This window comes from Leptonotus elevatus, chromosome 5 (assembly GCF_054856555.1).
Source record: "Leptonotus elevatus isolate MCC_2025b chromosome 5, RoL_Lele_1.0, whole genome shotgun sequence".
Classification (NCBI taxonomy): domain Eukaryota; kingdom Metazoa; phylum Chordata; class Actinopteri; order Syngnathiformes; family Syngnathidae; genus Leptonotus; species Leptonotus elevatus.
In genome coordinates this window covers 19393893-19515788 of record NC_141243.1, presented here as the reverse complement: position 1 = coordinate 19515788, position 121896 = coordinate 19393893, and the positions used below count along the sequence as shown (strand labels likewise).

Here is a 121896-nt window from a genome sequence, read left to right as displayed (position 1 = left end):
TGTCAGTTAAAATATCGCGATATCACGATATTGCCGTTATCGTTACATCCCTAGCTGTCATTATCGAATTTTTCGAGATTTGATTAATCTATCGATTATTCAATCAATAAATCATATAAAAGCATTCCCCCCGATTACTGTTGATTAAACTTCGTATTGGTATAGTGATAAAATAACAAAAGGAGTGATTTTGTACTATGTTACCAGTTCGGTCATTGTTTTCCAAAGTAAAAACAGATGTTTGCAAATGTCTTATTTTGATTAAACGCAGGAAGGACTACAGAAATCCGTGAAGAATTGCTGTTGATATGCAGAAATCAGAGGAGTTGCACAATTAAATAAAAAAAAATTCTCTAATCTATTACTTGGTTATTAAAATAGTTGTCGATTAAAAGGACACTTGAGATATTTTCAGCAGTGAAAAGTTAATATTATGTCCAGAATTAATTTGATATCTTCATTATTTTTCATGTACAATTAATATCTTAAAAAAAACAATTTTTTGTACTTGCTGTCGACTGAAGAAGGGGAAGTAGGTAACGACCAATCATGCTCACCTATTTTCAGGCTTGGGGAGTAACGGAAGACATGTACCGCCGTTAAGTAATCAGATTACAAAAAAATGTAACTGTATTCCGTTACAGTTACAGGAAAAAAAAACATGTAATCAGATTACAGGTACATTTATTAAAAATGGGGAATATTTCGAGGGATTACAATAGAGAGAGAGAGAGAAAGAGAGACTGAAGATGACCAATCATGGCTGAGTTTGCTGACCAAACCCAGAAAATAGGCAAGGTTGGGAGGCTTATCACATTAACTATAGACAAAATAATAACTTTTTACTGCTGAAAACGGCTCAATGAGTCAAGTATCCCTTTAATTTGATAATCGATTATTTGTTGATTAATGGATTAATTTTGACAACTCTAAGAGAAATACATCCAAAGTTAAATTCACCAGTGACATTGACTAGACTGTTACATCTCGTGTCATTATGGACACCGCTGAATAAAAGGTCTGTTTCTCTTTAGATTCCCATTAATGGTGCTTATGTTGACTTAATTGAGCTCATCTCCCCGGATACGAGACAAGAGGCTGTAACATTAGCCATCTCTTGCATGCAGCTCATTGGGATGCAAGGACGGTGCTGTCAGAGTAAACTGCGCCTTGGCAGAGATGTGGTGGGGCTGCCGCTGCGGGGACATGACAGCGAGTTAGACCCCCCCCCCCCACACACACACACTCCCCCCTCTCATGGCACATGCTCCTAAGGGCACACAGCCACACCTGTGTATTGAGAGTTGAGCTGAAAGGTAGCCAAATTCACTCACTGCGACACGTCGGTGGGAGTCTGTGGTCAAGTGTGAGACATTAGTGCTGTTACGTCAACATCCGTCATTCGGTAGGGATGCTTCATGGAGGGGGAAAGGCGAGTCACTCGATCTCAGTGTGTGTCAAAAGCCAATCGGGACATCTCCTTCTCATGTCCTGCACGGAATGAGAGCAGAGCCGCATCCTCTGCTTATTTGACATTCGCAGATGCGATGAAAGCATGTCGTGTCCTCCGTGGACTGTGATGTCTTTCAAGATTTGCACTCTAAATTTGGATAAAGCGTTCAATCAGTGACTAATATATAGTGTGGGATGGAAGGCAGGATTCAATGTCACCTGCTCGCTGTTGACAATAACTTGCAGCTACGTATAATGACAGATTGGAGAGAGCTTTGCTCTGCCTCGCTCATTCTGCTTCTCAGCTCAGCGTGATATGGCTTTGATTGTCAACTCGCAATTCGCCCAGCAACTGCCGGCTCGCTGTCTTCCCGTGTCTGATGCGGACCTTTTCTTAGATCTCTATGGATTGCCTAGCAACCTTTTTGCCTCCGTCCAAAATACTTGTCTGAGCACTCAGGATGGAGTATTTAGTTTAATTATGGTTATTGTGGGATTTAAAAAAATAAAATAAATTCTAAAATTAAGTGACGACATTCATGAGGTGGATTGGTGTGGTGCTTTAGGGGAAGTCAACCCCCCCACCCCCCCACCCAATTTTTTGGGACAATAATATGTTCTAGGCAGCAAATGCAGTATAAATATGGTATTCTGCTTAACTCATTCACTGCCATTAATTCAATTCAAAAACATAATATAAAAAATTAGGGGCAACAGGCAATTATTTTTGCATGACTTCACTAGTTAATTCACGATTAATCACAAATTTAATATCTGTTCTAAATGTACAATAAAAACCTTCTAGGTTTTTATACTCTTGTAAAAAAGTGTAAAATTATTTTTTTAAATAATAGAAATAGTTTAAATGAATTTGTGACGTTTATAGCCGTCACTGGCAGTGAATGAGTTAATATTGCGACAGTGGAATATGAATTAAGCAGCAAAATCCAGCCGTTTTTGTCAAGAAAACAAGGCAACACCTAACAACTATTCAACAGCAGTCTGCCTCATCGATAGCGCCGTTTCCATGACAGTTTTTCGCAAAAATAAAAGCGATATTGTACTATTTCGATAAAGTACAACTTCGACTTGTCGGTGTTTCCATTGAAAAACGTTTCGCTTCTGAGGCGCAATTCTCGTAGTGACCTCACAGTTCTGTAGGAGGTGCTCATGATGTTTACGGAAGACGGAAGCTCGGACTTGTTAAGGTTACTTTAGAAACATCTCCCTCCCCTCATCGGTCGGGTTCGGGCATTTGGTGTTGTGTGTGTGCGCACTTATAAATTGTGTTATGGTGAGGACGTGCGCCGTATGTCGCTCGATTGCTCGTTGCCCGGGGTAACGGCCATTTCTCACGCAACGATATGGAACGTGCATTGAATGGCGGCATATTGACTCTATAGCTAAATGGCTTTGTCCTTTAAAAGACTTGTTATCTCCTCAGGAGGCCGACGAAAGCGCGTCCCCGTACTTCCTACTTCCTTTCCTCCGTGACCGGCCGGGTGTCACATGACTACAGGGAATACGATTAATCACAAATTTAATATCTGTTCTAAATGTACAATAAAAACATTCTAGGTTTTTATACTCTTGTTAAAAAGTGGGAAAAATAAGTTAAAATCATAGAAATAGTTCAAATGAATTTTTGACGTTTATAGCCGTCAATGGCAGTGAATGAGTTAATATTGCGACAGTGGAATATGAATTAAGCAGCAAAATCCAGCCGTTTTTGTCCATATCAGGGGGCGGCCATTTTGCCACTTGCTGTCAACTGAAGATGACATCACAGTTGCTCAGGGCTCAGGCAGCGACCAATCACAGCTCACCTGTTTCCTGAAGCTGAGCTGTGATTGGTTACCTGAGCGCTGAGCAACACTGAAGTCATCTTCAGTCGACAGCAAATGACAAAATGGCCGCCCCTTGAGATGAATAAAAAGGGCTGGGTTTTGCTGCTTAACTCATATTCCACAAATGTAATATTAATCATAATGTCATGTTTAGGCTAGTGAGGTCACATATAACATATTATTGTCCAGAAATGTTTTAGGTTGACTTCCACTTTCACATCAGAGATGATGCAGTGGATGCTAAGGCTGGGTTTAAAAAAAATTGGATAATCGACATTGAATCGATTTTCCTTTTCAAGCGTGATATTGATTCATAAAACCATGAATCCATTATTTTAATATCCTTTCTATCGCCATAAATTAATAATGAAAATCGAAATTGAATCGAACTGAACTCTTGTGAATCGAAAATTGAATCGATCCAGCCCTAGCGGATGCAGTCCTGAAGTGGGTGCTTGTCCTCCCCGTAGATTGCAGTATTGTACACAATACAAAGTGCCATTTCCTTAACCGTGCCTCAATCTATCATATTTGTGCTAATTTCAACAATGAATGTGTCACTTAACGAGATGGATTCATGAAGACAGTCTATTACTTTCACTTTCTGGCCACCAGCACCGAGACAGCAGTTTGAAAGTGCTGTGGCCAACAAATAGACTCTAATGACATTTCCAAACACTCATCGAAAGGAAACAATGCTTGCCTTGTTGCACCGATACCAAATGTGCATCATTAATCTGTTTTTTAGTGGGTCGGCGTGCCTTTCCTCTTGTTCTCTTTGTTCTGTACAGAAAATCTGTGGATTGAAAGAAAACTATTGTTTGTTTAATGGCTTTGAGGGATCCTCAAAGCTTGTATAGTAACACTGAATTTGAATTGTATTTGAATTTGGAGTCACTGATAGTGTAGTGGTAAACTCCCCTGCCTTCGGTGCCCATCCCGTTGTTTCCATTCCCACTCAGGGACGATGTGAATGGTTGTCTGTCTCTATATGTGTCCAACCGGTTGGACGGATTCTGCTTAACCAGGGCGACAATGCAACAGGTCACAGGGATAGGTGTCATCGGTATCTTTCTATCACCAGGGTTGGGAGGGTTACTTTTAAAATGTAATCCGTTACAGTTACAAGTTACCTGCTAAAATGTTTTAGTTAGTAATGTAATCCAAGTACCATAATATTAACGTAATGTAACTGGATTACTTTTGGATTACTCCAATTATGAGTATGCTCATGAAGACAAAATAAAAATAAATATCACCACAATATATATTCTATACCATGTGCCCGCCCCTGCTTTTTGCAGGTGATAGGGACCCAGGCAGCCTACAAATAGCAAAAATCCTTGTGTAATTAAAAAGCATGTAGGCTATTGATTGATTGATTGATTGAAGGTCATATGCTGTTTTTGAACTGTCACTGAAAGCAACCACACCTCACAGTTAGATAGATAGTCATTGCAACTGCAAAATGAACTTTTATCCCAGTCACAAGTTTAGCCGAGTATATGTTGTGTATGATGTTTAAATAGTGAATTGGTGGGAGGAAGATTTGTTTGGAAGGTGTAACTCACATTATGATTGTAGGCTAGCAGGCTAGCTAGCAAGAAGCTACAGCGCGTAGCGACTAGTCAGTTCGTTCGTTCCCACCTCCCCGACATGTAGCAACGGTCGCACTCGCGCGGGCGTGCACGCGCTCTTCTCTCTCTCCCTCGCTCTGTCCGTCTCTCTCTCTCTCTCTCCCTCTTTTGCAATCTCTCTCATCGTAGAAATTGTAATCCCTCAAAGTAATCCCCATTTTTAATAAATGTACCTGTAATCTGATTATATGTATTTTCCTGTAACTGTAATGGAATACAGTTAAAAAAAATTGTAATCTGATTACATAACGGCGGTACATGTATTCCGTTACTCCCCAAGTCTGCCTATCACACATTTGAAGTGAACATTTTTGAGGTGGAATCATACTGACAATTGACCGGATGTTGTCGGGATAAAAATGGAGAATAATAAAGACACTTCAGGACACAGCTTTATTTGATTGATCCGCTTTCATCTGAGAACAAACGTCATCCTATACTGTAGGGCTGGAGAATGAATAGCTACTGTTACTTCTTCATGAATATGCAAAGATGTCCGCTTACACCCCAGAACCTCCGGCCATCAATCTTGTCTCTGTCGTGTCTCCAGACCAAGGAACCCAGAGGTTTAGTACCTCCCTAGTAGCTTAATTGAGGAAAAATGAAACCAGAGAGAACCAAAGGACAACATCTTGGAGCATATCTGACACCGTCCACAACTCCCGTACAGGTTGTAAACACATTGTGGTTTAGTTAGCATGGTCATTGGTCACCATAATGACAGGAAACAGGAGGCAATCCGCAATCTGCTCTTTTGTATTATTATTGCGAGTCCAAATGTGAACGTTTGTCACTTGCATGTTAATTGGGCATTCTGGCGGTGTACATTTATCGACCTTTTGAGGACAGTCTATCTGTGTAGCTGCATCTAATGAGACAAACAGAGCTGTGATTCATTGGCACAATTAAAAACCGTGACAATAGCTTTGATCCTGAAAGGCGTCAAGAAAATAGGTCAGCTGCCTTGAGAGTGATTTGAGAGACAGTTTGGAAATATAGTATAGTCGGGCCAGTGAGATGCTAAAGGTGACTCTCGGGGGAAATAAAAAACTTTTGGCGCTGCCTTGCATACCGTGCAGCTGTAGCAGCACAATCCTGAAATAAGAGACCAACTTGATTTTGAGCCTGAATTGAAATATCAATTTCACAACGAGTCAATCTGGCTTGTGTATGAATGGTTGTTTGTCTTTCTTATGTGCAATGTGACTGACTGCCGACGTCAGGTGGGATAGGCTTTGGCTCCTCCCAGCAACCCTGAAAAGAATAAGCAGTATAGAAAATAGATGGCTGCATCATGCACACATGAAGGCAATAGGCATGTTTAGTTTTAAAAGGGGAACCACTAGTCTAAATATGGTATTCTGGTTAATATTGCTTGTTAGTAGAATATGAGTTAAGCAGCAAAATCCAAGGGGCGGCCATTTTGACACTTGCTGTCGACTGAAGTTGACATCAATGTTGCTCAGCTCTCGGGTAACAACCAATCACAGCGCAGCTTCATAAAACAGGTGAGCTGTGATTGGTTGACAGAAAGAGGCAAAATGGCCGTCCCCAGAGATGGATAAAAACAGCTGGATTTTGTTTCATAACTCATATTCTACAAATGTAGTATTAATTAGAATGTCATGTTGTGTCTTTCCTTTTTTCTCTTAAGGTCTCCCTAATTTGTTGGAATTGGGATGTTTCTAGGGTTGGTGAAATATTCTGGTTGCTAACCCGCTGGATGTCTGGTCGGTGCTGGATTGCACTTTTCTTTCTTTTCTTTGATCCTTCCTCGGGTGTCCTGACAACTTCCCGACTAGCTGGATTCTGAAGTATTCGGTTTAGGTGAACGGTATGGGATTTTTAATAGGTTTTAGGGGAATTAATGAGCACGCACTCACAGGCACGTGCACATACTCACGCACATTTTCACGCATGTACAAAAAAAAAGAAAAAGAGAAAAAAGAAAAAGAGAGTGAGAGCAATGATGAAGACATGTCGAATCGGTAAGATTACCGAATGAACAATACTGAGCTCTTTCAGGAGAAAAAAAATAAAAAAAGAATGTCATGTTTAGATTAGTGAGATCACATATAACATATTAATGTCAAGAAATGTTTCAGATTAAGATAAGACTTCCACTTTAAGCACTACTTTTTGAATTTACAACAGGCATTTATTCCATGATGGCCAATACATTTCTTGCTTCAATTAGTTTTGGTATTGAAACATCTAAACATCAAAATTATTTCATAATGCTGCTTGCATCAAGAAAACAAGGCAACACCTAACAACTATTGAACAGCAGTCTGCCTCATCGATAGCGGCGTTTCCATGACGCGATATTGTACTATTTCGATAAAGTACAACTTCGACTTGTCGGTGTTTCCATTGAAGAGCGTTTCGCTTCTGAGGCGCAATTCTCGTAGTGACCTCACAGTTCTGTCGGAGGTGCTCATGATGTTTACGGAAGACGGAAGCTCGGACTTGTTAAGGTTACTTTAGAAACATCTCCCTCCCCTCATCGGTCGGGTTCGGGCATTTGGTGTTGTGTGTGTGCGCACTTATAAATTGTGTTATGGTGAGGACGTGCGCGGTATGTCGCTCGATTGCTCGTTGCCCGGGGTAACGGCCATTTCTCACGCAACGATATGGAACGTGCATTGAATGGCGGCATATTGACTCTATAGCTAAATGGCTTTGTCCTTTAAAAGACTTGTTATCTCCTCAGGAGGCAGCTCCGACACGAAAGCGCGTCCCCGTACTTCCTACTTCCTTTCCTCCGTGACCGGGCGGGTGTCACATGACTACAGGGAATGCGCAAAAAGTGTTTCCATTACGCTTTTGCAAAAATACTTCTCAAAAACCACCTCATGAGAGCGTAAAAGCTTTTTTGCGATATTTTTCCCCGAAAATCATGTGTTTCCATTACCAGCTTGCTTTTGCACAACTTTTGCGCAAAACTGGGGGTAATGGAAATGTGTGACTATGTTTACATGCAGTCAATATTCGGGTTAAGGTCAGAATTTCCGGTTTCTGAAACAATCGAGGAAACTCGTTTACATGCAAGAGTTTCTCCCATTAACATGCTCATTTGTGCTCCATTGGAATAACCAGTATAACGTCATTTCCGCTTTTAACTTACTACGTTCCATAAAAATCATTGTATTTATGTCACTCACCACGCTAAAAAAAGGAGTCGGTTTCCTCCTCGCTCCAAAAGTGTGCTTCTTTGCTGCGAGCGTCATGTTTGTTTACAGCGGCTTGAGTATTTCCGGCGGGTTACACGCCAGAAGCACGGATTTAAATACTTGCGTTTTCGCCATAAGACACAAAACAATGTGAAAACGCCGCGGGGAAATCAATCAATTCAAGTGAAGCCCTTTTAGCGGGTGGGACGGCGCTGCGCATACCAAGACCAAGATTCCTTGCAAATTAAAATAAGCGAAGAAGAGAAGAAGACAAAGAAGAAACTAGAGCGGTATTCCCAATGCGCAAAGAATTCGGGTTTTAAAAAGGGTAACCCAGGGGTCTTATTCGGGTTTTGAAAAACCTGAAAAATAGCTTATTCGGGTTATTGCACGCGTTTACATGGCCTTACAAAACCCAAACATTGCCAATATTTGGGGTTTTAAAGGGTTATTGCCTGCATGTAAACGTCATTGTCATCAACGAGTCATTGTGTGGCCTTAAACAGGAAATGGCCAATGAAGATTCATCAGCAGGTTGCAACAGATTGGCAGCATCAATGAAAGGGATAGAGGTGGATATCCTTAGAAATGGATCAAACGTCTGTTGCTTTGCCAAACAGTTGGCGAACAGCAAGGTGTGAAAGGAGAAATACTAAAACATTGACCAGATTGACACTTAAAAGCTTAGAGATGGTCAAATGAAGTGAGCCTGTAAAGTTGATACTGAAATTTCAACAGAAAATCATTTGGACTCATGCATGCCAGATCCACCACACCAGCATCTATCGAAACTCAGACACAATCTGCTTCTTCCTCAGATCATTGAATCGGTGGAGGCTGGTGTCTGTGGAGCTCACTCTCCTTCGTTTGTCCTTCCTTCCTTTCCTCAGTCTCTCCTTTGGTCTCTTGAGGTCTCCCTGATTTTTTTGATTTGTTGGAATTTAGATGTTTCTGGGGTTGGTGAAGAACTCTGGTTGGTGGCCCGGTGGGTGGTGTCTGGTCGGTGCTGGATTTCACCTTCCTTTGTTTTCTTTGGTCCTTCCTCGGGTCTCCTGACGGCGGTGTTCGGTTTAGGTGAACGGTATTGGATTTTTTTTAACTAGGTTTTTGGTGAACTAACGAATACGCACACGCACATACACATACTCACCCACATGCAAAAAGAAAAAGAAAAAAAAGAGCAATGATGATGACATTACCAAATGAACAATACTGAGCTCTTTTAGAAAAAGAAAAAGAAAAAAAAAGATTAAGAAAAAAAAAGAAAGAAAAGAATTTGGACTTTTTGACAGTAATATGTATAAAACATGCCTCTGTATGTCTTATGCAAGATATGGAAGTCTAGAAATGCATGTAGTTTGGTGCAGATTCAAATAGTTATTATCTGTCCCCGGTGCAAGTGTGCACTTTGGTGTGTGCGAAAATGCGCTTTTATGAGTCTTCGAATTGCAGAGTACTCTCTTGATGACATCCTAAATTCCACCAAAATTAAGTTCATTAGATGAAATCAATGGAGCACAATGAGTAAACTTCCCCTTATATCTTAGAGTGTTTACAGTTTGACGGCTCCACTGAGGAAGAAAATAGTTGGTCTGCTTCCCAGGAATGTGCCAACCTCAAGAGCAAGAAGGACAAATATAGATAAAACGTCAAGTGAATAAACAATACAAGCAAGAATAAGCTATCTCCTGCTGTGATTTCATTTTCAGTTCAAACCTGTGACGGTAGTAAACATACACAACGGTCCGTCAGCCTGCTTCCGGGGAACGGCAGTTTACTCCTTCACATAGCGTCACAGTTTGACAGCTGCCGGCATCTCTTGATTACCTGTAAAAACATTTCTCAACATCACCTGGTTTAGGCAAACTCCAGACAGAAAATATCTCGCGGATGAGTCGCAGAGCTGATTAAAAATGAGCTGCGGGAGATGATTATGTCTCATTTTGTGGTTACGAGTCAGAATGGCTCCAGAAGCGCTTATTGACTGAAGTCTCATGAGTCACCAGCCATTCTGCATAAATGCATTTAAACACATACGTCTCAATGCAGCATCTGCTGCTTCTCCCTGTCCTCAATTTCTCAGCCAACACCATTCTGAACACTCCAAGTGAGTGCAGCGTGCAATCTATCAGTGTCGTTAAACTGTTCAAACTGCTGTGTACGGCTGCAGCTCTGGCCCCCCGGCACTAAATCCTCAAGCGGCACGATTCTATCATGTATCAGAACACTTTAGCCATTAGCAGATACTGTTCGGTGGCCCATTTATGGTTTTATATCAAGCAGCGAGACACTAGTTTGCATTTGAACATGATGAAAGCAGGCATGGAAATGTATTTGGCTATTTTAACTGATAGCATGAGAAGATTAGGAGCGATCATGTTGGTGTAATTAGACAGATACTAACGACAGCACATTCATAAACTCAATGGGAACATTCTGGAAATGCAGGTCCTTGGAAACGCAGATCAAAAGTTATAATTTATTGGAACATACATTATTAAACATTGGAAATGTAAACTGAGAAGAAGAAAAAAGACACCTTTTTTTTTTTTTACCCCCTGCAATCCCACTGACCATCATTGACTGACATGTCATTAAAAACATAAATATTAACCAGACATTTGCGATTAGCATGTGAAGGCTAATTGGAAAAAAATGGAAGCATTTGGAATGATTTTGAATGACATGCAATGGTATACAATGACCTGGAATGCACGGAAATTTTGAGGGAAATTTTGCCTCATTGGGAATAAATGGTGATAATTGTTTTTGTTTTTTTTGCGGTGGAACATTTTTAATTTGAGGGAAACTTGAATATTTACACACAATAATAAATGAAAATATTCTTATGGAAGCAATGCATTGTTTAGTGTTGAGCTGCAGCAATTCATTCAAAGGATAGGTAATAGTTGTGTTTGCTTTCAACTTAATATTAGTAAATGATTATCAGTGCTTTTCTACCTTCAGTATTTTGTTTAAGAGCACTTTAAGATGTAGGCCACAAGCGCTCAGAATCAAACCCACGACATTCGGACTGGCAGCCAAGGAGCCAAGGGAATTCAAGTTTCCCAACGTGGCTTTGCAAAACTTTTCTAGTAGGGCTGGGTTTCAAAAAATCGAATAATCAATATCGAATCGATTTTCCTTTGCGAGCCTGATATCGATTCATAAAACCATGTATGGATTATTTTAATATCTCTTTTGACTATAAAATCATAAGACATTTTTTCTTTGTATCTTACTGCTTTCTGGAAATTTACTGTTCATGTGAATTTAAAAGTTCTTACATTTATGAAGGACCAGACATATTGGACTTAAAGATAATTCTGAATGTTTTTACTTTATATTTACAATTATTGAATTAGAATTATAAAAATATTTCCATCTCACCCTTCTGAAATAATTATAACACATGTTACTTTTTATTAATAAACTAAATCATTTAACCATTTACCGCCTGTGCAAAATTTTATTTGGAATTTAATGTTTGTGGAGTTTCATGTCGTTGATATTTAAGAAGAATTGTTGTTTCATAATTAATCAAATCGAATTGAATCAAATCGGGAACAATTTAAATCGAATCGATCCGAACTCTTGTGAATCGAAATCGATTGAGGAAATTAGAATTGAAAAAAAAAAAATCAACATTGGCACTGAGGTCCGTGTACTCAGCAACCGCAATATGAGGTACACTTGCGTAAACATTTTCAAATTTTTTGAAACATCTCTTGTACTGTGTCTCCACAGACCGTGCACGTGCACCTAATGCTGTGGCCCGCGCGAGTGTCTTTACCTCACATCAACTTTCCAAGCGCAACGGGTGCCCTTTAAAAGTTCAGCGCTGCTCTTTAGTCTCAATCATCTCAGCGACAGTCCAAATAGAAGCCCGTTTGAGTTAAGGTCACTGATCATAATGAACAACACTAAAGCAGATGATTTACCACAGTTTATTTTCCATATAATATGTAACATCCTGTAAAAAGTTCACGCATGTAGATATGTGAGCACACGATAAGAACACATCTGGGCAGGAAAAATCAACATTTCATACAGGAATGCATTGAAAGGATGATGTTCAAGTGAGACAAGCAAGGTATGTACTTGCTGCTTCATTTTTTTATTTGTTTCTATGCTTACGTCTGTGCAGTTAATGATAATGCAATGGACTTCACAAATCATTAAGAAAATCAAAAGTCCGTACACTAATGATATTTTCTGGCACAGTGTGTGGCTGTACATGTCACACTTTTGTTTCTGCCCGTTTACTTCTATATTCATTCGAGCGGTTAGTTCAGTGCAAATGAAAATCGCACAGGGACATCTGACTGGCAGTAATAATGATAATAATATCTGAACCAAAAGAAAGCGGCAGAAAACTCGGAATCAGTTCTTCCTGCTCCGTTTATAGCATTTTCCATTTGATTATTTCACCTGACACGGCAGAGGTACCCAGACGAGGAGAAGCGACAAAAATACAGAATGGTTAATAGGATTAACAAATCATTGAAGTATTACCTCTAATGCTCCTCAACAAGCAGAGCGGAACATTGAAAGTCAAGCTGCTGTTCAGCCTCCTTGGCTAATTGAGGGTTGGAGGCTCATCAACCAATACCATTGCACCTTTATACTGTATTTCCATGAAGAAATATTTCATCCTCATTACCTCGGACCGTGGACAGGAGATTGACCGTCTCTGTTGCGTCTTTAACCGTTACCACTTCAACACCGTCTGTGTTTTTCTTTTTCTATTTAATAGTGTGCGCTGCTCACTGGCGGAGGGAATCGGTACGGGGGGAGGGCGGCGAGTGGGCCCCGCTGGTACCCGCTTGGCCTCAGACCTTCCGTCTCCTGAATGTTGGGCTCCAGGTTGACGTGCAGGTGAGCGTGGCAGTAGTCCAGCACTGACGGCTCACGGCTGTACGTCAGCGCTCTCAAGTGCAGCGGGATCTAGAAGAGCCGAGAAAGCGCACAAAGGAGAGAAGCACACACACACACACACACACGTGAGCTGTGGAAATCAGCCGGAAAGCCTCCGTTTCATTTGATGAATATTTGAAATTGGCTTCATTTGCCCATGGCACTGCGCTCTGCACAGTCTTGGCTGGTGATACGGAGCACGCCCCGAGACCTGAAATATGTGCTGCTCAAACACCAACTTTCAACTCAAATGATTTATATGCAAGATGAAAGCCTTGGGCAAGAGTGCGCACATCCTTTCTGCCCTCTTTTAAATGGAATCAAGGCTCCATTTAGAAGAGAGTGCTTATTATATTACCACTTAGCTGATTCCTGTACGGGGGGTATTTAGGTTTACCTGCAAGTGAGGTCAGACTGGTATCAATTGGATGGCACAGAGGTCTAATGTATCTGCAGTCAATATTATGACATATAGTATATTATTCTCGGCAAGTGTTAGGCTACCACTAGCTTTGTTGTTGCGATGAACAAATTCACATTATTGTTTATATGTAATTTTTTATTTTGCCTTGTCTTTTTTTCCAGTAAATAATAAACTTTACTTTGTCCTGAATGGTCTTAATGATCGTTAGGTAGGGAGACTGGGGCTTGTTGTCACACGGGTAATTATCTTCTCCACTAGAGGGCGCAACAAAAAATTGGATATTGCTTTTCCTATTTATGATCACGAGTCATGACATGTCTGAGATATGATTAGCAAATTGTGAGCTGAGATGAGTGCCACTTAAAGCGTTTTGCACAACCCAAAGTTAAATATTTTCATTATATATTAGGGGTGTGAATTGCCTAGTAGCTTGCGATTCGATCTGTATCACGATTCATAGGTCACGATTCGATTCGATTAATCCCGATACGAATCTATAAGTCAATTATTGTGATTTTTTTAAAAATTTTTACTCAAATTTAGAAAATACTAATCAATAAACTTGTACATGCACACTGTAAGGTTTGTATGGAAATGTACTTCAGGCTTATAAACTGTGGTCCACCGTATTTAACAAACAAACAAATCAAATTTTAAGGCTTAATGTTCCATTAATATAACATTCTTCCATGCTTAAAGTGTGAACCCTAACTCTAATTAAGACATTTTGTTCAGAAATGGATCTTTAAAAATCGATTCGGCTGCATATTGAATCGATACGAGAATTGTGCGCTGTAATATCGCGATACATTATATCGATTATTACCCCTATTATCTATATTTTGAAAAGTGTCGTCCATATGCAAATTCTAGCAGCAATTCAAGTGGGATTGTTACAGGTGAAATTCAGGCATCTTGTCCTTTTGAGCTAACTTTAAACTAGAGCTAATTTTAGCCAACAAGGTAGTTTGGGGCAACATGTCTCCGTGATTTTGGGATTAGTTGTCACGTGACACATGCAAAGAATGGGCCAGTAAAAAATACATCGCTGATTAATTGGTTTACATATGTCGGAATTGCCCTTCGGATGATGAGTCGGACGAGTGAGGAAATTGGTTTGTCAGGTTTTGTTTTAAATGTTTAAAAATGGATCATAAATGGTTGTTGTGTCCAGAATTCATAACTGGTTGGAGTTTCATGAAGCAATACTTTTTCTTTTTTATAATTCAGTTTAAACTTGAATTTTTGGTTTAAGGGGGGCAAAACAGGCATTTGAGGCTGCAGGCCACGACTCTCACGCCATCAGTTTCTAAGGACGTTGTTAGTACCAGATGTGATGGGGCTGCCAGATTGTATCTGGGTTGCCTACCGATGACGTCACGCTACAGGATTGGCTGGAAATGATTTAAAATTGTTCAATAAAGTTGTATGAAAAAAAAATCTGGTTAATGTCAAAACATTGGAATGAAAACATTAAAGATGTCATTTAAATAACGAAATGTATGAGCTGAAATTGTCAAAACGTGAAGAAACCTAATAATATAAGATTGAATAAATAATCAAATAGCTTGAAGCGCCTTCGCAGCGCTAACCAAAAGCGCGATTCAGATGTGTTCACTTTGGTTTGGTTTCTTTTTAGGTGTTCACAAAAAAATAATAGGAACACATTATCAATCTAAATTGACAATATTTGTCACATCTCAGGCAATTAGTTTGTGTATTTATCATTTATTCAACCTATTGTATTATTTATTCAATATATCTTGCTTTTATATTCTTAAATTTTTACAATTTCAGTCTGTACATTTTGTTATTTAAATGACATCTTTAATATTTTCTTTCTAAAGTTTGACGTCAACTGGATAATTTCCAGCCAATCCTGTCCGTTCGGCGACCCCGATACGATCTGGCAGCTCGATCACATCTGGTACCGCCGATGTAAATCCAGTGCATGTTGCAAAATATTTTATGTTAACGTCAATAACTATGTTCAATAAATTTTTCAAGATCAATGATAAACATTTTTTTTGGGCTGACTTTAATGTTCACTTTGAATAAAAAACCCAAAAAAACAGGAGAGTAAAATTAATGTGACGTCTTACCCCATGTAGTGAGACAACACATGCCACATGTTTACACCCTCTATTTGAGCGCTTACAATTCTGCACTGACACAAAATGTTCAAATGACATAAATACAAAATATATTTTTTATTTTATTTTTTTTATTTATTATTAAAAAAATAAAAAATATATACCTGAGACGGTCTTTCATCTGGTGCACATTTTTGTATATTCCAAAATATATGTAAAGATGTAAAAAGTGTGACATCAACCCTGTAGCCTATGCTACACAACTATACATACAGTTTGCCTTCTTTTATTTTAGCCAGAGAAAATAATGATATGGTCCTTACCGCATTGCTGTAATAACATACCTAATGGCGCCCAAGACCTTTGTTACAGTAGCGCATATACAAAATAAATTTCAAAGCAGAGCACTTTACTGTACTGTATGTAAGGCACATCACACACTATGCAACACATAAAGGAAAGTACATAAAGGAAAACAAGCTGATAATCAGAATGTGAACAATCACAGACACACACATTAATGTATCATATAATTTTAAAGTCTGCCCCTCAGTTATTAAATAGTAGTGTTTCCTTGAATGAAGAATGATGAATGACTACATCCATCATGTTTGTTCTTTGTTCTAGTATTATACTAGTAGAAGTCTCAAGAGGCTTTTCAAAGCCCCCTCATTGAAAAAGCACTGCTCACGATCACAAATGTGCGGCGTGACATTTATTATTAAATATTCTGTCTCGGATTATTTGCTGAAACCACAAAGGGATTTAGATCAAACTAATTTGATCCGCCATTCTGTCTGTATCTAGTGTTGGTCAAGATTCACAATGCCATCAGCAGTCCAATCTGGCTTTGTTTGTTCGCTGCTTAAATTGGAAGATTAGTTGGAGGCACCTTTTTTGTCTACGTCTGAACTTTGCCCACTCCTTTCCAAGCACTAATGAAAAGTAAATACACAGATGTAAAATAAGGTAAGTCTCTGTGTGTCTTTATCTGGGCTCGCTTTTTTACAAATGGTTGCGGAAGAGGACATTGTGGGCTTGTTTTGTCCAATTAATGGAACCGTAAAAGTCCGGGGCTGTAAGTGAGTGAAGTCGATATAAATGCGGTTGAAGCAATCACCCTTTCCCGCTCGCTCTACAACTGTAGTTGGCAACACACTTCTAACTTTTATCTCCTCAACATTTAGCTTCTACATTGCTAGCGAATCCCGGCTGTAATCCAAAGGAGCCATAAAATAACCTGAGCTGCTGTAACTGAGACAATAAACGTAATTTTTTTTTGCCCATCACTGTTAAACTCAAAGGACCTCTACGCATCTGTAAATACATGAATAAATGCACCCCTTTGCAAGGTGAAGTTCTCCTTCTATACAGGCTGAATCATAAAACGCTCTGAATATTCCAGACAACACAAAAAGACGTATCATCTTTTTGTGCACTTTAAAAGAGAAATGCAAACCACTTTGTTGTGCCATTATATGGACCATTTAAAGTTCCCTGTGGTCACATTGACCCCCCCCTCGGCATCGGACCAGGTTAGAACTCTGGTCTGGTCCGGACTTGAGAAGGAGACAGTGTGTAGTAAGTTTTGCCATCTAGTGGTGAACAAATAGAATGCAACGACATAAGTGCTTCAAAATGCAGACGCGCTATGGTGCCTCAGAGAGACAGCACTTTGCAAACCAATGACTATGTTTGCTAAGTTTATCTCCGAGTAACTGTAGCAGAAATGTGGCGGTGAAAGATATCAGTCTTCTGAAAGGTGTGGTGCGTTAGCGAATACTAGACCTACAATTAAATTAATAAATATACATTGATGTAATAGAACTTTTTTTTGGTGCATATTATTGAAATTAACTCATTCGCTGCAATTAACGGCTATAGACGTCAAAAATTCATTTTAACTATTTATAATAGTTTAACATTTTTTCCCACTTTTGTTAACAAGAGTATGAAAACCTAGAATCTTTTTTATTCATTTAGAACAGATATCATTTTTTTTGATTAATTGTTAGTTAACTAGTGAAGTAATGCAATTAATTATGATAAAAAAATGTAATCGCCTGACGCCACAAATTTTTAATAATCTTTTCTTTTTTTTAAAAAGAAAAAAAGAAAATATTATTAAAATGTTAAAAAAAAATTTTTTAATTACTTAAAAAAAACGAAGAAAAGATTAGGCGATTTTTTTTTTTACGTAATTAATCACATGTCTTCACTAGCTAACTCACGATTAATCACAAATTTTCTGTTCTAAATGTACAAAAAAAAATACTCTGGTTAACAAAAGTGGGAAAAAAATTACTAATAGAAACGGTTCAAATAAATGTTTGACGTCTATAGCCGTCAATGGCAGTGAATGAGTTAATAGTGGGTTTTAAAAATGAATAAATTATTAGTTCACCACTAGATGGCACCAAATAATAGACAGCATCCTTTTAATGACACATAAAGAATTGTGGGGTTTTGAAATTAATATGTCATGATCTGTGTTTTGTTGATTTGGTTTTGGTTGGATTTTAGTTTATGTGTTCCTTGCATGTCTATTGTCTCATCAAGTTTGATCAGGTCCACCTGGCCCTTGTGTCATCCAATCAGTTCCCACAGCCACGCGTGTCTTGTCCAGGTGTGTCTCGTTATTTCATCAGTTTGTGTGTATTTAGTCCCCTGCTTACGTTCAGGCCTTCTCAGTTCATTGTCCATGTCATGTTCGTGTCATGTCATGTTGCTGGCTCAAGTACATTTCTTTTATTTTAAAGCTTTGAACGCTGTTCTTGGGACCTTGTTGATTTTATGTTTTTTGAGAAAGCCCAAGAACCATGCTTGCCTTTTTGTTTAGTTGTTTGTAGGGATGGCAGAAATGGAACATTGAAACGATCAAATCATTTGAAACGATTGATTCACAAAAAGAATTGATCTTTTGGAACGTTTGAAACATCTCCCCACAGCAACAATTGGTGGTAAAATATTACAATCAAGCAGTAGATCAGTGTTGCCAGCTCCCCAGTAAGGAAACTAACCATTGGCTGGCTGTCTGTCATCACCTAATTTACACAACTGGCAATCGGGCTATAATTGTAATGGACGCCATAAGAGAGAGAAATAATATCATGGGAAACAAAAATGTAATAACCCCTATGCTATCACATTTAATCAAAAACTACATTTCAACAGGCTACATTTCAAAGGCTTTTTTTTTTTTTTGCGACAGGGCATCAAATTTTGACAGAAAGTATTAGAGAGGAAAAAAAGGACCTGCGAAAACTTGACACCCGTAGCACGAATTGAACCTGGGTTACCTGGATAACGGACCTTTTTCTTAGCCCATTGTGCGGGTGCGCTACCACTAAACCAACCGCCGCGTTCAAAGCGTTCAAGAGGATGTTGACATTTTATCATGTAGGGCGATGAATCAGCAGGGCAATTTTACATACGAAGTATACTTAGGTTGGATTTATTTCATATTTAAGACATTTTAATATAGGTCGGATTTTATTTAATTTTAGAAAAGGCACTTGCTGAAACAATGTGGCGTTTGGAGGCTTAATGGAACGTGAAAGGCGACTGTCACGTGACATCCTGATTCTGAGACAGATTTAGGAACGCGATTCCAATCACAAGTTCCGCCTGGGTTCTGCAGTTTCGATTTTGCTGTCACTACTGATAGTAAAACAGCCACAAGAGTGTGGCCGATACTGGTATAATTGACCCAAAGGAAAAAGTTGAGGGTTCGCACGGCAGAAATGGAAGAAGCAGCCGCAGCATGTCAAGCCGCCAAATGCTATTAGAGTGTGAGTGTACTCTATATTCAATGATCTCTTGACACTTGATTTCTTAGAGCACCTCTAAACTGCGGAACATGCCCAATTCGCACTTACTGTTCACATCTTTACCTGATCCCTTTGCACTATGTCTGACTGCGTACTCAATATTCCAGGGTCTTCTGTTGACGTCCAAGTGGCTCTCCGAACTCGTAAATCACCTTGAGTATGGATGTTTGCCAAATAAGAGCAGATAAATGCACTGCATATAAATCGGTGATTGACTTTCAAAATGCCTCAAACATTCAATTGACTTATGTAGTACGGACGTATTTTCATATGTATTTATTTTAGAAGCTGCAACCCTCTTGTGCATCTTAGTGCAAGTAGAATAAAAGCCTTTTTGGCCAAGTCGGCAGAGTGTGCATTTAGCTTTTAATTAGGAATATAGGGGAATGTTGGCTGTTATGGGCGGGCCTTTCAGAGAGGTGAGTCATTCGCTTCCACATTGGACCGCTGCCAACAGTTGCATGGGGGGCGGGGAAGGGGGGGTCTTAAGGATGCATACGTTCAATTTTGCCTGAAGCATTATCGGCATATCCACATTAACGGCTGAGGAGCTTCTGCCCAGGAAATGTGTGCAGCACACGCACATATAGAATGAAATCAAATCTCTTGATTGCAATTGCTACAGCATCAAACAATAGTTTTCTTTTCTCTTAATAACTCATTCTATAGTGAGTCGCTGGCTACTGGCCAAGGTAATAAAACAGACATCTGGCATCAGAAGAATCTTTTTTTTTTTTACGAGAGCTACAGCCCAAAAATCTTTTTCAGGTGCTGTTATATACATTCGGACTGTAAAATGCCATTATATCCCCTTTAAATTTTATGATGCATGTCTTTTTTTTCCCCCCCACGCTGAGTTTTCTTCTGCGTGCCCCTCAGCTAAAGTGACTCATTGTGTATTGCTGGATTCTAATTCCCTAGAAGTGAAAAGTTCTCAGAAATCTCAATTAGGTCCTTTTTTTTTGTTTTTTTTTGTTTTTAAAGCACCTAACACCTTGTGAACATAATTTCGGTTCATCTTGTTTTTGCTCAAATCTATCTACACATTGATGGTGGGAGTCAAAGCTTTCACAGAGCGATTATGAACATCACTTCCCCTCATCATTTGCGATCCCAACTCACCCCCGCAGGCACTTGCTACCGACATCAACATCAAGTGCCACATGAGGCTTACAAGTCATCAATGCCACCAACGTATGTACTCATAAGGATGATTTCTCATTTAAGAGCAGTTTTGGTACCTGCAAGAGTTTATCTTTGTAGAACACTATATGGGCTTGATTGACTAAAAATGTGCGATTGTATGCAAAAACGGGAGCTAACTTCGACATCTGCTCATGCTCAGCAGAAGCTGGTTTAGATTGCGTCTGCTAAACACGCAAGCTTTTGAAAATGAACATTGATAGGATGCTCAAAATATAGTCAGTACTCACCGATACCAAGTGCCGATACCATTAGTACTTATGACATTTAAAATTTCCCCAAAAACAATGACAGATAATTTTGGGAAAAATGACCTGTATAGCCAAATTTTTGTTTTGCAAAGTTCCTTAATTTTTTTTGTGAGATTTGTGATTAATCGTGAGTTAACTCGTGAAGTCATGCGATTAATTAAAATAAAAAATAAAATAATCACCTGACGCCCCTAATTTTTAATGATCTTTTCTTTTTTTTTCTAATCGCATCAGGCGATTCTATTTTTTTATTGTAATTAATTGCATGACTTCAATAGTCACAATTAATCACACATTTTAGATCTGTTCTAATTGTACAATAAACATTTTTTCTAGGTTTTCATACTCTTGTTAAAAAAAAGTGGAAAAAATGTTAAACTAATAGAAATGGTTCAAATTAATTTTTCACATCTATAGTCATCAATGGCAGTGATGAGTTAATAACAATTATATTTTCAATTTGCAAAAAAAAAAGAAGGCATTAAGCATAGAGCACAACTTAAAATGATTTTCAAAAAAATTGATAAATAAAATGAAATAAATAATCCAAAGTCCCAATCAAAATATGTGGTTGTACGACTTCTTTTTAAGGACTACAGTGAAGTGCAAATAGTTAAATTCAATACAATAGAGCCAATACCAATTGTGCCAATGCCATATTGAGATCTTAATTATGTCAGAAAGCAACATAATATGTTATGATGGTTAGTAGGGGTGGGAATCTTTGAATGTCTCACGATTCGATTCGATTCCGATTTTTGGGTCTGTGATTCGATCCAGAATCGATTTTTCGATTAATATCGATTCTTGATTCACAATGATTTAATTGACAATGATTTTTGCTTCAATCTATAGATGTGCAAGGAATTGGAATGATCTACTCCAGTCTGACTCGCTAATGCTAATTAGCTCGCTACTCGCGGCACTTTTATCACTCAAAAGAACGGCTCCATGCTGAAAAAAAACAAACTTTTACTGTAATAACTTGACCGTGACTTTTTCCTTCTACTCTCTAATGTGGCTACAACTTAAGTGTTTTAGACCGCGTGGAACCACACTGCCCCTCAGTGGCCAAACCGGGTACAACATGAACTCCAAATAAAGGCACATACAGACAAAGGCAAGACAGTATAATAAAAATTAATATAAAATCGATTTTGGGACATTTCAAATCGATTCTAAATGAGAATAAAAAAAATTGACACACCCCTAATGGTTAGTGTTTGTGTTGAAAGCAAACAAATCTCACATGAGCACATAACCGTTGTCAATTAAACTAAATGCACAAAATGCAAACTTGCTCCAAGTATGACTGACCACATACAAAAAACAAAATCTCAACTGTGCTTGACACTGCAAAGAATGCAACGTTAGATGTGGTAAATTGTAAATTTCACACAATAAGGACTAGCTTGCGAAATTCATGCACTGATCCAGATGCCTTCAAATAAATGATCCTCAACAACTGTAGGTAAGACCCGCCATGGCAGTATGAGGGTACCAGCCCACGTTGGCATATTAACAACGTCCTCCGTGAGCTTTCAAGTGGATCATTCAACCAGTGGTCAATGCTGCTGCGGAGAGCACAGACAAGCCTCTATTATCACAACTGTGTCGTAGGCCTCACATTCTGCTTAGCATGTTAATGGACACAGGACCGTTGGTGCTATTTCACCCCCCCCCCCCCAAAAAAATAGTTTGCAAAAATAGGCAAATGATTAGTTTCAGTATGCTAGAAATGATGCAGGCATGTAAGACGACATGTCAGAGTGAAAAGAGGCTGCCCAAACAGTGCTTCATCTCTTGAGCATGGGGTGGGGGGTGGGGTGTCTGTGCCTTGCTCAAGGGCACTTTGGCCGTAGTCCAGAAGCCTGTAGTGGAAATCAAACCACAGTCCTTACAGAAGAGTTGCCGCTACTCTGCAACAAACCCCCTTTCAGTGCCCCGTAAACAAATGCTGTGCAGCTCAGCCTCTCTCCAGAGGATGTCATGGCTTGCGCTACTATCCTTTGGGCAGTATGTCAAACGTTTGAACTCGTTTGAAACAGTATCACAAAAACATGAATGTCATTGTAGTATGAAAACATACAAGCACAGTGCAAAGAAGTTCCAGCAGCATGTAAACGGCCTCTCTTGGGATCTTCTGATGGATCCAAAGCAATAACAAATGTCGTTGCTGTTTTCTTTTATCGCTTCATAATTCACACTGTTCAAACTGTTACTGTTGCACTTGTCTGCGTTAATGAATTTCTGAAAAGAAGACACATTCTGGAGGCTGCACTATCCCTTAAAAAGAACATGTTTAGGCTTAAATATATTGTTAAACATTTATTTGGCATTTTATTGTGTATAGATCTGGAGTACCATTACACCGCTACGATTATGACATGGCACAACAAATCAATATTAGCGCATACATTCAGGGGCGTAGCCAGACTTTTTTTCAGTGGGGTGGCCAGGATGACACAACAGTGAGGGGTGACAAAGGGTGTGTGTGCATGTGAGTTATTTTCTTACCATACCATCCGCAGTAAGGTAACCAGAACAATGACCACCACACTCATAATCAAGTGGGAACGATTCCAACTAATGTAACGCTGGTCTTAATTTACTAGATAATGCCAAATTACTTGACATTGCTTTGCTTTTGGGAATTCTCTCATAGTCTACTTCGATCCAGTGCACTGCTTCGCTAGCTAACAGCCAATCAGAGTGAACAATTGTCAACGATGGCTGACACCATTTTGCATACTGCGATCAATGGCTCTAAAAAGCAAAGTGACAAAACAATCTTTTAATTCTTTAAAAATTTAAGCATTTAATATTTTTTTACAATTAAAAAAAAAACTTTTGTTTGCTATTGCTTGTATTATGAGTGTGTGCGTGTGTGTGTGTGTGTGTGTGCAATATTAGTATATGTGTGCATTTTATTTCATGAGACTATGATTGTGTATGGTATGGTAAACAATGGCTTCTCAGCCATAATATTTGCTTGCTATGGTGTGAAGTAAAAAAATTTAATAGATCAATTATTTTTGATTAATTTAAGACTGTTTCTTGAAGTTTGTATTCAGATCAACTTTATATTAATAATTTAAATATGCTCTCTCTCTCTCTCTCTCTCTATATATATATATATATATGAGAGAGAGAGAGAGAGAGAGAGAGAGAGAGAGAGAGAATATAAAGGGATCTAAGCAGAAAAATCACAGATATCAACATTTCTCGTAGGTGTTGGGGTGGCCAGACAGTTACAAGGGGTGGTCATGGCCACACCTGGCCACCATCTAGCTCTGCCCCTGCAACAGAACACTTTGTGGCCTCAAGTGGAATAACAGCCACATATCTAAAATAACCCAAAATGTTGTCCAATGTGCTACAGTTTGTGCTATAATGTAAAAAAATATTATCATTTTTTACTGACTTTAATATTCACTATGCAATTACATCTTCTTTCTAAAGCATTTGTCAAAATAACCATAATCCCACAGATGTGGGGATTTATCATCTCCTAATGCTGCTCATCCTATTTTCTGTTCATCAATGTTAGCAATGCACGCTGAGATTTGCTTTTATTTACTGGATGGAGCATGCATGAACCAACACTGTGCTTTTCCTGATGTGAATGTAGTTAGAAACAACCCTGATATGGTGCCTAAAAAGGTTGATGTATAGATTAATTCAAAACTGCATACCATACAGTGTATTGGTAATGCATGTGATTAACTGCACGTTTGTGGTTATTATGTCTCCGTGACACTCTGGCTGGGACGCAATATGTCTAAATGCACATCTAATGAATCTTTGTATGTGGGTGTGTATATATATTATTTCTCTGGTTTAAACACTTAAGTGTTCTAATTGCGGAATAACAAAATTCAGTTGAATAATCAGTTGTCGACTTGGAATGGTGTCGTGTGTGATATTTCATCATAAACACAGACAAGTGATTTTGTGGTTTGATTTGATTTTACAACAGTGGGCTGTCATGAATGTTTGGCTGAGCTAGATTCCGCTGTCAATCGCCAACATGCATTGTGGGCACTAAATACAGCCGTCCTCGCTTTTTGACAAGAAAAATAAATCTGCTGCATAGGATTTTCCTCCTTTGGATGGGAACCTACAGTAATCCAAGTTGATCATATGCCAAACACTGTTATCACATGCACAAATGTAAAAAAACATCTGGCATAAAATGAGTAAATGTGTTTCGTGTGTGTTGGCAACATTAGAAAAAAAAAGTGCAGCGTATGCCTCTCCGTGTTTGATTCTTTTGGCAGCACATTTTTGTTTCTTTTGACTGGAACTAAAATTTGTCATATTAAGTGTCAGTTCTTGTCTTCAAAGTAACTATAATCACAATTGGCAGTTACAGGCCACAATATTTTATTATAAAAAAAAAAAGACAAAGTATTGTGAAATTAACTCATTCACTACCATAAATTCATTTAAAAAAAAGATTATTAAAAATTAGGGGTGTCAGGCGATTAAATTTGTTAATCGTAATTAATCGCATTACGTCACTAGTTAACCCACAATTAATCACAAATTCTATTTCTGTTCTAAATGTACACTAAAAAAATCTAGGTTTTCATACTGTTAACAAAAGTGGAAAAATATGTTGAACTAATAGAAATAGTTCAAATGAAGTTTTGACGTTTATAGCCTTCAATGGCAGTGAATGAGTTAAATGTTACAACTAATAAAAACAAAACTAAAATGAAGCATTTTCTGATAAATGTAAACTAACAAACATGCTCTGAAAACTAATTGAATAAAAAAATAAAAAACAACAACAAAAGCCAAAATGAAATTAAAAACTATTCTAACCCTGCTTAAGGCCACAGCTCCAGTCAGCCGCTTCAACAATGGCGGCGCACAACATGGTCCACAGGACTCGACCTTCCCCCCTCCTTCCGAGAAATTCAATAAGCGTTCAGGAATAACATGTCATAGAAAGTGACAAAAAATAAATGATATGGACGGCCATTTTACAGTATTTGTAATACACTGCACGAGGCCAAACCATTTCATTTATCAGTCTCTCACTTATTCCACAAGGAGATAATGTGTCAAATGAAAGATATGCAGCAAGCACAAAAGCATTACGAAGGTTAGACTGACAGACTCATGCTTAATGATAATACAGTACAGTAAAATCACCTTCGTTCAGATTGAATGCTCATTGTTTACCCGCTTGACTGCTTTAGGAAAAAGGCATTATTATTTTGTTTGGCAGGCGAGATATCACACAGTTTCTGTTTTAGTTTGCGCAAGTATTTAAATAAAGACTGTAGGTGCTATTCTGAGAGGTGCAACAGTAATACTGTTCAGTATTGATTGACATTGTCAGAAAGGTTCTGACCTGACTATTTGATCATTACTGTGGTTGTTTTCACCAAGGAAGTCTCAGCTAGTGTTGGTCAGTATAGAATTTATGTTCAAATGAAGTAGAGGAATGATCCTCATTTACATCTTTATGTAGGGAACATGAAGATGCTGCTGCCACCATCGCCCGACACCCCATTACAACAGGTGCTATAATCCAGACCACCAATGTAATGGACAAAATATGCAAAGCATCAACCAAATATTTATTACATTATTTTTCTATTTTCAAGCTTCATTCAAGAATTTATTTTGTCATATCAACACAAAATGGCACAAATGGTATAAAACTGTATACAACACAATACAATGCATATAATATATGACATTTATATTACAATATACACAATAAAACCCTCTATCATTGTTATATTGTTATTTTGATGTGTGATATTGGTTTAGCTAAATTTCTACATGAATGTAGCATTTGAGACGCTAACACAATACGTCATCCTTTTGCCTTCTCTCCAGGAATAACTCATTGCTTTACTCGCACTCCAACTTTGTTGACGTCCCAAAAGCAGGGAAACAGGAAAACCAAGGCATTGCCGACTCAAATATTATTTAATAACACAAGCGTAAATTAAAGAAAACAAGACACTACGGAGTCATCAAAACGTTATAATCCTGAATGAACAAAAGTCCAAAAGTAGATAAAGTAACAATTAACCAATCAACTACACAAAACTCAGCAGGACATGACAACTAACAGGAATGACGAGCAAATGAGCCAACAAAGACCGAGGCCCCGCCCACACGGAAGCCTGTTTCAATCTATCCGCACAAGTTTCTTACAGTTTGGGCAGTCCGTCCACACGGGGGCGCCATTTCGGAGCTTGAAACCGATCACTTTTGTAACCGGGCAGTGGAAAGTCGGGATGAGCCGGATATCCGTACAACACGAGTATCCGGTACGGATAATTCAATTTTTCCCGGATATAATTCCTTATTATCCGAATCTGTGCTCCACAGCGCTCCTCTCTCGCTACAGGCAGATTATTTTAATCACCCTCTTTTCTCCGTGACGTGAGCCAGTCAGTCGCACAGCCCCCCCGCTGATTCTTCTTCCACGTTTTCTGTTAACTCCCTGTGCCTGCGCTACAGCGCCACTCCAGACTTGGCATATATATTACAGCTGCTTTTGGACACTCGCATGTCTTGAAATGCTTCCGTCTGTACAAGATGTTTTTGAGGAACGAAGCCGGCTTTGCTTCCGCGTGAACAGGGGCCACGTGGCTGAGGGAGCTGATTGGAAGACACAAGGAACCGACAGAAAACCCTAGCGAGACATAACATGAAACAAACCACAAGAAGACAAGAAAGACATAGCATGAAACAATATTAAAGCAAAAATGACAAATGCAACCCTGGATAAAGTGCCTGGAAACTAAGAGTGGTGCGCAGGGATGATGTGCTAAAGAGGCTAAAGTACACTGTTTAAAGTGAATAAAACACAAGAAAAAGTCACCCTAAAAGCATTTTTTTTTCAATGATTACTTTGGTAAAAATGCGACGACAAGGGCTTGTAAAAATGAGATATTTTCGTGAATTTCCAAAACATGGCGGCTCACTGGCGACGCCTCCTTTTTCCGAGCCTGGACACGTGTGACGCCAGCGGGCCACACGTTAAATTAACAGAGTCAGTGCAGTGACGAGCATATGAGTTTGTGAGTTTGCTGACATAGACGGCGGTTCACTCATGACCCAAATGCTGCATTTAAGGAAGGTAGGAAGTCGGAATTATCCCACTCGGATTGTCCCATTTCCGACCTCAAAGCATTTGAGGCGAATGTAAACAAAAAAGATGGCTGACTGGTTACCACAGTCAGTCCCGATGACGTAAGTCCATTTTTCAAAATAAACAGCTGGCGGATCAGCTGCATGTAATTGAAAGTAGGTTTTTATTTGCTCTTTTCTCCGCGACCTTCTAGCAACTGATCTACGGCCCACTACTGGGCCGCAACACGGTGGTTGGGGACCCCTGCAACAAATAAGCTCTACTTAACCTTGAACTAAAATTCCCAACATAAGTCCAATTAAATCATTTTGTTCCACGTGGGAGCAATGGACGGCGCTCTGAGAGCAAAACAGCCATAACCAGCCCATAAAATAAAAACCCAGAGTCATAAATACTGACGGCATTCATTGGGAGTCTAGACACCAAAACAAAGACAGGTTAATAATCACTCTCTTTCTCGTTCTGGTCAGATCAAATCCTTGGAGGACTATCTGCCTGCCAAACAAATTAATACCAGGGACGAGTTGCAGATTATGTTGATTTAGTTTGAGCAAGTATTTTAATAAAGACTGCAAGCGATAGACTGTTGTAAAGACAACACATTTAATACTATGTTGCGGTAACAATATACATAATGCAAATACAGTACAGATTTTGAGATTTGGTAGCAAATAGTCAAATGGCACCTGACACTATTTTTGTTACTTTATGTCATAACTGAAAAAGTTTGAAGCTAGAGAACTGCTGCAGCAGTCTCTAATTAGCAGTATAAAAAATAACACTGACATTTATCCCGGTATGACCTTTCCTCTCACATGCACCTTGGATGCGATATTCAAAATGCAATAAATCTTTTTTTTTAAATAGTCCTTTCAAAATGGGAACATGTGACTTAATGTCTTGATACCTGTATGTTAGTACAGAAGCATATTATAATTGACTTGAAAAAAAATAAGTCCTGTTTTTCTGAATAATTTTTGGGGGAGCTTTTTTTTATTCCTTTTTTTTTTCTGAATATTTTTTTGAGTAATTTCCCCCTGTTTTATAAACATTATTATTTTTCTGTTTTTTGAATCTTTTTTTCTATTTTTCTGTTTTTTGAATCTTTTTTTCTATTTTTCTGTTTTTTTTTTTTAAAGGGGTTTTCCCTCAGAGATTAGAGAACAAACCACAATACAGTATACACATTAATTCCTTTATTGAGAGCCAGTAAGTAAACATGACCATCTTATTGCATATGGAGGTATGCGGGAAAGTGTCCGCTTCCACTATTAGCGAGTCTGCAACTTGTCACTTGGAGTTCAGAGGTAAAAAAAAAAAAAAAGAAAAACTCAGAAAAACAGAACACCAGCTCTGTTTTCCGGAATATTTTTTCCCCCCTGTTTTTTAAAATATTTTTTTTCTGTTTTTTTTTAAATATTTTTTTCCGCTGTTTTTCTGAATATTTTTTTTCAGCCTGTTTTTTGGAATATTTTTTGACAGAAAAAAATATTCAGTAAAACAGAAAAAAATATTCAGAAAAACTGAAAATAAAAAATGTATATACTAAAAAACACAAAGCTCCCCCCCAAAAATGGTCAGAAAAACAGGTCTTTTTTTTTTAAGTGAATGCAATACGCTTCCATATGTTAGAACTTGGAATTAAAAAAAATATGTGGCTGTTACTGTACATATTTGAACTTTCCCCTACTACAAAAAGCATCTTGAATCTGCATTAATCCAAATGTAATCCTCAATAATCCTGAACATTTTGAAAACAATAGTTGGAAAGGGGTCACTCAAAGTGCTCACCTACTGATGTCCATCTTCTGTTGAACTGTATTTAAAAAAAAAAAAAAGATTGTGAGAGTAGAAGGTTAGTGCTAAGTAGAAATTTTCATCAGCAACAGTGCACCCGGGCCATCTCTTTGAGGAGGCTACAATAGGCATTGATGGGAAGTAATGACATAAAAATACTTCGCTATTGTACTTCAATCGATTTTCCAGGTGTTTGCACTTTACATGAGTATTTTTCTGATGCCATTTTACTTCTACCAACTACATTTGAAAACAAATTATGTACTTTGTGTAGCGTAACAACATGCCACATGTTTGTGATTGTTTTTTTTTTCTCTTGTGCACAATGTAAGTTAATAAAAGAGGGTGTTTACAGAGAAGGTCTTATTTACTTTGTGCCAAGCTATCAAAATGGGCAATGTATATACATGACAGTAAAAATAAATGTTCACTTTTTTTTTTACTGAATTATATTTCTGAGGCAGTACATTTTTAGTTTCACTTAAGTACATTAGTTAGTTAGTTATATTTGTATTTTTTTTACCATCTTATGTGCATTTCTAATTGCCAGTACTTTTGCCACCTTTACAACAAGCAATACGATGCAATAGAATCCCATTCTGTTAGAAGGGACACTTTGGAGTGTATACATTTTTCTTATATTTACAGTAATAAAGAGTGTTTTAAAGTGTATCATACTCTATAAATGTCCCCTTGTTTAGGGCTGCGAATGTAGTGGAGCCACCGCTCTCAACACCAGAGTGCGGGCTTTTCACTCCAGTTCAGTTGCCATGGCAATAACTGAAAAGAATGGGCTGTATGTCTAACTCTTCATGCTGTGGAAGACTGTTGAGGGTGCGCGTGTATTTTATTTGTTGTACAATCTCATTATGTGAACATTGCATTTAGTGTCCTCTCTGACATCAAATCTTTACTATTGACCAGATAACGCACACACTAACAACCACACACATCGTTGTCCTGCTCTATATCTGATCTCCTCTCAAACATCGGATTAGTTGAATAAGCAACATGCTTACGTTTAGTCACACAGTACAGCCGAGACAATGAAGTACACAGAGGGTTGGAGGGGGCGGAATCTGATTTGTTTGATCTCTTTTGGAAAATGTCTGCTACCTTGAAAGGGCCAAGAGACCAGCCATCTGTGCTACTGTATAGAAAAGCCTCTGAACTTGAATAGAATTGCCAATATAGGGCTTCCTCGACAGATATAAAACCATCCAGTCAAAAAGAGTAGGCATAGCAGTAGCTGAGTGTGCCGTTTTGTGCCGCGTCATGACGTATTCTTATGCCAACGCACAAACTAGTTCATTATACACCATTCATAACCTCAAAACATAGGACGACTGTAGCTTTTTTTTGTGAAAGTGGTTGAGACCTGTGAGTCTGTGCCTATTGTTTTAGTCATTCCATTTCAAGTAAAAATTGGCCCGACAGACTAAATACAAGACGTCGCTCCTAGTGCGGGCGGCTTGTGTGTTTGGAATGGCTGTCATACTCAGCCCGAAACGCGATATTAGGGGTATAAAAATGAGTGCGTTAATTTTGAGTTAATTTAAAGTTCCTTTAACACCACTAATTTCTTTAACGCACAATTAATGACCGCCCCTTACTTGGAAAGTCTGTAATGGGGGAATTCCAGTGGCAACACAGCAGACACATCCACGTCAAAATTTAGCAGTAATAATTTTGATAATAATGCATTGATTTGTGGAGACTGGGGTCAAGTTGTATTTTACAATTTAAAAAATATGCAAAATTTCACAAGTCACTTCATGTTAAAGATTAGATAGCTCTCAATATGAAAATAACTGTCACCACCGTCTTACAAATTAAATTATGCCTTCTAGTGGCAGGAAAAATGACCTCAACACAAATCAATATCACACTCGTTTTTTACAGTGCAGTAAGTCTTTTTAATTTTAACTAAATTTGCTGAATTATTATGAAATTAAATTACCGTATCAATGATGCAGCCATATTTCTATTAGTTTAAAATGTTTCCCCTTTTATGTTAACAAGAGTATGAAAACTTTTGTTGTACATTTAATTTTACATTTAGAACAGATATAAAATTTGGGATTAATCACTGTGTTAACTATTAAAGTAATTTAACTAAAAAAATAAAAAACATTCTGAATATATATATATATATATATTCAGAATGTTTTTTTTTGTAAAAACTATATATATATATATATATATATATATATATATATATATATATATATATATATATAGTTTTTACAACAAATATACCATTTAAAAAACTAATAAAAACTAAGACATGATCTGAAAATTAATTACAAGTAACTGAACTAAAAAAAAAAACTAAACTCAAAACAAAAGGAACTATAATGAAAATTTCCAAACTACTATTATAAACTATTGCAGTACAGCAAACATGCACAATTATTTTCACAACAAATATCCCATTCAAAAAGAAAAACTAAAATGAATACTACAACTAATAAAAACTAAGAGACATGCTCTGAAAATTAATTAAAAGTAACAGAACTCAAAACACATATATACTATATACATATATATATATATATATATATATACTATAATGAAAATTCCTCAACTACTAGTATAAACTATTGCATAACGACCATCCAGAGTGGACTGCTTGTCACCATTATCATACATAGACCAGTAGGTGAAAATGAGTAGGCTTCGTATTGCTCCTGCCAGGTGGAACCTCCTTCACGCTTTTATGCTACTTGGTCACTTCAGCTTTAAAGCTTGAAAAAATTAGCAGCCATTCAAGGTGATTTGTTGTGTAGCAGCTGCAATGGCAGAAAACCACTTTGCACCCACTTAGGGAATATTTGCAGTTGCATTGTTAGGCCTGTCTTGAATATTAGAGACGAAGCAGATGGTAGCATGAAGAGCCACAGGTAAAACCCGGTACATTTTTTTTTTTGCCATGCATCACTCACTATTCTAATCATTGTGGCTTTCATCCAGACATTGTCACCGCTGTAGTGATTTTGCATGGCACTTGCAAGAGATTAGTTGTCAACAGTTTTCCCCCCTTGGATTTCCTCATCACAATGAATTGTTAGACTGTGGGCGACGCTATTGTCCTTGTTTGTTCCCTGCCTGTGCCAACTACATGGTTTTTATTATAGACAAACCGCTGGCACCTTGAAATGCATCATCGCCATGGCAGATGATGAGATGATGATGATGGCATTTCCTAAAGTACGGCATGTCGCATTATGATAAAGCACATGCAGTAAATCTCGTAGGAAAATGTAGTCGCTGTTACTATGCGCAATATTTGGGCGGAAATGGTCATGCGCTTTGCAGCATTTCTGCTAATATGATGCCAACAGGTAGACACGCTGTGTTCTAATCAGAGGACAGATGAGCATTTTATTTTCAGCTGAAATGCTTTCCAAGGCCCCGTGTGCTCCTCTCTCTTCTGTCTCCTTGTACGCCTTCCTCTGCTTAACTAGTTACACTCTGCAGCCACATCAGTTTGATGGTCCACTTTATTAAGATAAATGACTCTTATCCAGCCTGTGTGCTTGTCATATAGCCTACTGTAGGGAGGTAAGTGTATCAGCTATCACCTTGAGAAAAACCTGACAGCATGTCCCTGGAGGTCACATTGGAGAACAAGTTCTGTGTTCCAGTGCAAATATTTGGTTAATCTGACAAAGAAGAATGTGTCAGTTACTCTGTCAGTATTTTCAGGGCAAACCTCACGCGGACACAGCGTGTGCTGTTGAAGCTCTGCAGAATCGAGACTAGGGCCACTAAATAATTACAACATCCAGTGAGCTCACAATAGAACACAGATAACAAGCAGATTAAGGTCCGACTATTAATCTGCTACATTCACCAATCACATTAAGTCCAAAAGAGGTGTCTTATTTTTAGCCTGGACAGTGGGGAGAGCGACTTGAGTCTTAGTCAGACAAAGCTGATTAAAGTTCCTGCACTAATAGAATTACATTGTGTGTTTTGTACGGTTTTAGCTCACTCTGGCCACATTCATCACAGTTTACAGGTTACTATTCATGTCAACCCCCCCCCAAACGTCAAAATGGCATACAAAACACAGTATGTCAACATTTTTAGACCACCACTGGTTTTATTTAATTTTTTCATAGTAAGTTATATAGATAAAAAAAAGAAAAAAGGAGACTAAAAGGGTATTACAGTACATTAAATATTGTAGGTGCATGAGCTAAATGAAGAACACTATTCAATTGAAATGAGAATCTGGATAAAATAGTTGTAGTCAATATAGCATGAACGGAACAATCCATCCTCCAGAATTACGATGTCACCACCCCTTCTGTTAGCCATCCTCCATGTTCCCTGCTAACTGACTGATTTTTACCCATTGTTAGTCATTCAGCCTTAGCAAATGTCTGTGCTCCACTGAGTAACAGGCTAGTTGTTAATGGTCTTTATAGATATATAGCTAAAACAACAAATCTACACGGGTTTTGCACAGTGCTTTATACAGAGTAATCAAATAATTTCCTCCCAGTGTCCCCCTTAAGTAATAAAAATGTGACAGACTTGCTTCAGTTACATGATTTTTCTTGACTTTGCTCGTCACTCTGGTTAGTACAACTCAACAACCGCCGAAGATATCATCAAATGATTGTTGGTACTAAAAACAAACATCGTTGTTGTAACTTGCCTGTAAAATAATTGCACATTACGCACAACTCTGAAAGGCATTACCAGAACACCACTGCAAATACCACAACAACTAAACTGTAGGTCAATGGGAGAAGATGATCAGGGTCACTACAGGAGTTACAGGAAGGCTATTTTCCAAATTACAAATACAAAAAAAACAAACACACACACTAATGAAAAACATGTCAAATTCTTACACTGCCTCCACCAAGCAGTGTTTACAACTTAATTCACCATTAATTTCTCTTTGGCAGCTGCGTGAATGTCACCTACCTAATGACAGTTATGTCTTCATGCAGGAGGCAATGGTCCCGGAGAACCTTGGTTCAAATAAGGCCACCGATCTCATTTCATGGAGCAATGAGATGATTATAGATGCAGCCCACAGGGGCCTCGGAGATATTAAATGGCTTCCTCAGAACCACAGTAAAGACCAACTGGACTTCAGATGAACAGGGGGAATTGGAGGGTAGAGAAAATAAGGCAGTGATGACAGAGAAAAAGAAAGACTAGAGTGTTGTTGAAATTGGAGAAAATTATACCCTCATTTGGACACAAATGTGCGTGTGCATCGTGCTTGTTACCCTAACCCTAGTATTGGGAGGGGCCCCAATACGGCACGAAAACGACTTCTAACAAATAACGGCCGATGCCATTTACGGGTCAGTGTTTCCCACAGATTTGAAATCTACTTGGGTGGTGGACTCCGGAGGTAGGGATGGGCGGGGGGTTGGACAGGAGGTGGGCCTCAGTCCTGTTACTACGTCTCCTCTAGCCTCACGATCCACAAGTGAGTGACGGCAAACTAACGTTACATGCGGTATATCCTGTCGCGACATGTTTTTGTTTTCTTTTCAAGTATATTTTTAATACATTTTCTTGAAAACTTCTTTGGAAAACTTTACTTGGGTGGCCTGCCCAAGTATTAACATGGTGTGGGAAGCACTGCGGGTACTAGCATAGGCTCTGACCACAGCGTCTTACTGATGTGTAATCAAGTGTTTAGCGCATGCCGAGCCCAAGCTATCGCTATAGCTTCTCGTTTTTGTTGTTTGAAAGTGGATTTTGGAGGTGAATTTGTGGTGTTAGTGCTGTGCACGGATGGGTAGTAATTTGAACATTTGTTTGAATGGGTGTGGCAAATGAAAACGCAAATGGTCATTTGTGACTCAGACACAAATGCGCATGTTGATCCCGGGGTGTTTTTCTTCCTAGTTGTTAGTTGAAATGGCAACAGCGCTACCAAGTTGCCAAGCTGTGCAAGATATTTTGAAATGCTATGCGATTGTTTAGAAAAGGAAGCAAAATATGTAGATTCCATGCAAGCGTCCGACTGTCTGATGTTTTTAATACACTAATCCGGGTCAAAATCTTTATTATTACGAATTTATTGGAGCCAAACACACGGCTTGCCATATCTATCTATTATAGCTAGCTAGCTAGTGTACCAAGTAGCTTGCAGGCTAACCCATTCAGCATTCAGGATGTTTGCCGCGAGGACTGTAGTTTACTTACTACTGTTGGCCACAAAGCAATGTGAAATTCTACATAAAATAAATTTGAAACTTTAAAGAACAACTATTCCATATAGTTAGAACAATGTAGCAGCAATGCGTGTGCAGATTATAATAATAACTTTTCAAATATACGTGAAGGTCGGATTCACTCTGTATTACAGTAGTCTTCTTTCCCCTTTCACTTAGGTTTTTAAGAAGTGCTTGACCAAGCCATAATAGCAATGACTTTACATCCGAGTGTGCAGTTCTTTACAATTACAAGAATAAAAGTTTCTTATATTTAGTTTTTTCAAACAACGGGATATCTGTACGGTATCGGCATGGGTATCAGAATTGGGATTGGGGACCAAAAATGGTATTGGTGCAATACCACAAATGAATTTGGATTTTGAATGTCATCTTTAGTGAATGCTGTTGGTTGTAAGAAACTATTTCCAAGTAAAAGTTACTATCATTCAGAGTCTAAATAAACATGATGAATTCTTGTTCTGCCACCTCTAGTGTTTACGATAGCTATGTTCTCATGCATCCTGTGAAATCGGGTCATGGGGGGAAATAAACACCTCAGATGTAAAAGCATTCATCATGTGAAGACAAAGAGCAGATTGAAATCTTTTTTTTTTCTTATGACTGCGGAAGGTGATGAACTGCATTTCAGGCAGATTTTGTTTGAGAGAACGACTCACTGTAGCATGAGTGGCAGTGTGCATCTCTTTGGCAAGTAAGGAGTAGAACTGAGTAACAATGATCCACTTCACTTTTAAACTATTGGAAGAGAATATGGAGTTGTTGAGTTGCTGTCCAAATGTTTGCCCTTTATCCAGAAGAAAATTTGAAGTCAGGCTTGGATCAAAAGCGGTAGTTCTCGTGTTGAATGAGATTGAAGTTCTTATACTCATCCAAACAAAACTCATCCCACCATGCTTATTGGTGCTTCTCCTCCAAAGTCACGCTTGGAAAGAAACTGTCCTTATCTGAACTGTCCCCTCAGCGTTGGAAGCATATAATTATACCCCCCCACCCCACCCCCCCCCCCCCCCCAAAAAAAGATTAAGAAGGAACCAAGGTCTAGACGACCGCTTGATTAATTAATTGGCTAACGTGTCTCAATAATTGTATTCACATACAAAAAATCATTTCTCCTTTTTAGTAATTCCAATTGAAGTTAGTCATAGAGACAAATAGTCACCTTTACAACAAATGGTACGGATCATGCTTCTGTGGAATGACACAGTAAGAGGGTGAGGGCTCGGAGCGCAGCCAAAAATGGCCAAAATTCCCTGTAATATTCTCCTCTTGGTATTCACTCTTGTTCTGGACAGCATCTGCTCTTAAATAATCGGATCAGCAGTTAGAAAACCTTTGAGTTACGTCAGCGTGCAAGATCGTGCAGGACCCCACACAGGCCTCGTTCTCATCGAGTCGCTCCGCTGCACATGCTGCAGGACCTAAAGAGCGAACTTTCTACCAAGGGCTCCTCAACTCCCAACTTTCACTGCCCCCTGCCCTCACACTAGACCCCTCATCCACTTCTCACTCTAGCCTCAAACTAACCAACTCAGACATTGAGACATTTTGTGTCCAAATTCTGACCTGAGGCCTCACCTCAAAAGGATACCTGCAATTTCAACTGGATCTTTTCCATGTGAACCCCCAGCAGGGTGAGAGTAGCCGCCCTGCAGTGAAAACTAATTTCAGCCACCTGTATCGGCAATCTTGTGCTTTGGGTCGAAGCTCATGACCACAGGAGAGAGAGGGAATTTAGATTGACCGGTTTGCCCTCAGCTCTCACTTAAACACAACAGTTCAGTAGTGCATTTACTCCATTACAATAACTCAAATCACTTAATTGTAACTTAACTATAACTTAATTTGATTATTGTACTGTTCAGAGTATTTTTTTGCAACATACTCTTTAATATTTTTGTTACATCGTGGGTGCTCAGCATTGCTGATAAAAAGTTTTTTTTTTTTTTAAATAATAATATGTTCTATGTAGCGCTACTAGTCTAAATATGTTATTCTGGTTAATAATGCGTTAGTGGAATATGAGTTAAGCAGCAAAATCCAGCTGTTTTTGTCCAACTCAGGGGACGGCCATTTTGCCACTTACTGTTCGAGTGAAAATGACATCAATGTTGCTCAGGTCTCAGGTAACAACCAATCACAGCGCAGCTTCACAAAACAGGTGAGCTGTGATTGGTCGATGACTGAGCCCTTCATCTTCATCTTCAGTCGACAGCAAGTGGCAAAATGGCCGCCCCTAAGATGGATAAAATAATGTTATGTTTAGACTGGTGAGGTCACATATAACATATTAATGTCAATAAATGTTTAATGTTGACTTCCACTTTAATATAATCAAACTATTCATAAATGCAGGATGTATTTAATAAAGTTTGTATGGGGACGTGTGTAAACAAAGTTAATTTAAGATCATTTACTGTGGCTGATTTTGCCCTAGTTTAGGTTTAGGTTTAAAAGTGATATTATTGGGCAGTACTTCAATTTTCATATTCTCATTTTATATTATTGTCTGTTTAAACATTCTTGCAGCATGTAAAAAAGAGTTACGATCAGTTCTTGAAAAAAAAAAATTCCCCCACTAATTATTTACTTACTCTTGGAGGACTACTTTTTATTTCTACTTGAGTCATATTATTCTAAAGTAACAGTACTCTTACTTGAGTACAATTTTTGAATACTTTACCCATCTCTGGTCACACTGGAGCCTTGCGTCTCTATCATGAGTCATCATGAATACCATTTTCTAAAATACTCCTGCAGCTGAGGAAGTAATTTGCTGACGACCCAGATTTTACAGTCTGCCATTTTCTGACTAAGATGTCGGGCCTCATATTTAAACAGAAAGAGAATAGTGTCAAACTCGAGAGCCAAGCTGACATCTGCCAAGGAACCTGCACCGTTCACACAGGCCAGCCCACAACGTAGTGTTTGAGAATGACTCTTGCTGTTATTAATGAACACACTTCCCACAACACATCACATGCGGCTTAATTGTGTGAGGTCTGGAATGTGTTAATGTTAATGACCTGCACGACTCCTGACAGGGATGCTAACAGGGTGATGGTCTCCAGTTGCTTGGATGTTCTTATCCATTGCAGCAGCATTGGTCAACTATATAGCAAAATGTCTTTCTGCCTTTCTAACCATTTAGGATGTGATTTTTTCCCCCATATTGCCAACCATTTTGAATTTAATCTCATTACAAAGGTTTGTAACTGCGAGCGTGCGTCCATGTTTTGTATTGCGGTTTTGCATCAGCTGCAGCCACACTGTAACCATTTTCTTGTGCTTCACCGAATAACAAGCAAACACACTTGTCTTGGTCTCCCACAATGACAATAAACATATGTTGTCATTGTTCTAAATCTCATCCATGTCCAATGACTGGAGCCAATCCCAGTGTGCATTGGGTGGAAAGCAGCGAATCGCTGTGGGCGGGCTTTCAACACACACAATTTGGAGTCATCACTGCACGCTACTTTGTGATTTGTGTGGGCGTGATGCTTATTGTTTATCCAGCTCATGTTTAATATCAGCCAGGTATTTACTCGTACATGTGGGTGTAAACATGTTCAGAAAAACACGAGGTGCCATCTATCATATATGCATTGTGAACTCTATTTACATAATGAGGTGCACTTGAAATTTAGCGCGAAGTGAAAACAATTGTGAACTTGCAATGATCTGCTTATATATGCATCGCTCTGAGGTACTGCAGCTTCTGTGGTTTCTTCATTCATTAAAATAGTTGCTGGGAAACAAGATAACTGAACAAGAAAAATATATATCAAGTTGAGTAAAGATGACTCAAATGCATACTTGTTCAGTGTGTGTGGGCAGCTGTGAGATGCAACAACCTCTTGTCAACAACAATGTGGGCTGTTCTGTGATGTGTCACAGTTTTTAAATGAGAATAAAAAAACTGACAGATGATGACAATAATGTACATCACAATAGTTTGATTTGACACTACTGAATGATTTCAGACTAAAAGTCAATACGATCGAAGTCTCATAACTTTTAATGCTGTTTGCTAATTCAAAATGAGTGAATATGTGCCAAAAAATAATCAAGTTGATCAGTTTGAAGTTTGAGCATTATATATATTTTCTTTGTAGTGTGTTCAATTGAATAGGTTGAAAGGAATTTAGTAATAATATGGTTTACATTGTTCTAACGTCATTGGAATTGGGATGTGTACTAGTGATGCACCGAATATTCGGCCACCGAAAATGCACATTTTTGCCATTTTCGGGCGGAAAAAAAATCCAAGCCGAAAGAGGATTTTGTGGTGATGCAAGAAAAAAAAAAAAGCTGGAGAAGAAGAGGGTCGCTTGGTAAACTATGTCAAAAAAGAGAGCGCTGCACTACAGGTGAGCCACTCTTTTTCCTGCAGTGCCTTCCTTTTTTTCTTTGATGAGAGCCCCTCAAGCGCTTCCACTTTTTCACTTGCATTCTGGTGGGCGTGCTAAATACTTTAGCTAATGTTAGTACTATTGCTATCTACAGTTTTAATCAAGTAAACACTTACCACTATCTCCGGGTGACTACAGATTTGTACAGGATAGCGTGTGTGACTTGTGCGGGGTTTCGGAACTTGAAACGGATCACTTTTGAAACCAGGCTCCGGAGTGGGAAGATTTCAATACGCGCCCCGTACGCGTCCGTCTGGACACCGTATGCAAGATACTCCTTTAGTGATGACGTAATGGTCGCAGCGCGATGACGACGCATTGTCGCAGATTGATGACGTATGCGCCAATTCTCGCGTGACTGTGCACGAACCGTCAGTCTGTCAACAACAATGGCGGATAGCCGTGTCGTAGTCATTTTGCGCAGCCTCCTTAGCTTGCTTATGCTTTTGCAGCAAAATATTTTTTTCTTCTTTATTCCCACGTTCAACAAGCGGTGTTGTACTTGAATCACCCGCCATTGTCATTTCTCCTGTCTGTCTTTTTCAAGTTGTTTTGATACATGTTTCTTTTGTAGATTGCAATAAAGTTAGAAAAAAAAAGTGTTTGTCTTCTTTGCTGATTCTTCTTCTACGCTTTCCGTTAACTCCCTGTGGCTGCGCTACAGCGCCACTCCAGACTTGGCATGTACATTACAGCCGTTAAACGTCCTCAGCGTCTTCTTTTGGACACACGCAAGTCTTGAAATGCTTCTGTGTGTACAAGATTTGTTTAAGGAACGAAGCCGGCTTTGCTTCCGTCTACTTCTAAATGGCAAAAGGGCTGTCTTATGCCTTTCTTCTTACTGTCTTACTCTTCCATAAGGAACAGATTTATGGAGTGCATGGCTTATAGTTGTCTCATGGACAGATTCAGCCACTGGAGCTGTATATTTCTGCAGCTCCTCCAGAGAGACGAAGGGCCTCTTGGCTGCTTCCCTGACCTCCAGTATGCTCTCTTCGCTGTCAGTTTATGTGGACAGTCATGTTTTGGCAGGCTTGCAGTTGAGGCATACTTTTCCCCTTCTTTTTTTTTTATCTGCTTTAAACTTCTCCACAACTTTACCTGTCTCTCTAACAAATTGCTGAGGCCTTCACGGATCACATATTAGGATTTTTACTGAGAGTAAATTACTGTACACAGCAGCAGGGCTGGACTGTTGGCATACAGGGCAGATGCCCGTGAGCCAACATCTTTTAATTATTATTTTCCTGGCCCACAATTTAGGGGGACTAGTCCATTTAGTCACTTCAAATATAGACAGCAAACTGAACCAACATCAGTCAATATCAGTGGCAGAACTATGTGTTAGGCAGGAGTCGGGCCGGTCTGGCAGGCTTAAGTCAAAATCAGCCGATTTATTTATTTATTTTTGTGCTAGTCCAGCCCTGCACAACAGTCAACTCACTTTACTAATTAGTTGCTTTCTTTTTGCACCAGGTTGAATTGAGGTGTAACTGTGCACAGTAGGCTGAATACAAATGTATACCACACTTTTTACATTTATAGTCCCTTAAAATTTTGCATTTTCAGACAGATCCTGTGTAAGAGCTCCTCGGAATGTTCAGGCAGCCCAAGTGAAGTGTCCAGTGAGTGTGTGTGCGTCCTGTATAAGTTACTTATCTTGGACCAGGTAAAATTTCAAGCAACGTTAACTTCATGAGCTCAGGCTCAAAGCTGTAGATTCAGCACTTGATCCTCCCTGTAATCTGCAGCTATGTGGGACTAAATCAGCGTCATTACTGACACATGTAGCCAAATGAGATTTATTTTCAGTGGGAAATTCAAAGATTAGTGTTGCGGTTGAAAGTCTGGCTGCTATTTTGCCACATTGAACACTGTTGACTCATAAATAGGGCCAATTATTGCTGCCCTTCATCATGTTCAACAACTTTGTTGGTAATATTAAAATGACCAACAAAATAATGACCTTGTACACAATTAGTGAGTGGATAATCTCTCATTCAGAATCTGCCAGCTAACTGGACTGAAAAAAAAAAAGCTTTACATGGGAATTACTGATAAAATAATAGTGAATTATTGCCATCTTGCTCATGCACATCAACAGAAATAATCCACCGATTTGTGTGTGACTTTTCCCACATTTCAAACTGGATCACAGTCTAAAATAAAATGAGGTTATGGGGAAACAAATCTTTTTAAAATGCCTTATGGACCTCCTCCTTCATGACAGAATATGTCTGGCGGGGCATACGATTCAGGACATCGACTACAAATACGATGAACTACAATGGTCTTCTTCAAATTCCCGACAATGCTCTTGATCGATCAGAATTTAAATAAAGGGCAAATGAAGGAAAAAGGAAACAGGAGGAATACTACATTTAGAGTAATGCAAGCACATGACCTCTCTGGCCCTCCACAGTGGTAATCTCACACCTATGCGCTCTATGGAAATGGGGATTGACTGTGATCCGAAAAAAGCACAAAGGTCTCACTCTTGTCAAACACGCATGGGTTGCAGGATCAATACAGAGTACTGATCTCCAATTGATGAGATGTCTCTGTCCCTGCCTCTGAAAGAATCTCCCCCACTGATTTATCCCTCCAAGGATTGCTTTGTGGAATCCTTGCATATTTGTTCAGACATGTCTCTGTTCTGTGCATTGTAAATTTCATTCTGCTTTTGAATTATGTCAACTTACTGTCTCTAACACTTTTCTATGTTACTAAATGTAATTTCTTTTTTGTCTTTCTTTTTTTGAGAGAGCTCAGTATTGTTCATTCGCCAATCTTACTGATTCAACATGTCATCATCATCGCTCTCTTTTTTTTGTGTGCGTATGTGCGTGTGTGCATAGGTGCGTGCGTGTGAGTTTGTGCAACTAAATGTTATTTCTGACTACATCACGTATGACCTTTGAGACATTATACAAGGAAATTCAGTTTGACCCCCGGCTGTTCAGCTTTACAATGTGTTTTTATAGCAATTTAAATTCACGTTATTTATTTTTAGTTTAGTAAAGTATATTTGAATGTAATTTAAACAGAATTACCATGTCAAAATCAAAGGAGTGTATTAATTTCTTCGGGTACTACATGTGATGTCCGTCTTCTCATAGTTTGATGATAACGTACTGTCGCCTACACTCAGTAATCTCAATATCAGTTTTCACATCTATTTTTGTTTTTGACTATTTCGAAGCCATTTTCCAACAATGCTGGAGAATGACTTTGACGTGAGGTGCGGACACAGGAGGTTAGTAGTTACGAAATGGAGAGTCTTTATAGGCAAAAATACAAAAGAACGACAGAGAGCAAGGCTGGACTCAGACGGACTTGAAGAAAAGACTTGACGGAGGAACCTCAGTTAAGAATCTTGAGTGGGCTGGATGCAGAGAAACCTCGATTGTGAAAGCAAGGTTGGATGCGTGGAAGCATCCTTGAACACAAGGAAGAACATTTTGCATGGAGGTGTAGGGATAAGAAACCTCAATGTGTTGAGCAAAAACATTGGCTAAAAGACCAAAGTAATTCTTACAAGAGCACATAATTCTATACGTCAGAATAAAGGCTTATATGGCAAAATAAGTCACAAATGCATAACCTAAAATTCTAAGGCAATTACCGGTATATAGCATTTACATATACATAGCAACTGCATAGTAACTGACAACGTCTCATTTCCAAGAAGATTGTCTTATCATGTTTTTCCCTGTGCGGTAATTTTCAAAGTATTTTTGGGTGATTTTGTTTAAAGGTCTAGTGCTTTAATAACAGTCATTGTGTTTATGGCCAAAACAAGACAATCGGCAGTTTTCTGACCCCTTGCCCATCTACTCTGTAACTTGATTTGTTGTGTTTTGCTTATTTTTTACTCAGGAAAAATGCCTAGAAGGGATTGTGATTGGAGAGGGGGGAAAAAGCACTCAGCACAGAAACATAGAGTGGGAGTATGAAGGGAATGGAGAGTTGAAGAGACAAAAGCCTGAAATCTGAGGTCTGTTTAAATTCCGTTCAGTCTTTGCACATCTAATTCTGCCTGGATGAGCAGCCTCACATTCTGTAAACACTATTGCTTTTTTCTCTGCGATAGTTCAAATTGATTTTCATTTCTTTGCCAGCAGAAGGCTCAGGCTTCTTATTTGCCTGATGTCTGCTCAGTCAAATCTGGTACATTCTACATGTTTATTACGGAAACACTTCAATGATCAGAGTGTATTACATGGCTCTCGGGTAGGCTTGCGAGAATGTTATGGTCCCTGAACAAAGGCGTGATGCATTTATTTGGTTTGAAAAGGTTACATTGGCATCCAGAGTGAAAACAGACTTATTCGTTAATTAGATAAATTCTGCCTCCACCTGTGCTCTCTCTCTCTCTTGACGACCCCTCTCTGGTGAGGAATGTGGTGGTGTTCTGGGTTTGAGCGAGTATGAAGGTGGCTGACAAGTCGCACCCTAGCCTTGAATTTCCTTCTACAGGTAGTTTGCATTTGGAAGCTTGGTTCGAGGGCATTGTTTTCTCTCTGTATTCTGTTTCTCATCTCCTCCAGGCCCGCACAGTGGTTGGCCTCCAAGGTAGATGCTCCCTCGGCGATGGCCGGTCCTTAGCTTGTGTTCACGTTGATGTTATACTTTTTCAGGTGTCTTTCAGAAGGTCTTTGCATATTTTTTGGGGGCCTGCTCGACTGTGCTTCCCTTCTTTGAGCTGATAAAAGTTTTGTTTTCGGCAGTCGAAAAAAGGAAACGCTTCTTCGCCTATCTGAAAGACCCACAATTAGCCGCATTGAAAGAAACGTCCTTCAAGAACAACAAAGCAAGGGAGATCCAACAACTTGCAGACCAAAACTACCATAGCCATCCGCAGACCTTCAACACAGAGTCCAGCCTACCAGTTGATGACAGGGTCTACCATCAACTCCACGTGGAGAGAACATTTCAAAGGGTCGCTAAACCAATTCAAGCCATTTGACGACAAATCCCTAAACTACATCTCTCAAGCACCTGTCGACAGTCTTATTGGTAGAACCTCGAGGTCAGGGAGGCGATCGAGTCCCTGGAGAACAACAAAGCCTCCATCATCCAAGCCTGTCATCATCAAGATATACAAGAGGAAAGGCGACCAATTAGATTGTGACATCTCTCTCCTGGCCACGGCTGGAAAGATCCTTGTTCATATACTGTAAAACTGCCTCTCCCCACTCGCTGAAATGGTCCTTCCAGAGCATTTTACATTTTACATTTCCAAAGACCACAAATCTTGTCTTCTGTATTGTTAGACAAAAGTTCAATACATACTGTATATAGCATTTATTTCTACAAATATTATATGGATATATACTGTACGCAGGATTGGGAGGGTTACTTTTAAAATGTAATCCGTTACAGTTACAAGTTACCTGCTAAAAATGTAGTTAGTAATGTAATCCAAGTACCATAATATTAAAGTATTGTAACTGGATTACTTTTGGATTACTACAATATTGAGTATGCTCATGAAGACAAAATAACCACAATATATATTCTATACAATGTGCCCCTGCTATTTGCGGGTGATAGGGAATAGCCTACAAATAGCAAAAATCCTTGTGTAATTAAAAAGCATGTAGGCTATTGATTGATTGATTGATTGATTGATTGATTGATTGATTGAAGGCCATATGCTGTTTTCGAACTGTCACTGAAAGCAACCACACCTCACAGTTTGATAGATAGATAGATAGATAGATAGATAGATAGATAGATAGATAGATAGATAGATAGATAGATAGATAGATAGATAGATAGATAGATAGATAGATAGATAGATAGATAGATAGATAGATAGATAGATAGATAGATAGATAGATAGATAGATAGTCATCCAATGAGGATGACGATGTGTGACATCAACTGCCAAATGAACTTTTATCCCAGTCACAAGTTTAGCCGTGTATATGTTGTGCATGATGTTTAAATAGTGAATTGGTGGGAGGAAGATTTGTTTGGAAGGTGTAACTCACATTATGGTTGTAGGTTAGCGGGCTAACTAGCAAGAAGCTACAGTGCGTAGCATGCCGCTGGACTCTCAGCTCAAACTTTTCGCTCGTAGAAATTGTAATCCTCGAAGTAATCCTCAATTTTAATATATGTACCTAAAATCTGATTACATGTTTTTTCTGTAGTTGTAATGGAATACAGTTAAAAAAAATTTGCAATCTGATTACGTAACGGCAATACATGTATTCCGTTACTCCCCAAGCCTGACTACGTACATAAACATAAAGCCTCAACATCGAATATTGTCATTTTAGGGAGCTCTTGAGGACACTGAATGATTATTTGTCTATCTGTGCCTTGACTGGTATACCAAGGGTGTGCCCCACCAGTTGCCTAAAGGCTACAGAAGGGGTATGTGTGAACAGTCTCTAATTCTAAGCAAACTCCATTCTATCTTCTTTTTTTTTAAATTGTAATCTAGACGTTCATGCTAGATAGGATTTGACCACTCATCTCAAATTTCACAAACCAATCATTAAAACCATCCAAAAAATATGAAGTAACGCACGGTCAGTTTGGTCATACAACCACTGCTTTAATTGTTATTAATTATTATTGTGCCTGGTCGTGTTTGTAGTGCTAAATTACTAAGTTACTGCCTGAAAGCACAGGCCTATTGTGATCAGTGCTGCAAGCCCCTGCCACTGGATCTCTCCAGCGCCGATCACAAGCCTGGATAAATAGAAGCTTTGCGTCAGGAAGGGCATCCAGCACAAAAACTGTGCCAAACTAATTATGCGATTGACTTGCTGTGGCGAGGAGGTGCTGCTGAAAGCCAACTAGAGTGTGGTTGTTATGTGCTGTGGTGCACTCCATGTAAAAAAATCAATCACACTTGAACACTGAGTTGAGACTTCATATAAATAAACACACAATATTTGATCCAAATAAAACTGACCCGTGTTCTGCACATACAGAACACACAGTCGACAGACAACTGTATGAATCGAATGTGTTCACAGACATTTTGTATGCAAGGTGAAGAGGTTCTTGTATCAACGAAAGAGTCATCTGATCCACACTAAGAATTTGGTATCAATTTAAATGGAACATGAGAAATCCCATTTGACATTTTGAGAGTAAAATCTAGGTTGCATTTTAATACTTTGCCCTGGGTTAAACTTGTCTTCGTTTTTCGGCATCAATGTTCACTCACTGATGTTGGTGAAGATCTGTTCTTCTGTGCTGTGTGGTTCCCTGCTCGCACACACATATTTAACTTAACGCTGCACAGTATTTGCAATTACGAACACTGGCGAGGCCATATTAACAAGGAGAAAGCACTGGAGAGCCGCGGTAATGCTTCATGCACTTACGCTGCCATAACCGGGAAGGATTTATAACCCTTTTGGGCTAACCTTTAAGTTCATCCAGTTCTATTTTTATAGGGGTGAATCATAACAGTAGTTATTTTCTGACACATTTCATATAGAGAAGCTTTAGCACACCCTCTTAATAAATTTACACAGCCTCGTTTCTCTTGTACAAGCACGAGGTGAGCAAAAAAAATTAAAATGCCTGAATTTCTTTTCTCTTTATTTATTAATGTGCCATATTAGGGTTTTGAGCTGTGAATATAATTAGCCCTGATGTATTTTGGGTCACATAGTATATATTTTAAGGTATCCTGATTTGAAAATAAGAGAGTAGGAGAGGGCTGGTGTGATTTATCCCACACGGCAGATGCTTGAAAGGATTTTGCGGCATTTGGTCTGTTGTCCTAAGATCTGCATGTTATGTCATCTCTTTGCACAAAATATCTTGTCAAATGGGTTCAAAAGTTATTTTTACCAGATTTCTGAATTCAACTTTCTTCGCTGACAACTTTTGAAGTGTTTTTTTTGCAGCCCTGCATCGAAAAGAATAAAAATCAAGGCAATATATTTCATGAAAATATCTGACAAGTTTGAATTGCTTAATTAATTAGTTAAATTAATTGCTTTAATTGTTTGAATGCTTCTGGTCATATTATCTTTATTTTCTTTTTCTTTTTTTAAAAGAGGACATACTATGGAGAATTGGCTTTATTTGTATATAAACAATGGGGTCTCTGCAGTGCAATTCCCCTCATCCAATTTTGAAATTAAACAACCAAGTACTTTAAATGTTAGTTATCTTCTTATTTCTGGAAAATGTGTCTGTAAGACTGCCCCGCTATTATGAAACAGTGAGCGAATTAACATAACTACACTCATTCTGAGCTTCTCCACCTGACATGATCAGCGAAGTTCCAAAGCGAAAGAACCACTTTAACATGGCAGTTGAAGCACGATCATGTCAAACCCAAAAGGTTACCAGAGCTGTAATGTTAGCTGACAATGTTAGCAGCCTTTGTTTCTTGATGTTTTGGTTGCTTGGTGATAAAATGTCTTCGCCAGTGACAATGCAAGGTGGGTGATATGGTTAGAATTAGCCAGTAGTTACAGTAAGCAAAACTACATTGAGATTTCTAGGGTTCACAGATTAGCGTTAGCTTCTAGTAAACAACAATTTCTTGATTGATGTTGTTGGTGGTTGCTATTGAAGCACGAAGCTGGCCACTGCAACTACTGCCCAGTCGAAATCTGGACTCGACATCAGTCTCTACCATAACAAAGAATATGCTCTAAAAATTCTTGACCCTTGACTCCCAAACATGTTATTAAGACACCTGAAAAGTGTGAATATGTCCCCTTTTTGAGGGGAAATCAACCTTAAACATTTCTTGACAATAATATGTTATATGTGACCTCACTAGTCTGATTATTTTTACATTTGTGGAATATGAGTTATGAAGCAAAATCCAGCCGTTTTTATCCATCTCAGTGGGCGGCCATTTTGCCACTTGGTGTCAACTGAAGATGATATCACAGTTGCTCAGAGCTCAGGCAACAACTAATCACAGCTCACCTGTTTTCTGAAGCTGAACTGTGATTGGTTGTTACCTGAGACCCGCGCAACTGTGACGTCAATTTCACTCGACAGCAAGTGGCAAAATGGCCGCCTTCTCTGATGGATAACAACTGCTGGATTTTGCTGCTTAACTCATATTCCACTAACACAATATTAACCATATTTAGACTAGTGGGGCTGCATAGAACATATTATTGTCCCCCCAAAAATTGGGGGGTTGACTTCTTCTTTAAAGGAATCACTACTCACACAGCCTATTCTGATCAAATTCAAATTGTCTTTTTTTTTTCTGCGACAAGCTGTCCTTTTATTTTATACACCTGGTTGTTCCCATTAATACCAGCTGAAATTGCAGATGTGCATTGGTACCATCCCATTATGTCGATCGCATCAAGTAGCTCGCAGTCCTGAAGTTTGAGGTTCAAATTTTTGCTCTGAACTTCCTGTGTGACGTTTGCATGTTTCCCGCATGATGATCGTAAGGTTTTTTTATGGATGATCTGACTTCTGCCGCTATAACTCCCTTGGAACAAAACATTTTGTACTTTTGCACTTGATTTTTTTTTTTAATAGGTTTCTTTTTAATTTGACCATTGACAAGGGACACATGATGGGGATCCACAAGTAAGTGCAATTTCAACAGCAAATTCAACATAAGTATTAAGCAGTTCACTTTAAAATGTGTTGTTTTTTTTGTTTTGTTTTTGCAGCCTACTAAATCCCACTAAATCATTGTGCAACCTTAAGACAAACTTAATTAGTTCAGTGATCTTAGACTTCCGTCCATCTATACTTTTTATAGTGCGTGGGTGAGCTGGAGGCTTTCCCAATTGACTATGGGCGAGGAGATGGGCACGCCGTGGACTGGTCGCCAGCCAATCGCAGGACACTGATTGTCAAACAAACATTCACACGTACGTTCACAGCTTTCCCAGTCTTTAGAGACAAGCATGTCAAACATTTGTCTGCCTTACACATACATGGGTAATGATCTGTCTGGCCCATCCACTTACATAATGAAAGCGTCTTTGTGAACACTGTAATTGAAGTAGATAATACCTTTCAGAGTGGGAAAAAGATTGAATTACAACGGAACTGTTGTAGTCTTAAAACCACAGCAGACACATTAACAATTCTCAACCTCTTAGGAGGCAGTGAGCTGTAATACTTCAACACTTTACTTTCCTCCTTTAAAATCCTCCTGCAGTGGGTGAATGGGCCTCAAGAGGCAGAACAGCAGCAGCTCCGCCATATTAACGTAATAATCCCAATTAAATCAATCATATGGATATGAAGTAATAAGGAAGAAACAGCAGGAAGTGCTTGACGAATGAATGTCTACTGTGAACCAAACAACTTGTTATGCAGAATATTTTTAGCTTGCATTATTAATTCTGTCTGTGAAGGCAAAGTTTCCGTTAAGTGGCAGATAAACTGTCAAATCCCACTAAAGCCGAAGAATCAGTGAGTGAGTGAGTGAGTGAGTGAGTGAGTGAGTGAGTGAGTGAGTGAGTGAGTGAGTGAGTGAGTGAGGAGGAATATTATCAGGGGAAATCCAGGTCATGTGATTGCTGACTGATATGTGAGCTGCATCATTTTTTGTAATATACGCATTTCTGCTCAAAATACTTCTTCATTGGAGAGATAACTCCTTGGCCTTAATTTTCTGGGGGAAATGCAAGCTTTAATACTCTCACCGTGTGCATGCTAGGTGTGACTTCCCAACCTCAGCGCATCTGCTTGGACTGCAGTTAGTGATTCCCGCCGTTTGCCTGAATGCATTTCAGCAGCTGCCAGAAGGAGAAGTGAGCCGGTGGCATTGGAAAGCAACAGCAGTGTGTGTGTGCGTGTGAGAGTCACACGCGCCCCCTCGCTCACTTCGCCACGTATCAAGGCGGCGGATCGCATTACACTCGAGCGAGGCCCCTGTCAGTGGACACATTGGTTTCACTGCCTCTTCTATAATGCATTTCTCTTTTAAGACGGATCGTTGAATTGCGCTGTAAAGCTGTGAGCCAATCTTTCAGGGTGCCTGACACCAAAACTAGATGTGCTCCGCACAAGTTATTGCGCACTGGAAATGTTTCAGTGGATGAGACATTGGAGCTTCAAACAGCAAAGTCAAGCGACTTTAAGAGCTTCGAAGCCACAAAGTTCAACGTGTACTTTCTATGGGCAAGTGGATTGTCTGCTCATCCGCTTTTGACTGCTGCCTTTTGACGAGACGTCATAGTGCACAAACTATTTGTGGGAGGAGGTAGGTAAAGGTTTTCTTAACACATTTATGCTACTGTCAATGACAGTCGACACCAACGCAATATCACCAGGGGTCCATTTCACAAAGCAGGTTCAACAAACACTGAGACTAACCCTGAACAGCGAGTTGACATACCCTGAGAGGAAACTGCCTTTTCGGTTCCAGGGCAGCTGATTTGAGTTTGTTTTATCAATGCAGAGTAGTTGCACCTGGAGTGACCACCACACTAAAAAAGACCACATTAACTCATTCACTTCCAGTCATTTTCATTGAAGCAATCCCCTTCACTCCTGGCCGTTTTACTGGATTTTGTCTGATTTTTCAAGGCCCACAGAATATTGTGTTCTATTGCTATAAAAACATGGAACCTACCAAAAGACAGATTTGATTCTCTTCTTTCATCAGGAAAAAAAGTATATTTCTACCTTTTTCCTATTTGGATCAATTAGCATTAGAATATAGTAGTGCTGTCAAAGTTAAAGCGTTAACTAATTAATTAATCACAAAAAAGAATTTGCGCATTAATCATGTATTAATGCAGAAGAATCACACTTTTAATTTTGACCGCAGATTATCCTATATCTGACAGCGGATGGTTACATTAAAGGTAGCACAGGTTGTATTTGAGTAATAAACATAACTACATGCATTAAAGTAAACCATTTAATAAATGGTTGCGTATGATATTCAGAATATTTGTTCATGTCAAAATATTGGGGTCATTTTTTCCCCATTTTCAATTATGTAAGTAATTAACTGATTAGAAAAGGAGGATGGGCGTGAGCATTGGATAAAAAAATGTTTAAGACGTCCTCATAACATTAAATGTAGAAATAATTAACACATAACAAGAGCTCTTCAAATTTGGCAGGCAAAAAATGTTGATAAAAAACCCTTTTTATTTTAGCGATTAATCGTGATTAATCAAAATTCTAAAATGTGATTAATTTGATTTAAAAATGTAATCATTTGACCTTACTAGAATATAGCTAAGTTTCATCATTCACAAATCTATTTAGAAATGTGAGTAAATGAGCTTCTTTTCAACATGGCCCTGGTTGATTTATTTTGCTCTGTTGCCACCTGCTGGCCGTTTGTGTAATAACTACCATTTCTTCAACCATTCTTTACAGTTGAGAGGCTGCATCAAAGCCTTATGTAAGCTATAGCATAAAAGAACGGATAAATACGTCTTTGGGACACTTAAAACATTTAAAATAAAACATATATATACGTATTTGGGAGCAAATAAGTTAATGGATCCCAGATTCGACAAGTCACCATGGCGTCGCCCTCTTCTTCCACATTTATTTATTTTTTTACCCCTCTCAACTGGAAATCTTAATACGATCATATGGCAAATTTGAACATGTCTTTAGAAAAACAGTGCAATGCCGCAGCGGCTCCCCATAGAGGAAGGCGGTGTGGGAGAACATTGCTGCTCGGGTCAATGCGTACATTTATATGTAGTCCTCACAATAATATTACAGTGGAAACCTAGCTCATTAATTAATTTCGCTTAGGTGCAATCCTGCAGGGGAGAAGCGCACTTGACTTAAAATGAAATATAAAAACATTATTCAAACTGGTATAAGAAAAAAAACGGGGCGCAACATACATACGGCTGGTAATGTTGAGAATGTAAGGACGGATTAAGTTGTGTATGTAGATGATGGACTGTGATGTGAAACGGTACCGTTCAAAAAGATAACTGTCCGAAAATGCCAGCATATCTATGCGCAGTTTGATAACAATCTCACGACGAATATTGAATTCCCGGCGCAATAATGCAGCACCTTCATCAATAGGGTCATTGTCAAAAGGACATGCCGTGTTTGTGACAAAAGTGGACTTTACTAGACTATAGGCGTATTTACGCAAAAACTCGCCGCAGCGGACTGAATGAATAAGGAAATAAAATGTTGTGGCGGGACGGAGAAAAACATCCCGGTTCACTGTGAAAAAACAGGTTAGGTTCATGGAACGTGTTACCACGGTAACTAACTGAGAGCTTAAATGACCTATTTTTATGAAAAAGGCTAGAGTTACCTTTCAGTGACCTCTTTCTGAAACGGAGTTTAACCACATTTCAGGGTTTATTGACTCAGGGTTCTTACTAAACCTGCTTTGTGAAATGGACCCCAGTACAAGAGATGGATCAAAAACATGCCTTTACAAAGAGTATTATGAGCAGTGTTATACTTAGAGGTGTTTATAAATTTTGAATGTGACTGATTGAAATATAAGAACGACAACTTGGCATGTTGCATATTTATAGCTCAAAACCGTACAATATAGAATTATTGATAAATGTCGCCATGACATCTGATTTGAGATATCCCTTACATTTTTAGGATTTTTTTTTAAATGACAGAAAACAACAAATCCTCTTTATGCATCCTCTGTTGGAAATTGTGAAAAAGTTTGACCTTATCCCTCAACTATTTTGGTCCTATTGCATTGTACAGTGTTCAGCATTAATAAATTCACTCCAACTGATCTGTATGATGGTGGCAGTAGCTCATCTGTAATTGAAGTTAGATGTATGAGTCCTGCTGCTGACAACTCTCAAAATGGCAACTAGTTGTTGAAAGATGCTAGTCTGCTTGCTGGCTAATGCTGAGCAAGCAGCCCAAGACATTGAGTGCCCTTGAGCAAGGCACAGTCTCTATCATGGCGGTGCATTTTTTTTTTTATTGATTTTTGGGAGTTTGGGGGGGGGGGGGGGGGGGTGTTCTTCCTTCCCACTTTTTATCCCAAAAATAATAATTGAGAAGCATCAGTTTAGAGGGATTCAAATGTATGTATATATATATATATATATTAATTTTTTTATTTTTTTAAGAAAAAGCCTTTTCCTTAAATTGATAGGCTCCATTTCAGCATACCGGTAAACCTGAGTAGGTCAAGCACTATAGATAATGGATGGATGGATGATTGCATAGATATTTGTCAGCCTGCACTTAAAATAATTAATACATTTTTAAACCAATTTCATGTCATTTGTCATCATATTGCAATAATGAATACACACCCAGGGCTAATAAGCTCTCTTTTCCTGTATGAATGTACTTACTTAAGTTGAGAACTGTATAAAATCAATAGTGTTCTCCTTTCGCTATAGGACAGTAGCTCTGGAAGTTTGGTTAGAATCTATCAAATCTGCATTCACTATTCCTAAACCGTTTAAGCGGTGAGTCACGAATGCACAGGAATGGGTTACCAATTTTACATTTGCCAAAAAAACACATCATAGTCCAAAAAAAAAGAAAAATCCAATTTAAAGCGCACTTGTGAAGTGCTTTATCTACAGCTAGGCTTTACCAATCCTATTCTTCATATTCACTTTTTGGAACATATATCAGTGTGTACATCGATAGCAGCGTCAACCTACAAAAAGGCTTTTTCTTTTTAGTTTAAAATAACTTACTTTAACCTCCAGGATCTCTTGCCTTACATTGACCAAAAGGCTGGTATATAGCCTACAGCAGGGGTGCTCAAGTTGGGTCCTCGAGAGCCCCTATTCCAGCCTGTTTTCCATGTTTCCCTCCTGCAGCACAGCTGAATCTAATGATCAGCTCACCAGCAGGCTTTGCAGAAGCCTGATAACGATCCCGATCATGAATCAGGTGTGTTAGTGGAGAGAAACATGGAAAACAGGCTGAATAGGGGCTCTCGAGGACCCAACTTGAGCACCCCTGGCCTACAGTATGGTTGTGAATAATGCGCATTCCTGTTGCACTGGACTCTGTTTCCTTTCTATCCTCAATCTAAACAAACCATAAGCTTAGCTATGTAAATCGGATGTGCTTTGATTTTTAAATTGTAGATGATTGTAGTGTTTCCTGCAGATAAGAGCAGATCAGCAAACATTGTTGTTGTTTTGCGGTCAAATTACAACTCAAGCTTCTTGATGTTTAATTTGAGAGATGCTCCCCCCCCACACACACACACACAAACTCATCATCAAGCTTGAAATCCTCTTTTTCACTGCCTGGAGTGTCAGATTTTCATTATCAGAAAATTGGTGTCAGCTGACACGCCAGTGCCTTCGCAATGTGGCCTTGAAAACTTTGCACCAACGCAGACGGCGGACTCACATGATTTGTTTAGAACGGACAGCTTAATTTGATCTTGGCTTTAAGTGAAGGACTAGGTAATCGTCTAATATCAATTGCTTGGCGGAGTTAATGATGTTGTCAATCAGTGCTGACCTCAATTTCAAACGGAGGTTTGGAGGTTAACAAAGCAATGACTTTCATTCCTTCGCCGCAAAACGCGTCCTCGGTGATCCACCTGCGACAATCACTTGGTTGCTGGAGTGAGTAATGATCGGTCGGAGACACCGTCGGCATCGCATTGTACGAATGGTGTAAACAAGCACATCTAACCTGGAGCGGAAGACAACACTTTTATGAGCTGAAGCTTGAAGTAACTTTATTGCATATTTTATGACTAGTGACAGATGTAGTGTTTATCGCCGTCTTATTAGTTCCAACATCATTATAAGAATACTAGTTGAACGCATGAGCTTCATGAGCAGAGCTCGCCACATTCATTTTAACGACTCACTGTACTTTTACTGTAGATTGCAGACTCTCGCTTTGCTAAACATATTCCGCCCCCTCAGAAAAGCAGACATCACACCTCCAAAAGAAACGTCTTGACATTAGTCTGAATCATACACATCTCAAGAGTGGGTTTGTTTTGGGGGAGAGCTCAGTTCACACACCGCCATGTACAGTATGTGTGGTGGTGACGTCTGATTATTGCTAATGACTCCCTTCTGCCATATTTTTTGCATCTGTCTCATGTGTATTGAAGATATTTATTTTGCCAGAGAAAAGTTTTTGGAGCCAATAAGTGCCGAAGGAGTTGATTTGAACTTGGGAATGAATGGCAAACAGGCCAAATGTGGCTTTCATAACATCGGACCTGCTGCAACAATGAGCTGTAAGCTACAGTAGTTCTCATGCAAATTTATTCAAATCTGTACTGAAGAAAGACAACACATTTTTGTATTTGTATATCTTTCTTTCCTTGAGTAACAGCCCCCGTAGAACTAACCATCTTGTACTTTTCCGCTTGAACATATTTAGAGGTGTCTTTTTTTTTTATGACCTCACGACAGCAACACATGATGGGAACAAAAGTATGCCATTTGAATCAATGATGCACGTGAAAGTTAAGGCATTGAACTGTTACTTGACTTATTGAGAATTTAAGTAGACCTTCCACACATCCATTTTGTCATGAGTCGGGTCACAGGTGAGCTGGAGTCTAGCCCATCTGACTTTTTGGAAACAGGCACTGAACATGAACACCCTGGACTGACAGCCAATTGCAGCGGTTGACTTCCATGTTGTTCTAATTTAACTGAATTAATGTGACGCAACGTGAATATTTACCTAAAAAAATCTAATCATATCCAATATCCTGATAGCTATATTAATAACGACGCACAGAAAAGTATAACCATGTTAATAAACATTAAAACTCGGACTCACACCCAAAATATGTGTTCATTACTTGAATGGGTTACTAATTAACAAAAAAAAAATCAAATTTGATCATAATGGTAAATAAAGTGCACTTACATAGATAGTGCTTACACCATATGTTGTCCAAAGTGTTTTACCGAGACTCTTGTTCACTTTTTGGAAAACATATTGAAGTGTATGTACACCAACACACTACGACAACACACTAATGCAGCCGCATCAACCTTCCTTTTCAGTTTAAAATTGTTTACTTTAACCTCCTGGATCCCTCGCCGTACGCTGGCCAGAAGCCAGCAACACAACCAAGAGTGTTCTTTTGGACCAATTTTAACTTATTCCGCTTGCGTTGTTGTAACAGCTGCCAGCTAGCACTAAGCTAACCTAGGTATATTTTCGTGTTTTGTCTCCCTTGCTAGGTCGGCGCGTGTGAGAGGTCAATAGTGAATAGTCAAAGGTGTTAATACACTGACTATAGCTGGCCTTTATTAACTGACTGCTTAACAGTTTAATTTAATGATTATTTGACTGCACGAGTTCTGTGGTTTCCTATGGTCTGGGGGAGCTGTGAAGGTAACAAGAGAGAGGTTGCTCACACTTGGACATGAAAAGAGGCACAGGAAAGTTTGAATGACAACGCGTGTGTTCGAGAGCAACACCCGGAAATGTTTGTGCGTATTTAGTATTAAATGAGTTAGGTAAGTTAAGTTATTAAGTTACGTAATCAGTCAATAAAGCCCATCTAGGCAATGTATCGACTCCTTTGTTAGCCTCTGACGCTAGCTTGAAGGGAGCTTGCAAACTTGGACGCTGGAAGGACAGATGAATCCTCCTCGGTTAGCTTAGCATTAGTCAGCTGGTACGACAGAACATGGATGGATTTAAAACTGGGGGTGGGGTGGGGGGCTGCTGTTGGCCAGTGCATGGTGAGGGATCCTGGAGGTAAAAGTATTTTTTTTTTATTTAAAAAGGAAAACTTTGCCATAGGTTGTTGATGCGACTGCATTAGTGTGCAGGACGTACACAGTCTTGGCACGCTCACATATGTTTTCAAAAAGTGAATATGAGACTTGGTAAAGCGTTTTGGACATTATGTATGCTGTAGAAAGATAAAGTAACTCAATTTATTGTTATGATTGAATTAGATTTTTTTTTTTTATCAACTATGATGTGTTTTTCGTCAAAAGTAACATTAGTAACGCATTTAATTTGATCCGAAATTTGCTGCTTCAACTCTAAATGAATAGCAAATGTGGATTTTGGGTGCGAGTCCAAACTCTAGTGATCACCCTGGCCAGCTTTATGTCCTCCACTCATAGATGAATGCTCAGTCCCTTATAAACATACTTTGCACGCTTCAATCTCCTGCATGGACTCCACCAAGTCAATTCTCTCTCCTGCGCTGAATTTAAAGAGAATGAGAGGAGCCACTTCCGTTGGCGGGGAAGCAAGTCGGCTGCGTTCACGCTCACAACTAACTGCATGCATCTGCGAAAGGAAAGAAAATTCTACCTATGCGCATCGTTAGACTGCACTTTATGCTAGACTTGGGCACGAAAAGACAGCCTATTGTCTGACAATGACTCAGCACAGGGCACAAAACTCTTGTACGCGTTTTAATAATACGGCATGTGTTTCTTCTCACGACAGTACACAGGCATTTAAAGGTTACTTTCTTTTCAAGGTAAGGCTTGTTGATTAATCGATTTGATATGAGTTCATTGATCAGGATGATTTTTGTTGTTGAAGAGAATGGATTTTTGTTTTTGTGTAGTAAAAAATGTGCCCTTGCTGAAAACAGAGAGGAGCTTGTTTACAAAAGCACAGTCAGTCCAACCCCTCGAGCGAACATTTCCCAAAAAGCAACTCCCGGGGTTAATTCCTGCCGAGACATAGATAACGTGAGTGGACTCATTTTTACATGGTGTTGGGTATGACAAGAAAGGATTAGTGGAAGGCAATCAGGTGAATTGACAAAGAGACAATACCCATGTATATGTTGGAAACTTTTGACTTGAGGTATGTGCTTCCAAGCCTTGCCTCCTGTACAACTCTGCATGAGAAAAGAGCTGGATGGATGCACCCCAGTCAAGCATGCAGTTTAACAATTATATTAAAATTGTGTTTACGCATACATGAATTGACAAAAGTTACATTAGTATTCTCTTATTTCTGTGGATGTCGATGCATTAAAATGCAAAACTGAACAAAACTTTTTCCAAGCTTGTTTGGTATCAAGAAATGTAAAGCAAATCCTAGCAGGACAAATATATATATATATATATATATATAACATTTTATTTTATTTTTCAAAAAAAAAATAAATAATCAGAAATCTTTTTTTTTTCCTAGAAATAATCGGACACTTTATTTCAAGGACATATCGCCGAGCCCTTTTCAAACCAGCAAAATCAACTTCAATTTCCCGAGTCATGCGGATGTCTGCTTTTTGTGCATTTTTGCAGTGGCAAAGTACAAGCTGCTGTCTTGGCGAGTCATAGCAGAATATTGTGAAGGCTGATCTTTGTTTCTTATTCCTGACATTTTAAATCATCTACAGCTTGCATCGAGTGCCCAAACAAATAACAAACACATACTTGGCCAATGGAATGTGCACACAGCTGCACAATGTGGTCCAGACAAACACAACTTGCATCCATCGGAGACATTCATGTTTTATCTATCCAGACGAAGTACGCAGGTTACCACAGTTATGTCCAAGTTTTGTGGAGGGTCCCTGAAATATCCAAGCTTTTGGACAGGGATGAAATAAAGTATTAGAATTATATTAGCGCTTGTTCCCTTCTTATTACGAGGTCACATAAAATCACACACTCACACGCACGCACACATAAAGTCACGCTTGAGATGTCTGCAAAATTGCAATGTCAAATAGCAAATCTAATTTGCATAGGCTGACATAGTACTAGGATGGAATGAATGACTGGTAAATGGCTACATTTGACAAATGGAACTATCCATTGTTCTGAAACCAGAACACACACTTTAATGAAGGAGGACAAACGTAGCCTACAATCATATTCTTCTTTGGTGATTCAAGTCATGGTTGTTGTTATTGTATCTCACGCAATTTCACTTTAGAACTGGGATCTCAGACCTCATGGAGTCCCAAGGACTTCAAAACCCGTCAAAGTGGGAGAATGGGAAAACAATGGAAAGTCTGTTGAGGCTTGCATCGCTGTTTATTTTGTCACAGCCATGACATTTCACTGCACATGGTCCTGTAATCTTGGGGAAGTCAATTTGTGTTGGAGAATATCTTCTCATCCATCAGACAAGTGGTCCTCAATTAACTCATTCACTGCCATTGACGGCCACTTTTGTTAACAAGAGTATGAAAACCTAGACAGAAAAAAATATTGTACATTTAGAACAGATATAAAACTTGTGATTAATCGTGAGTTAACTAGTGAAGTCATGTGATTAATTGCAATTTAAAAATTGAATCGCCTGACGAAATGATTATAAAAAATTAGGGGTTTCAGGCGATTACAATTTTTAATTGTAATTGATCAAATTACTTCAATAGTTAACTCACGATTAATCATACATTTTATATCTGTTCTAAATGTACAATAACAAAATCTAGATTTTCATACTCTTGTTAACAAAAGTAGAAAAAAAAATTAAACTTATAGAAATAGTCGAAATGATTTTTTTGACGTTTATGACCATCAATGAGTTCAAATGGAAAGAAGTCCGCTTCAGTTGTTCTTATACAGATCAGATAACTCGTAATGTCAATTATGCATTAGTGTATGTCACCAACTGTCAAAATAGGTCAATTATAGAATACCCTAACTATATTTATTGTTAATTTTTGTACTGAACTTGAAACACAATAAAAAAATAATTTACATGAATGTTTAATCATTTGTGTTTGAACAAGTCATCTTAAAGTGACTGATTATTGCAACTAAATACAGAAAACATTAAAGGCATATGAGTTGTTGCATTATTTTGTGACAAACTAAAATTGCTCTAAACAAGAGTTAAATAGATCATGTTTACAACTAAATATATTCAATACCTCGTTCATATTTTAAAGCCCAACAGGAAACGGCTTCTCATCCCCTTCCCTGCCTTGCTCTGATTTGATCTATTTTTGAATGTCAGAGAAAAATAGAAAATACAAATAAACAACTTCAGATACTGCGCGACAATATCCCTTTAACTAAAATAAATAAAGAAATTTAAAAAATTAAAACATTATAAATTCCTCCTCAAGATATAGTCTTCAATTCTTTGTTTTTAAACATCAACATGGGCTCACATGGCAGCTTACTTAGAAACCCATAATGTGTTTGCTCAAGTTCAAAGAGTTGTTGTGGGTTGAAATGTCGACATTTTAGGAAGACAGAGATGATAGTGGACGGCATACTCGTAGCTATTCTTTTCTGTTGTCTGTAAAATAAACATACAGTTGAATAAATGTCAGGCCGGGAGTGTTCTGCCTCTTCTGCCTTTATATCACATGACATTATTTCCACGTAAATTAACTCAGTCGCTGCCACCCCAGTTAAAATGGATCTTTGACATCCATAACTCTCAATGGTCGTGAATGAGTTAATGCGTTGGAAAATTGACTTCTTTACTTCTGAGACCGCAAGTGTAGACATGTGGCCGCCTGGCTCCGTTTGACTGGCGAGGTTTGTCAAACGTCACAAGCGGTTTCGTTTGATTGGTGAAACGGAAAGTCATGTGACAGCACCCGAGGCATATATCGCTCAGATAAACGAACACAAATAGATTATGCAAGCAATAATAGATAGATAAAAAATAAAAGTAGCAAGCACAATGCAGCTAAATATAATGGAGTAAAAGTAAAATTTCTTCTTATCAAAATGACTTAAATAAAAGCAAATTGGATGTTGCTTTAAAACTACTTGACAAATACAAGTTATCCAAAGCTTATTTAAGTCAATATAAAAAAGTGAACGTACAGCGCTACGACCAGAGGTGGGTAGTAACGTGCTACATTTACGCCAATACATATATGTTCGATAGCACTTTTAGACCGATTCCAGTTCCAATTTTTGAGTAGTCACCGATACGATACCAAATACTGATACCACTAGCGCATAAAATTCGCCCGTCACCCAAAAACAATGACAGATATTTTTAAAGAAAGATCTATCCCAATACAGTATACATTTTTCTGGACTCAGAAAACAGAATTTTGAATCGCGACTGCCACCTGTGGCAGAAAAATTCAACTGCATCTTCCCTCCTTCACATACACAATGCGCACATAATGTCACATCCGCAGACAGAGGGCAGGAACTTCAAACCCGAATTCTGTCTGAAAACTATTGGCCCGAGGCTTGTTTATTAAACATATAAACTGTTATTAAAATACAAAATTTTAAAGAAAAGCTTCTTCTTTTTTTACATACATACATACTTGCAGTACTAGTTGTGACCAATGTGTTAATCTACTAATTAGAAGTTGTTTCCGTCATAAATGGTCAAATAAAAAGGCTATTGTAAATATATTTGTGGCCAAATTGTTACTGAGAGCAGCTTTAAAATTGCATGAAATTAATGACAAATTTCTATTTTTCTCATTTCTAGTTCCTGATCGCAAAACAGTCACAAGAGGGAAGCCGATACCTTAAATTAAGGCTGGTATCGGCACTGACACCAAATCCTGGTATGGGTACTTGCCCAACCCTAGTTTGATGCAACATACTTTTTTACTTTTGCATATTTATTACTCGAAGGAATACATATTACTTGTACTTGAGTTCTACTATTCTAAACAAACAGTAGGCTACTCTTGCTTGAATCCAATTTGTGGCTGCTCTACGCACCTCTGACAATGACCAGAAAAGCTGGCAGAATCCAGAGTCGAGCTTGTCCCCTCACATGAATTATTGTCGAGCGAGCGAACTATGCTCACTTTGTTAATACTTGCTATTTCTTCCCAAATCGACAAACACCTCGCTGGCTGAGACAAAGACATTTTTCTCTCTCATATTATCTGCGCTTCCTTGGCAGCGGTTGATCTGTGGGTGGACGTCAACTAGACTGCGGCCGCCGTGCGAGCGCGGGAGTGGATGTGCCTCAGCGAGACTGTGGATCTCCGCAGTACAAAGTGTTGATCAGATTCACATTGTTCCGGTTGAGCTTTCAGTGTGCGGGCCAGCCTGCTGGTAGAAATCCATTGCAACGCTTTAATGAGATTGCTGGTCTGGCCGTGTGGAAAATGTAACAGGCTTCAATTTCAATATGTTTCTTTCCTATTCAAACTTTAGCTGTGCATTTGCTATGTGGGGGGGGAAACCAAATAGGATTACTTGTGACTTCTGACTTGGATGCAACACTTGTCACACTTTCATCCATCTCAACACTCTCTGCGTGCCTTTCAGTTCTTGTGAATCTTCCTGGCCTTTATTGTGACAGCCCTTGAATGTCCAACACGTGTTCTGACGCAAGTCCCAATAAACGGGAGGGATCCGAAGGCTTTGATAGAACTGGATAAGGCGAGTAATTCCAGCACAAAACCGAAAATGTTAAGAGAGTCTGTTTCTCTTCTGTGTGTTGCTGCATTTCCAATAGTTGGTGCCAAACGTGACGCTGGTAGAAAAAGGGAAAAAAATCCCATTACATCTTTAACAGCTTGGGTTGCTCCCTTGAGCTGTAGAGGGCAAGGAATAACAAAGCTGAGGGAAGTCGCGGCTCCTTACCTCTGATGGGCTATTAGTTATTCTAGTGAGCAGGAGCCCCATTAGGTCTGCCATTTAATGCTCCCATGCCGCGGTCACACATGAAAGCTGCAAGATTGAAAAGCTGCCCATTTTACCCCAAGCATCCCGTGTATTTGAGAAATGCTTTGCCATGGATATCTGACAAGGAGCTGATTTAGCTTCTTGTGTACCTACGTCTCATTTGTCATATTAGTGAAAGCCACCATGTCTGGATTTACTCTGCGCGTCTTGTGATTTCATTTACAAGTACTTTCATGAGACACGTGTCTGACATCGCTGTCTTTACGTATGCTGAAGACCTGAAACAAGTGACACACACACACCCGAAAGGCAGAGAATCCACTACATAAAAATGAAGCCATTGGGTAACAACGACCCAGCAGGTCTAGTTGACCATGTTTGTGAATTTGGTAGACGGCTCCATTTGCGTTCAACGGTATTCTAACGCAGATCTGGCAATTTGATGACAAAAAGTGTTTTAGACTCATTAAAACCAGGTCTAAGTGGTGACGCAGGTGATGTAATGGGGTTTTGGTGGATTTGATCGAGGCGCAGGTAGACACATTCGGAGCTCTGCGGAGACGTGGCGCATGTCATCGTATTTCATTCATTCAAATGGATGCACAATCGGGGGTGCGAGATGATCTCCAATTACCCATGTCACAGTGTGGCCTATAGGGAAATTCTGTCGAGGTAATTTTACTCTATTTAGAAAATAGACTCAGTTTTAGAGTAATATTTACACTTGGAAGAGAGTAAAATAAAGAATTGAAGAAAAAAAAGACACTCAAGGGTTGAAGAACAAACTCATGACTTTCAGCTTGGGAGACAGCTGATCTACTCACACAAGGTTTTGGTCTCTTGCAGATCAGCAATCAGTAGAAGGGGCATAGCTCAGGTGGTAGTGCGGCAGTCTCCCAAGCTAAAGGTCGTGAGTTCGTTCCTCAACCCTTGAGCGACTTTTATTTATTTTGTATTCTTTATTTTACTTCCTTCCAAGTGTAAATATTATCGGTACTCTAAAATTGAGTCTATTTGGTCCTACTCTAAATAGAGTCAAATGTACTCTACAGAATTTACTGTGTATAACTGTAAATGCGCGCTGATCTCCTGCATTCTGCATGTAGACACACAGCTCTCTCTGCTGATTTTAAATGGATTAATGAGGGGAGCCGCTTCGATTGGCCAGTTGTCAGCTGCATTCCCTCCCACAACAGCGCAAATGTCCTCTACTATCTCCGCTAGTCTAGCAAAACTCCACCCATACACAGAGTTAGACTGCGCTTGTTCAGATTTCTAAATTGTTTTTGTTTTTAACTAGACTGCGGCCGCTGCGCGAGCGCGGGAGTGGATGTGCCTCAGCGAGACTGTGGATCTGCGCTTGTTCAGATTTCTAAATTGTTTTTTTTGTTTTTTTACATACAAGTATAAACAAGTGTTTCACTTTAATAAAGGAACATTGTATTGATAATATTCATTCTTCAATTTTTTTTGAGTCATGCTTTTCATTTCAACACTTTAGGCCTTATTTTCGTTCTCAGCACATGTCTAGCTCAAAGCACAGTCTAACTGTGCACATGGGAAGTTTCCTTCCTTTTGGTATTTTCGTAGACTTTGCACAGGTAGAATTGGGCATAACGGTGCATTTGGCATCTGTGGGATGGAACGAAGCCTTTTCTCGGCTAATCATAGCGTCATCCCTCTTTTGCATTCAAATCAGTGTGGTTTTACACCCAAGTACACCAGGCTTGACATTGCGGAAACTGCAATAGACTGAAATATGGAATCCGTTCATAACATATTGGCAGGTAAACTGCAACATTTCGACTTTGCGGATGATGCAGTCGGCCACGCATGTGATGTGGGCAATTGGAGGACATCTTCATTTTCACCTACGGCTGTGCTCCCCAACAGTTGTGCCGTACAGTCATGGCAGTGCTAATAAGATGGTAATGATTACAAATACATTCAACACGTGGATTGTCCCGCATTGTCAGAGTTACACACCTGCACCGCTAAATAGACCTGTTTTTTGTGAGTCTAAGATCGAGTCTACCTTTTTGAGTGCCACAGGCGTAATCAGTACATCTACCAAGTTCACAAACACGCTCGACTAGACTCGCCCTGGCACAAACACCGGACGCAGTCCACTTTCTGTGACCTGAAACCACATTGCACGCTAGCTCACACATTCATACATTATGGCTTAAAATCTCCAGTATATACTGAAACTGTTTCCTGAATATACTGTTCAAATGTTTGAGATGAGGCTCGATCGAGGAGGAGACCAGTCCAGCCAACCCTCAGCCGAGATCCGAGTGATATCAATCATCCCTGGCACAGTAGCTCTAAATCACGCTCAACTCAATGATGATAAGCAGCGGGACAAAAGAAGACAGATGTGTAGTACATGTAGAAAAAGGCCACACAAGCAAAAAAAAAAGGGGGGCCTAATTAAGCATGAAGGAACTGATCTGTGCTTCCTGCCAAGACTTTCCGTCTCAATCTCTTAGTGCCAGACAGTGTTTTAAAGTCACTCACATAAAAAGAGCCCAGTACACACCCTACTCACTGAGTAAAAAGTTTTTGTTTGGTACATGATAGCATATATGAGTTAATTCATCAAGAAAATGAGTGTTGCACATATTGAGCCCAAAATGCAAATGGCTCTTCATCATTCCACCTGCATGTGTTCTAGCCTGCACTGACGGAACTTATTGAATCCCAACAATGACAAATGTAATAATTACGTGTTTGCTATAGGCATCACTGGAGAACAGAATCCATGTTGCCAATACATGTGATTATATTTACCACAGATGCTGCTTTGGGCTTATTTACATATGCAACACGACAGAAAACATATATCGGGATTTCCATGATGGGTGTGTTTGCCACCAAGGTAGCAAACACACAGGATAGCAGAGGACCACCTGCACAGTGACTTGATCTCATACATTTTTATTATTCCAATGGGGGACGGCAGCCATTTGTGAATAAATAACACGCTGGCTGACAAGATCGAGGCACATCAATAGCCTCTTTTATGACAAGAATGAAAGATTAAGCTACTTTGTGTATAATTTACTTTGCGTGTGGCCCGGGAAGTCGCGCTGCCACTTGGATTGCAAATAATGGGAATTACATTCTAGCAATAAAAGTGCATGACTCAGAACACCAGCTCTGAAGCGCTTAAAGCAAAGCAAAGCAAATCACAGTGCACTGACCTTTACTCCCTTATCCCAAAACAGACAAGGACGGGAGGGGGGGGGGGGGGGGGGGGGGTTGTTTTGGGGTTTGGTGTTTGTCTCCACAGATTGTTAGAAAATTTACCTCTCATGCCTCGCAGTGGAAATGGATTTTTGGAGGGCAACGGTCATACCTCGCATTCCCTGGAGCCTGAGATGGTGTATGTGTAAGGTCCTGTCCCATTAACCAGCACATCCATTGTCTCGGAGTGTGAAGGCTTGTAGTCCACGTAATACTCTTGCAGTGGCGAGTTAAAGGAGCGCTCGGTCTCCCGAGCCTTTTTCTGCCTCTTTTTAACCGCGGAGCGCTGCTGAAGCTGCTTGATGCTGCTGGGATAGCGCTTCCACGAAACATAGATAACAAGTAGGATTATAGCCACAGACAGGAGGAGGGCCACAGTACCAGCAATGATCTTATGGAAGGACACATACTCGGTGTCTGGTAAAGGGATGGTAGGTGAGGCCTGGGAGGGGGTAGGAGAGGCTGTCCTGTTCTCTGCCAGCTTCTTGTCGTCGACTTCAGGCTGGGTGGGAATGGGGAGCAGTTCTGTTTGAAATGCAGTCGTGAGAGGCGCCCTTGTTGAGGTAATGGGGCTTGGCGTTACTGTGCAAATGTTATAAGTCTCCACCACGTCCGTGACTTTCTCTCCTTGCGCCTCTTTAGGGCCTGTGCAGATCATCGTTGTCTCTTTGTTTCCCTTGAAGGTCTTGAGCCAGTCCACTAGGGGGCATATGTTGGGGTTACAGTGCCACAGGTTCCCGGCCAGACTGATGGTGGTGAGTGAGATCCAAGTCTGGACAGTTTGCTGAGACACATTGTTCAGTTTGTTGGAGTCCAAGTTGAGGGTCTGGAGGTTTGGCAGGCATTGGAACGTGCTCGGATCCAAGGTCTGGAGCTCGTTACCGGACAGGTCTAACTTTTGCAGGGAGGTCCACATCCACGACAGGCCCTGGGTCAGCAGTTTGATGCGGTTCCATTGCAAATAGAGCGCCCTCAGATTAGTCAGGCGGGGGAAATGAGCAAAGTTGATCTTGGAAAACTGGTTGTGTTCCAAATGCAACTCGATGAGCTTAAAGAGTCCGGCGAAGGCGTTGCGTGTCAGACTCCGTAGCCTGTTGTAGCCGATATCGAGGAATTCCAGATTGCGACAGTCAAGGAAAACGCGCATTGGGACCGTTTTTAAAGAATTTGACCTCAAGTGTAAACTGAGTAACTTCCGCAGGCCCACAAACTGATTTGGTTGGAGTACCTGCAGTTTATTGTAGGAGAGGTCAAGATTTCGCAAGTTGGGAACGTCGTGGAAAGTGTTGTTCTCGAGCAGGGTCATCTTATTGGAGCTGAGGATCAGTTCTTTAAGTCTGCGTATACCGTGGAACGCTTGGCCGTCCACGGCGCCGATGTAGTTGTGATCGAGGTACAGCCAAACCAGTTGACCGAGTCCCGCAAACTGGTGGGTTCTCAGGTTCATCAGGCTGTTGTAACGCAGCGAGAGGCCCTGCGTTCCCACCGACACGTTGCTTGGCACGTCACGGAAAGCGTTGGATTCGCAGTAGATTATTTTGCCGTCACATCTGCAGCTCTGCGGGCAGGGACGCTCACGCATGGGGTTCGGAGCAGCCAGCAGCCAGGCGGGCACCACCGCTATGAATACAAGCCATCTGCAAAGCACAGGAAGTCCTGCACACACACGTATACACGCACACACACAGAGAGGCTGATTAAGGAGAATGAACAGCGAGAAATATACATTCATTTCATCAAATTAAAGTGGCCATTTGTTAGCACCAGATGAATGTATTTGCATTTTTTTTGTATTTTTCTCACTGCACAAATTCGTTTTCTCGAGCGAGAAAAACGATTGGTGATTTAAAAAAACATTCTTTTTAAAGCATCAGGTAATCTGTCAAATGGCTGATGGGGGACAAACCACAGCATGCGCCCACCCCCTCCCCCAGTCCCCCAGTCATTATTTAGCAGCCTCGAGGGGTGCACAGAAGACACCAAACAGGTTGAGGTGAATTTAAATAAAATGGAGGATTAAAAACGGAAAATAAAAGCTGCATGTAACAAGTAGGTTGCAAGGAGGGCGCACATACCCATACTTGCGCGGTGTCGACTCCTCCTCATGTTACAGCTTTCTGTTGCATGCGTCCCAGCTCCACATGTTCCACCAAGCCGGCCAAATAGTGGAGCACGTACCCACAACGCTTGTTTTGCACTTTGGCGTATACACACGCACACCTGTCAGAGACGGCAGCGGCTCCAGAACAAGTGAGACTTTACTTTGCTACGTTACCGCAAAGGATGATCTGGATGTTGCCCACTTGTGACGGCCACCTTGCAGAGCCCTTGGAGCGAGAAAGCCCGAAGCCTCGCCGGGGCTCGGGGGAGAAGCTGGTTAAACATCCGGTGGCCAATTGTTGAATCTGGCTTAATTAGGTGGCGCGACACGAATTGATGACTGAACGCGTGAAAAGAAATGCAGCGGAATAAAGTGTGGTCCGAAGCAGGCAAGTTGAACGGATCCGCATCCGGCGTCAAGACGCAGCCTGGCGCAGATCACAGCCGATGACCGTGTCATCAAGAATGAATCAGTTGAGTAATAACAGGAATTGTGTCGGCGGAGATCCCGGCGGAGCAAACTCCTGCCTCTTTTTTGGCCCTCAAGTGCCCCCTGCTGGCCACTGTTCATTTTCCACACATGGGTGTCTTGATTGATTACTGTCTGGCTATTGAAAGCTGCTTGAGCTCATGTTCGATATCCTTGTTATCCAGCTCCATGTCCATGTACTAGTGTGCTTTTGTCCTCACTAGTGAGACATTTCAGCACACTATTAAAACAACTGTGTCTGGATGTGTCTTGCCTCTTCTATGTGACATTTCTGCACACTAGCAGGGCAACTTGTGAGACATAATAGTAAGACAACCCGTTACTAGTGTGGCAAATGGTTACTGGTATGGTTCACGAGGCTATACTAGAGTATGACCCTGCTAGTTGGCCCAAGTACTGTTCGTAGTGCTGCAAAGTAGTTCACTGGTAACATTTAATGGCATACAAGTAGGCCAAAAGTGGCATTAGTAATGGAAGTAAGACACAGAAATAAATCACAACAAAATCACAAATGTATGAAATACAAACATTGAGGAAAAAGGGAGGCAAGCACCTAGTGGTTCTCCTGGCTGGCTCGCAGTTCTAAATTTCTGGGTTTTAACCCTTGTTGTCTCTTCCCATATTCAAATGGATGGATGGATGGATGGATGGTCTTCTGTTGGTGTATTGCCGTTTGTGCCAAGTCATCATTGTTATTTTGGCAAAAAAAGGACCAAACAATCAGCAGGCTTCATCTTGAAATGAATCCATCACGCTTACAAACACAAGTATTTGGACATGTGACATGCAGGAAGAGAAATCAGATTAAAATATGTTGTTGCTCCCCCTTTGTAGCAATAGCAAGAGCAACAGCAACAAAAATCCTTAAGGTTCTTAGCTTTCTCGCATTCTTCAGTACTGGTCACCATTAGATAACTTCCAAATTAGAATATTATAATTGTGTTTGTTTGTTTGTTTGTTTGTTTGTAAATATATTTAGTGCCATTTTGGTTCCAGTTTCTCCATTGTTTGTTGAGTCTCTATTTTGTGTCTTCCACCCTCATTTTGTCACTTCATGTTTTGTCTGCCTATTTTAAAGTGAAGTGCTCAATGCAAGGGCCCTCTTGAAAACCAGATTGCAAAACTCAACGAGTTTTTTTCCAAAATCATTATCATTATCCCCTTATTTGAATAATTCTGAATGCACAATAATCATGTGTGCCTTAAAGGGAGGGGGGGGGGGGCGTGATGATGCCCCTTAAGTGCCCTTGGCAGACAGGGAACTAGAAAATATTATTTGTGAAAATGATGTGCAGGGAGGAACTTGTGTGTGTGGGGGTGTGTGTGCGTGTGTGTGTGTGTGTGTGTGTGTGATTTTTTCCCCCTTTTTTTTCACAGGACCCCAAACTGGAGGTGTTCCTGACAAGTATTGTACAGTACTGTATATTTCAGGGTAATACTTGTGTAACCGTTCCACTATAATCAATACATTTATCATAATTAAATGGCTGGGAGAAATCACATCTGTCTTTTAGTAAAGCGGGAAAATTGTTCCTCACCCTATAAAAGAGCTACTTCATCAAACAATTTCTCTCTCTCATTTGGAAACTGCCGCAACCTGTGCCTGCGCTTTGGTGCCCGGGAAAAGGCAGCTTTTACCTCGAACTGGTCGCCGGTCAATCATGTCAAGCAACCATTCAATTTCACATTCACACAGTCACTAAATAGCAAATCAACCATTACACCGTCATTGACGCGTTGAAAGTTTTCCACTTGTAAAAATTAAACATTGGATGATGAACTTTAAAAACGTTCACCTAATATTTGACCTTTTGACCTCAGGTAAATAATTTAAGTGGAACCTGAACTTTTTAACCTCATGGAATTTCTTCAATAAATAAACGTGTTTATTTGACTGTATGCACATCTGTCTCTTATGTTAAATGTTCTGGGTTCAAATCCCACCTCCGGCTTTCCCGTGTATAGTATGCATGCATGTTCTCTTTCAGAACTTTCAGGTTAAACAGAAAGGGCAAGTATTAAAGGCAACTTCCATCCATTATATGTACCGCTCATCCTCACTAGTGTTAATTATTTTAATTTTGGACCACTTGAAATAATTAAGACATTTAAAGAAATAATTTTAATGAATTTAAGGTGATGACCAGGTGAGAAATCAGCTGGAGAAAACACATCTGTTCACATTAGTCAAAGGTTAATGTTTTTTTAATTTCTCCACTGCCTCCAAAAGCAATCAACCTGTTCTTCTTGTTGAGAAGCTGCTTCTGATGATTGTCTCATCGTCACGGCAACTCCTCCATCACTGACTACTGATCAAACAGACCCCAGTTTGTGCGCTTGGGGAGCACCAGGTCAGATGTTGCGATGAGTGATGTTGGAGCAGCACAAGGGGCTGTTCCTCACTTGTAATTACCGATTTTGCCATCTGCAGATGTTCACGGACAACTCTGCAGTGATGTGTTGTATTCTGGATGGACAGTTGACGGACTCCAGCGAGCTTGTGGGCAACATTGTGAACTGGTGCAGTCGGAATCATCTTAACCTCAACACTAGATCAACTTTAGGCTTTGGCTAGGTTAGGTTCGGCTTTTGCGTCCACCTGTTCTCGCCAGCCGTTGTGTCTACCAATCAGCTGCCTCGGCCACTTGTTTCTTGTTCATCAGTTTGTTTGCATTTAGTTCCCTACCTACATTCAGTTTTTGTTGGATCATTGTCACATACCCTCGTGTGGTCATTGTTACTTTTAGTGGTGGCTGTTTCCCAGTTTTTAGGATTTTGTATTAGGATCTTAACCCAGTACCCTTGCTTTTGTTTTTGGTAACATCAAGCCCGAAATACAAAAACAATAAGAAACAGCAAAAATAACTCATACACACACACACACACACACACACACAACGCACAGTATATTGTTACCTGCTGACAGTAAAATTGATCATGCATAAACAAAGGTTGCAGTAAATACCTCATAATGGGGATTTGAGTCAGGGTCAAAGTCATCGCTTCTAATGGCTCCCTCTGCCTCCGTACTTAATAGCAAACATAATTGCCAGTAATGAGCATTAATGAACATTTATGCTCAAACTGCCTATAATGGAAACAAAAATTAAAGTGATGTATGTAACATATCAGTGGCAGCCACTGATTTGATTTCCACTGCTGGATGTATTATTTAACTGGATGTGAAGGCTCAGTAACCGCACACGCAAACGCACAGTATGATGACACAATGAAGATTTTTTTCAGTGCAACTTTTCTGTCACTACAATTTCATCATGGCAGTACCACCATATACAATACAGGAGCATCACAACAGATTTTCTTGTACGCTATAGCATTTTTCCGCTCGCTCACCTACATTTGAATCCAACAACCAAAAATAAGAGGTGACTGATTTCTGTAGAAGCACACACATGGAAATCTCTTTTAAAAGGTATTGTGCATTCATTTGATTCATTTAATTTAATGTAATCATTAACTTGATGTTACGTATCGCCACCCTCTTAAAATAACTAACTAAAGTCTTTTTTTTTTGTCTAAATAATCTGAATGTCTGAATTTTTTGGTGTTTCCTGAAAAATCAAAATAAATGACTCAGGCAATTATTTTAAGAAGGCGTTGATATGTGTTATTTGACATGTACATGTATTTACATACTTTGAAATGGTCATTTGCAAGTGGGCTTGTAGCATTTAAAATACAAACCAATTAAAAGGGAAAGTTAAAGATAAGGGTGAAAATGTTTCGATATTTCCCAACTTCATTCAATTTCAAAATAATAATTTCAATTTCATATAATAACTGAGAGGGAGAACTAAGGGTATCCTCTGCGATGTGTAGATCATATAACGTATGCAATTCAAGTGTGTCAATCACAATCCTGCCTGCCTCGCTGTTTTATCCACAAATCAAAGCAGCCGGTGTTTCGAGTCTGTATATTTTCCCTTTTTTAAATGACATATGGAAGCAAGCAGTCCAAGATTATAATCCACTGCGATAATCCTATGTTAGCATGCTGTCGCCATGCAGTCATCCTACTAAATTCCTTTAAATTCCTTCTTCTCACCGCATCTGTTCTTATTGTGGAACAAATCTGCCATGACCCACTTTCACATCCGAGGTTCTTTCAACAGCACTGTGAATGGCAAATGTGGACATTAAGTGGACAAAGCTGTCACGTGAGGTGCGGGATTTGGACCTAAACATAGACAAGACACGGATGATGGAAAACAGAGTCTTTATAAACAAATACAAAGAAACAACAAAGAGCTTGGCTGGATTCAGATGGCTTTGAAGAAACTTGAACTTGAAAACACTCGATGGAGAAACCATGATTTGGAACCTTGAGCAGGCTGGATGCAGGACTACGGAAGACTGCTTTCATGGAAGAAAGCTAGCAAGGAAGAGTTGGGAGGGGAAACCTAAACTAAGAGACCTCGACTGACAAAAGTGTCACTCAGAAACTCTCACGAGGGCAATGCACAATTCTATATGACATAATAAAGCCTATATGATCAAATAAGTGTTACTAGGCAAACTAACAGTGACTAATAGCATAGCAACTGACAACATTCTCATCATAAGTGACATTTGCATCAGACGAGACAAACTGTAATTGGCATACATCATCATCTATGTTGTCATCATAAAGAACATAGCAACCGCATAAGCATAACACATCCATAACACAACGACCCCATGACCTGCATAAGCATAATAACTGCATTATCATAATACACCAATATCATAACAGTACCTTGTTTTGTCATATAGCCACGGCCGCCATATTGTATTTTGTAATTTTTTTGGTATATTTAAAGACTTTTACTTTTTCACTTCCATGTCTTATCTGCTTTTGGGTCCAAATTCTGCTCGTCACATGACAAAGGCATGAATGTCTATAAACTATATGATTAATTTGTACTATACCAGGGGCGTCCAAACTATGGCCCATGGGCCCTTTGTGGCCCGCTGTCCATTTTTAAGTGGCCCACGGCATACGTCAAAAATGCTATTTGCTGCGAAAAATTTGTTTTATATAGATATAGAGCTTTTCTAAATATGCAAATGAACTAATTTCAACCAATCTAGTAACAACATTTCTCTTTATAACACAGTATTGAATAAAGATGATTAAATATTTCCAAGCAAAAATGGCCTCCTCCACTTTCTGCTCTGTCAAGGTCCAAATGGCGAAAATATCACATGGATGATTCCCAAGTAAATGCTTTTAAAATGGTAATCTTACGACAGATTGCTCCTGTTTTGGCTCTGACTGTAGAAAGGGGATTCAGAGGCTGATATTTTCAAGTGGGTTCCAGGGTCTAGAGTCTTAGACCACAACTATTTTCCTTATACAAGTAGATGATGTTCAGGTAGTGGTAAAAAAACACACACACACACACACACACACACACACACACACACACACACACACACACACACACACACACACACACACACACACACACACACACACACACACACACACACACACACACACACACACACACACACACACACACACACACACACACACCTCTGTGTATTATGAGGACATTTTTTCCAAACCGGTTTAATTGTGTATTACAGGGACACCCCTTTCTGCTAATGCCAGAGAGATGGGACTTGCACCCAAAAATTTTTTTTGGGGTTGTCCAGGAAAATTTCACTTCAAAACTTGAAAAAACTGAAAAAAAAAAAGAAAAACCTGAAAAAATCCGTAATTGTGAGGACATAGATAATGACCTAAATAAGCCACGCCCATTGCAAAAATGGTAATTATGAGGACCAACTCACATTACAAGGACAAAGTTTACACAACACACAGCAACCATGTCACTGAAGTGATTTGAAAGTTCTGGCATTCTGACTTTACACAAACTAAAATGGCATTGATGTGTAATGACTTACCTGATATAAGGACACATTGTTGTACATAACAATACTGTGAAATGCAAAGTCATACCTGATCTGTCCTAAAATTGTAAGTTTTAACATGGTGCTCATGTTACAACTTACAATTTTAGGACAGACTGAAACTGGTATGTTAATAAAACTGCTTCTTATGTGAACAGGTTATCTAGGTCAAACACAGCTTTGTAATGGATAAGCTCGACATGAAACCAGATGCAAAAGAGTCAGTGAACATTGAACATTTTATTCTTTAAAACATGACTACCTCTCATCTTAAAGGATGAGCAGTTTTCTCATAGCTCATTCCTGAAATACCTTCGGATTTCTGAATTTCTGAAACAGGTTCAATGTAGGAAGTGTCCGAAGTACTGTGAGAATCTGGAACATATTCCTCTGCTAACGAATCCTCACTTGAACTGGATACATCAGCAACCTAATTTTTTAAACGAAAACAATTATTACATACATACATACATACACATATTGTCGCTGTTCTGTGAAAAACACTTCCACCATAGGAGCTACCGGAGAGCAGCCCGCGACCTAAAAATGGAAACGTGTTTTTCACAGGACAGCAATGATATCCATATATACAGTAGATGCACACATACTTATGCATATATACAGTGGCTCTAAAATTAACCTGCCAGATGCGGGTTAAAATTCATTTTGGCGGGTGGTCATAAATATTTACTAGCTTTACTTCGCTGTTACTTAGTGATGTTACACTCGAAGTAGAAGCTTGAGAAAAGTGTCGAGCGCTCGCGGCAGAAGTAGCTCCCGCCATTGATGGGCTAATGTGCTAAAGTTAATTTACCAAAGGTCTTCATCATCAAGCAGTTTTGCATTTTTTTTAAACGGGATATGTGCCAGATGCTGGAGCAAACTAGAAAAGCATTTAGAACCTAAAGTTTGTGCACATACTAAAGATTATTATAAATCTAGTCACATTTATTCGAAAGATGAGATGAAGCATTTAACAAGAGGGATAGTTAATATGCTTAATCTATGGCATTGCCCCTAAAACAGATATTGTGTGATACAGTCCTTCAGTTACAGTAGACTTTTCTATTTTACCGAGTCAGACAGTCGTTAAGATTGAGACAATTGCTCAACATTTAGCTGCTTGCAACTAAAGATAAAGGTATAAACATGGGTCATAATTTATCCTCTTGACTAAATTATATTCATTCAATGAAAATGCCTGCACTATTAATTCTGGTTGCGTGAAACAAAGATCCATTGCAGATACAAATAACACAGAAGATAAAATACCCATCATGCCAGTCCATTCTAGTGCAGCGAAAGGTCCAAAACATAAAGCACATTTATCCAAGCTTGATACAAGTAAATTAACTACCTGATGTTTACACTTCTGTTTAAAAAAATAAAATAAAATTGATAGTGAGTTCATCTCTAAAATCCACCATAAATAAATTAATGGGAACAAAAGATCACTACAGTGCATAATCCAAATCACCAAACTGCCAACAAATCTTCAATTTGAGATATTTTTAATGTTGACTTGTAGGAATTTTAGTCCCATACAAGCTTATTGTTGGATACAATATTTTGAACGTCTTGGCAATACACATTGCATAAAAAATTGTTGTGATTATATTTGTTAGTTATATAGTTCAGCCCTAGCATCTACTCTACACTCTTCACTCCTAACGTCTTGCTTCTGAAAACTGATTTCAACATCAATATTCAAAAAGAAATCTCGTCACCTGGTCAACTTGGTCTGTGACAGCTACGTCTTCAGCTATGTCTTCAGGTTGTGCTTCAGTTGAAACCTGGTACACATGAAGAGAAAAATACATATAAAATTCAATTCTTAGTAACACGACTGTACCTGTGCATTTACAGTTACAGTACATACAGAACAATTAATAGGTTAAAGTATTGTAAATGCAAACTCATTTTATTTGCCATTACAAAAATAAATAAATAAATCCTTCTGCACTACAGGTTTGTGTAAATTGGTGACGTCTATTTTTCACAATGAAACAAAAACAAGAAAATACACAGTCCTCAGAGAATCCATACCCGACCAGAGTATGAATTGTATAATAACTCCAAGCCCTCAAAACTTATTTTACAGTCACGGTGTATGAATACACTGTCCTCAGTGTCAGTTATTCACAACTATAACATTGTGAGGACTAAGTATCTGTGAGGGCTGCACAGTATTGACAAAACATGCGACATGGGTGTTTTATACAGTAATGGAGATTATTTCGACATTGAACATGGACCTAAAAAAAAAGGATCTATCTATAGCTATATATTTTTATAATCCAATGAAAAAAAATACACGATAATCCGGAAAAATAAACATGCTCATTGTGATCTAATCTTATCCAATTAAGTTATTTTTTGTTAGTAATGCCCCTCGATACGTTTCTCGTATGGCGATGCGCAATTAAGGTAGTCTCTGATTGGTCAAAGTCAGACTAAAGTATACAATCCAATATTAATTTGTTGCTTGTCTTTGCAATACACATATTGCATGAGCCATTCGTGCGACAAGATATTTTTTTATATATTGTGCCAACGTCTTGCTTCTGAAAAATGTATTTCAACGTCAACATTCAAAAAGAAATCTCGTCACCTGGTCAACTTGGTCTGTGACAGCTACGTCTTCAGTTATGTCTTCAGGTTGTGCTTCAGTTGAAACCTGGTACACATGAAGAGAAAAATACATATAAAATTCAATTCTTAGTAACACACAAGTCTGTACCTGTGCATTTACACAGTTACAGTACATACAGAACAATGAATAGGTTAAAGTATTGTGAATGCAAACACATTTTATTTGCCATTTCAAAAATAAATAATCCGTCAGCACTAATGGTTAGTGTAAATTGGTGATGTCTATTTTTCACAATGAAACAATTAATAGAAAATACACAGTCCTCAGAGTGTCCATACCTGACCAGAGTATGAATTATGAGGACTGTATGTGTAACTCCAAGCCCTGAAAACTTATTTTACATTCGCAGTGTGTAAATACACTGTCCTCAGAGTGTCAGTTATTCACAACTACGACATTGTGAGGACTATGCACCTGCGAGGGCTGCACAGTATTGACAAAACATGCGACATGGGTGTTTTATACAGTGATGGAGATTATTTCGACATGGACCTAAAAAAAAAGATCTATCTATATCTATATATTTTTATAATCCAATGAAAAAAAAATACACGTTAATGCGGAAAAATAAGCATGCTCATTGTGACCTAATCTTATCCAATTAAGTTATTTTTTGTTAGTAATGCCCCTCGATACGGTTCTCGTATGGTGATGTGCAATTAAGGTAGTCTCTGATTGGTCAAAATCAGACTAAAGTATACAATCCAATATTCATTTGTTGCATGTCTTTGCAATTCACCTATTGCATGAGCCATTCGTGCGACAAGATCTTTTTTTTTTTTTATAAATTGTGCAACGTCTTGCTTCTGAAAAATGTATTTCAACATCAACATTCAAAAAGAAATCTTGTCACCTGGTCAACTTGGTCTGTGACAGCTATGTCTTTAGCTATGTCTTCAGGTTGTGCTTCAGTTGAAACCTGGTACACATGAAGAGAAAAATACATATAAAATTAAATTCTTAGTAACACGACTGTACCTGTGCATTTACACAGTTACAGTACATAAAGAACAATGAATAGGTTAAAGTATTGTGAATGCAAACACATTTTATTTGCCATTTCAAAAATAAATAATCCGTCAGCACTAGTGGTTTGTGTAAATTGGTGACGTCTATTTTTCACAATGAAACAATCAATAGAAAATACACAGTCCTCAGAGTGTCCATACCAGAGTATGAATTATGAGGACTGTATGTGTAACTCCAAACCCCTGAAAACTTATTTTACATTCGCAGTGTGTAAATACACTGTCCTCAGAGTGTCAGTTATTCACAACTACGACATTGTGAGGACTATGCACCTGTGATGGCTGCACAGTATTGACAAAACATGCGACATGGGTGTTTTATACAGTGATGGAGATTAAACATTTAACACGGACCTAAAAAAAAGATCTATACATATACTGTATACATACACACTCTATATATACAGTATATATCTATATATATATATATATATATGTATGTATATATACATACATATATACATATATATATATATATATATGTATGTATATATATACATATATATACACATATATATATATATATATATATATATACACACACACACGCATACAGATATAGATGTATAGATATATATATACTGTATATAGAGAGAGAGAGACATAGAGAGACAGATATATAGATATAGATAGATAGATATAGAGATAAAGATAGAGAAATAGAGAAATCTTTATAATCCAAAGAAAGAAATGCACGTTAATGCGGAAAAATAAGCATGCTCATTGTGATCTAGTCTTATCCAAATGTTATATTTTGTTAGTAATGCTCCTCAATACAATTCTCTTGTATGGCGATGCGCAATTAAGGTAGTCTCTGATTGGTCAAAATCAGACTAAAGTATACAATCCAATATTCATTTGTTGCATGTCTTTGCAATACACATATTGCATGAGCCATTCGTGCGACAAGATATTTTTTTTTATAAATTGTGCAACATCTTGCTTCTGAAAAATGGATTTCAACATCAACATTCAAAAATAAATCTCGTCACCTGGTCAACTTGGTCTGTGACAGCTACGTCTTCAGCTATGTCTTCAGGTTGTGCTTCAGTTGAAACCTGGTACACATGAAGAGAAAAATACATATAAAATTCAATTCTTAGTAACACGACCACCTGTGCATTTACACAGTTACAGTACATAAAGAACAATGAATAGGTTAAAGTATTGTGAATGCAAACACATTTTATTTGCTATTTGAAAAATAAATAATCCGTCAGCACTAGTGGTTTGTGTAAATTGGTGACGTCTATTTTTCACAATGAAACAATTAATAGAAAACACACAGTCCTCAGAGTGTCCATACCAGAGTATGAATTATGAGGACTGTATGTGTAACTCCAAACCCCTGAAAACTTATTTTACATTCGCAGTGTGTAAATACACTGTCCTCAGAGTGTCAGTTATTCACAACTACGACATTGTGAGGACTATGTATCTGCAAGGGTTACACAGTATTGACAAAACATGCGACATGGGTGTTTTATACAGTGATGGAGATTAAACATTTAACACGGACCTAAAAAAAAGATCTATACATATACTGTATACATACACACTCTATATATACAGTATATATCTATATATATATATATATGTATGTATATATACATACATATATATATATATATATGTATGTATATATATACATATATATACACATATATATATATATATATATATACACACACACACGCATACAGATATAGATGTATAGATATATATATACTGTATATAGAGAGAGAGAGACATAGAGAGACAGATATATAGATATAGATAGATAGATATAGAGATAAAGATAGAGAAATAGAGAAATCTTTATAATCCAAAGAAAGAAATACACGTTAATGCGGAAAAATAAGCATGCTTATTGTGATCTAGTCTTATACAAATAAGTTATTTTTTGTTAGTAATGCCCCTCAATACGGTTCTCTTGTATGGCGATGCGCAATTAAGGTAGTCTCTGATTGGTCAAAGTCAGACTAAAGTATACAATCCAATATTCATTTGTTGCATGTCTTTGCAATACACATATACTGTATACATATATACAGTATATGCATGAGCCATTCGTGCGACAAAATATTTTTTTATATATTGTGCTACGTCTTGCTTCTGAAAAATGTATTTCAACATCAACATTCAAAAACAAATCTAGTCACCTGGTCAACTTGGTCTGTGACAGCTACATCTTTAGCTATGTCTTCAGGTTGTGCTTCATTTGAAACCTGGTACACATGAAGAGAAAAATACATATAAAATTAAATTCTTAGTAACACGACTGTACCTGTGCATTTACACAGTTACAGTACATAAAGAACAATGAATAGGTTAAAGTATTGTGAATGCAAATACATTTTATTTGCTATTTGAAAAATAAATAATCCGTCAGCACTAGTGGTTTGTGTAAATTGGTGACGTCTATTTTTCACAATGAAACAATTAATAGAAAATACACAGTCCTCAGAGTGTCCATACCAGAGTATGAATTATGAGGACTGTATGTGTAACTCCAAACCCCTGAAAACTTATTTTACATTCGCAGTGTGTAAATACACTGTCCTCAGAGTGTCAGTTATTCACAACTACGACATTGTGAAGACTATGCACCTGTGAGGTCTGCACAGTATTGACAAAACATGCGACATGGGTGTTTTATACAGTGATGGAGATTATTTTGACATTGAACATGGACCTAATATATATATCTATATAATCTAATTAAAGAAATACACGTACGTGCAGAAAAATAATCATGCTCATTGTGATCTAGTCTTATCCAAATAAGTTATTTTTTGTTAGTAATGCTCCTCGATACAATTCTCTTGTATGGCGATGCGCAATTAATGTTGTCTCTGATTGGTCAAATTCAGACTCAAGTAGGGCCTGGCAATAAATCAAATTAATTGAATAAATTAAATTTAAATTGAATCGTTGAAAATTTGCTAAATCGTGAAATGTATTTTGTCTTCTGGATTATTAAAAGCTGTTGTTATGTTCTGTTACATCCAGATGTTATTGTGAGTTGTAATTTTGCACAAGTGGTGGCAGAATGCTGGATGGTTGGTTTAAAATACTTTTTATTTTATTTTTTGGCCATATCGCTTAGCCTCAGACTAAAGTATACAATTAATCCAATATTCATTTGTTGCACGTCTTTGCAATACACATATTGCATGAGTCATTCGTGCGGCAAGATATTTTCCACATATTGTGCAGCCCTAGTATCTCCACCCTCCACTAATGTCTTGCTTCGGAAAACTGATTTCAACAACATTCAAAAAGAAATCTAGTCACCTGGTCAACTTTGGCGCAGTCTGATAGCTGTGTCTTCATCAGGTTGTGCTTCAGTGGAAACCTGGGGCAGATGAATAGAAAAATACCAATACAATTAAATTCTTACTAAGACTAGACTGCTATAATATAATTTCATGTAATCATGAATGTGCGACCAGTAATTCTAGTATGTCACATGTATGACACAATATCCAAATGTCATAAGAAATCACGATATGATAATTAACATGATATTGTGAGGTTAGCGATACTCACGATAACTGTAAAAGTAAAATAAAAAAACAAGTCACAATATTGTAAAAAATGAAATAAAAAAATAAAAAAATTATATTGAGAAAAGAATGTACTTTTGCTTTTGAGTTTTAATTAATCTTTTATGTTTTGTCAAACCTTGCACGATATCCCCCCAAAAAAACAAAATTAAGTGTGACAACACACCATATAAACATACCATAGTGTTTTTCCATTGTAGCGAAATTCAAACATGAAAACCTTCCGGGCATCATGATACACTCTCAGCCTGTTTTCACGTTCCTGTTTGCTTAGAACTTCTCCTCGATATTCAGTAGGAAAGTCTCTCTTCTGAAAGGAGCAGGAACTGAACACTCCTCGACCTTACAAAGAAAAAAGGATACAACAGAAATATTTCATTATAACAATAATGAAAACTAGACCCATACTAAAGAATATTTTACCAATACTCACCTTTGAATTAATTAATATATTTTATGGTGAAGCCATTCTTGTCTTTACCTAAGGATGAAAAGTATGCTACCTCTTCTTTGGGTTTAACTTTTGCCCTCTGTGGCCTCATGACTGACATGTCTCAATGAAGATAATGATCTAAAGCTATAGAAAAAAATGAGTTTCAATCAGTTTGATAGGTAACTTAATGCAGATGTCTTGAAGTTGACTTTCAGTGTACCATAATAGCCTGTGCAGTGTGCAGTAAATGTGCCAACGAAAATAAAATACAGTGGATAGCACAGCTCTGCTAAATATTTGCATAAATTAAATGTAATGAACACTAACAGACTTTACTGAAATATTTCTATTGAAAGAACAAATTTAAGTAAACACAAATGCAGCAATTTACCAATACTTCATTTATACTGTACTGGTAATACTAAGCCATTGTATATTTTCACATCAAAAACCAGCCTGTTATTGCTTTCCTCTTAAAAATTGCAATTAGCATTCATCTTACTCAACAGACGGTTAGCTCTGCTATGCTAACCGTCGCTAACAGAAGCGTAGCAATTCTAAATAATTAGCTGCATCCATCATAATCAACAGATGGTTAGGTATGCTAACGTAAGCTTAGCTGCACTTACACTGGACTTGCATTATAAATCATTTTCGCGAAAGAGGGAGCAATGTACACAAGCGACCAACAACAACAGGAAAAATTCGAGCTTCAAACCTACCTCATTAGCACAGCTACACGCCATCACATCTCGTGAAGTAAATAGAGCCGGGGGCGGTTCTCTATGGGGCTGCTAGATGACGTCACTTCCGTACTCAGGGCAATATAATAAATCCCGTTCAAATCAACAAATTGGTTCAGTCGTTGGATTATGAACTTTGTTGATAAGAGTGGCTATTGTTCTATGATTTACAGTGTCAATAAAAAAAAAATAGATCACATTTAAAATGAACCCCAAAGGCTCATATATTAAATGAATTACCACAGACGAAAACAAAGGATATTATTGCTAGAATTATAGATCATTTTGTAATCATAAAATGTGATTTCAGTTTCAGTTTTTTTAAAAGGTTTTTTTTTTCATTAACGAAAATGTTTTTTTGCTTTAGTAAATAAAATAACCTTGCTGCTGTCATACAGTTGCTGTCCGAGGATGTTTTAGTACTATACTTTAGTAATGGATGCATGTGTTTTTTGGCAAAATTGTGAGCGAGCCCAATTCCTTGGCTGAGAAGCAACCCTGCAAATGAATGGTCACATGATGCTTTCCTTTTGGCATGAAGCAGGACTGATGGTAGCGCTCACCTTTTCTTCTCCAGACAAGCATTTTTCCGGATGCCCCAAACATTTGGAAAGGGGGTTAATCAGAGAAAATAACTTCAACTCTTTTTTTCTTATTTTGGTCTGTATTTATGGAATCCCCTTTTCACTGGTCACACCAGGCCATCCTCCAAAAGTCTTACTCCCTCACCATGGGTGTAGATGCACTCATACCTGCTTACTGCCATTCCTGAGCAAGCTCTACACTGGTGGTGATGTCCTTATCCCGCAGCTGAATCAACTTTGGGAGATAGTCCTGGCATTTGCTGGATTTTCTTGGGTGCCCTGAAGCCTTCTTCACTTAAAGTTTGTAAGGTCACTAAAGGAAATTACTTTAATTTTCATGGCAAATAGGGACTTTGCAATTCATCTAATCACTATAACATTCTGGAGTACATGCAAATTGCCATCATAAAAAAACAATAATAATAAGTCAGCACTGGAGATTTTTAGAAAATCAATGTCATTCTCAAAACATTTGGCCACTGGTGTACAGAAAGATGTTACATTGTAAAGGCAGGGTGGGATGTTAAATGATGAATCAATATACGGCACTGACAGTTTCTCTGTCTCTGCCTCCAGCTGTTCAAAGTGATGTGATAAACAGCTGTTAACCATTGTATATTTTCAAATAAACAACCACTGCAAGAATTAAATGCTGAAATATATAATTAAATGTCATAGTGTATTTCATTATTTAATTTATCTACTTAGGAATTGGTGGCTGCAAAAAAAAAAAAGGCTCTGCGTCTACAGACAAACATTCACAATACACAGCATTTTGAGAAAAAACGGAATTATGGGGACATGTGCGTAATTGTGGGGACAGGTGACGGTCAGCCAATCAAATGCTGTGAAATATACACTGGTGTGAATAATTCATGAAGTGGTGCATTACGAGGACCTTCCTACAGGGGGCGTCATCAAATACACAAAAATACACAAATTCATGTAATTATGGTTTACAAGGACATTGGCTAAAACTTTGGATTTAAGCCTTCTACAGCCCTAGAAGCACTTCTGCATTGAATGAATTATGAGGACATGGGCTGTGTCCTCATAATTCAAAATGTCCTCGCAGTGTTGCGTGTATTCAGGTGACATGTCCTCATAATACACAAAGGCAAACACACACACACACACACACACACACACACACACACACACACACACACACACACACACACACACACACACACACACACACACACACACACACACAACAACACTGTAAACAATATGCAATTGCTTGAGTGACAAACTTTCAATGTGATCCTTGAATCCTTAGATTTTTCTGTATGTGGCCCTTGGAGGAAAAAGTCTGGACACCCCTGCACTCCACTATATCGTTTCATTCGTGCCAACCAATGAAAGAAAATGAGCGTGATTCCTGACTCTTACTTCAAATCTAATTTGCTCTAAATTCTTATTTTGGGTTTTTGCTTGCGTGACCTGAGCTTAATCCATGCTCATTGCTCTCATCTTCGATGAATCCCCTTCAGGGCCCATCAGGGGAAAGTTCACCCTGTCAGAAACGAGCACTGCTGCCTCCTCTCAGCATGGGGAGAAGACAAGCTCCTGAAGCACAACAAACAAAGGTGTGGTGTCACCACATGCACTCACCGTACTTTGCAAATAACTCAGCCACCAAATTGCTTCCCATGAAACTTTAATGACTGTCTGTGACTGACTGAGCCCTGAATAATAGAGCAAGCAGAGGACCTGCTTTTTTTTTTTTGCAGAATAATGACTCCCACAGAAACAGGGAGCACAACTGTATAAATAGTCAAATAATTAGAGCAGCAAAAAAAGGAAGAAAGATTTGAAGCACTGTAGCAACGGGCCCGATTTACTCTCAACCTGATTTCTAAATATGTAAACTAATTATCCGCTGAATTACACTTACAAAATGTGTGAACAGCAGGTAAGCATTTCTAAGAATGGAGGCTCGCACCAAAACATCTGTTCCGTAATCCCTTAATGAGAATAAGAGGGAGAGTGCTACATTCGCTTCCTTTTGACTTTGCTGCAAAGACACATATATCTTGCTTGAACCCTCCACTTGGTGCCTTCGATTTGATCCCAATCTGACTGCAGTTCTGCGGTCAGCTTCTTCAAGCCTTTTATGTGTCTGCAAGCATCAGCTTGACTAAACTCAAACATCTAACGAGAAGGATTCTCAAGCTTTTGATGATAGAAAGCTGAAAAATCCTCCTGTCCTGGATACATGCCGTATTCTGATTTATTTTTGGGGGGCCTGTGAGGAGCATTTAATCTCTTTTAATGAAGCCACATTGTGGAGGCACCACAAGCAGAGGCAACTCAACATTTATTAAGCTAATGAAAGCAATCTGGTTTTTAATGCTATTTGAACACAACATTTGTCTAAGGAATCTTTATTATTATTATTTTTTTAATGCTTAAAATATCACTTGCATGCATTGGAAGGCACACTTCCACCCTGGAAGCAGTGGTTGTAATCGATAATAATTGGCCCCGGCATTTCAATCTAAAAGGAAACAATCATTACACTCCTAAATAAACACTTTTGATTTATTTAACGTTTGGGCGTATCTTTACATACAATGTACTGTGAAAATTGCAGCATTGTCTCAAAAGACAATATAAAGTGGAAACAAGCTACTGTTGCACTACAGAAAAGTTTGACTGGAATGATAGCCTGGAGCCAATCAAAACACACCAATCAATAATGTTTTGACTTTTGAAGCACAAATAATGAGGCCCTTCAGGAGAAATGAGGCATACTGTAAGTGCCAATTATATCAGTTGTCTCAAAAACATAGCAGGCATAGCAGCAAGCATGTGCTTCAGTCTATTGTTAATAGTGCACATAAAAAAGAAAGTACAAATATTAAGATTGGATGGATGGACTTAAAAGTAAATTCTCTTTCTAAATAGGTTATAAGTTGGGTAATATTATTATGCATATTATGTCATTCACTGCCATTGACGGCTATAGACGTCAAAAATTCATTTGAACTATTTCTATTAGTTTAACTTTTTTCCCCCTTTTGTTAACAAGACTATGCAAACCTAGGATTTTTTTCAATTGTACATTTAGAACAGATATAAAATTTGTGATTAATCGTGAGTTAACTATCGAAGTCATGCGATTAATTACGACGCCTGACGCGATTAAAAAAATATATTATTAAAAATTAGGGGCGTCAGGTAATTAATTTTTTTTATCGGAATTAATCGCATGACTTCACTAGTTAACTCACGATTAGTCACAAATTTTATATCTGTTATAAATGTACAATAAAAAATGTCTACGTTTACATACTCTTGTTAACAAAAGTGGAAAAGATGTTAAACTAATAGAAACAGTTCAGATGATTTGTTGACGTTTATAGCCGTCAATGGCAGTGAATGAGTTATTGTAACTTACAAAAATATAACAACAACAAAAGTTTTCAGTTGTTGGCCTATTACTTTGCATGATCAGCCATCTTGTCTTTCTCGCCCAACGTGACAGTAAATTTATACCATCTAAGAAAGCACCATTCTAAAGTATATACTAATTGTCTTTGCACTTCATTAACACTTCACAAAGTCTTAAAGTATTACATAAACACTGTCGTGCATTAAGGGTCGCTTTACTTAATGCTGCCCTATGAACGTATTTACACAAAAATATCTTTGACCATTTATGACTGAAACATCTTGTAATTAACAGATTAATACCTTAGCTGTTCACAATTGGTACTCCTGCCAGTCTGCCAGGATAATAGTTTTCGGATCGGATTTAGGTTCGAATTTCCCGCCCTCTGTCTGCGGATGTGACGCCATGTGTGGATTGTGTATGTGAGAAGGGAGTGTGCAGTTTTATTTTTTAGCCACACGTGGCAGTAGCGCTTCCAAATTATTTTTTTTGCATTGGGCGGCTTTAATACAGAAAAAGTAAGTTTGTGGTAATACTGGTCGTACATTGCATTAAGCCATTGTTTCGTGTGTTCGTAGTATTAACGGTTGCCTTCTGGTAAAGAAACACAAGAATAGTAGTGAAGTGTTTATTTATTAATAATTAAGGTACTATTGTCTGAGCACAGTGGTTCTTAACCTGGGTTCGATCAAAACCCCAGGGATTCAGTGAGTCGGTCACAGGGTTTCGGCGGCGGCCTCGGAATTTGGTGCGCTCAGTAGTTGACTTGTGGATGTTGTAATGGTACGTCATGTGATGTTCTTTATTATTGTAATCCCTTCATACTAACTATAGTATAAGTGGTTGGATGAATAGGTGCGATATGAAATCACATGTATAACGTATGGTATTCCACAGGGTTCAATTCTTCAGCCTCTGCTGTTTTCATTGTATCTGCTGCCCCTGGGTTCCATCTTAAGAAAACAGCGGTGGTTGTTTTTAAATTGCTCTATAAATATATAAATATAGACTTGAGTGATGGAAGTCAGCGTCCTAACTGCATGATTTGCAATGCCAAGTTGAGCAATTCTAGTCCAGCACGACTAGCGAGCTAGCCTTACGCCATATGGAGATGGGGAATTTAAGAACAAAACACATTCTGAGTTCAAGGGGAAAAGGCTACTTTCCCACTTCGTTTGGTTCACCAGTAAACCCTATAATTATGAATTGAATTTAAAAAAAAAATCATATTTAATTTTTCAATAAAGAAGGCTTTGGTGAATGCGCATTGGAAACTGATGAGGTTCAGTACATCCAACAAGGTTGCAGCTTAGCAGCTGGTCATGTGTCCTCCAACAAAATAACAGAGCCACAGCACACAAATGAAACTCCCACAAAACATGGGACTATTCTGAAGTGGCCTTCAATGAATCCCGATTTAAATCCTATTAAACATCTGCGGAAGGAGCTGAAATGTGCAGTTGTGTCGTCAAATGGGAGGCAGCTGGAGCAACAGGTGCACAAGTCACATTGAGAGTCACACAACTCATTTGATTTTAAGCTCTCATCTTCTGTCCTGCCAGTTTGAGCTTTTGAAGCGAGGGCGACGTTACAGAGCTCCTCTGGTTTACGGCACTTTTAAAGAAATTATTTCTATCAAAAGCTATCGCAATCTTGAATTTACTAAAGTGACCAATTCGCATTTACTGTATGCCCTGAACTGCTCTTCGTTATTGTTTTACTAACGTGAGCCAAAGACCATTTTACAACTTGTTATTTGCCGGATTAAAAAGTTGAATTGTTCTCTTGACCTGCCATGATGCAAACTCTTGATGATTTTGTGCGCTTGGCGTAAAAACTGGTGCAACTTAATTTTCGCTTCAGAGATCAAAGTCAAGTTTACTGTGTTTGGAATTTGGCAGATCGCCTTGCACCTGGCTGGATGTTCCGCTGGACTGAAGGTGTTTTCTATTGATCGATGCACCTGACAATATGGTGACAAAAATTAGACTACACTTTAGACCAAGTGAAACCAGGTCTAAGTTGTGTCGCAGATGGTATAACGCGATTTTTGGTGGATTTGATCCAGGTGCAGGCATGCATGCGCTCCGCTTATTTTGTGGTGGGTGTCATCGTGTTTCATTCATAAATTAGATGACAACAGCGTGCATGAAACATACTGAATCCTTGTAGAAATTAATTAACTAACTACATTCATATTTTTCTTCTCCCCACTTTGCATCTCTTTTGCTGCGGAAGACTCCACAAAGTGGCGCACATTTCTGTATGAACGCCAATGATTGGCCATTTCATATTAGAAAACTATTTCAAGTACATATTTTTGTGTGAGGGGCGGTTATAACCTCAGACATGAATCACAGGAAAACCAATGGCCAAATCTCACTTTTCATTCGTTTACAGCCATGCGGCTCGGAATGCGGCAAACTTCATGCACATGCCAGAAACTGCCGCTGATTGAATGCAACTGCCAACTAACTAACTCTGTGACAGTGCAGTCAATCTGGTGATGTGTTTGAGTTCGGGACTAGCTTAAGATTGCAGCGGAAGATGATCGTCTGCAGCTGGGTCCCTGTGATCCAGCACACTTATCTCTAAATCTGGATGGAAACACACGCATGGGGGGGGGGGGGGGGGATTAAGGGGTGTTCGAAGAAGAGGGGTAAGAGGACAAGAGACATGACAAAACCACAAAGGCTCAATCCCTAATGTTTGTAACTTCATTTAAGTTGGCTATATACACATGTACAGTATATTAATATATTTGATTATCTTGGTCACTTTCAATGTATGCTAGGTTGTGTGCTGGTTTTCCTTGCCATTCATGAGAAAGTTGAGTTATTTGAAGGCCTTGCCTTCACCCAAGTATTCTTTTTTGGGAGACTTTTTAGGCTGCCTCAAAGCAGTCTCAGAATGTGAAAACATTGAACTGAGTCTACTGTACTTGTCCATTTGTATAATACATGATATCACTGGCAGCCAAGCACGGCACAATCCAATCTGTGCACGTTCAAAATTAACTTTTCAAGAGGTTCTCCTGTCTATCCACTCCGTGACATTGGGACGATCTACATTAACATCATTTAGCAAAGGTGAATTCACCTCCTGATCTCACTTAATGGGGTTGAAACAGGTTAATTGTGCTACATATCAAAGAAGTGTGATGTGTCGTGCATTTCTTTTGCTCTCTTAGCCTTCTGTTATTGGCAGTTATAGATAGCGGTTATCACCTCTCTGAAGATGATTGCATTGTAATTTCCCACAGCGGTCTCTGATGTGCACGCAGTCAGTTCATTTTGGATGTTTTCACACAAAAGATGAGATGCCATTGATAAAAATTTTTTTTTTAAAAGATCATGAAAGCTTCTTTTTTTTTGTTGAAGCGATATAGTGTCCTTCTGCCTGGACATTCACAAAGAAATACCTTCTTTCAGCATCAAAGGGGAGCTAGATTGGTCTTAGATTGACTGCCGCTGTGATTTTCACGAAGGACAGCTCATAAATGCATTTGTACACGATGGATACATATATCGGGACACCTACAGGAAGCATAAATGCTCAACATTTGTCATACTGGGTGAGAGGTGGAGTACATCCTGGACTGGTTGCTGGGCCAGTCGGCTAATTGCAGACAAGCAAACATAGGTGGGAATAATAAAGATTTAAGGGAAACCAGGAGCTCTGTTATCCGATGCTAAACCAAGTTATAAGAGCCTACTTTGTAAGTAGTGGCTTGGGGGTGCTATACCCTCGTCAGAAATCTATGCAGCCCCAGTAAAGCCCCTCCAGCATTGTAGTTTACATTTAAAAAGAAATCTTTATGAAATATTTTGCCAAATTCATTTAAAACTCTTTTTACTCCATTTTCTCCTTTTACTGAACACACTCATACCGTTTATCATTCTTTTGGTGGAAAAAGGAGAAAGAAATACAGAGAGCAACTTGTAAAGTGAAGTGATGAAAATCGATTATTTTCTCAGCATCCCACCCCACATATTGTTCAAGTCCCAGTAGGAAAAAAATCCTGGCGGCGTGCCTGGATGCAGACGGCTCTCCCTTTACTTGAATATCAGGATCAGCCTGAACGGAATATTTTTGTGTGCACACAAGGTGTCGCTGTTACCACGTAGTAAAAAAAACAACAACAAAAAACGCAGGCACGCCACTGCTCCTAAATGTAGCTTCAAGCAAAATGAGCCAAGTATGGAAAAATAAACATGAGATTAGCACAAATTCACTCTCACTTGCCTCTTAAAATTGATTCCATTCCCAGGGTTCCCACCTCTTAAGGCTTAAATGATTGTGTATTTATATGCCTTCCCGTGGTGCCGAGCTGAGAGTGCAGTCTGATGGATGTGTTGTCAGCATCACATTTAAGTGGAGTAAGCAACTAACACACACAACTTTGTCATTAATAATTCACAAGTGATCCAGATAATTGGTGGATTTCAGATTATTATGTTGCTTCCTTAGCAAAGCATATGAGTTAATTACTGATTTTGAATGCATTTTTTTAACTGGCCCCATTGTTAAAAAATTTTTTTTAACGGAATATTTTCTATAATGTTAATAAAAATTACAAAAAAAAATTTTAAAGCACAAACGCACTGCCACAAGCCCTTTTGCTCCGTTAATCAATCGACAACAAATTAACAAAATATTCTACTTTTCTATAAAGTTCATAAAATAAAATTTAAAAAATAATAATAATAATCGTGCAAATACAACAATTTACCAAACTATTCTACTCTTCTTAAACGTTATAAAAAATAAAATAAAAATAAAAAGACAAAAAAAAGTTATTTAAAAAAATATATATAAATAAAAAGGGAAGCTCAAACGCTCAGCTCTACTCATGCTCCCAAAACTGTCAGGGATTGAGGTGCCGATGGACTTCAAACATAACTGATTTTGGACTGTGAAGTAACAGCATTAATTGTCCCAAAAGCTACCTGTATCAACAAGCCTCAAAAGTGACAGTAGGCCACCATCGGTTACAGTGAAATAAATGCTGCTTAATTAATGCATTATTTTTTTTGAATAAACAGAGGCTCTTTCATTGGTTCCGAGTTTTGAGGTTACGAACGGTGCGCAGTGAATGTTTCTCGTTAAGGGTTGCTTATGGATGCTTATCAATTACAGCAATTACGACATCATGCATTCATGTAGGTTAGACGACGCATTCCGATTACGCATTACGTCGCGCAGTACAGGCTACAGGAATGGAACTCCGTTGCAGACCGAGGACGGAGGACCCCTTTTATTATGATGATAATAATCTATTATCATTATACAGGTAAAGTTAAGAAGATATATAGGCCCACTATAACGTTGTCACACGAGGAAAATGAGTGCGAGATGTTATTAAAGCATTATTGATAAATGAAAGCAACAGTTTTAACTATGTGCTATGTGTGTAGAGAGGGAGAGAGAGAGCGGGGGGGGGGGGGGGGGGGGGGTGTTGGGAGAGGGGATTGGTTTCTCCATCGGCGCGCCACTTGATGATTGCGCTGCACATCGAAGACTGAACAAGCAGCGACCAACCTCACGCCAGGAGTGTGAAAGCGTCCCTTTTCGTTTTGCTTGATTTCCGACGCTGCGTGGAGGATTACAACTTCCCGCTGTGTCCCTCTTCTTGTGAGTGAAGACACAGGTGGTGCTTACGTGTGTCCCATCCTACCCGAGCTGCGTTTTCTCCACATCTGCGCGCAGATTAATATGCTCTTCATCCATTTATTTCACAGCATTACTCCTTCCCTCAGAAACCATGGGTAAGTGAATGGCGTTTACATGGACGGTATTTTATATAGGCATAATTCCTTGAACTGATTTGATGTGGATTTTTCTCAGTGACATTTTCTTCTACAATACATCAACCGTGACTGCTATTGATTTTAATGATGTTCTCCATCCGTAAACTACCTCCAAATAGTTCATGTCAGGCTGTTATAAATTCTTCATGAAGCAGGTCTGCACATCACACGTTTTCTCACTTCAACATCCAGCATTTAAAGGATAAAGAAGTTTCTGTCTTTACTTATTTAAATGTCTTTGAGCACAAATTCTCTAAAAGCAAGGCGCTGTTTTGATTGCTTGTGCCCCACTTCACTCCCCCAACAGGTTCTGTGATGTTGGGCTGGAGGTTTTCATGTGTTCTGGTGCAGGCGGCTGTCTGGCTGCTACTCAGCAAGGGGGAGAGGATGTGCCCTGCGAGTTGTCGCTGCGAAGGCAAGCTCGTCTACTGCGAATCAGGCATTTTCCAAGACATTCCGGAGAATATCACCACGGGATGCCAAGGTCTGTCTCTGCGCTATAACAACCTGCTGGTGCTGATGCCCTACCAGTTTGCTCATCTCAATCAGCTCGTCTGGCTCTATTTGGACCACAATTCCATCAGCGCTGTGGATGTGTTAGCCTTCCACGGCGTGCGGAGGCTCAAAGAACTCATCATCAGCTCGAATAAAATAAGCCACCTGCACAACAATACGTTCAGCGCCATTCCAAACCTGCGGAATTTGGATCTATCCTACAACAAGCTCCAGTCCCTGCAGCCGGGACATTTGTTCGGCCTGCGCAAGCTCCAGAATCTTCACCTTCGATCCAATGGACTAAAGCAGATTATCGTCCGCACCTTTCTGGAATGCCGCAGCCTTGAGTTTCTGGATTTGGGATACAACCGGCTGCGGAGCCTCACCCGCACAACCTTTTTGGGACTGTTTAGGCTCAAAGAGCTTCATTTAGAGCACAATCAATTTTCTCGGATTAATTTCTACATTTTCCCACGCCTCACCAACCTGCAGGCTCTTTATTTGCAATGGAACCGCATACGAGCCGTCACGCAAGGTGCGCCTTGGACCTGGCTTAAATTGCAGAAACTGGACCTTTCGGGGAATGAAATCCAAACCTTGGACCCTTTGGTTTTCCAGTCAATGCCAAATTTGCAAACGCTCAATCTGGAATCCAACAAGCTCAGGAGTGTGTCGGTGGAAGCCGTGTCGGCGTGGGCGTCGGTGACCAACATCGGCCTGGCCGGGAACGCCTGGGACTGCAGACCGAGCATCTGCCCGCTCATGGCGTGGCTCAGAACCTTGAGGGACGCCAAAGACATCAGCATGATATGCAGCAGTCCCAAGTCTACGCAGGGAGAGAGGGTTCTAGACGCTGTGGGGAATTATTCCACCTGTGTGGACATAACGTCTAACGTGAGTACTCCTGCTCCGGTTGGATTGACTTTAAGCCCCTTTGTGAACGCCACATCTCACAGTTCCTTCCATGGTGGCACGCAGCTGGCTCACGGTGAGTCTCCTGCGCAGACCTCGCCGCCTTCAGCCATCTGGCCTAACAGCACAGACAGGCATACTGCGAAGCCCACATCGGCGGGACCATCACCGCCTCCCTCCCCTGACCCTTCAACCTCATCCTTCCCAGAGACGCCGTTTGAACATATGGCTTTCCATAAAATCATCGCGGGCACTGTCGCCCTCTTTTTGTCAGTGTCATTGATCCTGCTGGTTATTTACGTTTCGTGGAGGCACTACCCCAACACCATGAGGCAACTGCAGCAGCACTCAGTCAAACATAAGCGCAGGAAAAAAGGCCGCAAGCAGGAGCAGGATCTTAACTCCCAGTTGCAAGAGTACTATCTGAGCTACCATTCCAATTCGGAGACCATGGATTCGCTGGCGAATGAGGCAAGGCCGTGCACGTGCACCATTTCCGGATCAATAGAATGCGAAGTATAGAGTTTCACTCGTCTTCATGAGATTAGAAGTGACATTTCTTGGCAAATCTATCAGCAGATAAGTAATAATTTTTTTTTTTTAATAAATCATGTTCCTCTCCACTGCATTGAAGGAATTGTTGGGGAAGCGCGTCAAATATATCCGTGCGGACAGAGCAGAGCGCAGAGATATTTTTGGAGCTCATTATTACCGTGACTGTCACGGGAGCCGCGACATGGAAACGTCTGCCAGGTTACCTGTCCATGACCCAATCTGCAAACTGACCACAAGTCAGCTGTGTCGATAGTCACATTGTACATTACACCGTCTGTAAAGCAACAGAGACAGTTTTTTACTTGCCTGTTTATATCATGTTAATTATATGTCAAATGTGAGGTTATATGCGAGAATCTTTCTGTATTTGAATGTGTACAGTGTGTGTGCTAAGAAGATGAGTTTATGACATCGATTTAAGAGTTCCAGGCAGATAAATATGGTCAGTTTTAATACTTAGCTATTTTACTCCTCGTCCTACCAGTGCATTAGTTACAAATATAATTGCCACATCAAGTTGGGAAACCAACCCACACTCGTCGCATCTTCTGTATGGATGATACTCATTTAGTCGGAAGTGAATTTTAAAGTGGAAGGTAACTTAATTAACTAATTAATTTATTTATTTATTTATTTATTTATTTTCAATATGCCCCCTCACTTGTCCATACATTCTGATTAACTCTTACTGCCAAACGTTATCCAAAAAGACAACCCCTAGGCCGATTTTGAGCATTTTTACTCATCTTTCAAGACAAACAGATTATTATGTGCCATGACTATGTAAACATGGCAGATATCATATGAGAGATTGGATTCCATTCTCTCATTAGAGAAAAAAAAAGTATGATTCTACCTGATTCAATTCTTTAGCAATCACCATTTGAAAATAGGTAATTTGAGTGAAACCAAGCTATAATGGAAAAAAAGAAGGTGAAAACGAGCTTTTTATGAAAAGATACATTTTCTGCACAACAGTGACTTTGACACTAATATTTTTTGTTTAGTGACGCTCTGTGAATAAGCGAAGTGCGCATCGCGGAAGCGCGGTGCATTATGGGTAGGCCAGCTGATAGCTTGCTACCAACTTGTCATTGAAAACTAGTGGAGTCTAACAGGGGAAGCGCTGTTTTTTTTATTGAATCTATTTTAAACATGGTTAGCATGTCGTTACTGACTACCCTCTGCCGGGACACGACAGTTACGTCGATTTAAGTGCTTATTATTTGACTGAATGTGCGTACTTTACCGGGAGTTTGACCGAGGACACCGGGACGCGATCAAGAGACGGGTAGGAGCTTTCTTTACTGAAAGGGTCAATTGGGGCTAGAAGCAGGTTCTTAAATGACCGTCACTCCATTAGTTTGGTTACACGTGCGTCCGCTAGCAAGCTTCGTGATGCTTCCGTCTGCTCCTTTGCTTTCAGGATATTGACAAAATAAATGTGTTTAAGAAAAATCTATTTTAGCTTCTATACCTCCGTTTGGATCTTTCTTTTCTGTCTGGAAACTGGAACGAGTGAACGAGGTTTACAAGCGTACACTTCCGTCTTCTTGGTAGCAAGTTTTTTTTTTTACTTGATTTTCACGCATGCGCATATGTAATGCACACTTCGCTTATTAGATTTAATGTGACAAACGCTTTGGTCATTCACGAGTCACGACATCCTAAGGTCCGCCATGTTGTGATGTAATTTAATTTTTTTTTCATCCACGGGATCCCATTGAGAAGAAAACACAATGCTGCCATCTGCTGGCCATAACTACTTGGTGTTTTTAATTGTTTCATCTTATTCATGAAACCAGAGCTTCCCAAGACGTTGTGCTGCTCATTGGGGGAAAAAAAACCCCGTAGTTGACGGCAATTAACGTTGATGGCAGGACACGTTAGGATTTCCGTTAAGGTTAATTAACGTTGACGGCAGGAAAAGAGTTAATACTGCATTTGTGTAATATAACCTAAGCGGAAAAGTCCTCCCATTTTTATCCATCTTAGGGGTCGGCCATTTAGCCATTTGTCGACTAAAAATGACATCACAGTGGCTCGGGGCTCAGGTAATGACCAATCACGGCTCACCTGGTTTCTGAGTTTGGTCATGTGATGTTGGCGAGATGGTCATTACCAAGCAACTGTGATGTTATTTTCTGTCGACAGCAAGTGGCAAAATGGCCACCCCGTGAGATGGATTAAAAGCAGTGGATTTTGCTGCTTTTAGTCATACTCCACGAACACAATATAATATGTGAAGGCACATACAACATAATGTCCAAATGTTTGGGTTGACTTCCCCTTTTACATTTTGTTTAGGAACAAAATTATTACGACTGTTTAATTTTGTAAACCAATGATTTTTTACCACAGTTTGATCAATAACAAAATATTAGGAACAGCACTTGGAATGATGAAATACTGTGCAACGTCATTGCCAACGACAAAGCCTATAATACAAATATTGAAATGGGTACTTCTATGTATTGTTATCATCAGCTCCTGTATCGGAGCTCATTATAGTGTGCAATTGATCATAAAGTTGCTGCGTATTCGTTATGACAAATGTGACATTGATTATGCATTGTTTGTGTACAAATATGGTTACGAGGCATTGTGGAGATGATGACTGTAATTAAAGGAAACACTGACGGTGAAAATGTGAGCCGGTAAAGGAAAGGAAAGGAAACAGGCTTTATTTCTGCAGAGTTACACATTTCACGGGATGTGAAGGCGCATATAAAATTGATGGCATATTTTTCCATTTTCCCATTTTCCATCCTCTTTTGTGACTCCTCTCTTGACTTTAATAACACTGACAACAGTATTAACGGAATGTGGGTCACTGGTGTTGAAACAAACTGGTTTATAGAGACAGGACTTCCAAAGTCTATTTCTTCGGCAAAAATAAAAAGACATAACAGGAAAAGGAGATTTGAGGCAGGCCGCATGGGGATTGTGGCCGCTATGGGTCAAGTATGTTATGCTGTTAGGACGACATGATCTGCCTTCATCTGTCTTCTTCCTCTGCTTTCCTTCCTCCTCCGTTTCTCCGTTTCCTTGAACACTGAAGACAACCTGCACAGGGGACACGTGGGCATGTGTTGAGTCATGACTCGGGATTAATGGATGCTCTAGCATGTGAAGTCTATAAAAAGGAGATATGTTCACCCTGTGTGAGCCACGACGTGTACAATTAATCACTTTACTACAGATGTTGCTTTTAATCCCAGCTGTCATGCATGTCTGTTGTTGTTGTTTTCCGTTTGTGAAGAAGGTCCACGGTTTCTGATAAGTCCAAATGTTTGTTTTGATTAATAATGCTTAGTTATTGACTGATGCTTGCATTTATTATGATGAATTTCTTTCAAAGACCAGTGGGAGCGTTTCCAAATGGGCAAAAACAAAAAGAAAATACCAAGAACAGTATAAATGATTTGTTGACGCAAGTTTGACAGATATTGTAATTACACTCTGATTTGTCATATAATGACTGATGAAAAGCAATTTTCCCATGTTTTTGTGCTGTGTGTAGCCAGGAGAAGAATGCTGATTAGAGAGTTGTGGTCTGCATCTTGCAGACCATTATCGGGGTTATTTGTTTGGGTGAAATATTGCAGCAGTGCACAGTATTGACTGCGCAACAACAAGGTACAAATACAGCCACGCTCTATGTGCAAAATCAGGGAGGAAAAAGTCTATATGTTGTCAGATACCTGAAATAGAAAATGTCCTTGAGTTGATGGAGGCTTCTTAGAGCAGACAGCAAAAACAAGCAGAGGACGAGGAAAAAGAGAATTGCAAAAATCCTGCCGGCAAACGTCCAGAAAAATGATTGCTTTCCTCTGTGTTCCTGTAAAGTCAAACTGTGAGGGGCCAGCGCTCGCTTGGCAGGCGTGAAATTTTGATTTACATCTGTCACTGCACATTCTTTTTCAAGCAGAACATCCGTGCAACGTTATCCTTGTGTTTGCCAAAGGTTAGAGCCTAATTTAGAAGGTAAAAAGAAGCCAATATGGCAGCAGTGACATCCCATTAAAGATGCGGCTGTAGGTTTTATTGTCATTGCTTTATTTTCCGTTATATGAGGTAAAAAAAAAAAAAAAAAAAATCAATAGCAATTTACAACTGAACGACCTTCTTTGCAGTCTTGTACGAGTTACAATCAATGTATTTTCATGGAAATGTGGTATGTATTGCACTCTGCCTCTTAAAAAAATGTCCCCATTCAAAGGGAATTACATTTGGAAGTATGTGAAATCTAATGTTGCATAGAAACATTAGCTATGGAAGAGGGCAACATTTTAACAGACTGGATCCAGCCTACATTTCATGTGAATTTTCATCAGGTTCCAGTAATAAAGTTTTACACCCTGCCTAATGCTTTTTTACTTTCCTTTTTTAAATATCAAATCTGTTTCGTTATGCTTTGGAAACAATTCTCCCCCTAAGAAATAATGGAAATATGGGTGGGGTGGTGGGGTGGGGGAGGGGAGGGGTGTCTGTATGGTCAACTTGTGGCTATTATTGTATCTCTATTAATTCTAGAGGGCATTTGAAATAACATTCTTGCATTCATCTCTTAAAAATAATATCGGCTACAGTCAGTTTTAACTTGAAACTGGAAAGTTGTTCATCGTTGAAAAAATATACAGTAGATATTTTCAAGTGTCAAAAAAGTTTAGAACTGTAAACTTCCTAAATTACGATAACTAGTGACAACTCATGGTGAAACTTCTTTCTTACATTATTATTATTTTCTTAACACAGAGGGCTCTATATTCAAAGAGGGCTCATCTTGGTTCGAGTGTGCCAAGGGTGTTTCCCTTGACATGTACTGGCCGCACTTGACAACTTGGAGGCTGAAAGTCGAGTAAATATATTGCCTGCTGGAACCACGTCGAACTGATGGTGCAAGCACTGTAATGGGACTTTGGTGAATTTGATCTTGGCACAGGCAGACAGATTTTGCGCTCTGCTGACATGTGTGGTGAATGCCATCATATTTTATTCATAAATATGACAACATCATGCATAGAGCCCTCTCTCACTGAATTATTGTGGAAATCAATTTGTTTAACACATTTTAATTTATTATTATTATTATTATTATTATTATTATTATTATTATTATTATCCGCATGCAATTCCTTATAAATGCAACTGGCCATGTTAAGGACTATGCGTCTCATGCAGTTATTTTAAAGTGAATGAAATGAGCCACTTCGACGCTCATAATGGCACAAAATGCCGATTTTTAACTGCGCTAAGCCGCATCTGCGAAAATACCTAAATATTTGATAGAGAGCTTGCGCTGGCCGCCATAATAGACTCCCACTTGTCCATTGTTTTGGTTGATTATATTGCACATTGGCTATCATTTCTTGAGAGTCAAGCCATGTGAAGATGACTTTTCATTAGTCTGTGTGGATCCAGAGGGCGTGCATAAGTGGCATGGTTTGAATTTCAGGGCTGGGAAATCCAGGGTCCAGAAAGTAAAAACCCTGCCACAGATTGGCTTTAGCCACAAGTGCTTCCACTCAACTGGCGCTTAAATTAGCTCGTCTCCACCTGTCGATTAGAAGCACCTGTGGCTAAAACCAAACTATTTCAGGCTTTTTACTTTCTGGAACTAGATTCTCTAACCCTTAACAATGCGGGTTGCAGTCAACCTACTAGCCTGGCTAGCATTAGTCCCAAGTAGCCTGCTAAACACATCGCACACACCATTACGCTAAGAAGACCAGCCACAGTAGTGTGTCCACCTGGAGCCAGAGCACTCGTCATCTAAGATAGCCCCAGAGTCCTGGCATGCAGTAGGAACAATGTTCCCTCTAATTTTACGTTCGTCTTAACATTCACACAAACTCCCTGAGCCATTCCTTGAACCACGATGAGCAACATGCATACGTTGGTCAAGCCAGTATCACACCTGTCCAAAACCTGAGATCATAATAAGTTATGCAATGTAGGTATAGTATATTACAATAAATGAATCCACCTATATATCAAAATAAAGGATATCAGTGGATAAAGATTTTTACCATGAATAAAATGAGTCAATTAAGGATTACGGATTGCATGTCACTTTTTGTACCATGAAACGGCACAAATTGACTTGAATTGTCCAGAAGTCAATGTAAGTAAATGGGAATTTTGTAATTTTGTAATTTTTTATATCAATTATGTCTTCAATGTTTGCCAATTTATAATAAAAAATATATTAATAGTGACACGAATGACGCTTTTCAACAACAATATGTGAGTATAAAAATGATTGAAAAGATCAACTACATCAAATGTTGCATAATGGTATTAATAATTACTTTTAAAGTGTTGGCATGATTCAGGGTTTTAAGGACTTAATTAAGCCCAGTAAATATGAGTTTTCTCAAATTCACATTCCTTAGGTTAGATGATGCTAAACATAAGATTCAAAGACTTTGTTGGTAAACAGTAGTATCATTTAAGATATCAGATTATTATAACATGTTTAAAAAGCAAGGCAAAGTGGCCAATTTTGTTAAAAATGAGCAAAAAGTACAGGGGGCAGGGGTCTGGTCTAAACACACTAATGTGCTCATTTGTAGATTGATGATTTATGATTTTAAGTTATTTACTCTTTATATATATAATATGACATGACCTTCCTATCTTGCTTATTAGTTGGCCTACCTAATGTCCAACCCGAGCTTTACATTTACAACAGGCTGGTCTTTTAATGACTCAGAGATCTGAAAAGTCATCATCAGGTTCTCGAGCACCCTCTGTGTGCGCTCCAATACTCTGGATCGCCCGGCCACAGAATTCAGAACAGCTGTCTCTGTTGGAAGTCTCCACTTAAAGCTCATTTCTACACTCTTGTTTAAAAAAATAAATAATCACATTTAGTCTATTCTCTCCCCAAAAAGGGTTTTCTGGGCGTTTTTCTTTGCCCAACTGAAGGGTTTAGACCAAAGAATCTCATCCACCTCTGCCAACTGTGAGCTTGTGTAGCCCTTTGAGACACTTTTGTGATTCAGGGTCATAAGTAAACTTGGGTGATGTTTACTTTTCCTGTAATTGCCACTTTTGTGTTCTGCTCTTCTTACGTCAATATTAGCCAAGGTTGTCATCAGTTGCTGTATTAAAACTCTTGAGCGGTTTTTGGTGAGCTAACAAATACACGCACGCACATACACATTCTCACCCACATACAAAAAAATATATATATAAAAAAAGAAGAAAAAAAAAGATAAAAAAAGAGAAATGATGATGACATTACCGAATGAACAATACTGAGCTCTTTTAGAAAAAATAAAATAAATAAATAAATAAATAAACTCTTGAGCGGATGTCGATGCCTGCCATGTTTCTTTGCGAAGAAAAATTGAATGGTCTCCTTGGCAGACAGATAACATGCTGCACATACATTATCGTCGGCTGCGACTCGGACAGAATCTGCTGTTGAATTTTACATTCAATTTATGGCACACAAATATCAGACCTTGACAAAAGTGTCCTGATTTTTGAGCCCATGGTGATATATAGAGCGCACACACAATGCAATATTTTAAATTTTTATAGTGTGTCAAGTGTGTCCGCTGGAGAGAAGGCCGGGTTGGAGGAAAGATCAAGGATTGATCGCAGCAACAACGATGGCTGAAAGTTTGTTGGAAAAAACTTTGAACAACTGTTTCTAGTACTGCGCAATTGAAACACCAAAGCAAGTGAATAAATATGCTTTGCTTAACTAATATCTTGTATCACCCACCAGCACTTGTAAACTGATTCGGACATTAGCAATACTGTGCTAAACTGCTTATCCTGACTTGGGCCACATAGCGCTGGACCTATCTCAGCCAGTGGTGGAGCTACCATGGTGGTGTCAGAGGTGGCCATGGCCACCCCTTGTCAGTCTCTGGCCACCCCACTGACAACCCCCACATCTAGTAGAATATTGTTGACATCTGTGATTTTTCTGCTATTTTGATAGGAATGCAGGATTCTTAGTCGCTTTTTTTTACTCTGCCGCAAGTTATTTATTTGATTAACTGTATATTTATCAAATCAACATAATTGGCCTGAATGTAAGCTCTAAAACAGTGGTAGGGAGCCACCGTCCTGCCTGTTTTCCGTGTCTCTCTCCACCAACACACCGGATTTATAAACAAGATCGTTATCAGGCTTCTACAGAGCTTGCTGATGAGCTGATCATTTGATTCAGCTGTGTTGTGTGGGGTGGCCACCACGTGCCTCCGCCATTGTCAGCATCAATCAAAGTGACAACTTTCACACCATAGCTAGCAAGCAATATGGTCGAGAAGGGCTTGTTTGTCATATCATTCACCGTCAGGGTTTCATGGAGAGAGAAAAAAATGCACACATATCAAGAGCCTCACTCATAAAAAAAAAACTAATAAACATTTAGAATTGTGAAGAATTAAGAGATTTTTGTATCACTGTGCTATTTGGACATGATTTGAAGTAATGCGCCATCCATCACAGTATTCAAAATGGCGTTGCCTGTCGGTGACAATTGGTCACTTTGATTGTCTGTTAGCTCGCAAATCAGATAGAAGTAGACTACATTATGTAGCAAATTAAGCTCAGCAAAAACCCTGGGCTGCTCAACAGCCAATCGCAGAAGTATTAATTAACAATGTGAAATGTTATTGTAATGCGGTTGTGGGGTGCAACGGTGTAGAACTGTACTGACTGTACTGCATCATTAGAGCTATGTCTATTCGTTTGTTTCCCTTAATTAGTTCAATCAAAGTATAATAACATTTATACCTCTGACAGAGACAATCATAACAGCATTCTTATCTTTGCAAAGGCAGAACATTTCATACTGATCTTGTTTAAGAAATTGTTGTGCTGTAGCTGTATATATGTATGTATCATGTTGTTTGTTTCATTTGCACATGAATTCATCATTTGTATGTCTGCAAAAGGTTATTAAACTGTTGAACTGCTTCTTAATTCTATGACGGGTCACTGCTTTCATCATTTCTGCTTTTATATTGCCATCCACCGGAGGGGATTTCTTCAAGGATGACTGCTTCTTAAATTCGACAAAATTAGTTCACAAGATAGACAAGACGTCCTATTTTCTTCATCGTCGTAGTGGAATCGCAGACACTCTCAAATGTTCAAACATTGACTTCCTTCAAGCTACCTGGTCAAAATAATGACTTCCTGGCTGTGAAATTAAAATGATTAAAGTTGGCTGAAAATAGAGTTACTGAAGTATGAAAGTATATTGTGTCCTGTGTCCTGCTTTTGCAAAACAGGATTTCTTTGTTCAGCCACCTTTGTGCGGCCCACGTCACCTGTAAAACTAATTTGAATACTAATGCTTTAGTGCCATTGTTAGAACTTACAAGTGTCAGGAAATTCTCAAAGGACAACATTTTTCTTCTTTATGCTGCTCAGCAGAGGCCATCGCATTTACAGTACAGCACATTCAAACACACAACAGTGGAACCTGAAGTTGAATGCCTTGACAGTTGTAACGTGTGAAGTTCAATAGACCAGTGGTCCCCTAACCATTGGGCCGCACAGTTGAAAGAATAAATAACGTACTCTACTTCTGGTTAATTGATTAGCCGAGGCTTAAAAATATTTTATTTTGAAAACTGACCGGATTCTCTCTGTTCACGACGGACTCTTTTTTTTTCTTCTTAATTTTTTTCTTTAAGAGAGCTCAGTATTTATATTTTTCATTCGGTAATTTGACCGATTTGACATGTCATCATCATTGCTCTCTTTTTTATTTTTTTATTTTTTATTTTTATCTTGTATGTATGTGTGTGTGTGCATGTGTGCGTTCGTGTGAGTGTGTACTCATTAGTTCACCTAAAACCTATTAAAAATCCCATACCGTTCACCTAAACCGAATACTTCGGAATCCAGCTAGAGTCGTGAGGTTGTCAGGAGACCCGAGGAAGGATCAAAGAAAAGAAAGGAAAGTGAAATCCAGCACCGACCAGACATTACCTACTACCCACGACGGACTCCTGACGCATGTCAAGATGCTAATTATCTCAGTCACGTAGCGCTGATGCTAATCGACGAGTTAGCAAAATTAGTAAAAAACAGACATATTTGTAAAGTTTCTTTGCAACGGAGAAAAGGCCCAGTGATGAGGCAACGCAGGAGCCTATGACCAAGAAGATAAAGAAAGGTGCATGGACTTACAGCTACAGGTGATTCCCACGCATGATGGGCTCTGCGGCGAGCGGCTCTTAATTTAGCATTGGTGAGTGAGTTACTCATGGACTTTAGATTTGTTCTGTGGTGCCTTGTTATGTTGGCGGCGCCAACATAACATGCCCTCCTTAAGTCGTCTATCTATCTCTTAAATGCGCATTTAAAGAGGGCGCTGCTAATATAGTTACATAAAAATGTGGCTTCACATTATTGTTATCTCTACAAAATACCCCAGTTTTTGTGTTGCATGTATCATACATAAGCATTATCATCGTGATCTCACCGTATTAAAGCGTTGTTGTTACCCTTCTTATGGTGTTTGTTGTTTGTTTCTTTGTTGTTGCAGCCTTTTATCAATCAGCCGCCAAACAGCAACAAAAAGTTCTGCAGCAAAATCCAGCCGTTTTTATCCATCTCATGGGGCGGCCATTTTACAACTTGCTGTCGACTGAAGATGACATCACAGTTGCTCAGGGCTCAGGTAACGACCAATCACAGCTCATCTGTTTTTTGAAGCAGGGATGTGATTGGTTGTTACCTCAGACCGGAGCAACTGTGATGTCAATTTCACTCGACAGCAAGGGGCAAAATGGCCGCCTTCTGATAAAAACTGCTGGATTTTGCTGCTTAACTCATATTCCACTAATGCAATATTAACCAAAATATCATATCAAGTGGGCTGGTGACTGCATAGAACATATTATTGTAAAAAAATATGTTTTTGGCGTTTACTACCCCTTTAAGCACGGTGGCGAAATGACGTCATCTCAGCAACCACGCCCCACTGCACAGCGTCCGCATTGCTCGTATTTTCTGCACCACGCACCAGCAAAAATTCGTAAGCTACATGGACGGTCCGCGTGGAAAAACATGGCGGATGAGCAAAAGTTATCATAAACAACAGTGCTTTCTACTTCCTGATTCTTTGTTTTTGTTTATTTTGTTAAATGTATGTAGATATTCACCCCAAACTGTCAATATCAATAGTTTATTGAAATAAAAATATAAAATTAAATTGTTTTCTACTTCTATTGTGGTGAAGTGTTGGTCATATACTGTAGATGCTCTTAACTGCCTCCTATAGTTTAGGAGAATATCGACGACAATGGGGGCAAGCTACGATGAGTATGAAAGGCTGCAAAACATGTGTTCAACGGATTCCGCACGTCTTCTGCGCAGAGCATCAAGCATAACCCAACCTTTCCATCACCTGCGCCACAACTTAGACCTACTCTGTCATCAAATTGTCAGGTGTGTAATACAAAATGCCCTCGGTCTGCCGCAACGCCCGGCGAGGCATTCAGACTCCCGAACACGGTAAGCAAAACTTGCGCCCGTTTTTATGCCAAGCTCGTGTACGTCAGTCTCTGAAAATAGAGATCGAAAAGATTTGGAACGCGGACGGAGCAGCGTTTAAAATTCACTAACTGGAAGGATCTTGCCCCATCACAATATGTGGTGCATGTAGCCTGTGTGATGTAGCAGTAATACTTTGCTTTTCTTAATAACTGCTACCTCATGATTTCATTTCCATGTGATTTATGTCTCATGATTCTCTTCGAGTGCTGTTGCCGACGGCTGGGAAATCAAACAACCACAACAATTAAATGCATGTGATTTATAAGGAGATACGGCTATTTATTTTGCTGGCTTCTGTGCAATAAGACATTGCCTTTAATTAGTGACTTTAATAAAATATAGAGACATTTTTCACTGGTGATTCACGGTACAGGTACAGAAAAATATTAGCAACATTAAATATTAAACACTCACATAGAAAGTGTCACTTCGACACTTGCTGAAGCGGCGAAACAAAACTGCAAAAATAACAAAAATAAATGGAGATGATGGCTAAAGCAAATCATCTTGTCTACAAATCGATATCAATTTTGTCTTAAAAAAAGAAAAACCACAGGACGATAAATGGAGATGAGTTTATCCTGTCTCCATCCTCCATTATCTTCTTTTCTACCACACGTCAGACACTTAAACCACCAACCTACAGACTTCAGAAGGAAATCAGACTAATGCCTGTCGCAGAACACATTCACAAGTCAACACTACCATTTGATTCCTTTAGATTTCCCCATAACAAAAAATGATGGAAATAACAGTTTCAATACTCTGTTGACCAATTCCTGGACATCAACTCCACCCTTACGTAAGCCTTACATATTATACTGTCTGTAGTTGAGTAAATAAAAGTCCCTGAAGTGTGATGTGGGAGCAGAATTTGTACCCAGAAGCAGACAGGACACGAATGAAGCAAAAATAAAAGTCGATACAAAAAAAATACAACGATAAGTTTATGAATTGATTTGCTCCAGTGGTCACATTTTTACCATCATAAACTGTTTACATTCTGAACAGGCCATGTTTTATGTTTTGTCATACTTAATCGTGACAATGGTGCAAATAGGCGCATACTGTAATACTGTAGTTATCTTTCAGCTCCTCACATCACTAAGCTGTTGGAAAAAAAAGTCGTCATTGTTCAGCGATGCTCTTTTGTCCCGTCTCTCCCGTCTTGCCACATTTTTAATGCAAGTTTTGATCATATTTTCTCTCTTTCCATTTTCTCTATTAGATCTGTCCTTGTTAGGGTCGCAGGGAGCTGGAGACTAACTTCAGGTGAAAGGCAGATATCACCCGGGACTGGTCGCCAGTCGATTATAGCTTCCTCTAAATTGAAGGCTGTAAATACAAATGAATGAATAAATCTAGCTCTAAATTGTCCATTGGTGTAAATGTGTGTGCGGATTGCTTATGTTATATTTAATTGTTTGCATTTTTGTGTCTGTGTTACATGCAAATGACTGGCGACCAATCCAGGATGTACTGTGTACAAAGTCACCCGACCTTAACAAGAACAAATGCTTTAGGATTTAAAAAAAAACATCTCTTTTCTACCATTTCAGTGCATTACTTCTGTTACAATATTCTACTTGTTGTTTTGACAGAACCCATAAAAGATTGCTCCCGGTGACAAACATTGGGAAAGATCTTTGCTGGGGGGCTCCATTGTTTCCAAGTGAAAGATGACAAGAGCTTAGCTGAGCTGCGGCATACGACAAGATAAGACGAAGCAGACCTATAAACACCAAAAGTACTTATCTCATCTTTATCGCCACACGTAGGGTGTTAAAGACGGGCAAATAAACAACATTTATTGGGTGTTGAGTTGCTCGGTCACTAATGTTCAAACAATTTGAAATTTACAGCTGCTGGGATTACCTTCTGGTGACCTTTGCAAAATGCGTGCTTTAAAATCTACCTTGAAATAAAATGATATTTAGTTGCAGCACAAAAGAAATGTCAACATGAGTCAGCATGTTTTCACTGGCCTTGCACAACTAATAGTATTTATTTTTTTTATTAATGAAAGCAAATAAAGTACTAATCCAGCAAAAAGAATCAACAGAATTATACTGTCATATTTGGCAGTTACATTTTTTTTCATTCATTTTGAATCACAGATTTATATTCAATTGATTCAAATCACCTGCGATTGGCTGGCGACCACTCCCGGCTGTCAACTGAGCTGCCGTGATCCTAATGAGGCTAAATGGATGTAGAAAAGCGGATGGATGGAAGGATGATTTAAATCACAGTGTTTTGATTTTGACAATAAGTTTCATATCTTAATTAGTATGGGGGGGGGGGGGGGAAGAAAAAAACTCATTAACATGAGTATTATTGGGTTTCAGTTCATTTTTCTTTCAACTGCTACTCCAATGTCCTGCCCTAGCAAGAAGAGACTCATCATTTTTGTAATCCAATACCAAATGACCTTCAATTTAATCAACATGAAAATAAACGACATGCGCCGAGGCAGCACTTTCGTCTCGAGTGGAGTAATTAATGTCACATATATAACATGCTTAATTGACATCTACTGCATTAAATCGCAGGTGGAAGACAGCCTTGCAGCGTTGCAGCCTCTCACTTGTCCCAAGTGAATTTCAAGTCATTCATTTCTACTCTGTGGATGACTAATATACAGTATAAAAGCTTACTTTATACAATAGTGCCTTGAGATGCGAGTTGAATTCTGTAACCGCGCTTATTCAAAACATAATTTTTCTTCATTGAAATTAAAGGAAATGACATTATCCATTCCAGTCTTCCAAACAAACAAACAAAAACATGTTTTCAAAATGTGTTTTAATGACAGAAATAGCACCTCGGGGCAATATAAGACATGCGGATCATGAGTTGTTCTTTGCAATGGATAAAGACTATACGCCTGTGATTATTGTTATTTTATCTGTTCACGTGTTGCGCTCACTTATCCATTGCTTGAAGTGAGTTCAGTCACCTGCAACGGTAGCGCGCTTCTATCGCGACAATGAAGTCGCAAGTCAAAGGAAAAAATTGGCTGATTGACGACTAATAAAAGTGCAGTGGCACAGCAGGGATGAATGACGTATCAGTTATTTGTGATATGAAATTGATTCTGAACAAAAGATGAAAGTATTCGATAAATCGTACACACAGCAGTGCATATTTCTTCACTTTATTTTATTTTATTCAGGCTTGGGGAGTACGGAATACATGTACCGCCGTTACGTAAACAGATTACATTTTTTTTAACTGTATTCCATTACAGTTACAGGAAAAAACATGTAATCAGATTACAAGTACATTTATTAAAAATGGGGATTACTTCGAGGGATTACAATTTCTACGATGAGAGAGAGCGAAAGAGGGCGAGAGAGAGAGCGACAGAATGAGAGAGAGCACATGCACGCCCGCGCGATTAGGACCGTTGCTACATGTCGGGTAGGTGGGAACGAATGAACTGACTAGTCGTGTCCTCCACACGCGGGCAGTTTGAAAAAGCTTCACAGACAGGAGGAGGAAATGGTGACCGGTATTCACTGGTATTACACGGTATTACTTGGAGCGAAAGTTTGAGCTGAGAGTCCAGCGGCATGCTACGCGCTGTAGCTTCTTGCATAATGTGAGTTACACCTTCCAAACAAATCTTCCTCCCACCAATTCACTATTTAAACATCATACACAACATATAAACGGCTAAACTTGTGATTGGGATAAAAGTTCATTTTGCAGTTGCAATGACTATCTATCTATCTAACTGTGAGGTGTGGTTGCTTTCAGTGACAGTTTGAAAACAGTATATGGCCTTCAATCAATCAATCAATCAATAGCCTACATGCTTTTTAATTACACAAGGATTTTTACTATTTGTAGGCTGCCCGGGTCCCTATCACCCACAAAAATATATATATTGTGGTGATAGTTATTTTTATTTTGTCTTCATGAGCATACTCAATATAGGAGTAATCCCAAAGTAATCCAGTTACATTACTTTAATATCATACTATTATACTAACTACATTTTAGCAGGTAATTTGTAACTGTAACGGATTACATTTTAAAAGTAATCCTCCCGACCTTGATTTTATTTATTTATTTATTTTTTTTAGGGGGGGGGGGTCATTTAGGGGAAGCTGAGCTTTCTTTGCAGTCTTAGAGCAATCACCACTGGGTCACTCATATCTCAAGTAGTCACGGTAATTTGCCTAAAACATTTCTATCAAAACAATTATTCAAACGGAATACTCAATTATGCACTAACGTGATTGTTAAAATGGATTTTTTTCTTTATTCATTTATATTCAATTATATTCAATAATTGATGTATACTGTTATATTCCCACTTAAGTTAGACAATGACTAAATGTTCTTGAAAATGTTTGTCCTCTAATGTCTCACGAAGACAAAAGTGCTCCCCAATCGCCCAGAAACAACCCAAGGTAATATGTCTTATTTTCTTGCTTTCAGTGGAATCATATATTATCCAACATCAAGCTCGTTAAAAGCACTTTACCGTGCACTAAATGCTGGAAAAGGGAAATAAAAGTGTGTTTTTTATTTGCTCATGTACAACTCCATTATCATTGGTCACAAAAGATCAGGTTTGCTTTAATAAAAACACAAGTGGATAGCAAAATCTACATTTGTTGTATTTATTTATTTTATTTTCATAATTAATTTGCGCATTATACTGACACAACCTTCAATAAGCATTTATTTCTACCACTGTATCTCACTGCAGATCACGGAGCACTCATTTTCCGAGGGGTGGTGGCAGCAGCGTGACTATCAAATGACGAAAACGCATTGCAAGTGATTAGCATCCAATCCATTAATTGCCGTGAATTAGAATTCATCAAGTGCTCATTATTTAATCTCATCCTGCTCACGGCTGATTCACACGCTTCCTGTCGCGTCATTCGACCAATCACCTTCTCTACTCAACACCACCCCTCAAACTGTTCAGGAACGCACCAATCATTTAGCATTAGCCAGGCTTATGAATATGTATTTGGCTGCATAATATCATTAAGAAAACCCATCTATCACTTTGATCCTTTGTGTAGACAATGTAAAAATTCCCATGAGCATCATTTGTGTCGTTTTGCAGAGAACTTTTATGCTGTGTAGGAAGAATGCTCACTCTCCACCGTTTGGCACAGAAAATGCAGTTTGTCATTGTTGCATGTGAAATCATGTTGAATACATCACACAATATGTAAATATGTCTATCATAAGTTCATTTACATGTACTCTTGGCTGAATTCTATAATAGTATGATGATAGTTTGCTAAGTCATGTGTGATGAGAATTGTGTTTGCCCGACTTAATAGACATTTTAAATATTTTATTTTGTCTACGGGGTTGTTTGTTTGCCTGGTTGTTTATTTATGAATGCATTCATGAAAAATCATTACACGCAATATGGTTTCTGTTCAAGTCCTGTGGTCCGGGTTCAGCATGTTTGACACGAGTATGTTTGCGGCGCATCTGAAGTCTGCAGGGCTCATGAGGATGTGCCCGGAACATTTGACTTGGTAACATGCGATTATCAGCACGGGACGCTGGCGCTTGAACTGTCACAAAAACACGCAGAGTGGAGGAAGACATGCTCATGTGAATTCATGTATTCATTCATCACACATCACAGGAAAAAAACAAGATCCGCTTAGTCAACTGATTTGTTGACTGCGGAAAAAACATTTCCTTGAAACGTCATGCAAAGTTGAACGCTGAGGATGTCTGACAGCTCGTATTTGAGAATCCTACAAATGTATAATTTAAGCAACATTGTGGCTTTTTTTGTTTTTGTTTTTAGCAATTGCGCTCACTGCCATTAAATTGTTTTATTTCTCCCCCTGGATGGAAATCTAATGTCTAATTGAAGAAAAACTTTAGAGACAGACATAGGGATCAATTTGAACCCCTGCTACATGCACTGAAGTCAGGCGAGTTTACCACTCTTCTTTTTTTTTAATCCCTAGTTTCATTATTATATAGTTACAATTGCCTCTGACAATTGGAATCTAAACAACTTGACTCTTTGCCTCGAAGGCTAGTACTTTGAGATCATTTGCATGAATAGTTATGAAAAGCGATGTATTCTGTTCTTTATCGCTCCCTCTGGATGTTGAAATTCTCTGCAACAACTGCAGCGTTCAAGCAGACAAAAATAGATGATTGTATTTGCATTCGTCACATGATTAAATTAATAATCACAGTAAGACATGAACAAATCAATGACATTTTTGAACTGAAAAGGAAGTTAGCAGAACATCTAAAGTTGAATGTCTTTTGAAGTCGCCTCAAAAATCCACTTTTGACTTTTTTCTTCCACTTTATTATGATGAGTATTGTTCCTAATTTGTCCTGCGCCTGATAATCCCCCAAACCACTTCCACATGTGCTAATCTGTGTCATGAATTAATATGTGCCTGTTTACCCCCATTTCCATACTATGCTCCCTTTTACAGGAGATTAGTCAGGGTTTGATGTTCCCCCCTTTCTCCGTTATGTTTTTTTTTTTCATCTGCAAAAATGGAGCGCTGTAAAAGGCAACCTACTGGACTCATGTTCTGTATCCACCTGTTTTTTGTCTCCTGGATGGGTTGTTCCATTTTGTTGCACCTTGTGGTACAATGGCAATAAATCTAATCCGATTCTGATTCTCAAGAGAACATAAAGGCGGCAGAACTGTGAAAGAAATATTCTGCAAAACTGAAATATAAAACATCTCTGTCTTGGCTGCTCAGTATAATATAATAATACTGCATGGTAAAATTGTGGCACAGCCTGCCACAGGAACTGTTGTTCACAACGGTCTTTGAATCCGTTTGTGTTCACTCCATCAGTGACAGTCTGGTTTGCTGTTGCATGGATATGGATATGATATGTTCAACTTCCCCAACACCTCCTGTTTGATGCTAATCAACATTATAAAACCAGCAGACATTCCAACAGCTTCTTTCCTTGTCCTTGAATTAACTCGTATGTTGACTGTGACACTAAAAGGGCTCTATGTTCATACACAGTGCAACATTTGAGCATAACATTTTCGTGCAGAAGCCATTTGTTTGGGAATTTTGGTTTATTTCTCTGAATTCCGGCTTACTGAGGGCATTTTCTTTGACATGTCTCACGATTCGATTCCGGGTTTTGGGCCTGCGATTCGATTCAGAATTGATTTTCGATTAAGAGCGTTTTATTTTTGTTCAAAATGATTTGATTGACAATGATTTTTGCTTCAATCTATAGATGTGCAAGGAATTGTAATGATTTACTCCAGTCTGACTCGCTAATGCTAATTAGGGCGGCACTACTCACGGCACTTATCACTCAAAAGAACGGCTCCACGCTGAAGAAAAAAAAAAAACTTTTGTTGGAATAACTTGATCGGGACTTTCCTTCTACTCTCTAATGTGGCTACAACTTAACAGTGTATTAGACTGCGTGGAACCACACTGCCCCTCAGTGGCCAAACCGGGTACAACATGAACAGCGTTCCAAATAAAGGCACACACAGACAAAGGCAATACAATATAAAATAATTGAAATAAAATCGATTTTGGGACATTTCAAATCGATTCTGAATCGTACTAGATGAGAATCGCGATTCTTATGAGAATCGATTTTTGGGAACACCCCCAATGTCTCGTGCACCTGACATTATGGTGTCTGAAAGCAGACGAAACTTTACGCCTGCTGAAACCATGTCTAACTATCGGCACGTGATTTTGGCGAATTTCATTCTGAACTCCGCAGACTCATCGCATAAATCAGTTCACTGAATGCATTATTATCATCTTTATATATATTTTAAATTAGAACCCAACCTCTGAGTTGCACACAATTATCTTCCCTAAAGTGTGTGAAACAGAGATTGTATCCCTGCATGCATGTTCTTCACCATCAGTCAAAATCATGGAAAGAATTGCAGTCAACTATGAAGGTTCCCATTCGAAGCGGACATTTCCAATCATACATATGCCTAAATTGCACTTAAGGTCCTAATAATGCTTGTGCGGCCTTTTGTAACATACAGCAGCACTCGCTTGACGGCTTCTGTCCTGTTCCTGTCTTGAGTTGAATGATGCGTTGCAGGAGGTTTTCCAAACCAAGTTCATGATAAGTTACAGAACTTCAAAAGCAACACACAATGCTGGAATGGGTTTTGCATAATGCATTTAATCCAAATGGAAATGTTCAGGTCCTGGAGGGAATGTATGACTAAGGGGCATAATGTGAGTATTCCTCATTGCTCAGGCAGAAATGATGAACACCAAATGTTATGAGCAGCTAACCATGACTTTTTGGAAAAAGGCCAATGATGAATTTATTGCTGGACTTGTAAAAGTTTTTTTCTTTAAATCAGTGGGAAAGTTTGTTGGATTTCAGCTATTATTACTATTATTATTAATAAGGAGAGTGGGCATGGCCCCCTATGGCCCACCTGTGGGGACGGGTCTGAGAAAATTGTACAGTAGACCTCCCGCTGTGCTTTTTGATGAGAATGTGCATGGGTTAATATTAAAGCTTATAGTTCTGCAAACTGGCCAGCAAACGCGTGTGTCCATGTATTATTAGATACAAAATGAACTGCTTGATTATCTGCCTTTTGGTACCGAGGAAGGAGAACACTTAGTTAACATTCGACATATATCAGTGGACTTCATTCTGGACAGGACATCTTCATTACCGGGTACTTTTAATTAGCTACTTGATTTACTATTAGGGAGGGACTGCCTTTCTAGAAAAGTGGTACACAAGTTTGTGCAGACACCAGAAACATGCTTACAGTATATCGTGTGTGTCGATGAGCTTTTGCGTCAAAAAGAGTTGTCCTAGGGTTACCATATGTTTATATTTTATAAGATTTTGTTTGCTTGCAGACATTACAGGTAAAAGGTGCAAATATTCACATCAGTCTATTATTTATTTCCGTTGTCCACTAAAATCAATTTAAATAAAAAATGTTTTCTTTTTAGGACAAACAATTTTATGATGAAAATATGAACTCATTCACTGCCATTGACGGTTATAGACGTCAAATATTCATTTTAGCTATTTGATGAACTCATTCACTCCCATTGACAGTTATAGACGTCAAATATTCATTTTAACTGTTTCTATTAGTTTAACATTTTTTTCCACTTTTGTTAACAAGAGTATGAAAACCTAGATTTTTTTTTATTGTACATTTAGAACAGATATAATAACATTTGTGATTAATCGTGAGTTATTTCATGAAGTCAAGCAATTAATTACGATTAAAAAAATAATAAACCCCTTGACGCTCCTAATTTTAAATAATCTTTTATTTTTTTAAATCGCGTCAGCCGATTATTATTATTTTTTTTAATTAATCGCATGACTTCAATAGTTACCTCACGATTAATCACAAATTGTATATATGTTCTAAATGTACAATTAAAAAAATCTAGTTTTCATACTCTTGTTAACAAAAGTGGAAAAAAAATTAAACTAATAGAAATAGTTCAAATGAATTTTTGACGTCAATAGCCGTCAATGGCAGTGAATGAGTTAATCAAGATTGATTCATTACAAAGCCTATAATTAATGTGTTCTTTTAATTGTGTCTCACCCCTAATATATACATATAGCCTACATGTGTCTATCATATTCAAATAAAATACATTAGGATAAAATGACAATCATATTTCCACCTCAAACCGTCATCAAATGATGGCATCGTATCGCGGTTTCCATTTCACTCCTGCAAGCAAGGCTTGAGATGCGTACGCTCGGTGGACTCTCGCTGTGTGCCAAACTTGACTTGGTTTAGCATGAGAAGCACAATTTATTGGATTATAGGGGGTCTATCATATATACTCGCATTGCCGGCGGCTGTATGTACAAGTGGGGATATGCGTGTGGGTGTGCGGGCGGCTCGACAACCAATGGGATGGGATGGAGCTGTAAATACACAACGCACACACCACTTAATTTTCTGTTTTCTACATTTATTATTGACTCCGAGCTTTTCATTTGGATGTTTTTGAAGATGGAGCAGACCAGAGGACCAGCGTTATCCTCCAACTATATATATATATATTTTTTTTCATCTCAGCGCTTGTAAAAGTCTACTGCAACCCACATGAGGAGAGAGATTTGGAGCAGAATTGGCACTAAAAGTGTCGGCGTCCCCGCTGCCTGTTCAATTGTAATCATAACTGCGTTCACTCTACACACTATTCAGCCTAGGTAGTGTGGGTGTTGCATTTTCCTGCTGATGATAACAACAACAGTCCACAGCAGATAGGGAGAATCCTTCGAAGTGCCTCATGATTAGAAATTCTAAAGCACCACATGTGGATTTTAGTCATACGTCTTCAAATAAACACAGTGTGCTGCTCATAGTGTGGACGCAAAACAATTACTAATGTACAACTGGTGAGATTATGATGATGATTATGATGATGATGATGATGATGATGATCATACTTCAAGATGAGGCATACGCTGTGTTATTTAGGCGCTTTGGCTTTTTGTTGTTTTTCGGTTCACTGGGATTTTTTTGTGCGTAGAATTAAGAGTGAATTTATGTAAAATCGTGACATAAAAAACTGTAAAGTATTGTGTAAATTACATTAACTCATTCACTGCCATTGACGGCTATAAACGTCAAAAATTCATTTGAACTATTTCTATTAGTTTAACATATTTTCCCACTTTTGTTAACAAGAGTATGAAAACCTAGATTTTTTTTTGTATTAGAACAGATATAAAATTTTTGATTATTCGTGAGTTAACTAGTGGAGTCATACGATTAATTACGATTACAAATTGTAATCACCTGGCACCCCTAATTTTTAATAATCTTTTCTTAAAAAAAAAAAGATTATTAAAAAAAAAAAATTATGTTATAAAAAAAAAAAGAAAGAAAGAAAGAAAAGATTATTAGAAATTTGGGTATTCAGGCGATTAAAATTTGTAATCGTAATTAATCGCATGAGTTCACTAGTTAACTCACGATTGATTACAAATTTTATATCTATTCTAAATGGACAAAAAAATAAAAATTTTCATACTATTATTAACAAAAATGGGAAAAAAATAAAGTTAAACTAATAGAAATAGTTTAAAAAAATTTTTTTTAAGTCTATAGCTGTTAATGGCCGTGAATGAGTTAATATGATGTAAAACTCTTAACCAAACACAACTGTTAAGAACATTTTTTTAAAGATTTTTAAAAAATTGGGGAGAATTAACAAATTACTGTAATTTAAAGACAGATCAACTGTAAAACAAAAAACATTGGCATACAGTTAGAAATTACATCATAGCAGTGTTAGAATAACACTTTTTTGTCAGTAGGTTCTTTGCTACATATTGTTTATGCCAAAAGAAACATGTATTTTACAAATTCATATTACAGATAAGAATATTTAGAATTACGGTAAAACCATGTGAATATAAAGGTTAAACTAAATGTATTATGTTCATTTAAAATTGATATACTGTAGATTTATCAGTACACTTTTTTTAACAGAAAAAAATGGCAGCTGTGGTTACCAGTATATTTCTGTAAAAAAGAAAAGAAATACTGTGCACATATAAACACATTTACATAACTTTTACATCCTGTACTATTTTTAAACTGATATCAGTAACTGCGTGGCGTGGATCAGTGGTAGAGTGGTCGTATTGCAACCCTGAGGTTGTTGGTTCGATCCTAGCATGCAGTGACTGAATAGAGCAAGATAATGAATCTCCGGTTGTTCCTGTTGCTGTAAATGAGGGCCTTGTAAGGTAGAAAAGTGCTATACATATGTAGTACCATGTACCAAGAACCTTCTGATTTTGCTCTGTAAAATTGACACGCAGATTTTGTTTATTGTATATTGAATCCCAGTCAAATTTAGAAGCAGTTATTGTTTACTGTACATTAAATACCAGTAAAATGTATAAGTTGTTCTGTAAAGTTGTTTACATTTGCACAGTGTTTTGTTGTTGTTTTTGTTTAGTGTACACCGTCACTTAAAGGGGAAGTTTAGAGTGTTAAAACTGCTAGCAAGATTTGAATATAGTCTCACATTACTAATCCCTCCTCCTATTGGTCCCATATTTGGGAAATGTTCTTTTATTTTTTACGGTAATGGAGGGTTATTACCAAAGGTGGTCATTCAAGCAGCTCATGAATAATGAAGGGCTGTTTCTCATGTTACCCCTTAAAGGGGAAGACAAGACAAACATTTTCATTACAATAATATGCTCTATGGAGCCCCATTAGTCTAAACAAGGTGTTCTGAATAAAGCAGCAAAATCCACCCCTTTTTGTCCATTTCAAGGGGTGGCCATATTGCCGCTTGCTGTCGACTGAAAATGACATCACAGCTGCTCAGGTAACGAGCTTTTTCCTGAGTTTGGTCATGTGACGTTTGCAAGCTGCGCCGTGAATGAGTTCATTTTATTTTTAGATATGACTTTTCCTGAAGAGACCCCAAATAACAGGTGTCAAGCTCTGATTCCCTCTTCCAACACACCTGATTCAATTGATCAGGATCATTATTAGGCTTCTGCAGAGATTGCTGATGAGATGATCATGTGATGGGGGAGGAAAACATCTAAAACGTGCAGACTTGTGACCAGAATATACAAAACTATATAATGTATATGTTTTTTTTGTTGTTGTTTTTTGTTTTAAATAATCCTCCTTTTGCACAGGTGCTTCAACGTTTGTGTAGACTGAGGCTGTTCCAGGTCAAATTTGACCGGTGTCTTAAAGTTATTTTAGATTCATCAAGGTTAATGGGGGAAATGAACCTGTACAATCCATAAATGTGTTTTTTTGGGGGGGGGTTGTATGGGACAGATGGTAGGTTACTGTCTGTGTTTCCACCAATTGTGCTCCGCAGAAACTTGCACCTGTTGCTCTCTGAAGCTTGGGGAAATCTTTAAAGAGTAAAATTCTTCTCCTTTGAACATACCACCATTTTTTGATTGTGGAAAAGCCTACAGCTAGCCTTCGCTAAGAACAGCAGCGTGAGAGGAACACATTATTATTGAAATACATTACTATTTAAGCAACCTTTCTCTTGTTTAAACTCCTGGCTTCAATGTATTTTAATAAGGCACAGAAGGCTTGCACAGGCGCGATGGTGCATTGATACAAGCATGAGATCTTTAAAAAAAAAAAAGGTAATTTTTCTGTGGGTGAGAGACGGGGTAAACAATGGCCTGGTTGCCATCCGATCACAGTCACATACAAGCAACTAACTATTCCCATTCCCATTCCCGTTCACGCACCTAACATGCAGATAGAGAATACTCCACACAGGAAGTCCAGGGCAGAGATTTAAAGCCCATCCTCTAACCTGTGAGGCAGAGGCGCTGACTACTCGTGTACACAGTGCTGCCCGTATCTATTTATATTCAAGACGGACGTGCTGTGCATCGTATAAAAGCCAAAATGGAGCATTATTGTCTTTGAAAACAGTGAGCAACTTAACTGTACATGCCTCTCTCTACTCGCCATCCCTGCTGCAGTCAAATTTTGCCTTAAAAAGAAAACGTGTTTACCTGTCTCTCTGCCTAGACACAATATGAGTCATGCCGTGGTGCTATTTCAGTGTGCCTACTGGCAAATCTAGCTTCTTTGTCACTTCTTCCCTTGGTCATTTTTTTCCTCTTCTTGCCAACATCGTTCCTCCTAATGCAGTAGTCCTTAAAGTGGGTTTGATCAAACCCCAGGGCTTCGGTGAGTAAGGCCCCGCCCAGGCGGAAGCAAAGCCGGCTTCGTTCCTCAAACAAATCTCGTACACACAAAAGCTTTTCAAGACTTGCGTGCGTCCAAAAGAAGACGCCGAGGACCTTTAACGGCTGTAATGTATATGCCGAGTCAGGAGTGGCGCTGTAGCGCAGCCACAGGGAGTTAACGGAAAGCGTAGAAGAAGAATCAGCGAAAAAGACAAACACTTTATTTTCTACAGAACAAACATGGCTTTGCATGTATCACAACAACATGAAAAAGACGAACACAGGACAAGTGACAATGGCGGGTGATTCAAGTACAACACCGTTTATTGCACATGGGGGCGCATTTTGAAATCGTTTCACCCTGGAGCCCGGTTTCAAAAGTGTATCAGTGTCAAGCTCCAAAACCGCGCCGTCATGTGGACGAACGACCTAAACGGTAAGAAACTTGTGAGGATACATTGAAACTGGCTTTCGTGTGGACGGGGTCTCAGGAGTTCAGTGGAGGTGAAAACACACACCTGACTCAAATGATTTGTGATGATACGTCCTACTTGGCCATTGGCTGCCAGTGATCACGCTACATTGCTGCGCCTATCTGTGCTGCTGCAAATTTGGTGCGCTCAGTAGTCGACTTGCAGCAGTTGTGATGGTACATCGTGCAATTTCTTTATTAATGTAATCATTTCGTACTAACTATGTTGAGCAAAAAAAAAAAAGATCTGCCGAGTGCAGTTCCAGATTGATAATGTGAAGAACTCCCTTGAGTGAATCACAATTATCAATCTGGCTTGTGAGGTTACTTTTTTATTTATTTTTTTGAAGTGCAGGAAACTGGTGGGTTTCAGTACCTCTAACAAGGTTATGAACCACTGTTCTAATGTGATGATTTGGTGCGATAAAAT

The 121896-nt window shown here is 38.9% G+C and overlaps 3 protein-coding genes across 7 annotated transcripts; 1 reads left to right on the top strand and 2 right to left on the bottom strand.

The window, feature by feature from the left end:
- Nucleotides 1-12048: 12048 nt before the first annotated feature.
- Nucleotides 12049-69686, bottom strand: LOC147174137 (leucine-rich repeat transmembrane neuronal protein 4). Of its 4 annotated transcripts, none has more exons than XM_086076761.1 (4): nucleotides 69140-69686; nucleotides 67475-68720; nucleotides 67177-67383; nucleotides 12880-13056 (listed from the first exon to the last, which is right to left on the bottom strand). In XM_086076761.1, exons 1-4 carry the CDS (start codon nucleotides 69168-69170, stop codon nucleotides 13041-13043), a joined length of 1500 nt encoding a protein of 499 aa, XP_085932887.1. In that variant the 5' UTR covers nucleotides 69171-69686; the 3' UTR covers nucleotides 12880-13040. The 4 variants fall into 4 exon arrangements, with proteins under 4 accessions (XP_085932884.1, XP_085932887.1, XP_085932886.1 ...); XM_086076760.1 differs by having other exon boundaries at nucleotides 12917-13056; nucleotides 67128-67383; XM_086076758.1 differs by having other exon boundaries at nucleotides 12049-13056; nucleotides 67177-68720.
- A 6108-nt stretch (nucleotides 69687-75794) lies between these two features.
- LOC147174136 (uncharacterized) lies at nucleotides 75795-85776 on the bottom strand. Of its 2 annotated transcripts, XM_086075088.1 has the most exons (8): nucleotides 83979-85776; nucleotides 83257-83400; nucleotides 83003-83165; nucleotides 82552-82612; nucleotides 81417-81482; nucleotides 80247-80312; nucleotides 77301-77366; nucleotides 75795-76003 (listed from the first exon to the last, which is right to left on the bottom strand). In XM_086075088.1, exons 3-8 carry the CDS (start codon nucleotides 83035-83037, stop codon nucleotides 75839-75841), a joined length of 459 nt encoding a protein of 152 aa, XP_085931214.1. In that variant the 5' UTR covers nucleotides 83038-83165; nucleotides 83257-83400; nucleotides 83979-85776; the 3' UTR covers nucleotides 75795-75838. The 2 variants fall into 2 exon arrangements, with proteins under 2 accessions (XP_085931214.1, XP_085931213.1); XM_086075087.1 differs by having other exon boundaries at nucleotides 83257-85776.
- Nucleotides 85777-93497: 7721 nt separating this feature from the next.
- lrrtm4l2 (leucine rich repeat transmembrane neuronal 4 like 2) lies at nucleotides 93498-100182 on the top strand. The gene is made up of 2 exons (XM_086076977.1): nucleotides 93498-93751; nucleotides 94101-100182. Exons 1-2 carry the CDS (start codon nucleotides 93748-93750, stop codon nucleotides 95720-95722), a joined length of 1626 nt encoding a protein of 541 aa, XP_085933103.1. The 5' UTR covers nucleotides 93498-93747; the 3' UTR covers nucleotides 95723-100182.
- Nucleotides 100183-121896: the final 21714 nt, after the last annotated feature.

Bases quoted from the DNA above. Each gene is read 5' to 3' on its own strand.
- LOC147174137 (XM_086076758.1), bottom strand. From the start codon at position 69,170: ATGAGGAGGAGTCGACACCGCGCAAGTATGG. The intron at 68,721-69,139 runs GTATGTGCGCCC...GTGTGTGTGCAG, and splicing joins TCGACACCGCGCAAGTATGG to GACTTCCTGTGCTTTGCAGA. The intron at 13,057-67,176 runs GTATGACCGTTG...CGGCTCTTCTAG, and splicing joins CAGGCTCCAGGGAATGCGAG to ATCCCGCTGCACTTGAGAGC.
- LOC147174136 (XM_086075087.1), bottom strand. From the start codon at position 83,037: ATGTTTGAATTTCGCTACAATGGAAAAACACTATG. The intron at 80,313-81,416 runs GTGACTAGATTT...CATGTGTACCAG, and splicing joins TCACAGACCAAGTTGACCAG to GTTTCAACTGAAGCACAACC. The intron at 77,367-80,246 runs GTGACGAGATTT...CATGTGTACCAG, and splicing joins TCACAGACCAAGTTGACCAG to GTTTCAACTGAAGCACAACC.